The 142,341-nt window shown below is 36.7% G+C and overlaps 12 protein-coding genes, 1 long non-coding RNA gene and 1 other non-coding gene across 16 annotated transcripts; 7 read left to right on the top strand and 7 right to left on the bottom strand.

Moving 5' to 3' along the window:
- Positions 1 to 18,338: 18,338 nt before the first annotated feature.
- LOC135148348 (uncharacterized) lies at positions 18,339 to 20,559 on the bottom strand. Its single transcript, XR_010286429.1, has 3 exons — positions 20,277 to 20,559; positions 19,246 to 19,305; positions 18,339 to 18,624 (listed from the first exon to the last, which is right to left on the bottom strand). It is a non-coding gene; the product is annotated as an uncharacterized LOC135148348 (long non-coding RNA).
- A 34,911-nt stretch (positions 20,560 to 55,470) lies between these two features.
- On the bottom strand, positions 55,471 to 59,434 carry LOC108209567 (sm-like protein LSM4). The gene is made up of 7 exons (XM_017380546.2): positions 59,293 to 59,434; positions 59,156 to 59,197; positions 58,639 to 58,737; positions 58,443 to 58,520; positions 58,189 to 58,225; positions 57,004 to 57,174; positions 55,471 to 55,827 (listed from the first exon to the last, which is right to left on the bottom strand). Exons 1-7 carry the CDS (start codon positions 59,293 to 59,295, stop codon positions 55,808 to 55,810), a joined length of 450 nt encoding a protein of 149 aa, XP_017236035.1. The 5' UTR covers positions 59,296 to 59,434; the 3' UTR covers positions 55,471 to 55,807.
- A 1,968-nt stretch (positions 59,435 to 61,402) lies between these two features.
- LOC108210882 (thiamine pyrophosphokinase 1-like) lies at positions 61,403 to 65,577 on the bottom strand. Of its 3 annotated transcripts, none has more exons than XM_064083148.1 (6): positions 65,354 to 65,577; positions 65,131 to 65,236; positions 64,988 to 65,060; positions 63,293 to 63,394; positions 62,127 to 62,376; positions 61,403 to 61,773 (listed from the first exon to the last, which is right to left on the bottom strand). In XM_064083148.1, exons 1-6 carry the CDS (start codon positions 65,490 to 65,492, stop codon positions 61,655 to 61,657), a joined length of 789 nt encoding a protein of 262 aa, XP_063939218.1. In that variant the 5' UTR covers positions 65,493 to 65,577; the 3' UTR covers positions 61,403 to 61,654. The 3 variants fall into 3 exon arrangements, with proteins under 3 accessions (XP_063939218.1, XP_017237825.1, XP_017237834.1); XM_017382336.2 differs by having other exon boundaries at positions 65,131 to 65,227; XM_017382345.2 differs by having other exon boundaries at positions 65,131 to 65,222; positions 65,354 to 65,495.
- A 1,350-nt stretch (positions 65,578 to 66,927) lies between these two features.
- On the top strand, positions 66,928 to 71,570 carry LOC108203115 (translocase of chloroplast 159, chloroplastic). The gene has a single exon (XM_017371867.2). The coding sequence runs from the start codon at positions 67,061 to 67,063 to the stop codon at positions 71,351 to 71,353; it is 4,293 nt and encodes a 1,430-aa protein (XP_017227356.1). The 5' UTR covers positions 66,928 to 67,060; the 3' UTR covers positions 71,354 to 71,570.
- A 2,026-nt stretch (positions 71,571 to 73,596) lies between these two features.
- Positions 73,597 to 75,422, bottom strand: LOC108194464 (stress-related protein). The gene is made up of 3 exons (XM_017361411.2): positions 75,240 to 75,422; positions 74,931 to 75,155; positions 73,597 to 74,277 (listed from the first exon to the last, which is right to left on the bottom strand). The coding sequence occupies exons 1-3, from the start codon at positions 75,255 to 75,257 to the stop codon at positions 73,825 to 73,827; spliced, it is 696 nt and encodes a 231-aa protein (XP_017216900.1). The 5' UTR covers positions 75,258 to 75,422; the 3' UTR covers positions 73,597 to 73,824.
- Positions 75,423 to 78,344: 2,922 nt separating this feature from the next.
- On the top strand, positions 78,345 to 88,355 carry LOC108205318 (uncharacterized protein P8A3.02c). Its single transcript, XM_017375238.2, has 4 exons — positions 78,345 to 78,623; positions 79,400 to 79,431; positions 86,948 to 87,154; positions 87,641 to 88,355. Exons 1-4 carry the CDS (start codon positions 78,401 to 78,403, stop codon positions 87,941 to 87,943), a joined length of 765 nt encoding a protein of 254 aa, XP_017230727.1. The 5' UTR covers positions 78,345 to 78,400; the 3' UTR covers positions 87,944 to 88,355.
- Positions 88,356 to 88,605: 250 nt separating this feature from the next.
- On the bottom strand, positions 88,606 to 89,350 carry LOC108205319 (translocator protein homolog). The gene has a single exon (XM_017375239.2). It carries the CDS (start codon positions 89,261 to 89,263, stop codon positions 88,685 to 88,687), a length of 579 nt encoding a protein of 192 aa, XP_017230728.2. The 5' UTR covers positions 89,264 to 89,350; the 3' UTR covers positions 88,606 to 88,684.
- A 918-nt stretch (positions 89,351 to 90,268) lies between these two features.
- LOC108208187 (small ribosomal subunit protein uS13c) lies at positions 90,269 to 92,703 on the top strand. The gene is made up of 3 exons (XM_017378692.2): positions 90,269 to 90,492; positions 91,446 to 91,670; positions 92,406 to 92,703. The coding sequence occupies exons 1-3, from the start codon at positions 90,376 to 90,378 to the stop codon at positions 92,571 to 92,573; spliced, it is 510 nt and encodes a 169-aa protein (XP_017234181.1). The 5' UTR covers positions 90,269 to 90,375; the 3' UTR covers positions 92,574 to 92,703.
- A 1,001-nt stretch (positions 92,704 to 93,704) lies between these two features.
- LOC108200114 (translocase of chloroplast 159, chloroplastic) lies at positions 93,705 to 97,544 on the top strand. The gene has a single exon (XM_017368191.2). The coding sequence runs from the start codon at positions 93,875 to 93,877 to the stop codon at positions 97,415 to 97,417; it is 3,543 nt and encodes a 1,180-aa protein (XP_017223680.1). The 5' UTR covers positions 93,705 to 93,874; the 3' UTR covers positions 97,418 to 97,544.
- Positions 97,545 to 98,663: 1,119 nt separating this feature from the next.
- LOC108224117 (dol-P-Man:Man(5)GlcNAc(2)-PP-Dol alpha-1,3-mannosyltransferase) lies at positions 98,664 to 104,490 on the top strand. Its single transcript, XM_017398716.2, has 13 exons — positions 98,664 to 98,864; positions 98,965 to 98,999; positions 99,180 to 99,317; positions 99,960 to 100,028; positions 101,478 to 101,635; positions 101,734 to 101,800; positions 101,896 to 101,949; positions 102,255 to 102,343; positions 102,552 to 102,668; positions 102,874 to 103,007; positions 103,101 to 103,179; positions 103,905 to 103,961; positions 104,075 to 104,490. Exons 1-13 carry the CDS (start codon positions 98,741 to 98,743, stop codon positions 104,244 to 104,246), a joined length of 1,293 nt encoding a protein of 430 aa, XP_017254205.1. The 5' UTR covers positions 98,664 to 98,740; the 3' UTR covers positions 104,247 to 104,490.
- An 833-nt stretch (positions 104,491 to 105,323) lies between these two features.
- Positions 105,324 to 107,706, top strand: LOC108211124 (heat shock factor-binding protein). Its single transcript, XM_017382643.2, has 5 exons — positions 105,324 to 105,468; positions 106,512 to 106,565; positions 106,907 to 106,930; positions 107,029 to 107,071; positions 107,336 to 107,706. Exons 1-5 carry the CDS (start codon positions 105,466 to 105,468, stop codon positions 107,473 to 107,475), a joined length of 264 nt encoding a protein of 87 aa, XP_017238132.1. The 5' UTR covers positions 105,324 to 105,465; the 3' UTR covers positions 107,476 to 107,706.
- Positions 107,707 to 108,931: 1,225 nt separating this feature from the next.
- On the bottom strand, positions 108,932 to 109,282 carry LOC108222338 (protein RALF-like 33). Its single transcript, XM_017396260.1, has one exon. The coding sequence runs from the start codon at positions 109,280 to 109,282 to the stop codon at positions 108,932 to 108,934; it is 351 nt and encodes a 116-aa protein (XP_017251749.1).
- An 11,753-nt stretch (positions 109,283 to 121,035) lies between these two features.
- On the top strand, positions 121,036 to 124,040 carry LOC108211990 (putative indole-3-acetic acid-amido synthetase GH3.9). The gene is made up of 4 exons (XM_017383727.2): positions 121,036 to 121,464; positions 121,602 to 121,703; positions 122,234 to 123,060; positions 123,194 to 124,040. Exons 1-4 carry the CDS (start codon positions 121,175 to 121,177, stop codon positions 123,802 to 123,804), a joined length of 1,830 nt encoding a protein of 609 aa, XP_017239216.1. The 5' UTR covers positions 121,036 to 121,174; the 3' UTR covers positions 123,805 to 124,040.
- TRNAL-AAG (transfer RNA leucine (anticodon AAG)) lies at positions 121,857 to 121,937 on the bottom strand. The gene has a single exon. It is a non-coding gene; the product is annotated as a tRNA-Leu (tRNA).
- Positions 124,041 to 142,341: the final 18,301 nt, after the last annotated feature.

Below are 142,341 nucleotides of genomic sequence, written 5' to 3'. Positions count from 1 at the left end.
GCATTAAAATTCACTGACTAGGATTCTATTCTCTTCTCACTTTTCTTCTTTTCTTTATTTCAGGTACTTGGATCGCGTTTTTACTAACGAGTTTTCGAACCCGTAAGAAGCAATGGATTCATCTTTTTCTTCTGATTCTGAAACAATGGATTATGCTAGGACAGCAGTTGGTGAGGCATCCCGTGAATTTTCTCGTTTGAAAATCAATGATAATCAGGCTGACACAATTGAACCAGCAATATCCGCCAGTGGCATTCGTATCAAGCCATCAATCATTCTCAAGCTGCAAGATACCATTCAATTCAGGGGTTCTGTTCTTGAGGACCCAAATCTACATCTAAGGAATTTCGAGAAATTCATTACTGCATTGGACTTCAGTATCGGACCTAAGGATCTAGTGAAACTGAGACTCTTTCCATTCACGCTACGTGATGTAGCACGATCGTGGTTTATCTCTCTCTCGGCAAGCACTACTAATAGCTGGAACAAGTTGGAGAAAATATTCTGTACAAGGTTTTATCCTCTAATCAAAGTATCAGCTATCAAAAACACTGAAGGCAAATTCTCTCAATTCTCGGGAGAATATCTTTGCCTAGCTTGGGACCGATTCAAGAAGATTCTCGAAAACCTCAAGGAAGATGACATGCCTCCTGGAATGGCAATTAATTACTTCTACAGGGGTCTTAATAGTCAATGTAGAGCAGAGTTAGATGTGGCAGCTGGAGGAAGTTTGTGGAACAAAAACTTCGATGATGCTTACGAACTGATAGAGAACCTGGCCGCTGCTGAGCACAAAGATCTAAAGTGGAAGATTCCAAAAGAGGAAGAATCAGAGGAGGATGAAGCGGTCGAAGTCACTCAGGAAGTCCAGATGACTAATTGGCACAGAATCAGAGCTCACTCAGACTCAAACTTTAATGCATGTGGAGACACTTGTCCTCTATTCTCTGCCAGTGCGAGTAACCAATCTGCAATTCAATCACCTGCTGATTCAACACTGAATGAAGCACAGTACCGAAGAATAATCAGGCGTATTGACGCGTTGGAAGAACGAATTGGTCGCTTTGCTGATATACTAACGGATTCTCTTGCTGAAGCGTTCTTGGCACTAGACGTCAATGTTACTTGGGATTCGTTTGGTTATGGAACGAGGTATCCTCCACAGGATACTTCATCGGAATCGGATTAATTCTGGACTTCACGTCGAGCTAACGACGTTAAACAAGCGCTTCGTGGGAGGCAACCCACGCATTGGAACCACATTGTACCATTGTAAACCTCAAAAACACAAAAATCGAAAAATTTCAGCCTCCGGTGTCAGACATTAGCGCGCCCGCGCTAGTGTCAGGCGCGACCGCGCTAAGTTGCACGGCGCGCCCGCGCTATACTTAGCGCGGCCGCGCTACTGACTGCCGGACCAGCGGATTTTTCCCCCAAAAATAGTTTTTTTTCGTTTTAAAAAGCCCACAATCCTAATTTTGCATGCCTAGCCCGAAATACATCCCATAAAACCCTAACTCAACTCTCCAATCCTTATATAAACACACAACCCATATCCAAATCCCATTATAATTCTCTAAACCCTAAATTATATATACACATCCATACACACAACCTTCATCCAATCTTTCAAATCCAATACACATACACCTCTTGCAACTCTAATCTCTACCAATGGCACCCAAAAGAGCAAGAAGATCACAAGGAACGAGCGCCCAAGCCCCCGCATCTAGCGATTCTTCCTCGATGGGTGAGGTTGAGTTCACCTCGGATGGTGCGCGAACCGAGTTTCAACGGCTTATGAATAAGTCGTTAGTTAAGGAGAGGGGATTCTTACCCACGGCGGAGGATGGTGAGCTCTTGAACATGATTCAAGAGCGGGGTTGGGAGTCTTTTTGCGAGGCTCCGGAGGCGGTTCCTTTGGCTATTGTTCGAGAGTTTTATGCTAATGCCAAGGAGAACCGAGATGGATTCACGGTGGTACGGGGAATCCGGGTAGATTATAGTGCGGATGCGATCCGTAGAGTTATTGGGGGGCGTGCCAGGCGCCGTAATGAAGAAGATTGGGTGGTTGAGAGGATTGGGCGTGCCAAACGCCGGTTTGATGATGATCCAGTTGATCTTGATCGATTGGTGTATGATTTGTGCGTGCCGGATACAGCTTGGAAGATGACACAACCTCCTTTGCCGGCACATGTCTCTTTTCCAGCAGCCGGGTTGAACCGGTATGCGAAGGCGTGGAACGCCTTCATATGTGCTAACATCATGCCATCTTCTCATGGGCATGAGGTGACAGTGGAAAGAGCTATTCTGCTCTTTGGGATTGTCTCGGGCAAGTATATTGATCTAGCACATGTTATCCATCAGGGGATTCTGCGGTTCTTACAGGGAGGAACCACTGGTGCCATTCCATATGGCACAATTGTGACGAAGCTCTGTCGATCGAGTGGTGTTCGTTGGCCATCCAACGAGCAATTACAGTTGCCAGGGACACCTATTGATCATTCGGCGATCAGTCGGATGACGGAGTGGGATGGAGGAGTTCCCCACCCTCGAGGCCTCGGGTACTTATATGATGAGATGCCAGGGGGACGTCCCGAGTTTGTTAGGAGGGAGCAGCCTAGAGCTTCTGGAGCGGGTACTTCTCAGACGGAGAGGAGCTCCGAACCGATGGGAGATGTCCACTTTCGCCGATTAGCGAGACGGATGGACGCCATGCATGACATCCACCAGAGGTTTGCTTTTGATATGACACAGGCTCTAGGTAGTGCTTTTCAGGCACAGGGGGTCACAGTTCAGTGGCCAGTATTCGGAGCAGGGATGCAGTATCCTCCACCAGATTCACCTCCAGCAGAGGAGGGAGAGGGCTCGGACTCCGAGTAGGTATGTGGGTGCTCTAGCCTTTTTATCACTTTCAATGGGGACATTGAAAATTTTAAGTTTGGGGGTGGTAATCTAAGGAAGAGCATATTATTAGATAGATTTTTTTTTTTATTGCATATGTTAGTTAGTTCATGTAGTTCACGTTTTTTTTATTTATTTTACTTTGATTTATTCTCACGTTTTCTTTCTAATTTTCCCATATTTTCTTTATTTTACATGTTTAGTGATAATTGTAGTAGTTAGTATCATGAGCATTTGCATGAATTATGAAGTTAAGCCAAGTTAATTGCCTATGATGAATTATGTGCGTAGTTCTTGATTAGTAGTTTCAATTGCAATGCTAGGTTAGTACTTGGAAATTGCTTGTGTTGGAAATTGTAATTCACATATGTTCTTGAGATAGGATTTAGACGAAATTCCATGAATTCTAGGATTGAATTGAACACCCTTCAGCTTAGGTCTGTAAATCTTAAGTTTAGGGGAACTGAGGAGTAGATATACCTTTCTAAAAAGAAGAATATAGAAAAAGAAAAAAAATATAGTAGTAAATAAATTCACTAAAAAAATAAGTGGTAGAATTAACTAGGTTGAGCTCATTAGTACTCGAGTAATTAAGTCTGAGGGGACTTTGTGCCTAACAACCTAAAGCCCTTCGTGGTTTGGGATTGTTGACCCAACGCTCGCTACATGGGTACTAGTGCATAAATCTTTAGGGATCTCAACCATTGCACGGTTAAATAAACCACTAGAATAAAGTGAATAATTGGTGTGTGAAGTCTTGTGGTGTTCGTAACGCATTTACACTGCGAAGCGCTCTGACCTTAGACCAAGCAATTAATCACCAATATAAAAAAAAAAGAGAAAAAAAAAATAATATAGTGAATAAAATAGAAGGGTGTGGACAGTCTTTGGGACCTTGGCTTTTAGTTGGACTTGAGTGACGGGGTGTTAGTTTAGACTTTTACGATTCTTGATTGGGATTCTGTGGGAGTAGTAGTTTTTGTCTTGTCTCAATAAAAGAGCATGCTTGCACACACGGGCACTCCACACTTGTAAATAGAAGAGTAATTGACTTAGTAGCGAGAGAGATGAAATTCGAGAACATTAGCACAATCTGAGGTATTAAAAATTGACAAGGCAATGACTTCATAGTTTATTCATTCATCACGTAGTTGCATTCATGCATTGCATTGTATTATTGTATAGTGTCGTTGACGCTTGAGGACAAGCATCAGTTTAAGTTTGGGGGTGTGATAAGTGGTATTTATACACACTTATAGGCCTTCATTTCCACTTAAATTGGTTGATTGTACTTAAGTGTGTAGTGTCTTTTGATGTGTTTTTATTGTTTTTCTGTGCAGGTCACGAGTTGAGGTGATGAAGTGATTTTCTATCATTTTAGGTTGGTTTTGGTGCATTCTTTGCGAGAATAGAGAATTGTGGATTCACCGAGACTTGGGATTTTGTGGGTATATCTTCTACAAACCCTCACGAGAGCACACTCGTCCACTAGAGCTATCTAGGGGTTTAAAGGGCTTGTTGCATGTGCTAAATGCAACCGTGATCACCTACGGAAGTGGTACTAGAAGCGAGGAAAGACATGCACGCGAGAAAGAACAAGAAACGAAGAAACGGGGTCACTGTCACAGACAGTAGCGCGCCCGCGCTACAGGGCAGCGCGCCCGCGCTATCCTCGGGTCAACTAGCGCGCCCGCGCTAGTGTAGCGCGGTGGCGCTCCGCAGAAACTCCCCGGGCCGATTTTTACAGCTTTTCTGATGGATTTTCGCAGCGGTCGAGGCCCGGTTGACGTAGTCAATGCATTTTTATTTCTCGTGTGTAAAAACCCTAGCCTCATAGTCGTAGTTTGAGTAGAGTCTAATATCGTAAATCATAGTTTTCTTTTGTATCGAAGCACATTATCAGTTTGTATTAGATCGTTCTTCGCGAGAAAGTGACAGTTTCGAGCGAGATCGTGAACATCAAATCTGTAACGTGTGATCCTTATTATTATTAATTCAAGCATTTTATTCTATTTAATTCTCGTCTTTTCTTTATCATGCTTTCATTAGAACCCATGATGTCGATTAGTTCGATTATGAACTAACCGCCTTCATGGGATTCTAATGGATTTATCGATGTAGTCTAGTAATGAATATTTATTACGTGATTGTGTGACATACGTTGATTTCTTTGCATGAGCCGTGCTTATTCTTCTTAGAAGCGTAGCTAACTTCTAAGTTGTGTGTTAATTCTTTCTGAAGCGAGAGTGGATGATTGAATTTAGAACTATGCCATGTAAACATAGGATTATGTGAATGAAACATAATTTGTGGTAGACTTGAACTATTTTTATCACCCTGTGTAATCACGATAGACGACTTGTTATTAAACCTCTCTGCTTACACTACCGCTATAGAGATATAGGGTCTGAGCTTTGTTGGTGTCCATGAGAATTCTATCTTAATTGTGGATTTTGATTGGTATGATATGTGTGCAACGAGAGTTGGCATGTATTACTTTCGTGTTGTCTGATTAGGATCAACAGTCGCATGTTAATCAGTAATTTCAATTCTAGATGAATTCGATAATGAAATTAGAATCCCATGTGTTTTCCTATTCTGAATCTGATTAGTAATTTTAGTTAGTAGTATAAAAGAAACCATCCTTGTTAATTGTCTTAGCAGTGATAATTGATCATACATTGTTGCATAGGTGCGTATTCTTAATTCACCAGTCTCTGTGGGATCGAACTTAATATATTACTTGTGATCGCGTACGCTTGCGTGTAGATTTCACCGAACACCAAGCTTTACAGTCTTTAGTATGCCGCGAGAAGACATCCTCAAAGAAATCAGAGGAAAACCTTTCTTCACCCCCCCCGCCCCCATGTGGACGGGAGACAACAACAGAGATACCACCAAGCACTGTGAATACCACAGTACCCACGGGCACACCACGGAAAGCTGCAAGTCGCTGAAATATTTTCTTGAACGTCTAGTGCGACAGGGACACATCAACCAGTATCTACCCCGACAGATAGTTGAGCAGGGATATGCGAATTCAGGCTCGGGGGCTCCCGGTGGAACGCAGTTGGATAAAGGGAAAAACGTGATAAACGTTGTTATCGGGGGAAGTCAAACACCTCCCCGCACAAACAGAAACGAAGTCTACACGCTGGGTAGCGAGAGCGGCTCAGACCCCGAGGTCACCTTCGCCAACCGTGATCTAGAGGGGATGAATCCCAATCCTGGCGAGGCACTGGTGGTGAGCGTAGAAATTGGAAATAATGTGATACGCAAAGTCCTCGTTGACTGCGGTTCATCCGTAGACGTAATATTCGCACACTGTTGGGACCGAATGAAAACACCTGAACTGGAAGTAGAGCCCTGCCCCGAAGGACAACCCTTATATGGTTTCGGACATAACGCAGTACCTGTCATGGGCACAGTTCGGGTCCCTGTGTTGTTTGGGACGGCTCCAAAGGCAGTAGTCAAGGAACTCAAACTGCATGTAGTAAATCTGCCCTCCGCGTATAAATGATCCTAGGGAGGCCGATGCTGATAGCCTTGCAAGCAATTATATCAATCACGCACCTGAAAATGAAATTCCCTCTCCCGAACGGGGTGGGAGAAGTCAAAGGAGACACCACTGCGGCAAAGACGTGTTATGGATCCGCCATGACGCTGGCACAAACAGACCCGAGCAACTGGAAGAAACGCAAAAATCGAGGAGAGAAAAGCGAACAAAGACGAACACACCGGAAGGAAGAGACACAAGGGGCAAAAAGAACAAGGGAAGTACAACTGTTGGAAAATGATCAGCAAGCGGATAATGATACGGAGGACCAGAGGGTAAACCCGCTCCTTAAGAACTGCATTCGACGTGAGGAGATCGACACGATATCCCCTGCAGCGGCAACTGAGACAATTGAATTGAGCCCAGGAAACTCGGAAAAGCTGATCAACATCGGGGCAAGCTTGGATGCGGTCCTCAAAGAAGGACTCACCAGTTTACTCCGCGAATATGCTGATGTTTTCGCATGGAATCCCAAGGAAATGCCAGGACTAGACGAGTCGGTCGCCATGCATAAACTGAACGTTCGACCCGCAGCCAAACCCAAGGTGCAGAAACGACGGAACTTTGCCCCAGAAAGACAACGAGCCATCGATGAAGAAATCGACAAGATGTTAGATGCGGATCTCATATGTGAAGTAACTTACCCCGATTGGGTGGCCAATGTGGTACTGGTCAAAAAATCGAACGGAAAATGGCGGGTATGTGTTGATTACACGGATTTGAACGCTGCGTGTCCCAAAGACCCGTACCCTCTCCCAAGCATCGATCAGCTAATAGATGCCACAGCGGGCCACCTCATGTTAAGCTTCATGGATGCTTTTTCGGGATATAACCAAATCAAGCTGGCCCCAGAAGACAGAGAAAAAACATCGTTCATAACCCATCGGGGGGTCTATTGCTACAAAGTCATGCCTTTTGGCCTCATCAATGCCGGAGCCACATATCAAAGAATGATGAACAAGATATTTGCTGACATGTTAGGAAGAAACATGGAAGTCTACGTCGACGATATGATTGTCAAATCACAGACAACTCAAACACACCTTGATGACCTGCGGCAGTGTTTTGATAAATTACGGTCAAGCCATATGAAACTCAACCCCGCCAAATGCACATTCGGTCTCGGAGCCGGGAAATTCTTGGGTTATTTGGTCAGTGAGCGCGGGATCGAGGCCAACCCAGAAAAAATCAAAGCGATAACGGACATGCAATCACCCCGAACAACGAAGGATGTCCAGCGTCTCACGGGATGCCTTGCGGCACTTCGACGTTTCATCCCGCGACTAGCAGACCGATGTCTTCCTTTTTTCGCCACATTGAAAGGCGCTTCTATCACCAAATCTGTACAATGGAACGAAGATTGCGAACATGCATTCCAGGACCTCAAGAAGTATTTAGCTTCACCACCACTACTCGTCACTGCGGACCCGTCAGAGGGTTTATCCATATACTTATCAGCGTCAGATCGAGCGGTCGGGGCAGTCCTGATCAAAGAAACAGAACAAGGTCAGCACCCGGTATATTACGTCAGTCAGGTGCTAAAGGACGCTGAGACAAGATACCCACACATCCAGAAGTCCGCGTATGCCTTAGTCATGGCAAGTAGGAAGCTCCGACATTACTTCCAAGGCAGAGACATCACCGTCGTCACAGATCAGCCCCTAAACAAACTGCTCAACAAAACGGACATCTCGGGTAGACTCATCAACTGGGCGGTTGAATTAAGTCAGTTCGCTATCACCTACACGCCCAGGAAAGCCATCAAAGCACAGGTTTTGGCAGACTTCATCATTGAATGTTCATTTTCCACAACGGACACTCCCCAAGATACCAAGGAACCCGCGATAGAGACGGCGGCCAATCAGCAATGGAAGATTTTCGTGGACGGATCGTCCACCAAAGAGCGCAGCGGCGCAGGAGTAGTGATTATCAGCCCCGGAGGTTTCCAGATCATGCAAGCCATCAGATTCGCGTTTAAGGCGACCAACAATCAAGCAGAATATGAAGCCCTATTATCAGGACTACGTCTGGCAATAACATTGCAAGCCCGCGATGTTATGATATTCAGTGATTCCCAAGTTGTCGTCCGGCAGATAAACGGAGAATATACGATAAACGACCCAACACTGCTCCGATACAACGCCATCGCGGTCAGCTTGCTGGGAAGATTCCACAACCACCAACTACAGCAGATAGACAGAGAGGATAATACCATGGCGGACACCTTGTCCAAGCTAGCGGAATCGGAAAGAGAAAACCTCGATGCTGCGATCTACTTCGAATTGCTCGCAACGCCAACTACCGAAGGAAGCCAGATCTTAGAAATCTCACAGGGTGACGCTACGTGGATGACACCCGTCATCAACTATTTGAAAGACAACAAGCTCCCGAGTGATAAAAATGATGCAGCCCGAATCCGACGGCAGGCGGCCCGTTATTTCATCGAAAATGAATGTCTTTACAAAAAAAGCTTCGACTCACCCATCCTCAAGTGCATCGACAATGAGGAGGCGGAATATTGTATGAGAGAGGTCCACGAAGGCATCTGTGGTGATCATATGGGTGGCAAAGCGCTAGCTCATAAAATCCTTCGACAAGGGTATTTTTGGCCCACCATGGCGGTAGATTGCAAACAGTTCGCCAAAAAGTGTGTTAGTTGCCAGCACTTCGCCAACATGCCCCGTCTAGCCCCAGCATTACCCTCTGCCATCCTATCTCCCATCCCCTTTGCAATGTGGGGAATAGATATCATGGGGCCTTTCCCAAAAGCTAAAAACGAGTTACAATATGTCATGGTGGCCATCGACTACATGACCAAGTGGGCAGAAGCGAAGGCATTAAGGAATATCACCCAGGAGGACGCCATCAGATTCGTACGAGAGCACATAGTTACCAGATTCGGCATCCCCGTTACGCTGGTCTCCGATAACGGCACCCAGTTCGTGGGGAAGAAATTCTGCAAATACTTATCAGATTTGGGCATCAAACACCGCAAGGCTTCAGTATGCCACCCACAATCTAACGGCCAAGTGGAAGTAACCAACAGAATCATAGTACGAGGGTTAGAAAAGCGTCTTCAAGGATCAAAGAAAAAGTGGCCTGAAGAACTTCCAAATGTATTATGGTCCTATCGAACCACGGCGCGGACCAGTACCCAAGAATCTCCTTTCAAACTCTCTTTTGGTACTGAGGCTCTTCTGCCGGTGGAAGTGGGCTCACCGTCCTATCGTTTGCTAGCTTATGATGAAGCAACCAACGACAGCGGATTACACACTAACCTCATGCTCATCGATGAAACCCGCGATGCTGCTGTAGCCAAGATGTCGAAGTACAAAGAGCAAACGAAAGAATATTTTGCCAAACGCACCCGTATCCGCAATTTCGATGTCGGCGAGTTGGTGCTCCGAGCCACAGAAGCATCAGATCCCCGGCACACAGGCAAGCTGATGCCCAAATGGGAGGGACCATATAAAGTGAAGACAGTGCAGCGCCCGGGATCTTACAAGTTGGAGCGATTGGATGGATCTGAGGTCAACAACACGTGGCACGGGGAAAAGCTGCGGAAATTTTATGTTTAAAAATCAAGCCCCTTTTGTATTTTCTCGTCATTACCTAAAGCAGCACGCTATCGCCGATTACGGCCTCTATGAATGCAAACAACTACTTTTGTCTCAAAAAAGGGCACACAAAGCTACACGCAAATTATACTCACACATGAAAAAATACAACACAGCACGAGCATAATTCCGTCATACCAGATACATAATGCACATACCCCATCAAAAACATATTAAACGATCACAGCAAATAACAAAAACGCAAAGCACGAACGCATAGCCGTCACATACATATCATAACAGCAAAACAAAAGGCCTATATAACTACGGACAGATCGTGTTTTTTAAGAAATGATCATTACATCCGTTGAACAAAAAGTGATGTCTTAAACGAATCACCCCGTAGTCAAAATAACACGATCATAAACAGCAAAACAAAAATTTTTTTCGTGCAATAGCAGCTACAAAGTAGGAAAGTTCACAGGATGTCTTGCCACTAAAACCCAGCAAAAGGTTTAGATTCACCAATGTCAGCCTCATGTGGACGATTTCGAAACAGACCCCGCAGAGGATGAACCAACTGTTTCCCGACTTCGACGTTTCTGAGCATAATTATAAAAGAACCCCCCAAACTCGCTCCCAGGACGGTTCAAATCGTCCTTGAAAAACTCCCGGCAACACTCTACCACCTGCCTCGACATCTTCCCCGCTTCAACCCCAACAGCTTGACGGAAGTTGGCGCTCTTCATATAATCCGCTATCACACCAATTTTCACTTTCTCTAACTCACCGACATACTCGGGGCCAGACTTAAACTCAGTAATACCACCAGCGACTGCATGTTTTAGCAGCTCATCAAAATCTTCACTCAACTTGAACGCTTCTACACCCGCCATCCGCGCCGCAATAATATCTTGTTTATAGCTGTCCCCCGCTTTATATTCATCTATCACAGATTCCCTCGACGGGACAGCAGCTAACAACCCTTCCAAGTTTTCCTTATCTTTTTTCAAAGCTTCCAAACGTTTATCATACTCCTGGCCGGAGGCCATAGCTATAGCTAATTGCCCCGCCAACTCTGCATTCTTGACACGCTCCGCTTCCAGATCGTTGGTCACCCCCTTTTCTTTCTCTCTCAACATCACTAACATTTCTTCAGACTCCCGCAGTGCGTTATCCCGCAACGCGAGCTGCGCCTCCAATTCTTTCAAACGTTCTTCCCACTTCCCCCGCTCGACAGAACCAAAAGCCACCGCTTCACCCCTCATTCTGTCAATATCCATTTCTAAGCCCCTTTTCCTCTTCATTAGACGATCACTCCGAGACCTCTCCTCCACCAGCGAGGCAGTCAATCCAGCCATCTCCCCAACCATCTAAAAAAAAAAAAAAAAAAAAAACAAAAACAAAAACAAAAAAAATCAAAATCAGTCAGAACACATAGCCAGAAACACACCATTCACGCAAAAACAAGCAAGTTGCATTACTCACCATCCCAGCAACTCTCTCCGCACGTTTTACTCGATGTTGGAGACTACAACCCTCCAATTTCCATTGGTCATCTGCTGTCAAGAAATTAGACAATAGCGGCTGGGGGGCAACTTTGAAAAGATAACCGACCCGTCGTCGTTTTTCCCCAGTCTCGGAGTTAACCTCATATTCGTCCTCGGACGAACTAGAGTAAACAGTTCGTTGGGATTCCCGGACCTCAGCCCGGTTTTTCAACCCTAATCGCCGCGCCGGGACCAATTTCTTCGCCCGCATGCGTCCGCTAAGCGGGGCATCGCCCCCGGCACCCGTAACCAATTTCTCTTGCTTTTCCGAAATATTACCACCAGCATCCTTTTTGCTTTTAGCTGAAACCAAACAGGTCCCAATTACTTCCAGATCACTCGAATCCTCTTTTCCATCAGGAATAACTTCCACCTCCACAGCAGCCGTCTTCGGCATCTCATCATCAACGCTCTGCGTTATCCTTTGGCCTTTGTCCACGAGACGTATAATATCGCCTTCCCCTTGATCCACCTCAACAGTGTTTCCCTCGCTAGGATCTACCGACGGCAAACCAGCCGTCGGATCGACCTCGCCAGAAAGCCCCATAAAAAAATCACCTGAAATGGCACTAAAACCAGCTTCAAGGTCGAAAACATCAGCTGGAATCGGCTCCACCTACAAAACAAAAAGAGAAACCAAAAGCAGCTCACACGATTAGAGGATAATTTGCGAAGAAACAAACATAGAGAGAACTCAAAAACACAGCTGAGATACAGGAGGAAATATATGTGTCAAATATCATGTACGGCACTATTTATACTCACAGGAGTATCCAAAGTTACATCCTCGAGATTCGCACCACTGGGACCCTCAGGCGTCATGTGAGTTTCTGAAAGAGAGCTTTTCTTAATTAAACGGCGCCGCACACGCCGGGTACCTTCCGAGGGTTCAGTAGTAGGCCCCATACCCTCTAAAGCACTACCCGTTGTATCATCACGGCAACCCACATCCCCCACATTCTCCTCATCAAGGACTACATCTCCCTCCAAACCCGTAGTATCCCCACTTTCTTCCGGGACTAGTGACTCCTCAGCATCGCTAAGCTTCTCACCCCTCTTCTTAGCTCTTCCCCTCTTCCGGAGGTGCCCCGGCATAGGGGCGTAGGCAGTTACGAAACTGTTGAAGGCGGGATCATCCACATCCCAGTTAAAACCAACATCATCCATTGAGTGGGGCGGATACACTGCAAAAAACAAAAAGAATGCTAAGTTGCAAAATATGGTAACAACAAAACAGCAAAATGATAACCAGTACACCACATAACGTATACAGGCAGGGAATCGAAACACATATGACTTAATCAGATTTGGAACAATACCATCCAACCTGACCACACAAAAACCAAAAGGATACTCACAATTATGCTCTTTCAACGAGCTGACTTGATGAAAAACAGACACATCCCACGCCTTTCCGAACACATTTACTAGGGTGTGTAGCCAATCACAAATCCTCGGTGTATACAGCTCTGGTGCTATCTTGTACGTAACAACACAAGCGGTGGTGAACCCGGGCATATATTTCCATTCACCCCCAAGCAACATCACATACTCGTAAAACCAGTTTTTCAGGCAACGCGGTTTCTCTATAGGATGATGACCACCCACAGCTTTACCCAACCGATTGTTTCGCGAATACTGCACAAGCTCGTAAAAAGGATCCTTCCGAGAACCCTTCACATAAAATATGGAAAAGAAAGATTTGAATGTCGGTTGTTTCTTCAACCGATTACATGCAGCTATGAACCAAAGAATTAACCGAATAGCATTAGGCGAGAACTGAGCAGGCGAACAACGGAACTCTTGCTTGAATAGGGCGATGAAAAAACGATGGGGACGGGCACGCAGCCCAGCCCTAAAATGCGACACAGGTATCGCAATAGCCCCGTCGGCGGGGCGCGAATATAATCGTTCACCATCGCGAGGCATCCGCCATGAGTAATCACCACCAATCTGGAACACTTTGGACAACTTATCTCCATTCTTCTTTTCATCAAAACTGCTAGGATACTTCAAACTATCATAACCACCAAACTGAGAAGTCAACTCGACATCATTAAACACAGGTGGTTGTAAACCCCTCTCATCATAATAATCATGATAGCTGCGGAAGTACTCCTCCTTATCTAAATGATTCACCTCGGGAATCTGAAAGCGATCGGAGTCAGACCAAGTCCCATCTTCATTTAACAAACTAGCAACACTGCGTACATTGGCCCTCTTACCACTGCGCGATGAAGCACCCTCCATAGACATCTACAATCCCCCAAAATACATACACATACCAATACAGAGAAACAAAACAATGAAAAAGGTTGAAAACGCCACACAACAAGACAGCTTAAAAGGAGTAGGGAACAACACAACACAACCACACAACGTACGCACACCCAAAACAATACACACCAATAAGCCAGCACACGAGAAATCGAGTGGGTAAGCCATAAAAAACACACACACACACAACACAGCCAAATGAAAAAACAACAAACACTACTATCGAAGCAACTCAAGCGGTAAACAACACAATAAGACCTACTACATGATGATCATCGCTTAATTACCAACACAGCAGACCCTCAAAATCACGAACCAAAACTAGGTCAGCCAGATTACGGAAATAAACCTTTACATTCACAAACAGATACCAATTACATAATACAGGGGGGCAAAGCACATGAAGAAACCATACCTGCTGGCACACACACACCGATTCGAATACAACCTAAAAAGTACCAAACACCAACAGGCGGGAACAATCGACGGTACCACCAAATAGGAACTACACCGGACGACGCTACAACCGTTAACAAAAAGAATCGCCACCCGGTCACTGAACAATCACACGAAAAGTCAGATTTTGGCTACACATCCATGTATATATACTATCTTCGAAATGACGTTTGGCGTCCAGTACAAGTCAAATACAGCACAGCACAACCCTTAAGTTACCTTTTCGTTTTCTTTTTCGTTTTTCCTTCCTTTTTCTTTCCTCTTTATTTTTCATTTTGTTACCACTTGTTTTATTACCTACCACTCGGGCACTCACATTAATCCCATCTAACGCAAATGAGAGCGTACTCGCTTAAATTTTTACGACATTACCAGCAAATAAATCCAGACCGCCCTCAACATCACACAAAAATCGTCCCGATTTTTTAAATATAAACATCAATTAAGTGGCAGTGCGGGCTCCCTTTTCGAGTTGATAGCGAAAACAGTAAATTTCTCTACAATATCTCTCAGTGGAACCCACCTCTCCCACTGGGGGGCAAGAGAACATACCACCAACACAAGTAAAAAACAGAAAGCCATAGGGATAAACACACATAATATATATAAAAGCACAGCCCCGACACGGAAAAAGGGAGCGAAAAGATTGAACTAGGAAATACATTATAAGGATTATAACTTCCGCGAGTGAACAAAACGACAAAATGCTACAATGCAAACATTTCACAAAGAACTATAGCTTAATACATGTCTGATACAAGCAAAATTAGAAATAAAAAAGGACTAGTCCAGCTCCTCCATATCTTCTTGGGTCACCACGGGCGCAGGGGTCGACACATCTGCACTTTCGAGAACAAGATCCCTCACAACATCACAGATGATGGACAAACCGGCAATAGCCTCCTTAAACTTTCGTTTCTCTTCCCCGAAACGAAGATGATACCAGGCGATCACATCATCCCTGCGGCGGCGAGCGCTGTCAATTTCGGCCGTATGACGATCTTGTAGTTCCCGAATCACGTCGCGAGAACGTGAACAGAGAGGAGGATCCATCCACTTGTGAAACCCACACACATCCTCGCTGCACTCACGATAGCGACGCCCCACGTTATCCCCATACCAGCGGGTCTTCTCCACGCTCATTCGGTAGCAATCGCACATCAGATCCAAGATCGCATCGCACTCGTCCAAACTTCGACTCATGACTGGAGAAACAGAAGAAAGGAAGCTCGCAGAAAAAAGAAAGCTCACGGTGATAATGACTGAGGCCAGACTCCCCTTAAATAGAGGAGCAAGATGATACACGTGACACGGTAGTGAGCCTATTGGAGGGCATGACATTTCAAAGACAACATCCCGAAAACAGGGACCTTCTTTACTTCTCCGCAGACTATCGACATAGTCAGCGGGAAGCAGGGGGGCAATGATAAGGGACAACCCAAACCACGAACACGTGGCAGCACACGTATAACCTGGAAGGACGTCTGTACGGAACCACCTTGCATGAGGCCTCTTCACCCGCTATGTCAGTCCGGGAGGCACACACTTTCCCATAAGTCACGGACTTTCCCCCACAACTATAAATAGAGAAGGAGAGACACGAGGTCGAGGTAGGTTGATATTATGTTATACTCCAAATTCCTTAAACTATAAAAGATACTTATTTTCACACCGGAGGTGCTTCACGGGGAAACCCCCCGTCTGAGGCATTGTTTTGCAGGCCCCAGTCCTCAGTTCACATCCACGCGATCCAGGCCAGGCTCGGAGATACTTTTGTACTTATCAGATAGTGTGTATAGTTATTATATCAGGTAGCATGCAACAATGACATTGAGTCTGTTTAGAATTAGAGTCGAAAATGACTGCCAAAGCTCAGTGAATAGGGCTCTAGCCGTGTGTGAAAAAACAAACTCTCTCGCCTCTCTCCGTTCCCCCGTTGTCTCCCGCAGATAATCTTTGAAGTTCCGATCCATCTGATTTGCGTTTTCAACCGATTCAAATATTGTGATATCGATCTACTCACCGACTTATGTAAGGATATCTTTAAAGGACGGATCATATTTGAAAATGACTCATTTTGTGTGAACATACTCCACAAAATTAAGGTGTACTCTTTCTAATTCACAATCTTACTTGTTTATGTGATCTGTTGATAATTTAGATATGTGCATCTAATTTTAATATTGTTATTCATAATATAGATCTTGTGCATTTTGATATTACTTGCATAAGATTAAATTCTATGCAACCACAACTAGATATAGGTTTTGATTTAGTGTTAACATGTTGTATTTTCGAGATGACGGTGGTCTAACGGTGGTTTGCGATGGTAGTTTGCGGCTGTAAAATTTTTGACTAAAATTATGGCATAATTTATGATTTCAGTTTTGTATAATTGTATTTAATTTTCGGTTTTTAATTGTTTGCATTTAATGTTTTAATGATATTGGTTGTAACATAGGGAATTTGTATTATGCGATAATTCCTTAAATAGTGATCGACTCGTTTTTATATATATTTTAAATTTAGATATCAACCTTTTTAGTAATTGTTATATTCTCATTATTGATTGATGTTTTAATTAAATTTTATATAAAAATTTTAATTTTCATAATTAAAATTTCCTTTATCACTTTAAAGTTGATTCTTTTGTATATTTGGAAATTATTTGAATTTTTTTGAAATTGTCTTGATTGTCATTTAATGAGTTCGTACGTTAATTGTGCCTCTATTGATGGCTAATTTTGTACCATTTATGGGTGGCCATGATTGATGGCATATTTTTGGCTTGTAAGAGGTATTTATGTGCCACTTTGTTGGCTGCAATTATGTGCCACTTTGTTGGCTTGTTAATAATTGTTATATTATATTTCGGTATATTATCTTTTTCGTTAGTGTCTCAACAAAGATCCATCTTTGGTTGAGACTTTACTTAATTTCCTTTTTCACTAGTTGAATGATAATCACATGATGTTAATTATTATTAGTTATTGGATATATTATCCTTTATTTTTTAATAATATATATATATAATCAGTTATATATATATATATATATATATATATACTTATATTCTCCTTATTTCCTTTGTGTATATTTTCAGGATGCTTGGAAGAAGACGGATTTTTCTTTTCGGACATTAAAGTTTTATTATCTAAATTTCCCCGGTCATCTTGCATGTCCGATGGTTAGATGATAAGCTTTCTTGAATGAAAGAATTATCACGGTGAATTGCCGGATCATTTTTGTTGAGATTCATTCTCATTATCAAAAAAAAAAAAAAAAGAGTCGAAAATGACTTAAAATCCCGAGACTTTAAAACTATGTTAAACAAACTCATAAACTATTTCCTTGAGAATCTAGTACAAATTACAATAGCCTGAAAGCTTTCTTCTTGCGTACTCACTGTTTCTTCATATCTTAGAGATGTGTTTCGCTTTGCAGGGAAAGATTCAGAAACAAGTGCAAAAAAAAAAAAGAATAAAAAAAAATTGGCAAGCAGCATATTTTTGTGTAAAGAGATATATAAAGTGTGGTCAGTGGTCAGTTTGTGATCCGTGGTGTATGGCTAAATACATGCAAGTGGTTCAAGTAGCTCAAGTGGCTTAAATTTCAGACAAACTGGTGAACATGGGTGCCTAGATTTTGGTACCTTACCTCAAATTGGATTGTTTTACTTGCTAACCTCCTTTTGGCCTGTTCTTTCTTTTTATGGAGTAGTTTTTTCTCTCTTATGTTGCAACCATTTGTAACTAGAGGGCACATTCTTACAAATCGATAATCAAAATTAATCGATTGATTATTAGATCCAGGATTTATCTCATAATTTTTTAGAAATCAATAAGCAAAATTAATCAATTGACTACTCAATTCAGGATTTATCTCATAATTTTCAATAGAACAAAGATTTTTAGTTGAGTCATGTGTAATTAGTAAGTCGGATAAAATATTTTATGTGACAGCCCAGAATCTGGGGTGCAGATTCGGTGTCACTAAAAAGAATAAACTAAACAATAAAATAAACTAATGACAGCTGAATAGATTAACATAATAAATATATACCATTACACCCCTGACCAAAGATCTTGCCAGGTTTAAGTCTGCGAAAGGTTTAAACTGTTACTGCAAACGAACAACGACATAGGTTCCTTACTACATGAGTTTTCCACTACAACCATACTGACACTATAATACAACTTCAAAGAAACAAGTCGTACTAACTAATCCACACTTAGTCCAAGACTCCTAGCATCATCCTGCGATTTTCCTAGCACAAAAGATAACTCTGGGAAACTTTATAAGCGGCTGCTCTAATCCTTGGCATCTGAAAGGGGTTAGTTTGAAAATAAACAAGTATGAGCCAAAGAAATGCTCAGCAAGTATAACATAATGAAATTTATATTTGTTGTACAGCAATGCCATAATAAAAAAGTGAAAATATTTAAAACTGCAGAAATGAATGTATAAGCAAATATCTCTTGAAGGCAGGATAACTTCTCTTTAAACTATTCACAATTTTATTGGGCTTTAAAAATCATTGGACACCTGGCTATAACAGATGATCAGTCATGCTATAGTCCATAAACCAAGCTTATTCAGCAAGGTTGACAAATATTACGAATTCCGGTAATCCGGGCTTAAGGAGCCACCTTTCACGCTGGGCCGGTGCCCGAGCCTCTTACGCAAAAACAACCCAATAGTTTAATTTTTAGAACAATCTGCAGTTCCATCATGTAATTCAAGAGCCAAAATAACATTTTGTTAAAACAATTTCTTTATGCATATCATAGTGTAGAGTCGATACCAAAAGTGTTATCCGTTCAACCAAAAAGTTTGGAAACACTAGATATGCTTCACAAGAGAGTAATTGCAAATAATTTGAATCATGATATAAAGAAGGTTTTAGTATCTATAGGTACTAGAGAAGTAGGGTAGAAATACTTGCCTTGATAATAGAATGCTAGAGATAAGACTGCACTATACTGTTAGGCTCTCTAACCGGAACCTACAGGATAGAAGACTGGGTCTTAACTATTTGAATCCAAAGTCATATCCTCAATATCACTTAATCACTACCCTTCGTTTATATAAACATAAATTTCAGCCAAACACATAGAACTTAGTCAACCAAGAAATACTTTTATAATTATTAAAGATTACTAGTGATCACGTATCACGTAGACATGTATACCAATATTATTGTCTCTACTTATTATCTATCAAACACCTTTAAATAGTCTAAATGCATATAATATCTAACAAAATTTCGGCAGCACCTCCTCTGTTTATAGGACTATCCACCTGTTTTCAATACCAAGAATAGCCACTAATATTGCTTAATACATGAAAAGAGCTGCCTTGACTTGCAGTAAACACATAACACATTAGAAAATCTGCCTTGACTTGCAGTAAACACATAACACATAATAAAATCCGCCTTGACTTCTTGTAAACACATAAGAAAACTTTTAGCAGGATTGCTAATTTACTATACACAAAATACGTTTAATAAGACTTACAGGATCAACTAGGCACGAAAAGTTAATAATCAATTATCACATTATAAAAATATAAATTTTAATAATATAAACACATATACCCGAAAAGTCGAGGCATACATAGATGTATCATCAAAATTTTACTTCTAATCCTCGTAAGATAATTACTAACTTGTAAACCCAACAATCCAAATCAAACATCAATCAACAATTAAATTAAAATAACTTAGTGGTCCCGATAGTTACTACCAACACACAATTATATCCGAGTCTCATATACAAATTCACATTTAACAAGCACGTATAATACACACATATAACAATCCACTAATTATAGACACAATCCTGATTTTAAGTATTAATATTAGTAGAAATTAACTAACATTAATCCGAATTTAAGCATCCAATCAACAACTCAATCCGACCCAAATAACCAAAATCATAATAATCGAATTATATACACGAGACTGGGTTATACCGCGCTAACACAACACTGGAGGCTGAAGAACAGGGCTGGATTCGTCCGAAAACAGCAAGGCTGCGTCTGGATTGCCTAGGAACTCGAAGAATCGCGGGTGAATTAATCAGAAGAAACAACACAGTGGTGGTGCCGGCGACTGGCCGGAGTTTGAACAGCTGCGGCGGCGGGTTTTTGGGGAAAAGAAAAGAACGGGGAACAAAGGTGGAAGAGGAATGGAGGAGATATGTACGGGAGAGAGTGTGAGAGATTAGCAGAGGGGGTGAGGAGAGATTAACGTGGAAATAAAAGGGAAAGGGGAGAACTGAAATTAAAAGAAAAGAATGGCGGTGTTACGGGGCACGTGCTGCAGCTCTGGCTTGCCACGTGTCTCGTTTATGCTGAATAATCACTAATCTAAGCCTGCTTTTAATCGATTATCGGAATAACTTGTAACAAAATATCTTCGAAAAGTTACTGAAATATTTTTATAAATCCCGGAATATTATAAAACGAATAAAATAAAAGTCTCGGGATTTATAGAGCATTATTGAAATTTATAAGCGATTTAGAAGTTAAATGGACTTGGAAAATATTTTAAAATCAGATTTTTATCAAAATAATATTTTGACAATTTTGTAAATTCCTAAAAATAATTATTCTAAATGAAACGATAAAAACGATTTTTAAGAATGGTTTTGTATTTCTTATAAATTCAAATTGGAGATATTTCTTATTCGTCGAAATTTGAAAAGTAAATAAATCATTTTTAAAACACTAACTCGATACAACAATTAATAGTTCACACAAGGGCAAATATTAAATCAACACTTAACCACATAATACGTAATTTTTATATAATATGATTTTTTGTATTTAAATTATAAATAAAATTCACAGTCGTTATAGACTCCCCCCCTTAAGAAGATTCTGTCCTCAGAATCTGGTCTAAGCAAATAAGTGAGGATATTTGGCTAACATATCGCTTTCTAGTTCCCAAGTAGTTTCCTCTACTCTAGGATTCCTCCATAACACTTTGACAATAGGTACAGATCTATTTCTAAGAACTTTCTCTTTTCTAACTAGAATCTCTATCGGTTGCTCTACATATGAGAGATCTGGCTGAATTTCTACTTGCTCATATTCTATGACTTGATTAGAATCTGGAATGTACTTCTTCAGCATGGATACATGGAAGACGTTGTGGATATGCTGCATGTGGGGCGGTAGTGCTATTTCGTAAGCAACGTTCCCTACTTTCTTTAAAACTTCATAAGGACCGATAAATCGTGGACTAAGCTTTCCTTTTTGGCCAAATCTGACTAATCCTTTCCATGGTGATACTTTTAACAAAACTAAACTTCCAACTTCAAATTCAATATTCTTTCGATGCAAGTCCGCATACTTTCTTTGTCTATCTTGAGCAGTCACCAATCTCTTTTGAATAAGTTGAATCACATCCTTGGTTTGTTGCACCAATTCTGACCCTAATATCTTCCGTTCTCCTACTTCTTCCCAACAAACTGGAGATCGACACTTCCTTCCATACAAAGCTTCATAAGGTGGCATTCCAATACTGGCATGATAGCTATTGTTATAAGAAAACTCAATCAATGGTAAATGATCATCCCAATTTCCTTTGAAATCCAATGCACACACCCTGAGCATATCTTCTATTGTTTGAATTGTCCTCTCACTTTGTCCATCCGTCTGAGGGTGGTACGCAGTGCTCATCTTTAACTGTGTTCCTAAACATTCTTGAAATTTGGTCCAAAATCTGGAGTTAAACCTCGGGTCTCTGTCGGATACAATCGAAACTGGAACTCCATGTCTAGCTACGATTTCATCCAAATACAACTTAACCAACTTATTTAACGGGTACTTTTCATTAATTGGGAGAAAATGCGCCGACTTCGTTAATCTATCAATAATAATCCATATGGCATCGTGGTTTGTTTTGGTCCTTGGTAATCCAACTACAAAATCCATAGCAATATCCTCCCACTTCCACTTTGGAATCTCTAGGGGTTGTAGTAATCCACTTGGTCTTTGATGCTCCGCTTTCACTCTTTGACAAGTATGACACTTACTCACCCAATCAGCTATTTCACTTTTCATCCCTGGCCACCAAAAATTTCTCTTTAAATCCTGGTACATCTTGGTACTCCCTGGGTGGATAGAAAATCTCGAACTATGAGCTTCTCGTAAGATCTCATTTTTCAACTCAGTCACATTAGGGATCCATATCCGTGAAGAAAATCTATACACCCCGTCATTACCTTTTTCAGTACAAATCTCCTCTTTTGTTGATTGACCATCTTGATTCATTACATCTTCTTGACACCTTTTGATTCTTTCCATTAGCTCTGGTTGAAAAGTAATCTCATATAATCTTTCTTGAACTACTCCTGATTCACATACTTCAATCTCTAATTTTTCCAATTCCTCAGACAATTCATTCGCAATGTCAATCATATTTAATCTTTGTTATTTTACACCAACTATGAGAAAGATTGTAGAAGGGGGGGGTTGAATACAATCTTTTACAAACTTAAAAGATTCAAGAATAATACACTAAGAACACAGTAAACAGAAAAACACCAAGTATTAAAAATACGGGTGGATTGAATGATCCACCCGTGAGATTTTATATAGAAGAATCTGTGGATTGTTTTACAATTCGCACAGCTGCTGGTTCATCACTCAAAACTAGTTCTAACTCTCAGATTTTTCTCAAGTAATTTGAACAAGTTCAACTGATGCTACTAACTTGGTTATATACTCCAAGTTTTACAAAGCTTCTAGCTAGATTACAAAATGCACTCTAATCTAAAAACAATGCTGCACAACTTTGTCTTATGCATGCTTTCTGAGATGTCTTCATCTTTGACCATCATCTTGATTTGATCCAGATTGCACTGCATGAGATAAGTATGTTTCTGCTTCTTCTTTATTTTCCTAATTAGGCTTCCATGTCTATTTTAGTGTAATTCGATCCATGTGATTTGTCAGACTTAAGCTCTAGTCACTTTCAACTGCTCTTTGCTTTATCAGTTGAAGGTACTGGTTGCTTTCAACTGCTATTGACTTTATCAGTTGAATGCCTGGCTCATCAGTTGAATGAATTACAAACTCCATCAGTTGAATGCTGTTCCAGTCTTATCAGTTGAATTCCTCAGCATTATCCGTTGAACACTTTGTCTTCAGTTGAATGCTTGATTTTCATCAGTTGAAACATCATCCAGTCTTTATCAGTTGAACAGTTACATCTCATCAGTTGAATATCCTTCACTTAGATAAAATTACATGGCATTGGATATTTACAATTAGCCATCCTATTCTACCCATCCGTTGATAATTCCCAAAGACAAGAAATGTAACAATTACAACTGAAATTTGATAAGGATTCTAAGTAAGACATGTTATAAAAATGTTTATGTTATCATCAAAAATTATTGATTCCTAACAATCTCCCCCAATTTATGACTGGAGAAGATGCAGACATAAATTCTACACTTGATGATAACAAAACATTAATAAAATAAAATGCAGAATTTAAATACAAGAGTTAGAAAAGATTACAGATGATTATGCTCCTCTAGACTGAGCAGTTACTTGTTCCTAGAAGATCTTCTTCTTCTGGACTTAAGTTTTTCTTCAAGAATATTAATCTGCTTCTGAAAGATCCTGTAGAACCATTCTTCATCACTGTTTTGTCTGTTGAGCTTGGATTGGAGAGTCTTCAGAGTATTCAAGCTAGCAACCTTGAGTTGATCTTTAGGTCTGAAGAATCTCCTAACACCTTGATTGTCCCTAAATTCCATGACTGGAGTAGGTTCATGATGAATTTTCTTTCCAGTGTAGGGAATTTTCAGCCTTCTTTGTAGACTAGCATCTGAATTCCATTCCTTCCTGATCTCAAGGATTCTCTTTAGTACCATTTGCTTTGCAGGTGGTGTAAATCCTCCAGTCCTCTTCATAGATCCATATATTTTTGTTAGAGAACTGAATCCCTCAGAATTCAGAACTCTGTGAAGAGGCCAGATGACATCACCCTTGTTTTTGTAAGAGAATACCAATCTTTCAGGTAACTTTGAAGTTGCCTCTATTCCTCTTACTTCTTGAAGATCATCCAGCTCCAGATCCAACTCAGAAATTTCTTCAATGTTAGCAATGATGAGATAGTCATCAAGGTTCTCAGGTTCTTTTGGAGGTTTAGGAGGGTTAGCCATCCTTTTAGCCACAGACTTGACTTTCTTCTTTGGCTTGGAAGATTCTTGGACAAGAAAAGCTGGAATTGGAATATCTTCCAAGTCAATTGGCTCCTCCTTTGGCATTATTGGTTCATCATGGAAGTTGACATCTGGATGTACTACTGTGGTATCCTTGATTGGAGAAGAAGGCTTTGAGATAGGCTTTTCTGGCACTTCTTCTCTTCTCTTGGCTGCCTCAGGCATCTTAGTTTTAGATTTGACTCTCTTTTTCTTGGGAGAAGATTCAAGAGACAATCTTTTCTCATTTAAAAACTCAGCTGCCAACTCCTCTTCCAGCTCAATAGCATATCTTTCATCCACCTCTATTTGGTTCAAGGAGAGTTGGGATTCAAACTCCTCTTTTTCACATTCTCTGGCCACCTCTTCAGCTTTTGCAAATGAGTAGTGAGGATGGCCAGTTCCAATAAACAGCTTCTGGCCTTCTCTGTGGATGATGGCAAAATGAGCCTTTAAGGCCACATCTGCACAATCTTTATAACTTTTGATTTCTTGGCCCAAAAGCTTGTATTCATTTTTGTCAGGCCTGGCTAGTGGAAAGTAGATTGAGCTTGAGTCTTTTCCAGGCCTGGAGTAACCACAATTGTTTGGAAACAGAATTGGCTTGAACTCATTCAAAAATGATGGCTCACCCTTTTCTGTCTTGGAGGGAATAACAATCTCAGGTGTGATTACCCTGAGAATTGTGGTTGTGGTTGGAAAAGAGATTTGAGCTGTAGTGGCTGAAGAAGATGTAGATGATTTCTTGCCCAGTTGAGCCACTCTCTTTGCAATGGAGTCCAATTCTTTCATCCTCTCAATCTTTTGCTTTTCCCTTTCAGTGTGGAAAGGAGGAGGAATTTGACTGATTAATTCTGCAGGAGTTGGTAATTCTTTCTCCCCCTTTTTGTTAGCAGCAAGTGTGAGGGATGGACTGGGAAGAGAAGCACCAGAGGCAAGAAGAAGATGTTGAAGGAGTCCAGTCTGAATTCTTTGATGCTGCAACATCTCATCCATTCTAGAGTTTAAGATATAGACATTGCCTTCCAGAGCTTCTACTTGCTTTTCCAATTGCAGTTGTTTTTGCTCAGAACCAGAAAGAGCTGATTTGACCTGAGCTGGAAGCTTTTCATCAATTTGTTTGGTCAGATCAGTCTTAACAGAGGCAATGAGACAATTGAGATGCTCTATCTCTTTCTGAAAGTGGAGAGATTGATATTTGTGAAGCTTGAGGTTTTCCAGAGCTTGACTGGCAATGGTGGCAGAGATGGCTTGAGAGGAGGATGAGCTTCCAGGTTGTGATTGAAGAAGAGTGGAGGCTTGCCTTTCCAGCTCCATGCTAACAACAATTGCATTGGCAGACTGCATGGAGAGCCATGAAGGTAGAGAAGTTGTAGGTTGTTCACCAAGGGATTCCTCAAGAGCATCATTGAGGTCTTCATCACTATCATCATAATGAAAATCATCTCCAGCATTGGCAGGCAGAGCTGTAAATGCCTCCTTTGCTCTAAGCATAGAAGATGTAGTGTGAATTAGATTAAGGTGCCTCTCAGCTGCTTGATTATCCAATCTGGCAAAATCTTGAATGGAAGACATTCCATGAGTAAAAGTCTCAGGGTCTAGTGAAACACTATCCAATATGGATCTATATTCAGCTTGAATCTCTTGTTCACTAAACCCTTCATTGACACCTGCATTTCTCTCATTATCTCTCTTTTCTTGCATCAAGGGCTCCCCTTGGCTCACCACACAACTCACCTCTCCCTCACTTACCCTTACTAAAGGGTCACTCATATCCTCTCCTTTTTCCTGGCTAGAAGAAAATGCCAGACTCTCCTCACCCTCTCCTTTTGCCAGCTCACTAGGCTGCCTCTCCACTCCATAGCTCACTCCACTCAATCCTAGAAGTGTTTGTGCTACCATGTGATCAACTGCTGTAGAAAGAGGTAAAGTAATTGAAGTAGCAGCAGCTGTCAACTGATGAGAGACATCAGTTGAGACATTAGTAGATGAGACATTCAACTGATGAGAGCTGTTAAGCGGATCAGTTGAAGGACAAACACTTGTCAACTGATGAGGGAGATCAGTTGAAGAAAATGAAGAAATAGGTTTAGAGGCTGTGATAGTTGAGTCTGTGGTGATTGATTTTAAAGGAAAATCCACAGAACACACTGTCACAGAGGAAGGAAATGGAAGAGAAAGATCCAACAAATCATCAAAATGATGATGATCAATCTCAGAAGGGGGCTTCTCCATGAAATCCAAGGATGGAGAATTTACAAGTGTGGTGTGAATTAATTCCACATCCACAGAAGAGGTTGGGGATTGTGTTTGAGTAGTAGAAATGGTAAGATCATAAATATGGGTGATTGGTTGAGATGAAGAAGGGGGCTGTGACTCCACATTTGTTGGAGTCACATCAATCTGACTTTGAGAAGTTAAAGGCATAAAATCCAGAATGGATGCCTGTGTGTGTGCAGAGTGCTTCAGTTTGTCACTTCTTTGCTTCTTTCTCCCATAGGCTTTTATTGGTGAAGAAGTGGTGTCCCTCCCCCTTTTTAACTGTGTCCCTGGTTGGGGACTATTTTCAATAGCAACATCCTTTTGGGAGGATGCTGCTAGGGATGAGTTTGATTCCATATTAACATCTACAGTCTTTTGGGAGACTGCAGAGTGGCCAGGCTGGTTAACACACACCTCTCCATCCTTATGCTTAGGGCTTCTTTGATGTTCACCCTTTCCCTCCCCCTCACAACCTCCAGTCACACTCCCCTCAGGTTTGTTTCTTTTGGTTTTTACAACAGGTGCCTTTTGGGAGGCATCTGAGGTTGGTTTAGAAGATTTGTTTTTAGAAGGTTTTGCCACTTGTGTGGACTGTTGATGGGCCTCTTCAACAGCCCTGATGGCAGAAAGCAAAGAAGGTGAGGGTTGAGAGAGAGTAGTAGGAAATCCATGTACCTCTTTTTGCTTTCCAGCCTCCATTATTGGCAGGTACACCACCTCCAAGGAGGGGTACAAATTCATCCTGAAGAGGTCTTTAAAGACTCTCTTTTCCTGCACAAAACTGGGAAGCTTGGCTTCCTTGTTAGCAATAACCAGCTTTTTGTTGAGATGCTTAGCTAGCATCATAAGAAATCTGACATAATAAATATTCCTAGGTCTACTAGTTTTATCACCTAGTTTCTCCCCAATTTCTTGGATCATCAAACCACCAAAATTGAAATATTCATTAGTCAGGTACATGTAAAGCATTTGTAAAATCTGGGAAGTTAGAGCATTGAAATTACTAATTTTACCAGAGAATGCCTTAATAAAGGCATCACATAAATAACTCCATTCTCTCCTAAGACCCCTTCTTTCTATTTTACCTAAGGCATCAGTTGGCAGAACATAATTCATGGCATAAAGTAAATTAACCAACTGATTATCACTAGGCAAAGTTAAAACATTATCTTCAGGAATCTTAAAGCATGCTTTCATAACATCAGCATTGACAGAGTGAGTTTTATTTTTAATAGAGAAGGTTAGAGTTTCATCCTCACTATTAAATTCTGCAGAGGTCCACATCTCCTCCACTATTTCATGGTAGATGACAGGAGCTTCAGTCATAGCATAAGAGAGCTGGCTTGACTTGATGAACTCCATCATCCTGTGATACTCCTTCTCCTCCACAGCTTTAGTATCCACAAATGACGCAAAGTTGTTCTTTTCATAGATAAATCCACTTGGAGCAGTATACTTCTTCATGGGTGCCATTGTAGTTACAGAGAAAGCTTGAGGAAAGATTAGAGTTTGCTTTTGCACAGAGAGAGACGAGAGAACTTGAAGAATTCGAAAGAGTGAGATGAAAGGAAGTAAAAATAAATTAAAACACTTAAATACTTTCTCAGAAAATTGCTGTGATTGGCTGAGAAATTACCGTTGAGAAGAAATTACTCTTATTTATCTCTACAAAAATTACACACACGATCGTGTGTATAAAGTAGGAGAGAGACAAAAGAAATTTCAACGGCTCAGATCTGATAATACTTTCAACGGATGAAATAAGCGCCTCTTTAAACTTCCTATTCAACTGATGAAGATCAGTTGAAGGCGTCTTCAACTGGTGTCATCAGTTGAATAAAAAACAACGCAAGAGGATATTGTTTCAAGCATCAGTTGAAACAATTTCACTAGTTCATCAGTTGAAATATTATAGACTTTATCCAGAATTATAATTAATTCAATTTTGATAAATCAAAATTAATCAAATTCTGGCTGCCAAATTACAGAAAAATTCACTCTCAATTAGGAGAAATTTAACATACCTAATTTACTTACCAACCTTGTGAATGTGGATTCATCAAGAGGCTTTGTGAAGATATCTGCAATCTGTTCTTCACTTGGAACAAAATGCATTTCAACAGTACCAGCCATCACATGTTCCCTTATGAAGTGGTATTTGATGTCAATGTGCTTGGTTCTTGAGTGTTGTACTGGATTTTCAGTTATAGCAATAGCACTGGTGTTGTCACAAAGTATTGGGATTTTTGAGAGATTTAATCCATAATCAAGTAATTGATTTCTCATCCACAATAATTGTGCACAACAGCTTCCAGCTGCAATGTACTCAGCCTCAGCTGTAGAGGTTGATACAGAATTTTGCTTTTTGCTAAACCAAGAAATCAATCTGTCACCAAGAAATTGACAGGTGCCAGTTGTACTTTTTCTATCAATTTTGCATCCTGCAAAATCAGCATCTGAATATCCAATTAGATCAAATCCAGAGTCTTTAGGGTACCAAATACCAAGATTTGGTGTTCCCTTAAGATATCTGAATATTCTTTTTATAGCAATAAGATGTGATTCTTTAGGATCAGATTGAAATCTAGCACAGAGACATGTAGAAAACATAATATCTGGTCTACTAGCTGTCAAATATAAGAGAGAACCAACCATGCCTCTATAATTAGAAATGTCCACAGATTTCTCATTAGGACTTAATTCTAATTTAGTGGCTGTTGGCATGGGAGTCTTAGCTTCTTTGCAATCCAATAAATCAAACTTTTTAAGTAGATCATAAATGTACTTAGTTTGATTTATGAATATACCTTCCTTTACTTGTTTAACTTGTAAACCAAGAAAGTAGGTGAGCTCTCCCATCATGCTCATTTCATACTGACTTTTCATAAGATTAGCAAACTTTTTGCAAAGTTTCTCATCTGTAGAACCAAAAATTATATCATCTACATAAATTTGAACCAAAATAAAGGCACCATTTACATTTCTGTAAAATAGTGTTTTATCCACAGTTCCTCTAGAAAAATGATTATCTAACAAGAATTGAGACAGAGTGTCATACCATGCCCTTGGTGCTTGCTTTAGTCCATAGAGTGCTTTTAATAAAAAGTAAACATACTCTGGAAATTCTGGATCCTCAAAACCAGGAGGCTGACTGACATATACCTCCTCTTCCAGTTCACCATTTAGAAAAGCACTCTTGACATCCATTTGATAAACTTTAAAGTTTGCATGAGCAGCATAGGCCAGGAAGATTCTTATTGCTTCCAGTCTTGCAACTGGTGCAAAGGTCTCATCAAAATCAATTCCTTCAGATTGAGAGTACCCTTTAGCAACAAGCCTTGCCTTGTTTCTGGTGACAACTCCATTCTCATCCACCTTATTTCTGAATACCCACCTTGTTCCTACAATAGTTCTGTTTTTAGGTTTGGGTACCAGCTTCCATACATTGTTTCTCTCAAATTGATTTAATTCTTCTTGCATAGCAAGAACCCAATCAGCATCTTTGAGAGCATCTTCTATGACTTTAGGTTCATCCTGTGAAAGGAATGCACTATACAAACACTCATCTTGAGTTGCTCTTCTTGTTTGTACAGATGCATTTGCATCTCCAATAATTAGCTCAAAAGGATGATCCCTTGTCCACTTTCTTTGTGGTGGAAGTGATTGTCTTGATGATGTGGCTTCATTATTGAAGTTCAGGTTTCCATGTTGGAAAGCTCCCCCTAAGTTTGACATCTCATTATTTCTAGACTGATTGAAACTTTGAGACATTCTTTCAACTGATGATCCTTGAGGTGTTTCAACTGATCCCTCCAATGTAGTTTCAACTGATGCTTCAGTTGAATTTCCAATTGTAGTTGTTTCTTGCACCAGAGAGTCATCAGTTGGAATATTAATTCCAGGATTAATTCCAACATTTTGAATAATGTCATCATCATCATCACTGTCATACAAATCACCTTCACCTTCATTCTCAAATCTGAGATTATCATGAAATCCTTCATCTGAGAATCCTTGAATCTTCTTATCATCAAAAACCACATGGATTGATTCCATAACAATGTTGGTTCTCAGATTATATACTCTAAATGATTTTCCATCAGAGTATCCAACAAAAATAGCTTCATCTGCCTTGGCCTCAAATTTTCCAAGATTTTCACCTTGATTTCTTAGAACATAACACTTGCATCCAAATACATGAAGAAAGCTAATTGTTGGCTTCTTTCCTTTGAAGAGTTGAAAGGGAGTTAGATTATGAGGTTTGGTAATTAGTGAAATGTTTTGAGTGAAGCAAGCAGTGTTCACAGCTTCAGCCCAAAAATAGGTTGGAAGTTGAGCTTCATTAATCATGGTTCTTGCAGCCTCAATAAGAGTTCTATTCTTCCTTTCAACAACACCATTTTGTTGTGGAGTTCTTGGTGCAGAGAACTCATGAGTAATTCCCTCTTCTTCACAAAATTCTTTCATCACAGAGTTCTTGAATTCTGTTCCATTGTCACTTCTTATCCTTCCAACTTTGACATCTGGATTGTTGTTTAGTGCTTTGATATGATTGATGATGATTTTCCCAGCTTCATCCTTAGAATGCAGGAAGAAAGTCCAAGTGAATTTAGAAAAATCATCAACAATCACTAAGCAATATTTCTTCTTTGAAACAGACATTATGTTGACTGGTCCAAACAAATCCATATGCAAGAGCTGAAGGGGCTTCACAATTGATGAAAGAGTTTTGCTTTTGAAAGAGCTTCTCTTTTGCTTTCCTAGCTGACAGGCTCCACAAAGTCCATCTTTGGAGAATTCCAGCTTAGGTAGACCTCTTACCAAGTCCTTCTTTACTAACTCATTCAGGGTTTTGAAATTTAGATGAGACAGTCTCTTATGCCATAGCCAACTGTCATCTGAGCTTGCTTTGCTGAGAAGGCAAGTGATAGATTCAGACTTTACAGAATTGAAGTCAGCTACATACACATTTCCTTTCCTTTGTCCAATCAGAACCACATTGTTGTCATCTTCTTTGGTGACAACACAGGCTGCAGGAGTGAAATTGACTTTATAACCTTTGTCACAGAGCTGACTAATGCTAAGCAAGTTGTGCTTAAGACCAGACACCAATGCAACTTCATCAATGATGACATTCTCTTTAGCAATCAAGCCATATCCCATAGTATATCCTTTGCTGTCATCTCCAAAGGTAATGCTAGGGCCAGCTTTCTCCACAAACTTTGTGAGCAGGGAGGAATCACCAGTCATGTGCCTGGAGCATCCACTGTCCAAGTACCACAAATTCTTTGTTAGGAATCAATAATTTTTGATGATAACATAAACATTTTTGTAACATGTCTTACTTAGAATCCTTATCAAATTTCAGTTGTAATTGTTATATTTCTTGTCCTTGGGAATTATCAACGGATGGGTAGAATAGGATGGCTAATTGTAAATATCCAATGCCATGTAATTTTATCTAAGTGAAGGATATTCAACTGATGAGATGTAACTGTTCAACTGATAAAGACTGGATGATGTTTCAACTGATGAAAATCAAGCATTCAACTGAAGACAAAGTGTTCAACGGATAATGCTGAGGAATTCAACTGATAAGACTGGAACAGCATTCAACTGATGGAGTTTGTAATTCATTCAACTGATGAGCCAGGCATTCAACTGATAAAGTCAATAGCAGTTGAAAGCAACCAGTACCTTCAACTGATAAAGCAAAGAGCAGTTGAAAGTGACTAGAGCTTAAGTCTGACAAATCACATGGATCGAATTACACTAAAATAGACATGGAAGCCTAATTAGGAAAATAAAGAAGAAGCAGAAACATTCTTATCTCATGCAGTGCAATCTGGATCAAATCAAGATGATGGTCAAAGATGAAGACATCTCAGAAAGCATGAATAAGACAAAGTTGTGCAGCATTGTTTTTAGATTAGAGTGCATTTTGTAATCTAGCTAGAAGCTTTGTAAAACTTGGAGTATATAACCAAGTTAGTAGCATCAGTTGAACTTGTTCAAATTACTTGAGAGAAAAATCTGAGAGTTAGAACTAGTTTTGAGTGATGAACCAGCAGCTGTGCGAATTGTAAAACAATCCACAGATTCTTCTATATAAAATCTCACGGGTGGATCATTCAATCCACCCGTATTTTTTAATACTTGGTGTTTTTCTGTTTACTGTGTTCTTAGTGTATTATTCTTGAATCTTTTAAGTTTGTAAAAGATTGTATTCAACCCCCCTTCTACAATCTTTCTCATAGTTGGTGTAAAATAACAATTGGTATCAGAGCGAGGTTCCCAACAAACAGGGTAAAAGATCAACACTGCTAGAGAAAGATGGGAAAGAAGGATGCTGGAGTGAAGATTCCTGTTCTTGACAAAGACAACTATTTTCACTGGAAAGTGAGAATGCATCTGCATCTGTTGTCCATTGATGAAAGCTATGTGAACTGTATTGAAAAAGGACCTCATGTCCCCATGAAGGTCTGCACAAGTATGGGAGCTGATGGTGAAGACATGGTAGGTAAGATGATTCCAAAACCTATCCATGAATATTCTCAAGAAGATACTGAAGAAGTGCACAAGGACAAGAAAACCATGAATCTTCTGTTCAATGGTTTGGATCAAGAAATGATTGATAGTGTTATTAGCTGCACAAGTGCCAAAGAAGTTTGGGACACCATCAGGACCATCTGTGAAGGGAATGAGCAAGTTAGAGAAAACAAGATGCAGCTTCTGATTCAACAATATGAGTCATTCCATTTCAAGGCTGGTGAAAGTTTGAGTGATACATTTAACAGATTTCAGAAACTGTTAAATGGTCTAAAGCTCTTTGGAAGAATATATCAAGTTAAGGATTCAAACTTGAAATTCTTAAGAGCTCTTCCTAAAGAATGGAAACCCATGACAGTCTCTCTCAGAAATACACAAGAATTTAAAGACTATACTCTAGAGAGACTGTATGGAACCTTAAAGACTTATGAGCTTGAAATGGAGCAAGATGAAGAGATTGAGAAAAGCCAAAAGAAAGGGCATTCATCTGTGGCTCTAGTTGCATCTCTGGAGGATACTGTCAAGGACAAGGGAAAGTCTCAAGTTGAAGAAACTGAGAAGTTGGTCAAAGAGGAGAGCTCAGAGTCAAGCAAAGGAAGAAGAAAGGAGAAAGAAGTAGCTGATTCTGGTGAAGAAAGTGATGGAATTGATGAACATCTAGCCTTCCTGTCAAGAAGATTCTCCAAACTGAAATTCAAAAAGAATTTTAATTCTGCAAAATCTTTTAAAGGCAATCCCAAGTCTGATAGAAGCATGGTAGACAGATCAAAATTCAAGTGCTTCAACTGTGGGAATGCAGGTCACTTTGCAAATGAGTGCAGAAAGCCTAAAGTTGAGAAAAAGTCAAGTGAAAACATTGACTACAAAAAGAAATATTATGAACTTCTCAAACAAAAGGAAAGAGCATTCATCACAAAGGATGATTGGGCAGCTGGAGATGATTCTGATGAAGAGGAGGAGTTTGTCAATCTAGCTCTAATGGCCAACTCCACAGATCAAGAAGAAAACACTGGAAGCAGCAGTCAGGTATTCACTACAAACTTAGTTGAGTTAACTAAAGATGAATGCAATGCTACTATTAATGAAATGTCTACAGAATTGTATCATTTGCATGTTTCTTTAAAATCTCTCACTAAGGAAAATAGTAGGATTAAGGAAGCTAACACCTTTCTTAGTGATAGAAACAGTGTATTAGAAGCTCAATTTATTGAGTTTGAGAAGCTTAAAATTGAGTGTCAGACAGCCAAGGATGATCTCTTGGTTGTTCTGAAAAGAGAAGAGATCATAAGAAAGCAGCTTGATAAGGAACAAGAGATTATTGCCAAATGGAAGTCTGGTAGGAATGTTTCCACCAATATCATCAACATGCAAGGTAGAGAGACCTTTGTAGAAAATGAGTGGAAAAGGAATAAGAAAGTGCTTGAGAAATCTGAGAATAGTTCAGGTGATGAGAACACTGATGATGATCATCAGTTGAAGAACAAAGACTCAACTGATGAGAGTCATCAGTTGAACAAAAACTCATCAGTTGACAAGAGTGTTCTCAAGAAGCTTAACAAGAAATATGGTCCTGTTAAAAAGAATTTTGTTAAAGGTGAGAATAGTTCTACTGAGACCATTGATAGTGTTAATAACACTCTTCATTCTAGTAACAAGAACAAGAAGAAGTTGGATACTAGTGAGCATAAATCTGAGGAGACTAAAAAGAAGAAAGGAAATAGAAATGGCAAAATAGGAGTTAACAAGCACACCAATTACACTCCCAATGCTAGTGCTCTTAGGAAAACCTGCAGTAAGTGTGGTAGTGTAAATCATTTATCTGCTAATTGTAAGACTGTGGTTGCTCCTAATTTATCCTTGCCTATTCCTATGACATCTGTTCCTCACATGAATTTATCTGCAATGAATATGATGCCTGGTTTATTGCCTCACAATCCCTATTCTCAGCCTAACATGCCATATATGTTCAATCCTTATTTCAATACCTTTAATATGCCTCAATTTCATTCAAACTTGCATGGAATGAACAATTTATGCATAACTCAAAGGCCTGTGTTTGAAAACAGAGTTGATGTTCCAATTTCTCAACCAAAACCAAAGATTGAACCAATTCAATCCAAGGAAAAGGCTGAGAAAGTGGAAAAGGCTGCTAAAACTAACAAATCTGGACCCAAAGCAATTTGGGTACCAAAATCAACTTGATCTGTTTGTGAAATGTGTGCAGGGAAACCACAAGAAGAATTTGTGGTACTTGGACAGTGGATGCTCCAGGCACATGACTGGTGATTCCTCCCTGCTCACAAAGTTTGTGGAGAAAGCTGGCCCTAGCATTACCTTTGGAGATGACAGCAAAGGATATACTATGGGATATGGCTTGATTGCTAAAGAGAATGTCATCATTGATGAAGTTGCATTGGTGTCTGGTCTTAAGCACAACTTGCTTAGCATTAGTCAGCTCTGTGACAAAGGTTATAAAGTCAATTTCACTCCTGCAGCCTGTGTTGTCACCAAAGAAGATGACAACAATGTGGTTCTGATTGGACAAAGGAAAGGAAATGTGTATGTAGCTGACTTCAATTCTGTAAAGTCTGAATCTATCACTTGCCTTCTCAGCAAAGCAAGCTCAGATGACAGTTGGCTATGGCATAAGAGACTGTCTCATCTAAATTTCAAAACCCTGAATGAGTTAGTAAAGAAGGACTTGGTAAGAGGTCTACCTAAGCTGGAATTCTCCAAAGATGGACTTTGTGGAGCATGTCAGCTAGGAAAGCAAAAGAGAAGCTCTTTCAAAAGCAAAACTCTTTCATCAATTGTGAAGCCCCTTCAGCTCTTGCATATGGATTTGTTTGGACCAGTCAACATAATGTCTGTTTCAAAGAAGAAATATTGCTTAGTGATTGTTGATGATTTTTCTAAATTCACTTGGACTTTCTTCCTGCATTCTAAGGATGAAGCTGGGAAAATCGTCATCAATCATATCAAAGCATTAAACAACAATCCAGATGTCAAAGTTGGAAGGATAAGAAGTGACAATGGAACAGAATTCAAGAACTCTGTGATGAAAGAATTTTGTGAAGAAGAGGGAATTACTCATGAGTTCTCTGCACCAAGAACTCCACAACAAAATGGTGTTGTTGAAAGGAAGAATAGAACTCTTATTGAGGCTGCAAGAACCATGATTAATGAAGCTCAACTTCCAACCTATTTTTGGGCTGAAGCTGTGAACACTGCTTGCTTCACTCAAAACATTTCACTAATTACCAAACCTCATAATCTAACTCCCTTTCAACTCTTCAAAGGAAAGAAGCCAACAATTAGCTTTCTTCATGTATTTGGATGCAAGTGTTATGTTCTAAGAAATCAAGGTGAAAATCTTGGAAAATTTGAGGCCAAGGCAGATGAAGCTATTTTTGTTGGATACTCTGATGGAAAATCATTTAGAGTATATAATCTGAGAACCAACATTGTTATGGAATCAATCCATGTGGTTTTTGATGATAAGAAGATTCAAGGATTCTCAGATGAAGGATTTCATGATAATCTCAGATTTGAGAATGAAGGTGAAGGTGATTTGTATGACAGTGATGATGATGATGACATTATTCAAAATGTTGGAATTAATCCTGGAATTAATATTCCAACTGATGACTCTCTGGTGCAAGAAACAACTACAATTGGAAATTCAACTGAAGCATCAGTTGAAACTACATTGGAGGGATCAGTTGAAACACCTCAAGGATCATCAGTTGAAAGAATGTCTCAAAGTTTCAATCAGTCTAGAAATAATGAGATGTCAAACTTAGGGGGAGCTTTCCAACATGGAAACCTGAACTTCAATAATGAAGCCACATCATCAAGACAATCACTTCCACCACAAAGAAAGTGGACAAGGGATCATCCTTTTGAGCTAATTATTGGAGATGCAAATGCATCTGTACAAACAAGAAGAGCAACTCAAGATGAGTGTTTGTATAGTGCATTCCTTTCACAGGATGAACCTAAAGTCATAGAAGATGCTCTCAAAGATGCTGATTGGGTTCTTGCTATGCAAGAAGAATTAAATCAATTTGAGAGAAACAATGTATGGAAGCTGGTACCCAAACCTAAAAACAGAACTATTGTAGGAACAAGGTGGGTATTCAGAAATAAGGTGGATGAGAATGGAGTTGTCACCAGAAACAAGGCAAGGCTTGTTGCTAAAGGGTACTCTCAATCTGAAGGAATTGATTTTGATGAGACCTTTGCACCAGTTGCAAGACTGGAAGCAATAAGAATCTTCCTGGCCTATGCTGCTCATGCAAACTTTAAAGTTTATCAAATGGATGTCAAGAGTGCTTTTCTAAATGGTGAACTGGAAGAGGAGGTATATGTCAGTCAGCCTCCTGGTTTTGAGGATCCAGAATTTCCAGAGTATGTTTACTTTTTATTAAAAGCACTCTATGGACTAAAGCAAGCACCAAGGGCATGGTATGACACTCTGTCTCAATTCTTGTTAGATAATCATTTTTCTAGAGGAACTGTGGATAAAACACTATTTTACAGAAATGTAAATGGTGCCTTTATTTTGGTTCAAATTTATGTAGATGATATAATTTTTGGTTCTACAGATGAGAAACTTTGCAAAAAGTTTGCTAATCTTATGAAAAGTCAGTATGAAATGAGCATGATGGGAGAGCTCACCTACTTTCTTGGTTTACAAGTTAAACAAGTAAAGGAAGGTATATTCATAAATCAAACTAAGTACATTTATGATCTACTTAAAAAGTTTGATTTATTGGATTGCAAAGAAGCTAAGACTCCCATGCCAACAGCCACTAAATTAGAATTAAGTCCTAATGAGAAATCTGTGGACATTTCTAATTATAGAGGCATGGTTGGTTCTCTCTTATATTTGACAGCTAGTAGACCAGATATTATGTTTTCTACATGTCTCTGTGCTAGATTTCAATCTGATCCTAAAGAATCACATCTTATTGCTATAAAAAGAATATTCAGATATCTTAAGGGAACACCAAATCTTGGTATTTGGTACCCTAAAGACTCTGGATTTGATCTAATTGGATATTCAGATGCTGATTTTGCAGGATGCAAAATTGATAGAAAAAGTACAACTGGCACCTGTCAATTTCTTGGTGACAGATTGATTTCTTGGTTTAGCAAAAAGCAAAATTCTGTATCAACCTCTACAGCTGAGGCTGAGTACATTGCAGCTGGAAGCTGTTGTGCACAATTATTGTGGATGAGAAATCAATTACTTGATTATGGATTAAATCTCTCAAAAATCCCAATACTTTGTGACAACACCAGTGCTATTGCTATAACTGAAAATCCAGTACAACACTCAAGAACCAAGCACATTGACATCAAATACCACTTCATAAGGGAACATGTGATGGCTGGTACTGTTGAAATGCATTTTGTTCCAAGTGAAGAACAGATTGCAGATATTTTCACAAAGCCTCTTGATGAATCCACATTCACAAGGTTGGTAAGTAAATTAGGTATGTTAAATTTCTCCTAATTTAGAGTGAATTTTTTCTGTAATTTGGCAGCCAGAATTTGATTAATTTTGATTTATCAAAATTGAATTAATTATAATTCTGGATAAAGTCTATAATATTTCAACTGATGAACTAGTGAAATTGTTTCAACTGATGCTTGAAACAATATCCTCTTGCGTTGTTTTTTTATTCAACTGATGACACCAGTTGAAGACGCCTTCAACTGATCTTCATCAGTTGAATAGGAAGTTTAAAGAGGCGCTTATTTCATCCGTTGAAAGTATTATCAGATCTGAGCCGTTGAAATTTCTTTTGTCTCTCTCCTACTTTATACACACGATCGTGTGTGTAATTTTTGTAGAGATAAATAAGAGTAATTTCTTCTCAACGGTAATTTCTCAGCCAATCACAGCAATTTTCTGAGAAAGTATTTAAGTGTTTTAATTTATTTTTACTTCCTTTCATCTCACTCTTTCAAATTCTTCAAGTTCTCTCGTCTCTCTCTGTGCAAAAGCAAACTCTAATCTTTCCTCAAGCTTTCTCTGTAACTACAATGGCACCCATGAAGAAGTATACTGCTCCAAGTGGATTTATCTATGAAAAGAACAACTTTGCGTCATTTGTGGATACTAAAGCTGTGGAGGAGAAGGAGTATCACAGGATGATGGAGTTCATCAAGTCAAGCCAGCTCTCTTATGCTATGACTGAAGCTCCTGTCATCTACCATGAAATAGTGGAGGAGATGTGGACCTCTGCAGAATTTAATAGTGAGGATGAAACTCTAACCTTCTCTATTAAAAATAAAACTCACTCTGTCAATGCTGATGTTATGAAAGCATGCTTTAAGATTCCTGAAGATAATGTTTTAACTTTGCCTAGTGATAATCAGTTGGTTAATTTACTTTATGCCATGAATTATGTTCTGCCAACTGATGCCTTAGGTAAAATAGAAAGAAGGGGTCTTAGGAGAGAATGGAGTTATTTATGTGATGCCTTTATTAAGGCATTCTCTGGTAAAATTAGTAATTTCAATGCTCTAACTTCCCAGATTTTACAAATGCTTTACATGTACCTGACTAATGAATATTTCAATTTTGGTGGTTTGATGATCCAAGAAATTGGGGAGAAACTAGGTGATAAAACTAGTAGACCTAGGAATATTTATTATGTCAGATTTCTTATGATGCTAGCTAAGCATCTCAACAAAAAGCTGGTTATTGCTAACAAGGAAGCCAAGCTTCCCAGTTTTGTGCAGGAAAAGAGAGTCTTTAAAGACCTCTTCAGGATGAATTTGTACCCCTCCTTGGAGGTGGTGTACCTGCCAATAATGGAGGCTGGAAAGCAAAAAGAGGTACATGGATTTCCTACTACTCTCTCTCAACCCTCACCTTCTTTGCTTTCTGCCATCAGGGCTGTTGAAGAGGCCCATCAACAGTCCACACAAGTGGCAAAACCTTCTAAAAACAAATCTTCTAAACCAACCTCAGATGCCTCCCAAAAGGCACCTGTTGTAAAAACCAAAAGAAACAAACCTGAGGGGAGTGTGACTGGAGGTTGTGAGGGGGAGGGAAAGGGTGAACATCAAAGAAGCCCTAAGCATAAGGATGGAGAGGTGTGTGTTAACCAGCCTGGCCACTCTGCAGTCTCCCAAAAGACTGTAGATGTTAATATGGAATCAAACTCATCCCTAGCAGCATCCTCCCAAAAGGATGTTGCTATTGAAAATAGTCCCCAACCAGGGACACAGTTAAAAAGGGGGAGGGACACCACTTCTTCACCAATAAAAGCCTATGGGAGAAAGAAGCAAAGAAGTGACAAACTGAAGCACTCTGCACACACACAGGCATCCATTCTGGATTTTATGCCTTTAACTTCTCAAAGTCAGATTGATGTGACTCCAACAAATGTGGAGTCACAGCCCCCTTCTTCATCTCAACCAATCACCCATATTTATGATCTTACCATTTCTACTACTCAAACACAATCCCCAACCTCTTCTGTGGATGTGGAATTAATTCACACCACACTTGTAAATTCTCCATCTTTGGATTTCATGGAGAAGCCCCCTTCTGAGATTGATCATCATCATTTTGATGATTTGTTGGATCTTTCTCTTCCATTTCCTTCCTCTGTGACAGTGTGTTCTGTGGATTTTCCTTTAAAATCAATCACCACAGACTCAACTATCACAGCCTCTAAACCTATTTCTTCATTTTCTTCAACTGATCTCCCTCATCAGTTGACAAGTGTTTGTCCTTCAACTGATCCGCTTAACAGCTCTCATCAGTTGAATGTCTCATCTACTACTGTCTCAACTGATGTCTCTCATCAGTTGACAGCTGCTGCTACTTCAATTACTTTACCTCTTTCTACAGCAGTTGATCACATGGTAGCACAAACACTTCTAGGATTGAGTGGAGTGAGCTATGGAGTGGAGAGGCAGCCTAGTGAGCTGGCAAAAGGAGAGGGTGAGGAGAGTCTGGCATTTTCTTCTAGCCAGGAAAAAGGAGAGGATATGAGTGACCCTTTAGTAAGGGTAAGTGAGGGAGAGGTGAGTTGTGTGGTGAGCCAAGGGGAGCCCTTGATGCAAGAAAAGAGAGATAATGAGAGAAATGCAGGTGTCAATGAAGGGTTTAGTGAACAAGAGATTCAAGCTGAATATAGATCCATATTGGATAGTGTTTCACTAGACCCTGAGACTTTTACTCATGGAGTGTCTTCCATTCAAGATTTTGCCAGATTGGATAATCAAGCAGCTGAGAGGCACCTTAATCTAATTCACACTACATCTTCTATGCTTAGAGCAAAGGAGGCATTTACAGCTCTGCCTGCCAATGCTGGAGATGATTTTCATTATGATGATAGTGATGAAGACCTCAATGATGCTCTTGAGGAATCCCTTGGTGAACAACCTACAACTTCTCTACCTTCATGGCTCTCCATGCAGTCTGCCAATGCAATGGTTGTTAGCATGGAGCTGGAAAGGCAAGCCTCCACTCTTCTTCAATCACAACCTGGAAGCTCATCCTCCTCTCAAGCCATCTCTGCCACCATTGCCAGTCAAGCTCTGGAAAACCTCAAGCTTCACAAATATCAATCTCTCCACTTTCAGAAAGAGATAGAGCATCTCAATTGTCTCATTGCCTCTGTTAAGACTGATCTGACCAAACAAATTGATGAAAAGCTTCCAGCTCAGGTCAAATCAGCTCTTTCTGGTTCTGAGCAAAAACAACTGCAATTGGAAAAGCAAGTAGAAGCTCTGGAAGGCAATGTCTATATCTTAAACTCTAGAATGGATGAGATGTTGCAGCATCAAAGAATTCAGACTGGACTCCTTCAACATCTTCTTCTTGCCTCTGGTGCTTCTCTTCCCAGTCCATCCCTCACACTTGCTGCTAACAAAAAGGGGGAGAAAGAATTACCAACTCCTGCAGAATTAATCAGTCAAATTCCTCCTCCTTTCCACACTGAAAGGGAAAAGCAAAAGATTGAGAGGATGAAAGAATTGGACTCCATTGCAAAGAGAGTGGCTCAACTGGGCAAGAAATCATCTACATCTTCTTCAGCCACTACAGCTCAAATCTCTTTTCCAACCACAACCACAATTCTCAGGGTAATCACACCTGAGATTGTTATTCCCTCCAAGACAGAAAAGGGTGAGCCATCATTTTTGAATGAGTTCAAGCCAATTCTGTTTCCAAACAATTGTGGTTACTCCAGGCCTGGAAAAGACTCAAGCTCAATCTACTTTCCACTAGCCAGGCCTGACAAAAATGAATACAAGCTTTTGGGCCAAGAAATCAAAAGTTATAAAGATTGTGCAGATGTGGCCTTAAAGGCTCATTTTGCCATCATCCACAGAGAAGGCCAGAAGCTGTTTATTGGAACTGGCCATCCTCACTACTCATTTGCAAAAGCTGAAGAGGTGGCCAGAGAATGTGAAAAAGAGGAGTTTGAATCCCAACTCTCCTTGAACCAAATAGAGGTTGATGAAAGATATGCTATTGAGCTGGAAGAGGAGTTGGCAGCTGAGTTTTTAAATGAGAAAAGATTGTCTCTTGAATCTTCTCCCAAGAAAAAGAGAGTCAAATCTAAAACTAAGATGCCTGAGGCAGCCAAGAGAAGAGAAGAAGTGCCAGAAAAGCCTATCTCAAAGCCTTCTTCTCCAATCAAGGATACCACAGTAGTACATCCAGATGTCAATTTCCATGATGAACCAATAATGCCAAAGGAGGAGCCAATTGACTTGGAAGATATTCCAATTCCAGCTTTTCTTGTCCAAGAATCTTCCAAGCCAAAGAAGAAAGTCAAGTCTGTGGCTAAAAGGATGGCTAACCCTCCTAAACCTCCAAAAGAACCTGAGAACCCTGATGACTATCTCATCATTGCTAACATTGAAGAAATTTCTGAGTTGGATCTGGAGCTGGATGATCTTCAAGAAGTAAGAGGAATAGAAGCAACTTCAAAGTTACCTGAAAGATTGGTATTCTCTTACAAAAACAAGGGTGATGTCATCTGGCCTCTTCACAGAGTTCTGAATTCTGAGGGATTCAGTTCTCTAACAAAAATATATGGATCTATGAAGAGGACTGGAGGATTTACACCACCTGCAAAGCAAATGGTACTAAAGAGAATCCTTGAGATCAGGAAGGAATGGAATTCAGATGCTAGTCTACAAAGAAGGCTGAAAATTCCCTACACTGGAAAGAAAATTCATCATGAACCTACTCCAGTCATGGAATTTAGGGACAATCAAGGTGTTAGGAGATTCTTCAGACCTAAAGATCAACTCAAGGTTGCTAGCTTGAATACTCTGAAGACTCTCCAATCCAAGCTCAACAGACAAAACAGTGATGAAGAATGGTTCTACAGGATCTTTCAGAAGCAGATTAATATTCTTGAAGAAAAACTTAAGTCCAGAAGAAGAAGATCTTCTAGGAACAAGTAACTGCTCAGTCTAGAGGAGCATAATCATCTGTAATCTTTTCTAACTCTTGTATTTAAATTCTGCATTTTATTTTATTAATGTTTTGTTATCATCAAGTGTAGAATTTATGTCTGCATCTTCTCCAGTCATAAATTGGGGGAGATTGTTAGGAATCAATAATTTTTGATGATAACATAAACATTTTTGTAACATGTCTTACTTAGAATCCTTATCAAATTTCAGTTGTAATTGTTATATTTCTTGTCCTTGGGAATTATCAACGGATGGGTAGAATAGGATGGCTAATTGTAAATATCCAATGCCATGTAATTTTATCTAAGTGAAGGATATTCAACTGATGAGATGTAACTGTTCAACTGATAAAGACTGGATGATGTTTCAACTGATGAAAATCAAGCATTCAACTGAAGACAAAGTGTTCAACGGATAATGCTGAGGAATTCAACTGATAAGACTGGAACAGCATTCAACTGATGGAGTTTGTAATTCATTCAACTGATGAGCCAGGCATTCAACTGATAAAGTCAATAGCAGTTGAAAGCAACCAGTACCTTCAACTGATAAAGCAAAGAGCAGTTGAAAGTGACTAGAGCTTAAGTCTGACAAATCACATGGATCGAATTACACTAAAATAGACATGGAAGCCTAATTAGGAAAATAAAGAAGAAGCAGAAACATTCTTATCTCATGCAGTGCAATCTGGATCAAATCAAGATGATGGTCAAAGATGAAGACATCTCAGAAAGCATGCATAAGACAAAGTTGTGCAGCATTGTTTTTAGATTAGAGTGCATTTTGTAATCTAGCTAGAAGCTTTGTAAAACTTGGAGTATATAACCAAGTTAGTAGCATCAGTTGAACTTGTTCAAATTACTTGAGAGAAAAATCTGAGAGTTAGAACTAGTTTTGAGTGATGAACCAGCAGCTGTGCGAATTGTAAAACAATCCACAGATTCTTCTATATAAAATCTCACGGGTGGATCATTCAATCCACCCGTATTTTTTAATACTTGGTGTTTTTCTGTTTACTGTGTTCTTAGTGTATTATTCTTGAATCTTTTAAGTTTGTAAAAGATTGTATTCAACCCCCCTTCTACAATCTTTCTCATACTTGTGGTTTCCCTGCACACATTTCACAAACAGATCAAGTTGATTTTGGTACCCAAATTGCTTTGGGTCCAGATTTGTTAGTTTTAGCAGCCTTTTCCACTTTCTCAGCCTTTTCCTTGGATTGAATTGGTTCAATCTTTGGTTTTGGTTGAGAAATTGGAACATCAACTCTGTTTTCAAACACAGGCCTTTGAGTCATGCATAAATTGTTCATTCCATGCAAGTTTGAATGAAATTGAGGCATGTTAAAGGTATTGAAATAAGGATTGAACATATATGGCATGTTAGGCTGAGAATAGGGATTGTGAGGCAATAAACCAGGCATCATATTCATTGCAGATAAATTCATGTGAGGAACAGATGTCATAGGAATAGGCAAGGATAAATTAGGAGCAACCACAGTTTTACAATTAGCAGATAAATGATTTACACTACCACACTTACTGCAGGTTTTCCTAAGAGCACTAGCATTTGGAGTGTAATTGGTGTGCTTGTTAACTCCTATTTTGCCATTTCTATTTCCTTTCTTCTTTTTAGTCTCCTCAGATTTATGCTCACTAGTATCCAACTTCTTCTTGTTCTTGTTACTAGAATGAAGAGTGTTATTAACACTATCAATGGTCTCAGAAGAACTATTCTCACCTTTAACAAAATTCTTTTTAACAGGACCATATTTCTTGTTAAGCTTCTTGAGAACACTCTTGTCAACTGATGAGTTTTTGTTCAACTGATGACTCTCATCAGTTGAGTCTTTGTTCTTCAACTGATGATCATCATCAGTGTTCTCATCACCTGAACTATTCTCAGATTTCTCAAGCACTTTCTTATTTCTTTTCCACTCATTTTCTACAAAGGTCTCTCTACCTTGCATGTTGATGATATTGGTGGAAACATTCCTACCAGACTTCCATTTGGCAATAATCTCTTGTTCCTTATCAAGCTGCTTTCTTATGATCTCTTCTCTTTTCAGAACAACCAAGAGATCATCCTTGGCTGTCTGACACTCAATTTTAAGCTTCTCAAACTCAATAAATTGAGCTTCTAATACACTGTTTCTATCACTAAGAAAGGTGTTAGCTTCCTTAATCCTACTATTTTCCTTAGTGAGAGATTTTAAAGAAACATGCAAATGATACAATTCTGTAGACATTTCATTAATAGTAGCATTGCATTCATCTTTAGTTAACTCAACTAAGTTTGTAGTGAATACCTGACTGCTGCTTCCAGTGTTTTCTTCTTGATCTGTGGAGTTGGCCATTAGAGCTAGATTGACAAACTCCTCCTCTTCATCAGAATCATCTCCAGCTGCCCAATCATCCTTTGTGATGAATGCTCTTTCCTTTTGTTTGAGAAGTTCATAATATTTCTTTTTGTAGTCAATGTTTTCACTTGACTTTTTCTCAACTTTAGGCTTTCTGCACTCATTTGCAAAGTGACCTGCATTCCCACAGTTGAAGCACTTGAATTTTGATCTGTCTACCATGCTTCTATCAGACTTGAGATTGCCTTTAAAAGATTTTGCAGAATTAAAATTCTTTTTGAATTTCAGTTTGGAGAATCTTCTTGACAGGAAGGCTAGATGTTCATCAATTCCATCACTTTCTTCACCAGAATCAGCTACTTCTTTCTCCTTTCTTCTTCCTTTGCTTGACTCTGAGCTCTCCTCTTTGACCAACTTCTCAGTTTCTTCAACTTGAGACTTTCCCTTGTCCTTGACAGTATCCTCCAGAGATGCAACTAGAGCCACAGATGAATGCCCTTTCTTTTGGCTTTTCTCAATCTCTTCATCTTGCTCCATTTCAAGCTCATAAGTCTTTAAGGTTCCATACAGTCTCTCTAGAGTATAGTCTTTAAATTCTTGTGTATTTCTGAGAGAGACTGTCATGGGTTTCCATTCTTTAGGAAGAGCTCTTAAGAATTTCAAGTTTGAATCCTTAACTTGATATACTCTTCCAAAGAGCTTTAGACCATTTAACAGTTTCTGAAATCTGTTAAATGTATCACTCAAACTTTCACCAGCCTTGAAATGGAATGACTCATATTGTTGAATCAGAAGCTGCATCTTGTTTTCTCTAACTTGCTCATTCCCTTCACAGATGGTCCTGATGGTGTCCCAAACTTCTTTGGCACTTGTGCAGCTAATAACACTATCAATCATTTCTTGATCCAAACCATTGAACAGAAGATTCATGGTTTTCTTGTCCTTGTGCACTTCTTCAGTATCTTCTTGAGAATATTCATGGATAGGTTTTGGAATCATCTTACCTACCATGTCTTCACCATCAGCTCCCATACTTGTGCAGACCTTCATGGGGACATGAGGTCCTTTTTCAATACAGTTCACATAGCTTTCATCAATGGACAACAGATGCAGATGCATTCTCACTTTCCAGTGAAAATAGTTGTCTTTGTCAAGAACAGGAATCTTCACTCCAGCATCCTTCTTTCCCATCTTTCTCTAGCAGTGTTGATCTTTTTCCCTGTTTGTTGGGAACCTGGCTCTGATACCAATTGTTATTTTACACCAACTATGAGAAAGATTGTAGAAGGGGGGGGTTGAATACAATCTTTTACAAACTTAAAAGATTCAAGAATAATACACTAAGAACACAGTAAACAGAAAAACACCAAGTATTAAAAATACGGGTGGATTGAATGATCCACCCGTGAGATTTTATATAGAAGAATCTGTGGATTGTTTTACAATTCGCACAGCTGCTGGTTCATCACTCAAAACTAGTTCTAACTCTCAGATTTTTCTCAAGTAATTTGAACAAGTTCAACTGATGCTACTAACTTGGTTATATACTCCAAGTTTTACAAAGCTTCTAGCTAGATTACAAAATGCACTCTAATCTAAAAACAATGCTGCACAACTTTGTCTTATGCATGCTTTCTGAGATGTCTTCATCTTTGACCATCATCTTGATTTGATCCAGATTGCACTGCATGAGATAAGTATGTTTCTGCTTCTTCTTTATTTTCCTAATTAGGCTTCCATGTCTATTTTAGTGTAATTCGATCCATGTGATTTGTCAGACTTAAGCTCTAGTCACTTTCAACTGCTCTTTGCTTTATCAGTTGAAGGTACTGGTTGCTTTCAACTGCTATTGACTTTATCAGTTGAATGCCTGGCTCATCAGTTGAATGAATTACAAACTCCATCAGTTGAATGCTGTTCCAGTCTTATCAGTTGAATTCCTCAGCATTATCCGTTGAACACTTTGTCTTCAGTTGAATGCTTGATTTTCATCAGTTGAAACATCATCCAGTCTTTATCAGTTGAACAGTTACATCTCATCAGTTGAATATCCTTCACTTAGATAAAATTACATGGCATTGGATATTTACAATTAGCCATCCTATTCTACCCATCCGTTGATAATTCCCAAAGACAAGAAATGTAACAATTACAACTGAAATTTGATAAGGATTCTAAGTAAGACATGTTACAAAAATGTTTATGTTATCATCAAAAATTATTGATTCCTAACAATCTTTCCTTCCTACTTAGCGCATCTGCAACTACATTCGCCTTTCCAGGATGATAATTAATAGAACAGTCATAATCATTAATTAGTTCCAACCATCTCCGTTGCCTCATATTTAGCTCCTTTTGAGTAAATATGTACTTCAAGCTCTTGTGATCCGTAAAAATCTCACACTTTTCTCCATACAAGTAATGTCTCCATAGTTTCAATGCAAATACAATTGCTGCTAATTCTAGATCATGGGTCGGATACTTTTGCTCGTGCGGTTTCAATTGTCTAGACGCATAGGCAATAACTCTATCATGTTGCATTAATACACAGCCTAAACCCTTCAAAGAAGCATCACTATAAATCACAAAATTTCCTTTTTCATCCGGCAATGCTAGCACTGGAGCAGTTACTAATCTTTCTTTCAACTCCTGAAAACTCCTTTCACATTCATCCTTCCAAACAAATTTCTCATTCTTCCTAGTTAACTTGGTTAATGGTGTTGCAATCTTCGCAAAATCTTTTACAAACCTCCTATAATATCCTGCTAATCCTAGGAAACTTCTTACCTCAGTCGGTGTCTTTGGTTGTTCCCAATTTATCACAGCTTCAATCTTTGCTGGATCCACCTTTATACCTTCCTTACCAACTACGTGACCCAAAAATTGAACCTCTTCCAGCCAAAATTCACATTTTGAAAACTTAGCGTACAATTGCTTCTCCTTTAGCCTTTGCAAAGTAATCCTTAAATGTTCTCCGTGTTCTTCCTTTGACTTCGAATATATCAAAATATCGTCAATAAACACAATCACAAATTTATCCAAATACTCCTTAAACACTCGATTCATTAAATCCATAAATGCTGCTGGCGCGTTAGTCAAACCAAACGACATCACCAAAAACTCATAGTGTCCGTATCTGGTTCTGAATGCAGTCTTCGGAATATCTTCAGGCTTAATCTTCAACTGGTGGTAACCAGACCTTAGGTCAATCTTCGAGAAACAAACTGCTCCTTTAAGTTGATCGAATAAATCATCAATCCTTGGTAATGGGTACTTATTCTTAATAGTTAACTTGTTCAACTCTCGATAATCTATACATAATCTCATACTCCCATCCTTTTTCTTAACGAACAACACTGGAGCTCCCCAAGGTGAAACACTTGGTCTAATCACTCCTTTATCCAATAATTCTTGTAACTGCTTCGCTAACTCCTTCATTTCCACTGGAGCCATTCGATACGGAGCTTTCGATACTGGCTCAGCTCCTGGCACTAACTCAATAGAAAATTCTATCTCGCGAGCTGGTGGTAATCCTGGCAACTCATCTGGAAACACTTCAGGAAACTCATTTACTACCGGAACCTCCTCTAGATTAGGTGCCTTCTTCTTAGTGTCTACTACATGAGCCAAATACGCCTCACATCCTTGTCTCAATAGTTTCTTCACTTGCATGACCGTTAAAAACTTCTTTTCTTGCCTTTGTCCTTTAAAAATTACCTTACTTCCCTCTGGAGTGAACAATACTACCTTCTTACCCTTACAATCTATCTTAGCTTTATATTGAGATAACCAGTCCATTCCTAGTATAACATCAAACTCTCCTAACCTAAAGGGTATTAAATCAGCCATGAAACAATTTCCTGATACCTCAATCTTACATTGAGGGCAGACTTGATTAACTGGTATTCTATCACGATTTGCAACTTCTATTATCAACGCCTCCTCTAAATCATTTATCTTACAATTTAATTTATCAACTAACTCCACGGATATAAAAGATTTCGATGCTCCTGAGTCCATTAAAACTTTAGCAGCTACGGAATTAACAGAAAGCGTACCTGCTACCACATCTGTATCCTTAGACGAAGTCTTCTTTGTCATGTTAAAAGTCCTAGCATTAGGCCTCTTCCCTGATGTTGATCCTTGCACACGTACCATTGCGCTTGCTAGTGCCGGGTTCTTGCAATTATAGGTATAATGTCCAGTTTTCCCACAATTGTCACACCTCATTGCCCCTTGACTTCTACACTCATTAGCGTAATGACCCCTCTTATTACATTTAAAACATACTATGTTCAATTTTCCACACATTCCTGAGTGCTTCTTCCCACAATTCTTGCAGTCTGGTGTTGGAGGTTTCACTACACCTTGCTGATTCTGATTCGGGGGCCTATTAAACTGCCTATTAACATTCTGTCCCGGGTTCTTAAATCCTTGATTCCTATTTTGTTGGAAATTCTGCCTCTTCTGGAATCCTTGTTGAGAACTTCCTTGGCCTTGACTTCCTTCAATTGCTTCCACCTTCCTTTTCTTACTCTCTTGCTCCTTTTTATCTAAATTGTGCTCTCTTTCTATCACCATTGCTGTTTGAACCACATCAGCATAAGTCTTCAATCTTAAAGCTGCCACACTAATTCTAATATCCGATCTCAGCCCTTGTTGGAATCTTTTAGCTTTCTTCAAATCAGTATCCACGTAGGCTGTGACAAACCTTGCCAACTCCATAAACCTCTTCTCATACTCCGCTACACTCTTATCTCCTTGTTTTAACTCCAAGAAGTCCAACTCTAGTTGGCTTTGTACATGCTCCGGAAAATATTGCTCTAAGAACAGTTCAACAAACCTATCCCACAAGATCACATCATCTCCTTCTAGAGCTCTTACCGATTCCCACCAATAATTAGCTTCGTTTTTCAGAAAGTAACTAGCATAATCAGTCTTCTGATCCTCACTTACTTTTGCTAATTTGAAAGCTTTCTCAATTTCCTTCAACCAAGACCTTGCTTCAATAGGTCCTTTTGATCCATCAAAGTCTGGGGGCTTAATTGCTTGAAATGACTTAAACGTCGACATCGGTGCCTCTACTTGACGATTTTGATGCGGCTGTTGATTTTGCTGCATATATTGTTGTTGCTGCTGAACCATATTTGTCGCTTGTTGCTGTAGCAACTGTAGTATCTGATCCATAGTTGGTTGGTTTGAAGTACCCTGATTTCCAGGATTGCTCGGTGGTGATCTTTCAGATGACATTTTTTTGTCACCACAAACAATCTGTTTTAGCAATTTGCTTCATTTATTTTTTGAACAAATATATAAATATGTATAGTCCTTTGAAAAAGTGCAAATTCACTATCACACATTGTTTGCTAGTCCAAAAATTCATAAAATGTCATCCAAAATAGATCTTCACAATATGCCAACTACAGATCAAGTAACCACAATATCTCAACAAATAGCAACATATCATAATACGGATAGCATACTAGTACAATCCTTAGCAATAATTAAGATCTTATATAGCCTATCATGCGCTAACCAATACACAAGACTCTGATACATGCTGACCCTGGTTGTATTAATGTGGATAGTTCTAATAGTCCTGGTCCTTTCTGCAACAGTCTATATTAGGTCCTAACTCAAGCACGTAGCTCAGAACTAAACAATGACTCTAAGCTATAACACTATATCCTAACCAATATTTATTAAAACTACATCCTGTAATCTTAACTTTCAACTCAACATGAGTTGCCGACTCAATCACCTAGTCCAAATATCACTAATAAGGGTAGACTCTCTACCTAACCTAACCTAACACAGTGACTTAAACCTGTAGCTCTGATACCAACTGTGACAGCCCAGAATCTGGGGTGCAGATTCGGTGTCACTAAAAAGAATAAACTAAACAATAAAATAAACTAATGACAGCTGAATAGATTAACATAATAAATATATACCATTACACCCCTGACCAAAGATCTTGCCAGGTTTAAGTCTGCGAAAGGTTTAAACTGTTACTGCAAACGAACAACGACATAGGTTCCTTACTACATGAGTTTTCCACTACAACCATACTGACACTATAATACAACTTCAAAGAAACAAGTCGTACTAACTAATCCACACTTAGTCCAAGACTCCTAGCATCATCCTGCGATTTTCCTAGCACAAAAGATAACTCTGGGAAACTTTATAAGCGGCTGCTCTAATCCTTGGCATCTGAAAGGGGTTAGTTTGAAAATAAACAAGTATGAGCCAAAGAAATGCTCAGCAAGTATAACATAATGAAATTTATATTTGTTGTACAGCAATGCCATAATAAAAAAGTGAAAATATTTAAAACTGCAGAAATGAATGTATAAGCAAATATCTCTTGAAGGCAGGATAACTTCTCTTTAAACTATTCACAATTTTATTGGGCTTTAAAAATCATTGGACACCTGGCTATAACAGATGATCAGTCATGCTATAGTCCATAAACCAAGCTTATTCAGCAAGGTTGACAAATATTACGAATTCCGGTAATCCGGGCTTAAGGAGCCACCTTTCACGCTGGGCTGGTGCCCGAGCCTCTTACGCAAAAACAACCCAATAGTTTAATTTTTAGAACAATCTGCAGTTCCATCATGTAATTCAAGAGCCAAAATAACATTTTGTTAAAACAATTTCTTTATGCATATCATAGTGTAGAGTCGATACCAAAAGTGTTATCCGTTCAACCAAAAAGTTTGGAAACACTAGATATGCTTCACAAGAGAGTAATTGCAAATAATTTGAATCATGATATAAAGAAGGTTTTAGTATCTATAGGTACTAGAGAAGTAGGGTAGAAATACTTGCCTTGATAATAGAATGCTAGAGATAAGACTGCACTATACTGTTAGGCTCTCTAACCGGAACCTACAGGATAGAAGACTGGGTCTTAACTATTTGAATCCAAAGTCATATCCTCAATATCACTTAATCACTACCCTTCGTTTATATAAACATAAATTTCAGCCAAACACATAGAACTTAGTCAACCAAGAAATACTTTTATAATTATTAAAGATTACTAGTGATCACGTATCACGTAGACATGTATACCAATATTATTGTCTCTACTTATTATCTATCAAACACCTTTAAATAGTCTAAATGCATATAATATCTAACAAAATTTCGGCAGCACCTCCTCTGTTTATAGGACTATCCACCTGTTTTCAATACCAAGAATAGCCACTAATATTGCTTAATACATGAAAAGAGCTGCCTTGACTTGCAGTAAACACATAACATATTAGAAAATCTGCCTTGACTTGCAGTAAACACATAACACATAAGAAAATCCGCCTTGACTTCTTGTAAACACATAAGAAAACTTTTAGCAGGATTGCTAATTTACTATACACAAAATACGTTTAATAAGACTTACAGGATCAACTAGGCACGAAAAGTTAATAATCAATTATCACATTATAAAAATATAAATTTTAATAATATAAACACATATACCCGAAAAGTCGAGGCATACATAGATGTATCATCAAAATTTTACTTCTAATCCTCGTAAGATAATTACTAACTTGTAAACCCAACAATCCAAATCAAACATCAATCAACAATTAAATTAAAATAACTTAGTGGTCCCGATAGTTACTACCAACACACAATTATATCCGAGTCTCATATACAAATTCACATTTAACAAGCACGTATAATACACACATATAACAATCCGCTAATTATAGACACAATCCTGATTTTAAGTATTAATATTAGTAGAAATTAACTAACATTAATCCGAATTTAAGCATCCAATCAACAACTCAATCCGACCCAAATAACCAAAATCATAATAATCGAATTATATACACGAGACTGGGTTATACCGCGCTAACACAACACTGGAGGCTGAAGAACAGGGCTGGATTCGTCCGAAAACAGCAAGGCTGCGTCTGGATTGCCTAGGAACTCGAAGAATCGCGGGTGAATTAATCAGAAGAAACAACACAGTGGTGGTGCCGGCGACTGGCCGGAGTTTGAACAGCTGCGGCGGCGGGTTTTTGGGGAAAAGAAAAGAACGGGGAACAAAGGTGGAAGAGGAATGGAGGAGATATGTACGGGAGAGAGTGTGAGAGATTAGCAGAGGGGGTGAGGAGAGATTAACGTGGAAATAAAAGGGAAAGGGGAGAACTGGAATTAAAAGAAAAGAATGGCGGTGTTACGGGGCACGTGCTGCAGCTCTGGCTTGCCACGTGTCTCGTTTATGCTGAATAATCACTAATCTAAGCCTGCTTTTAATCGATTATCGGAATAACTTGTAACAAAATATCTTCGAAAAGTTACTGAAATATTTTTATAAATCCCGGAATATTATAAAACGAATAAAATAAAAGTCTCGGGATTTATAGAGCATTATTGAAATTTATAAGCGATTTAGAAGTTAAATGGACTTGGAAAATATTTTAAAATCAGATTTTTATCAAAATAATATTTTGACAATTTTGTAAATTCCTAAAAATAATTATTCTAAATGAAACGATAAAAACGATTTTTAAGAATGGTTTTGTATTTCTTATAAATTCAAATTGGAGATATTTCTTATTCGTCGAAATTTGAAAAGTAAATAAATCATTTTTAAAACACTAACTCGATACAACAATTAATAGTTCACACAAGGGCAAATATTAAATCAACACTTAACCACATAATACGTAATTTTTATATAATATGATTTTTTGTATTTAAATTATAAATAAAATTCACAGTCGTTATATTTTATAATACCTAATCGGATGTCAATAAATCAAAAAATTTATAACACGGAATGGCACGTGTTTAAATGTTCACCAGTCTTCGTGGTTTTCATGGCTAAAGGCTCTGGTTTCTGCGAAAAAACAGAATCAATAGGTGTTGATTAACATTGTTTAAAGTCGAATAAAGACTCCACATCACATGCAAGTTTTACAAACCATCATATTTTGGATGATAATCATAAATACAAGCTGAAACCCTCTACACTTCTAATTTATGTATGTATACCTAAATCCTAATATGCTACCAGCTTTATACCAGTCATACCAAACTGAACTATGTTAACAAAGAAAGCACAAGGAACAATTACTGATTTAAAATCTGGGGGAAATTGGGTTTAAATTTTTTTGGTGATTCTGGCAAAACAAAAACAGATGATTCGGTGAAAAAAATATTGTCCAAGGAAGAGAGGAGGTGATCACTACGGATCCGTTGAAAAAGATCTAACAGCTATTATCATTCAACTTTCAAAGGCCAGCAACCATTTTGTGTATCACGAAATTCAGTCACCTAAGGCAGCGACTATAAATCATAAAATATATCAACCGAGATGAATCAAGCTCAAGAAAACATCATCTGGACAACAAACATGTTCTTCAAGAGAAGAAGATCAAACACAAAACAAATCATAAGACTGATGGAAAATCTCAACTGCATTAGCATACATTTCTATCCCTGTACTAGAATAGAATTAGACGAACATATTAAAACTTACCCCCCCCCCCCCCCCCCAAAGTACAGAATTCATTATAAAATCGACTGGTTTACATCATGTGTACCGAACATGAATGGGTAGCAAGTACACCATTAAAAGCAGCCACCAGTACCCAATCTTTCTCCAGCTCCTCAACCTGAATCTACCGACCTCGACCTCCACCTGCCACAACAGCCAATTCATATATAAGTTAGTCCATATGTTTCACAAAATTATGCTACAAAAATTTGTATTACATTGATATAATTAGAGGTTGCCAAACGAGTGGGCCAGGACGAGCCGTGCCAGTTCGCCAGCGAGCCACTTTGGCCACCGCCTGACTCGTGAATGGCACGCTTAATTTAACGAGCCGTGCCGGACTCGGGCCGGTTCAGAGAATGACAAAGCGTGCACAGCTCGTGGGTTACACGAGTTACCGTATTATTTTAGAACTATCTCTATGCACAGAATAATGCCATATCAAAATATGAGGTTCGTGTTGGTTATAACTTATAACCGGTTCCTGTAATCTTATGCGAAAGAAGATGTTGTGATGCAGGTTTGCCTGTTGCTTGTGGATCTTTCTGTCTAGATCTAAATTTGAGTGAAGAGATAATGAGCAGAACACTAGCATTTTCCTACAATTCGTTCATGGGTTCCTGGAGTGACACAGGAACGATTTGAAATTTACCTGAAAAAGGTTGAAGTATGGGCATTTTACGAGGACTGGGACCTTGATGATTGGTATTATAAATTATAATCCTTAAGAAGACAGAGGATGCAAGTAATTTTAACGGTTCATGCGAGGCGAGTTGGCTCGCCTCGGCAAGTTCACATGCGGTTTGCGAGGCCAGCCAAGTCACGGGGCAAGCTGTGCCTAATCACGGTTCTGTATATCCCAACTCGTGAACGCCTCGTCAATTTATACGGTTTGTGCCGATTCCTGCACATCCTGCTACAAGCCGGTTTCAGGCGATTTTTCGGCGAGCCGAGGCAAGTCAGGCCAAGCCGACCCACTCGTTTGGCCACCTCTAGGTATGATACAGAACATGGTGAAAACAAACTGTATTTCCCAGCCCAACCAATTTCCAGATCTTTCCAGCTAGTAATTGTTCCTTAAATCATTACAACTAGCTTAAGTTATTTGTTTGATTCTTGAAACAGTTATTTTGGTATTCTACCTAGTACAGGACTACGATTACATTTTGTCTTTTACGTAATTACATGTAAATCATTTTGATATTCTACATGCTTTTATTGTCATTCTTACAAGTTTGAATATTCTAGCATTTAATAGGTGACAGTATTGTATTTATATATATCCAATAATATGAGCTGTAAGAAATGAAGAGTTGGTACCTCTGCTTCCCCCTGTTCTTCCACCAGGACCTCCTCTGCCTCTTCCTCCAGTTGAGCCTCTTGCAAGTCCATCATCCATGCCACGGCCCATGCCTTTGGCTCCACGCCCACCAGTACCATCCTCTCTACCTCTTCCTCTTCCACGACCCCCAGCACCAGGTGGTTTCCTGTCTGCAGATGCCAAATGGCCCAAGCAAGCAATTTCAGGGAATTGTCAATTTTACAAAAACATCAGTAGAGGCTATTGCACTATAAAAAACAGTGACAAAAGGAGTGTCCTCAGAACTCAAAAGAAAGAAGAATTATTATTTTATTTTTTTTGTAAAGATACGCCTCCACTAATATTCTTTCAAATCCAGTTTGTAATTATGAAAGACATTGCAAACCCTTATCATTATTTATATTGTCAATCCATTCAAGTATTTGTTTATTACTAGTTCTAATTTAATTATAAATAGGAAAGATATATAAATGCAAACAAACTTTTAATTTTAAATACTTCAAACTTACATGATTAACTAGAATCATATACACTTAATAATTAGATGTATATTGTGATCTATGATTTTACCATCAACTGATAAAGCACTAGAAGGATGTTTTGTTTTGCTTCTGAAAATCGAGTTATTTACTACAATTTTCTTCGGCAAAACTTTAACTAATAAACAGTTCCTATTCTGAATCTTTAACTGCACTCATCTGAATCAAGTAAAGTCATAAACTGGAAAGTACATATTTTGCATACAAATGTTTAGGCATTAGGTAACATATTAGTTTATAGTACAACTAATTTCGTAATGTGCAGCAGTAAATATAGCATATACTAGTAACTGAAATTGGAATTGCAAGCCCTTAATGTACTTTTTAGGTTTCCTCGATATCAATATTAGTTCCATGTAGGTTGACAAAGAGTTCAAAGACTCGTGCTTATGTATCACCCATCACACTGTAACTGTTCAAACTTCATTAAAATTGCATCAGCTTTATACGGAGTGACATAGAGAGATGAGAGATCTAATAAAGTTCAAGTATGTCGTACAATTAAAAGTAAAAAAAAAAAAGATTATTAAGCTTTTGGATGTCTAAATAATTAGGAACCTAGTATACTCATAAAGTCCACCATTATGGGTGCAGTGAAAGGAGTAAACTGTAATTTTTTTAAATAGGTCGAATAGTGGAACATACCAGCACGGCTTTTCTCTTCCTGAACCTTATCAATCACCTGAAAATCAAGAAACATGCCAACAATAAGTGAGAATGATAGTAGGGATGACAAAATCTGCTAACAAAGAATTCAAAGGACTACAGGTAAAATTAGACCAATCATGAATCTTAGAAAGAGAAGAAAATCAACCTTTTCTTCATAAACATTATTAAAGAGTATGCTCAAATGAGCTATATAAAACTTTAATATCAATAAACAGACACTGACAGCATACCTCGTCTGGAACTCTAAGATATTTTATTGTATTGCCTCTGATGTAGCATTCAGGCATTCTCCAAAATTTATCTCCATCCTAAATTATAAACACAGACAATCAGGACCACCCATGAGTATAAAAGGAAAGCAAAAGACGAGACATACATAAAATTAAGTAAAAAGCTGTGGACCAGTAAAAAACAACATAAGCACACCTTGGAGGTACATATAACTTCTCGCAGATGGATGTTCATCCAAGTATCACAGTTTACCAAATGTCCATTGTAGGTTTCTCCATTCTTAAGTTCCACCAACTAAAACCAAAGCCAAATTAGTACGAATCAAGCAAACATAATTTCAAGGAATACCATTACAACTATCCTACACAAAAACTCATAGCAGTTAACGTCCAGAAAAATCACAACTTCCCTTCCAATCAAAATAAACACAAACTAATACCATGCTTCCCAAAGCCTACAGAAATCATTGTCAAATTTTAATTTCTTGCTAAATTTCCTAACTAATAGGCGAAAAGGGTTTAACATCTTTAGCCAATTCCCACTTTCCCTCTAGTAATCAAGCACCAAAAGTACTCAAAATTCAATAGGCATAACATCAGCAGCTACAAATCAACTTATACTATGTGTGCAAGATCAATCCCTAAAAACCCTAGAAACACATTATTCAAGCGACAATTCAGCAATACATACAAACACGTGTGTATATACATACCATGGGGTGACCTTGAGCGGTCTTTAGCAGAGAAAGAGGCAGCTGCAAAACATAATCAACACAATTAATTAACACAATTATATGTATGTATGTACATGTAATAACCCTAAATTAAAAGAATCGAGAGAATTACGTACCATGTTTTCTAGGGCACGGAACTGAAGAACAGACAGCTATTTATGTATGTGTTGTGCGTGTAATCAGATCGGCGAGAGAGACTAATGTTGAAAACCTAGGATTGGTTGTGTCTACTTTATGCAAAGGGTTTAAAATTATTTCGCTGGTATAGTTCTTTTAGGGTTAATAGGCAAAAAGATCATCAAACTGATGACAAACTTGCAATTGGGTCACTGAACTCAAAAAGTTTGCAAACGGATCACAGAATTAGATTTAACTTGCAGTCAACTCACTGAACTAATAAAAATTTGCATTTAGGTCACTGCGCCGTTAAATATTAGTTGACTTTAACAGAATCCGTTAAAAAAAATAAAAAAATTGAAAAAAATATTAAAATTTGATTTTTTAAAAACTCGGTTTTGAAAATTTAAAACTTCAAAAACATCTGGAAATTTGGAAAAAAGTCTAAATTTTTTTTAACTTCAAAAATTTAGGTATATTTTTTGAATTTCCAGATTTTTTCGATTTTTAAATTTTTTTTTTCAAAATTTTTAGATTTTTTTCGAAGTTTTTACATTTTTCATATTTTTTTTAAAAACATTCCATATTTTTTAAAGTTTTTTCAAAATTTTCAGATTTTTTTAAGTTTTAAGAATATTTTTATGAAAATCGAATTTTTATATTTTTTTCAAATTTTTTTATTATTTTTTAACGGATTCCGTTAAAGTCAACTCATACTTAACAGCACAGTGACCTAAATGCAAATTTTTATTAGTTCAATAAGTTGATTGCAAGTTAAATTTAGTTCTGTCATCCGTTTGCAAACTTTTTGACTTCAATGACCCAACTGCAAGTTGGCCATGAGTTCAGTGATGTTTTTGCCTATTAACCCAGTTCTTTTATAACATGTTTTTTAAAGCTTTATTAACTTCATCAAATACTAATCCTATTCGACATTCGTCATAGTAGTTTTATTATTTAAAACATACTAGCCTTTAACCCGTGCGAAGCACGGGCGGATATATAGTTCATAATTTATTATTTATAATTTAAATTTTAACATCATTTTATTAGTATTTTAGTATTAATGGATTGAATTTTAATTAAATTATATTATTCAACTGACTATATTTTCTCCCGATTACTTGAAAATGGACAAACCCTAATAAATAAATATATGTGTGTGTGTGTCAGGATTTTAGTACATTTAATCCGAAATTAGTACACGTAAATTTAAAAATAAAAAAAATCAGAAAATTCAAATCTTTTCCAAACATAGCCGATCATGTTGAAAAAGGTTATGTAATAGTTCGTGTTTATATTGAAATAGAACACGTTAAAGTTAAAAAGAGTTATATGAAGGTTCTTTTTAAAAAAAGATATTCAGAATTGTATATTTATAATTTTATTTATAACATCATTATTATTTTTTTAATGAAATATTATATGATAATGAATTGTTATGACTTATGAGTGTTTTTAGTATTTGAAACTGTTTAACAATATAATATTAATATACTCCACATTTGTAGACTTGTAGTACCAAAAAGAGAGTATCAAACCAAAAAATAATAGACTCCACATTTGTAGACTTGTAGTACCAAAAGGAGACTACCAAACCAAAAAATATAATTAAAACCTTGGACTACAAATTATACCCATTTTGGCTTATTATAGTATAGTATAGATTTTATTAAACCTGATTTTGTTGCATATTACATTTGTTGTTCAGGATGTATATATTAATTTTTAATATATTTTTTAAAGTTTGGTAGCAATAATTTGAATTGTTTTCATTATCTAATTTGAAGTAATTATGAAAAATATATTTTAGATATTTACATATATGACATATTTCACATTTAGAGTCATTCTCAAAAATTAATATGTTCTGGTTGACACCTTGAACTGGTACTCTGGCTAATGAGGGACAAACAATATATAACAAATCATTAATAAATCATTAAATATATATTTATAATATGAAAATTTCTGGAAATACCATCAAACATACAAAGCGAATAAGGCCAAGAGCAGCTGAGTTTTACTATTTGTTTAAGAATAATTAATAACCAAGCTCGAGATTGAGTGATCACATAAAATTAGACTTTATGAATTTGTTCCTCGACATTGTAATAGAATTCATTTCGCTGAGTTCATAGATGTATGATATGAAGTCAAGGTTTCATGAGAAAATGGAAATGTGGAACTTTAAGTCCAAAAATCTTATTTCCATGAAACAGAAATGATATCGTTCAAAGGAAACTATACATCTTCAGCTCGTAACATCAATCTTGGTTGCCAGGAGGCAGGAAATTATATATCTTCACCTCCGAATATCAATTTTGCATGCCAATAATTGCTTCCTGTGTTCAATATTTTTTACGATTTCTTCAAGGATACCGTCCAAAGAAGATCAGAACTGGATTGCACGGTCACAATCCCTCCTCTAACAATATTGGACGTGCTGATTAAACCACCAAATCTCATTTCTGTATTAGCTGCATAAGAACCGTTCATATAAGTGCATTGTATTTTAAAATGCCGCCAAAACTAAAGCTACAGTTTAGTTATAAAAGGATGCATTACAAGAAGAAATTTACGAACAAAGTATAACAAAGGTATCTAGCCCTTTTATATAAAGCACAGGGTAATGTAATTTTTTTATTAAGGAATTTATTGTTCTTATTGGAAATGATCCAACAATCTTCCCTTCGCTCCTTAAAGCAACAAAAAAGCAGTGTAACATATGACAGATGATATCTGATATATGATTTAAGTTTCATGTTGTCATGTTCAACAGGCTGCTTGATGCCAAGAAAAAAATATACAGTATATTATACTAATCACTTACTGAGGTTCCATTGAAGCCCTGTAGTGGTAGTACTTCCTGAACGTGTACCAATTGGAATAAGCCCACAGTGTGGGCCTTCAATTGAGCTCTGTATATGAATTTCATGATGATGGGTACTGGGAAGAAGCTGAATCAGGCAATCTTCAGATACAAGTACTATCCGTATTGTTGAGAAACGACATAAAACATTGATATTTCCCATTTCATGGTCGAACCTTCCACCGAGTGCTCCAACAACTAGAATGCATAACTGGAAAATTTATAAATTATTACTTCAAGAACCTTACCATGTTCATCTAAATAAGCTTAAGCGGCTCCTTCCAAAAAGAGAAAAACACATGGCATTCCCCAACCAACATTGTCATTTTTGATAAACACCAGAGGGTTTGGCACTCCCCAAACCCCATACAAACATCATTTTCCAATGCATCAGATTTTTAAAGAGCCTAGCCAGAATGATGACGGGTGGACCAAGTAGGGTGTATAGTACGCAGTTAAGGACGGAGCTAGGATTGGACCGTTGCAGGGGCAAAACATTTAAATGCTTATGCCTGAGTCCCCTGTAAGCTTATTGTCACTGGTCAGGGATTTCAAGTACAAAAACTTTAGAAAATTACCACCACGGAATGATGACGTTTCCATTTCAAGACGATCCCAGAAAATATACAACCTAGTAGATATAGTAAAAAGAAGCCGCTTGTTTTCTTTTATTTGTGGATGACACAGAGGAATAGCAGAGGGTTGAAGACCAATATGAAGAGGCCAACAACAATAAAAACCATGGAAAAAGCTGCAATTCTTGAACAACTAATCTTTCTTTTCTTTTCGTCTACAGGAACTACATACATACGTATAAATATCTTTTAATGAATTTGTTTAGGCTACTGTTTAATTTTCCAACCACCTAGTGTTTGGTTAGAAGTGAACAGGGTAAGCACCTATATGAAGCTTTTGTTCTAAATCTTAACTTAAGGTGAAGGTCATTAAAGAGTTAAGACCAGAGTCCCTGCAAGGCACTCAATGTGAGATCTGTTAGAATTTGTATTACATGCACACCTAAGAGTTCAACTACTATGAAGTTTGCGGAATTTTAGTTTAAGCATACAAAACTAGTGATAGTACACTGGATAACTAGAATGTCCAAATATATATTACAAGCAGCTTACTGTAGACGTTTCTGTATCTGCATAGAAATCACGAACAAAAGCAACACATTTATGCAAATCAGTGGTATCCTGGTCATGAGATGCATCTACAATCTTGGTCCCCTGCAAAAAAATTGTCGACGACTTAAAAAGATCTCACCCCTCCAAGACACTAATTATTATGCTCTCGACAAGGCATCTCGATGTGTCATGTGTGATTGTGTGTGCATGTTATGCCAAAGAGGACTGTGGATATCATTATATATAAGCATTCATAGAACATCTTGACAAAAAAATGCTTCCACTACAGAATGACTGATGAAGGAACTTGATATGTAAGGCCCTAAAAGTGTGCCAGAAATAGAACTCCAATCTACTTTGTCCACCTATAGACACGGGGCTGGACGCAAAACGTGAGATAACAAAAACTTCTGATACAATGTCATAAAATATTAAAGACTTCTTCAGATACAGATTTCCACTTAATGCTAACATATTGAGCCTTAGGATACTGACAAGGTACCTAGGCCACGGCACAATCTTTGAAGAGACAAATTCTTGCATTTATTATTCCCATTTAAATTATGATTGTTCTTATTAATTGCTAAAACAGGTCCAGTGGTAGCCATGATGTCACGTGCTGCGCAACAGCAGTTAAATTGCGCTAAGGTTAATACATATCCTATTTAGCATAAGATTTGATGACTCCAAATGGTATATCTATGATGTTGCTTGCTAAATGTATGATTATACAGTGAAGGGTAACAACAGGTCTCATTCTAGCAATAAAGTAATAGTTTCTAATATCTAGTAAAATGAGTTAAATTTGTGATAACAAATTATAACAATAGAGTAGTCATCCAGGCCCGGCTCGTTGAATAAAGAGGCCCTGTGCTAAATGTGGATATTGGACCCTTATTATTAAAAAACAGATATTTGATGAGGCCTCTGCTAAATGTGGATATCGGGCCCTTATTATTGAAAAACAGATACACAATTCAAGTAGCCACTAAACTGGAACACGTTAATTGAATAGAAAGATATAATCATGTTCATTGAAATAGAAGCTTAGATTTTTGTAAGTCGAAGCTGAGAGAGAGGAATACAGGACAAAATCATCAGACTCTGCATCTTGATTTTGTATTAGTTAAGGTTTTAATTTTTTTTCTTATAGCGTTTTGTTTCGATGCAGACATACTGTAATGGACCTAAACTATATGGGGCCCCTGAAGATTTTGGACCCTGTGCAGTTGGGCTGACTGCACAGGTTTATCGCCGGGGCTGGTAGTCTCTGAAAATTAGTGGGCTTGTAGTTCCCTTCCTCAATATATTTTATTTGGTATTAAAAACTTGAGTCCCGAATCCTAGCAACGCTTCTACGGCCAATATGATTGCTACTAGTTTGCATGTAAGTTGTGCTAATGTGTATAACATAACAGCATCCTCATAGTCGTGGATTCGAAGATATAACCAAATGCCACAACAAATCACAGCCAAAAATGCTTTTCTAGCTGATTCAAACAGTTTAAATTGGGTGCAAAGTCCATTAAGAAAAAGGGACCCACTGGAATTCAGCACAAAGACACGGTGACTAAAAATGCATAGAATTCAGCCAAAGGTAATAAGTATAAGCCGTGCCATATTTTCCAATCATTCGAGTACTACTACAACAATGCATCCAAACTATCTTAAGGCAATACGCACAAGCAAGCATACCATATTTTTATAAAATTCTAGTACTTCTGCACGTATCGAATCCATGTCTCCTTTGATCATGTCAGGCTTATACCTATAATCCCCAAATATATCAAAATCTACGACAATTCATTCGATACAAATCAGCCTGAGAAAACACGAACCTGTTTCGCACAGAAGAAGCATCTTCGTCCGGAAAAAGACCAGGCAGCTCATCGTAAAGACGATTAGCACCACCATCAGCACATACACGAAGCTGAGCTGCATATACTTTGTTATCAACAATTTGAATTACGGAAATCTTAATGACAGTGCAAATTATCTTAATTAAGATAAAAATGCCAAACAAAAACCCTAAACAGATTAAGAGAGGGTTTAGGAAATTACCGTGCTTCCAGAGCAGTGGAGTGAAACGCGGGAGGTGTTGATTGAGCAATACAAGCGCGTATGTCGGACCGGCGCCGGAGGTTTGGTCGGCGGGGAGTTCCGGCAAGAGAAATGACGAAGAGTGTATCATTACATCCATTGTTGAACGTAAAGATGAGTTCGGCCTTGAAGCTATTATGTTCTGAGTTCAAAAAACAGAAGGGAAAATAATACTAGAATTTGGTTCTTTTCTCTCTTCGGAAGAAACTGTTTTTCTTATAAATATAAGAAATATTTTCTCCACAATTTTCCAAAATTTTCCCCCTTTCCTCCCCATTTTTATCAATTGTTAATTTTTATATTAAAAACTAAATAAATTAATTTAAATTGGGTAAATAAATTTGTATAAATTAAAATATGTTATAAATTTAAAATTTATTGACTTTGGTTGCCGATTACAAGTTTAGGACCAGTTTACTTATTCGATTGCATGTTTATATTAGTTCAGTTAGTTAATTGCGAGTTTAAACTAGTCCAGTTAGTCCGAGTAAAAGTTTTTTGAGTTCATTAATCCAATTACAAGTTATTCAGTGATATTTTAGCCTATTATTAAACTCAAGTTTTGTTGAAAAATCCAGTTTACATGAATATAAAAATGAATAAATAAAAAGTATTACTACTTGTAAACTAAAACCTGAACAAAAACACACAATCTCAAAAAATCATAGATGGCAATCCATCTTCTTGTGAGCACACAACCTCAAAAAATCATTGACGAAAATCTATCTTCTTTGGTACCAATAAATAATCGCTTTGGTGCCAACAAGTAACCGTTGGATTTGTGTAGATCACCACTTATTTTTTATTAAGAACTCATATTTATACACTTATTCTTTGTCTAATGTAAAAAAAATAAAACTGAAATTACGCGCGTGTGTGTTGGTATATGTGGATACATACATGCGTGCTATTGAATTTGTACTTGTTCATGATTTTTGTTCAATATATTTTAATATAATTTTAGCTTTTATATGTAAACATCATCATAAATCAATTATATTATATTTTTCAACTGGATAAAAATAATTTAGTGCTGGCATATATTTTTGTAGATGTGCAATATGATACATAATACGGATTTATAACGGTGTATGTGAAGCAACATGAGTAGAGGAGAAAATATAAAGAAAAATTATCATCGTTGACATAAGTGTATCCTGACTTGAGAAACGAAAAATATTAAAATTGTGTTCATATGTTGTGGTCGGCTATATTTTTAATATTGTAATATACATATATAATATATATTATAGTATAATAAGTTATTATAGTTATAATTTGTATACATATATAATACACATTATTGTAAAAATTAATGCAATTTTATTTTTCATCTCCACACTTTCCTCTCATATGATGATTTTTCGCCGAAGAAACTTCACAATAAAGATTTTATGCAGTTCATTATGATAACAATTAAAAGGATAATAATCATTTATTGTGGATGAGAAATAAGAGGAAGTAAAATCAAGAAAATCATACATACCAACAAAAACAATTTAATTAAATATTAAGAAATAAAACCCCAGAGCCCAAAATTCTACCTTTGTTGCCTTGGCGCTGGCAAAAACCTTATCATTTTCTCTCTCGCCAAACCCCCCAAACAATTCAATCCGCAAACCCTAATTTATACACACAAAATTTATCATTTTGCTTCATTATTGATCAATGGATTCAACTGAAGGTGCTGCAAATCAAATGGGTTCTTCTGATTCGAATCCAGGTTCTTTAAAGTCGTCATCTTTTTATTTAGATAAGAATGTTATTGATTCTGATGTTTTGAAAGTTGATGATAATGATGAAAATGATAGTCTTAGTACTATTAGTGATGGTGGGTTTGTGAGTGGTGAGGAGGATTTTGAGATAGAGAAGCCTGTTTTGGGTGATAAATTGGTTGAGATTAGGGAAATCAAGACTGTTGGTGGTGTTGATTCTGGTGACCCTTTTGTTGGTTCTCCTGATTTCGCAACCCCGATTGCGGGTGGGGAGGAAAAGAGTTATAAAGATGTGGTCTTGGAGGGTGGGGTGGGGAGGAGTTTCAAAGATGTGGTCTTGGAGGGTGATTTGAGTGACGTGGGGGGGAATGTTGAGGTTGGGGTATTGGAAGAGGGGTTGAAGGAAGATAAGGTGATTGAGGTTGCCGGGGCGGAGGAGATTAAGTTGGAGGGCGAGGAGGTGCTGTTGGATGAGAAAAAGATTGAGGGGTATAATGGTGGTGAGGAGGGTGTTAGTGAAGTGGTTGAGAAACATGTTGTTGAGAGCAGTGGGAGTGAGGAAGTTAGTGTTGGGGTTGTGGAACCGATGGAGGGTGTTGAGGTTACACGTGAAGGGGATGCTGTTGTGGAGACTATAAATGTTGATTTGTTGGAGCCTGGAGTGGCTGTTGTTGGGGAAATAGAAGGAAATGAGAGTGCTAATGGAAGTAGAAGTTTGAGTGATGAGTCTGATCAAGTAAGTCGGGGGATTGTCGAGGAGGGTTCAGTTCAAAATGTCGTTGTTCCTATGGATATTGAAAGTTTGAGCTTTAAAGATAATTCTGATAATGTGAGTTCTGGGACGGTTGAGGAGGCTTCAGTTCAAAATATTGTGGTTCCTACGGACACTGATAGTTTGAGCTTGAGCAATGAAACTGATGAGGCGAGAACTGGGACTGTTAACGAGAATTCTGTTCAACATGGCGTTGCACCAACAACTTCCGAGTTAGTTGAATTGGATGGTACAAAATTTACTCCTGAAGGAGACTCTGTTGTGGAAGATATACAAGTGAAGCTGGCTGTACCAGGAGTGGCAGTTGTCGGGGAAGAAGAAAATAAAGTTGATGTGGATGTGGGCTCTAATGATGAGCCTAAACAAGTATTCGGTGATAATGTCACTGCTGTTCAAAATGTGAATATTGAGCCACTTGGTATTGATAGTACTGAATTAACTCGTTCTGCAGATGCTAAAACTACACCTGAAGGGGACTTTCTAGTAGAAAATATACAGGTGGATGTGTCAAAACCTGGAGTGGCTGTTGTCGGTGAAGTGGAAGAAAATGGTCAAGCTGTTGGCTATGTTGGAGATATTAAAGAAAATGAAAACAAGCCAGTGACACAGGTTGAGGAAGATGCTAAATCCAAACTAGGAGTTGTTTCTGCACCTAGTTCAGTTGGTACTGGTGCTGAAGCCGTGGTTGGTACTATAGATTCCATAACTAGTATTCCAGCCAACTTGGAAGAACATAAACAAACTGAAGATACCAGTGTAAGTATTCAAGATGAGATAAAAGAAAATGGGGCCTCTGCAATTGATTCTGCGGAACTAAACCCACTTGAAATTACAGATGGACAGAACTTTAAAGAGAAAGAAGCAAGTGAGGATGATGTAGAAGGCTCAGGTTCTGACGGGGAGTCTGATGGAATGCTGTTTGGAAGTTCTGAAGCTGCAAAGCAATTTATTGAGGAGTTGGAACGTGAATCGGGAGGTTCCAACTCAGGTGCAGAAAGTTCTCATAATAATGCACATAGAGTAGATGGGCAAATCGCGACAGACTCTGAAGAAGAGGACAGTGATGAAGGAGAGGGTAAGGAGATGTTTGATTCAGCGGCATTAACAGCTCTTTTAAAAGCAGCAACAGGTGCGAGTTCAGATGGAAGCAATATAACTATGACGACCTCTCAAGATGGTTCTAGGCTTATTGAATTTGAGCGTCCTGCTGGTTTAGGATCCTCAATGCAGTCCTTGAGGCCTGCTCCACGAGCAAATCGGTCCAATTTTCTTACTCCATCAAATTTTTCTGGTAGTGAAGAACCTGAGAACAACTTGAGTGATGAGGAGAAGAGGAAGCTGGAGAAGTTGCAGTCTATCAGGGTAAAATTCTTGAGAATTATTCAGAGATTAGGGGTGTCTTCGGATGATTCTATTCCAGCCCAGGTTTTGTACAGGCTGGCGCTTATTGCAGGAAGGCAAACTGGTCAGCTTTTTGGATTTGACACTGCAAAGCAGACAGCTTTGCAGCTGGAGGAAGATGGGAAAGATGATTTAGATTTCTCCGTGAACATACTCGTTCTTGGGAAATCTGGAGTTGGAAAGAGTGCAACAGTTAATGCAATTTTCGGTGAAGAGAAAACTCGGATAGATGCATTTGAGCCAGCTACAACTGCCGTCAAAGAGATTGTAGGTGTGGTTGATGGGGTAAAGATTCGGGTCCTTGATACACCTGGCCTCAAGACTTCGGTAATGGAGCAGTCTTTCAATCGCAGCATCTTGTCTTCTGTCAAGAAATTAACAAAGAAGAACCCGGTTGATGTTGTTTTGTATGTAGATCGTCTGGATTCCCAAACTCGTGATCTCAATGATTTGCCACTATTGCGTACGATTACCAGTTCTCTTGGATCTGCTATATGGCGTAGTGTGATAGTAACTCTTACACATGCTGCTTCTGCACCTCCAGAAGGACCATCTGGTTCTCCTTTAAGTTATGATGCTTTTGTATCCCAACGATCTCGTGTCCTGCAGGTCTCTATTAGTCAATCTCTTGGTGATATACGCATGATAAGCTCAAGCTTGATGAATATGATGGTATCTCTGGTTGAAAATCATCCGTCATGCCGAAAGACTAGGGGAGGACAGAAGGTTCTTCCAAATGGCCATACATGGAGGCCGGAGTTGATGATGTTGTGCTACTCAATGAAAATATTATTAGAAGCAAATTCTCTGTCAAAGCCTCAAGAATTATTTGACCAGCGTAAGCTCTTTGGGTTCCGTACTCGCTCACCCCCTCTTCCATACATGTTGTCCTCTATGTTGCAGTCGCGTGCGCACCCAAAACTCTCCACTGAACAAGGTGGTGACAATGGTGATTCTGATATTGACTTGGCAGATTTGTCAGATTCAGACCAAGAGGATGAAGATGAATATGATCAGCTTCCACCCTTCAAGCCTCTTAAGAAATCTCAGCTTGCTAAGTTGAGCAAGGATCAAAGAAATGCCTACTTTGAGGAATATGATTACCGTGTGAAGCTTCTGCAGAAGAAGCAGTGGAAGGAGGAGTTGAAAAGAATGAAAGAGATGAAGAAAAAAGGAAAGGACTATGTGAATGATAGTGGTTACACTGATGAAGATCCTGATGCTGGTTCTGCAGCTCCAGTGTCTGTTCCATTACCGGACATGGCCCTGCCACCTTCTTTTGATAGTGATAATCCAGCACACAGGTATAGGTTTCTGGAACCTACTTCGCAATTTCTGGCAAGGCCGGTTCTGGACACTCATGGTTGGGATCATGACTGTGGATATGAAGGGGTCAATCTTGAACAGAGTCTAGCCATTCTCAGTCAATTCCCGGCTGTTATATCTGTTCAGCTTACCAAAGATAAAAAAGAGTTCAGCATCAATTTGGACTCTTCCATTGCTGCAAAACATGGGGAAAATGGATCAAGTATGGCAGGTTTTGACATTCAGAATATGGGTAAGCAACTTGCATATATCATCAGAGGTGAAACCAAGTTCAAGAATTTTAGGAAGAACAAAACAGCTGCTGGGGTATCAGTTACTTTCTTAGGGGAGAATGTTGTCAGCGGGCTTAAAGTTGAGGATCAGATTTCTTTTGGAAAGCAGTATTCTTTGGTTGCCAGTGCAGGTACAGTCCGTTCCCAGCAGGATGTAGCATATGGAGCTAATATCGAAATGCAACGCAGGGAACTTGATTATCCAATTGGACAGGTTCAGTCCTCATTAGGTTTGTCTTTAATAAAGTGGAGAGGGGACCTTGCACTGGGGTTCAACAGTCTAGCGATTTTTTCTACTGGACGCAATTCCAAGGTGACTGTCCGAGCTGGAATCAACAATAAGCTTAATGGCCAGATTTCTGTAAGGACAAGTAGCTCTGATCATCTCTCTCTTGCGCTTGCAAGTATCATTCCGGTGGCAATAACCATATACAAGAAACTTTATCCTGATGTTGGTGAGAAGTACTCATATTGATCTTGTTTTGTTCTGTTCAGCAATTCTTGGAGTTAGCACCGGAAAATAGAAGTTAGCATTTACTTGAGTATTGCGTATTTTTGTCCAAAATTTAGAGCTACTTCCTGTTTCAAGATTATGTTATTTTCTACCTTGTCAAGAATGAGATTACTCCAGGTGGGATATAATAATTTAGCTTTGCTCCAAACTTAGTAAAGGGAAATACTTCTTGTGTTCATTTAATCGGCTTATTCTACTTGTTTTAAAGGTATCGTCAACTGCTTAGGTTGTGTGAGCTTCAATGTTTATATACTAGAAGCAACGAAGAGTTCTTCTGAAAGTTGATTCAATTTAATCTTGAATGCTTAGCAGTAAGTTACCATCATGATTTCATTTTTAACTATTAATCTTTGACTGTTACTGGTTTACATGGTTGTATATTTCCATAGTTCTGTCTCACCTTCCCCTATATGTGGTATGTACTTCCCCCTTGCTCCGTCTCACTTTCCAGGTGATTGTATATCTGTGTTTAGATGTACGATTTTCTATATCTTCGCTGTTCGTCTGCTCTGTTTTGATCTCCTTCAATGTTAAAAGAGACGAAGAGCGTAGTTTGTTTATCGAGATCCATTTGCTTGAAGCTGGGCGGTGGAGGTTTTATGTGGACTCTAACATTTTACCTTGGTACTCGACTAGTTTCATTTAGGAATTTTACTTGTAAATTGCAAGACCCGGTCCCCAATCAGGTTCCCTGAGAGATAGTCGAGCTGCACTTCTCCATGTTAGCATATGTAGTTCTCTGAAATTTTTCCAGATTTGTACTCAGAAACAGTTCATTCGGCTTACTTTTGCTACAGTAGTATTGGAGATCATACTGTAATTTGGCTGAACTTTAGCTAGATGGTAGTGCAAGTCGGACCTAAATATTAAACTTGAACAAAACAGGATTTTTAGTCGAATACGATCTGACATTTAACCGTTTACTTGCCAGGATTAATTACCTACCTATTTACTTGCTAGGATTGATTACCTCCATAACGGGATATATTTTTTTTTTCGATACCTATATTTTACCCAACTTTTTGGAATTGATGGCAAGAGCATCTCCAAGGTAATCTCTATATTGGTTATCTAAAAAATAATAAAATAATAGTTACCTAAAATATAGGTGGTATTACTTATACTTGTTACCTAAAATTTAAAAATTAATATTTATTCAATATTTAAGGTAATATATGTGAGAAGAGATACAGTTGGAGTAAATATATTTTATATTATATAGGTAGTATTGATGATATGGTATTATAGGGGTTGGCTTTTTGCTCTCTCAAATTAGGGGATGAGTTTTCTCTCCCCTAAAATTTTTAGAGAACAAGGAGTTGCGTTGGGGGACTGATTTTTGATGCTAACCCCTAAATCTCGTCCACCTAGACCAAATATGAGTAAGGAGAGCGTGCATTGGGGTTGCTCTAAGTTTTGTAGGTAAGAAAACCAAAAATTTCGTATTCATAGCAGTAACAAAATCTTTAGTTTGGCTAGTAGCTCTAGACTCTAGTACTATTTAATAGTCAATAGTCCATTCTCTTGTGTAGCTTAAATTTTTTGTTAAGTTGGTTTTGAACGGAGACATTTAGCGAGTTATAAACATGAGAAAAATGGAAACAAACAATTCTCATCAGTCATTATTGCCACTTCCTCCTAAAAGGAGAGGGGTAAGATATATTACTTTCCAAAAAAAGAAAAACTCTTTTAATACGTTTTTTATTTCGCTATGTTTTCTCTTATTCTGTAGCACCTCTGTTTTTCTTTTATGTTGCTCAGTACCACCTTCTCTGTTTGAGTCGAGATCTAAGAGCACTTTTTCTTTTGTAACTTTCGTTGCAGGAGAACTCGGTACCATTAGAATGTAACGGAGAACAATGGAAAATCTCTGTTTTAAAAAAACAATGGAAAATCTCGACATACATAAATTAGTTACAGGACCAAATTTTACGAGGCCCGAGTATAATCGGTTTGTCTACTGGATTTACCATGATCCACGGGATGTTTGGATACGGGTGAAAATAATAATAAAGAATGAAATAGGGGTACGAGAATATGTATTTACATGGATTATGTAGGGAATGTGAAGCGGGATGAAGTTCCCGTTTCTTATAAAAAAAATTAATAATACAATAAACACAACACATAAATTTGAGGTTCTCATCCCCATTAATCGGATTCATTAACTATGATCCAAACTACCCGCATAAAGTACTTATCAATTAGCGAACTATTGGTTTTAAATTGCAAAAAAGCTTACTGAAATGTTAGAGAAGAACTTAGAGGGGCTTCAAATTTCTTCACCGAGATATGTTTTGCAGAACCTCAAAGCGAAATTACAGTGCAGAGGAAAGCTAAATATTTAAATACCTAGCTAGACATTAAGAACACATATTGCTATATTATAAACATCACAACCCAAACCTGATCCTCCATCTCCATGCCGATTCTCATTGAGTCTTCCCATCAGCAGCATATCCATTTCTCGCGGCATGCCCATTCTCAGTAGTCTTAAATATCTTCGCAATCTTCTCAACAGGAACCAATGGCACATAATATGACACCGTATAGCTTCTTGATCTGAAATAAACGACGGTTCGATTGTATCTCGTGGCACAATATGCTGCTGTTGGGACTAAAACGTGAGCTAGTTGAGGAAACAGAGGAAGCCTATTGAGAGAATTCCAAACCACCACAATGTACTTCTCAGCGAGCGGCTCGTACTTGCAGTAGTACTCATTTGCAACAGGCTGGTACTTAATGTACACTGTGTGAGCCCTTTTTTTAGCCGTCTCCACCACACCTACTTGCTTGATCTCTGAAACCAGTAATCGGACTTGGCTTGAAGTGTCTTTGATTAACGCTGGCATGTGGTGATCCACCTTAGTCATCAGCTGATCAACCTGTATATACTTATCTAAATTAGTCTGAAAAAAAAAAAGTCCAGTTGCTGGTACATGCGACAGTGCTGGTAAATAAACGTCCGCAAATTATATCATGACATAAGATATTTCTAAGTCGACTAGACCTCAATTTTGGGTTGCTTCAACTTATCTCTTAATAAATAAATCGAATACAAACTCATATTTTTTGTGTTGCTTCAGCTTATCTCCTAATAAATAAATCAAACTTGGACTCATATTTGGCTTTCAGTAATTAAATTTCAGCTCATTTTTTAATTGAATAAACTTTGCTCCTTACGCTTTAAGATTAGAAATTTTAATGAACCTGCTAGAAATCAATCGAGTTTTATATCTCTATTCTCCATACAGATATAAGTCTCCTTCAATCATTCAACTTAGCACATAATTAGTATATGAGGACAAAAAACAACTTCAGATCACACACGCTAACAAAATATAAGTATATAATTTTGACACGTTACAATTTATATATCCACATTTAGTATTAATAAAGCTTCTATCGAGCTCAGATTTAGTTCACCGCATTGACTCATTGTGCAGAGATTGTCATGATCAACTCGTTTATAAATAAATCAAACATGAGTCGAATTTTTATCGAACCGAGCTAAATAAGTAGTCGGTGCTGATCGTACCTTGCGATCAACGAACAAGAGGAGCTGGAAGGGAACATGATGAAACTTGTGGTAGACAGGTCCGATGACAGCCGTAACAGCGCCTTCGACAGTTAGAATACCGGACTTTAACGGACCGGAGTTGCTTTTAGCGTACTCGTAGAATGATGTCACTAACAGAATGACATAAATAGCTGCCTCTTGTACGAAACCTAGGTACTTTAGTTGCTTCTCATCCACTCTAACCTATAACAATGTAAGAAAACAAATGATGCATGGAGCAATAAAAACATGATTATATAATAAATTTGTGGTGCGGGTATTATTTACCGATTGTGTTTCCGCCATGAGGTGAATGAAGTATTGCAGGGGGGTTTGAGGTTTTTAGAGGAGGATTTGTGTAGAAATTTATGATGATGGTGGTGGTATGAGGTGAGTGAAAACAAACCTCCTTCTTATAAGTAGAGAAGGTGAAGAAACTAAACTCAGTCTACGATGTTAATCACAATGGCCCGTTTCACCTACTCTCTCGCACGTGTGGTTTAATTATATCTTCAAGGTTTTTTTGTTCTATAATTTATTTTTAAATTTTTTTATAAATATTTAAGTATTATATTTTTGTGCAGAATAATAACAATAATAAATAACTTATAAAAAATTATATGTATAAATGTTTTCTAATAATAAAAATTTAAATAAAAAAGAAATGATTAGAAGTGAGAAATAAATAAATTAATAAAGTGTTTGGAAGAGAAAGTGAAGCTCAGTTAGCATTATCAACTTTTTAATAATTCTTCTACTTATAATTTACACAAAAGAAAAGCAGAAGTCCAGGAGTGTTTCCGGAATGTTCCTTCGATTCTTTATATGATAACAAAAATAAACATATATATTTATGACTACAAAGAACACCAAAACATCCATTATATATTAAAACAATACTAATATTTATAACTACATGAGTAATGATAATATACAACTATTTAGTTATAACTATTCTTCTATTAAATAAAGTATTTTACATTTTAAATAATTTTATATTATTTTAATAAATTATTGTGGTTTTAATAAATATTTTGATGATATTATTGTTGATGGACAAATTTCAACTAATTATTATTTTATTTTGATTAGCTATCTTAATCAGGCGCCCTTAAAAATGGCATGGGGCAACTCACAGATGAGATATAATATGATATTGGACCGAATAAAAAAATTATGATAATGGAAGCAGGGAGAAGGAAAATAACAAATACAAAAAAAATTACAGGAATGAGATGGGGACTTGCCCATAAACAAGAAAAGCAAATACTCCCCCATCCTCTTTTACATGTCTATTAAATAATAAAAATTATATCATTAGAAAGTAAATTTAGCCTATTTTAATACATAATTTTCAGATCTTAAAAATAAGAAGTAGATAATTTATAATGTTCAGTCAAAGTTCGGTTGATTTCGCGAAAAACAAAATGGACATGTAAAAGGGTACGAAGGGAGTATATTACTAGTATTTCGACGGTGGAACTTCTATCACTGGTCGAATGTTGGCCAACTTTAAGCAGTCACCCAAATTCTATTAGACGTGCCTGCTTTTAGCTCCCAAGTGTGATCCAAATTGAATTATGTTATTGCTCTAGCAATAGGTTTCCATCCCAACTTTGAAGGATAATATTAAATTAACAATTTGTTTTAGTTCAATTTTTAACTTTTTCGTCAAAATATTTATTTTAGGTTGTAAATCAATTGAAATAGCCATTTCTTGTCTTATATTCTTTTTATTCAAGTACCTCTATGTAATACTCATTTATATATATGTGTGTTTTATATGGCTCGACATATACTTTTAGATTTTTATAAAATATAATTTTTATAATTTATGTTTAATAAAACTTGTATCTAAATAAGTATATAAATATCATATTTTTATTCGAATAAAATATTTAAAATAATTTTCAAAATTTTATCGTATAAATTTTTTAAAACACACCCCAAAACCTCATTATCAAATGTATTACTCCCTCCGTCCCACCCATTTCTTATCAAATGGGTTGGGCACGGAGGTTAAGAAATATGTATAAAGTAGTGGAAAAGAGGAAGAAAAGTGGGTAAAGTGGTGGGACTCATTGATTTTTAATGTATAAAAAGAAGATAGTGGAGTAAAAGTAGTGTGAAAAGGAAAGAAAAGTAAAGAAGTGGTGGGACCCATTGATTATTTTTGGTAAGTTTTGAAATGTAAAGAATTGGATGGGACATCCAAAAAAGAAAGTGTAAAGAAATGAGTGGGACGGAGGGAGTATATAAGTGACAAGCGCATCATATGATACTCCCTCTGTTCTTCTCATTTCTTTACGGTTATTATTTAGGGATGTCCCTCTCATTTCTTTACGTTACTATAAATAATAAGTTTTTCTCATCATTACATCCACTATCTTCCCCTATTATCTCATATTTAACAATAAAAACTACTATTACACACACTACTTTTCTCCACTATCTCAAATCTATTATTAAATATTGATAGGACCCACCACTTTACCCATTTTTCATCTAATTTTACTCATTTATGTAAACAATTGAGGCGGTCGGAGGGAGTAACTTGATAAGTAATTGTATCACTTTGTCTATGATTGATTGACTAATGCACATGTTCACTCGGCCTGTCTCTCTACCATTTGATGTATGAATATTAAACCATTATTTTTAACTTACAATTTTGTCTCTTGTTTTTCTCAATTAAAAAAGGTTGTTATATATCCACAAAGGATAATGTATTATAGACCTCGCAAGTCACAACTGATTATCAAATTTACTGCATAATATAATACAAAAGAAGAACATAAGAAGTGAAATTTACATAAAGTCTTGCTTTTGAAAATCTAGTTTTATAAACAATATCTTGCTTTGTTCAGTTTTTTTTCTCCGCAAAATAGCTTCGTTTAGTTTTGTTTGCAATCTAAACTCCAAATCAATTTTGTATTATGATTTTTTTACTCTGTAATTTATTGAGGGATAAAAATAATACTAAAATTATTGAAGTTTATGTGCAACTGTACCAACTCTTTCAAATATCTGCAAAAGAACATCAATAAACACTTTCCTAATCCTTTTATTTTTTTTTGAACTAATCTTTCTATTTATTGAACTGCTCAAATAGTTAGGCTTGATTTCACACTTGACAATAAACTGAGCTTGATTTAATTATCCACAACAACCAGGCATATCCTTTGTTGTGCTGGGACACCCGGTTCGATCTGACTCATCCCGAAATTTATCAGAACAGATACTAATACTAATTTTGTAAGGCTGAGCCCGCATTATCAAAAAAAATAAATTATCCACCACAACTAGGCAAAATTTGGGCTCAACTCAAGAGTCTCGCTTTCAAAAGCCCACTTCTATTGGGTCTTAAACAGTTCATTTTACAGAGCAAAAATTTACAAACTAAAAAGCAAAAAAAAGTTCAAAGCGGTGAGCAAGAATAAAAAACAGTAATGGAGGAATCACAGCAAGCAATTCTTAAGGACGTGTTTGGGGAATCATCAGATAGTGACTGTGAACCCCAAGAAACAATAAGCAACAACAAACAAGACCCTGAGTTGTTATTTGGAGAAATGCCAAAATGGGAAGCAATTAGCTCCATAAAGGGGCTGTGGTTGTGTAAAGACTTTCTTGATGATCATCAACAGGCTTTGCTTCTATCAAATATTGATAAAGGTTCAATTTTTAAACCCATTTTTGTTATATATGCTTTTGTGTGATCTGATGGGTGTGATTTTAGCTGAAAAGGTATATGTTTTTATGTTCTTGTTATTATTTTTTCATCCATTTGAACTGTACCTTGGTGCGTTGGGGAAGTTGGTAGATTGGGCTTTAGTTCACCTTGGTAAAGTTCATATCAATTTATTTTCGGGTTTTGTCTCAGTAATTGTATTGATAATTAGGCTTCTCAGGGCGGTTTCAGGGCGGGGATCGTGATTCCAGTACCCGTCCCATATAAATTTTGTTTGTCCCATCCCCGTCCCATTTTATTTTTGCTCCCTATTCCCACCTCGTTGGGATATTTTGCTTGGGCGCCCCGTCTTACCACCATCGAAAATCAGGTTTTGCTGGACATTGTCAACCCTACTTGTATTTTTGACAATCCATTTACCCCCAATAAGGTTTTTGTGCAAATGGCTAATTGAAGTCTCAGTTGTGAGATCTTCTTGATTGTTTATAGTCCTTGTATATCCAAGGAAGAATTGATAATCCTCTGTATGAACTTATTACGCTGAAAGACAATGTTAATATAGTAAAGTTCAGGTTGAAATATAGAGTACAAGTGTCTAAGCTGTATGCCTTATTTTGAACAAGTTTCGGTGCTAAAAATTTGTCCCAGTTTAGTTCTTGTACACATGTTGTGCAATTATGTTTTGTTTATATACTTTAAATGAGGTAAATAATTATCTTTCGAGGTTCTTACTTGTGTTAAACTTCTATTGTGGATGCAGAAGGGTGGTTTTGTGAAGCTTCTCACAATCAGGTTTGGTTAAATGACTTGTTCCTTCCAAGTAGCTAATATAAACTACCTACTGGTTGTCCGGTCATCATTTTTGGTTGAAATTTTTGTCATAACTCATAAGTATGATGTCGCAAATTTGAATGAAAAGTATCATGACACATTCATTTTATTATGAGTGGGATGCCATTAATATTCTGTGCACAGATTGAACAATGAAGTTCTCTTTTCTGTCTGAATTATCTACTTTCAGTCTGAATATCTACTAATCTGCATTAGGCTATAGGTGTTGGAAATACTGATTATTATAGCAACATAGAGGCAGTTATATATCATATTAAACAAGCCAAGGCCAAGCAAGTTGAAACAAAACGTGAAGGTAAAATACATGCATGTCAGTGACTGTAAGAACAGAGGAAGGAAAGAAGTTGTACCAGTAGGCATAGCTTGAGCCAATCAACATGTACAACAAGAAAACACAAGAACAGCTGAGTCGTCAGGCCTTATACGAAGACCTGACTGCTCTTGAAGAGATTATTGCCCCCACCTGCTGCACTGGGGATGCTTGCAACACCTCCCCCAGGATAAAACAGCTCAGAGCTTTGAATTACAGCACCTTCGAAGCTCAAACACGACTAGCTCCTCACTCGCCGGAAAACCAACTACTGACTGACTTGTGTTTGGGAGAGAGAGCAGAGAGGAAGAAGAGAAGAGAATGTAGGGTGTGGTGTGTGAAACTCAGCAGCTTAGTCCTCTATTTATACTAGAGGCTAAGTGTAACTGACCACCCCAAATTTAATATATGAATTTAAACTGCACATTTAAAATAAATCGTAACAGTTGATTTATTATAATGTATATTAAACCATCCGTTTTATATATATATACTTTAATTTCTGAATATATATCATCAGTTACAAGTCCAGGTTCATTGTATCTGACTTAGCCCAATTATGCAATCCGACCCAGTCCAATTGAGCCCAACAGACACAACCCAGCCCAACTGATAAATAAATTCTAATTAAAATATTATATTAAATCGATACGAAATAAAATTCCCCGCCCAGGTCGCCTCGCGTACGCGAGACGCCGAGACATTCGCCCAAATCGCCCTTCGACCCGACCCGACCCGAGCCGAGCCGAGGCGAGGCGTGGCGGGGCGGCGGCGGCGGCGCGCGCGTGGGCTCGTGAGAACACCACGCACCATAACACACCTTAGTAGTTGTGCACTACCCATGTGTGTTATACTATATAAAGCCAACACCCTCTTTATTTCTTTCAATGTGGGACAAACAACATTCTCAAAAACAAGCTCTTTCAAGCTACTAACTTCAACTTCATTTCTCTTATGGATTTCATTAAGAAAATTCTTAAACCCATACATGAAAGTTTAAGTTCCGATATCTAGAAACAACTTCCAATCATTAGATTATGGAATTAACAACAAGAACATAATAAAATTATGAGCTTAAAACTCGATTTTCTAACAATCCCCCACAAATCCATACAGAAATGCGTTTCAGGTTTCTCATCATGACTTGTTTTTCAGAGTCGGTACCCTTCCGGGTTTGAACCCTCCTAAGTTCTCTACTTCAATGGCTACCGGATTTAGATGGAATGTTTCACCTTGAATCTTAATCCGTTGGGTGTAACCACTTTCCATAGACAACGACAAATCAACGGCTATGGAGCCAATCTACGGCTTTGAGACATTAATGGTCATGTCTCGATCCTGTTCGTCGAATGCTTCAAGGAATAACCCTTTCCTCTAATTGCGACCACACAATTACATTCGCTTAGCTGGGCATCTCCAGAGATATACTGCTAATATCTCGTCTAACGACTTGATCCCATTCAGAGTTGTAACACTCTTACTATCTTAGCAGTCACAGTACCTTCTAGGTTTACAGGGGATAGACTCAGATACATAAGTATCATCATTGTAGCAAATGTACTACCAATTCACCCTTACAGCTTGTTATTACCACATTGAATACACTTCGAGGGATCTCCTCTCATGTGTATTGGGTTCCCACTGTTGATGAATTATGATGGGTTGACAGTCCCATCCCCAACCTTGACTTAAGGACTACTGCAGGTTCCAGTCCTTTAGTCAAAGGATCAGCTATATTATTCTGAGTTCCTATGAACTCTATAGCTATAATCCTGTCAGACACTAACCCCCTTATAGACTTAAGTCTAACTTGGATGTGTCTCTTTGTTTTAGCATTATGCTTTTTACTGCTAATCTTGTCAATAGTTGTTCGACTATCACAATGAATAGCAATCGCAGGAAGCGGTCTGCTTACTACAGGTAACGTGGACATAAGCCCATGTAGCCATTCAGCCTCCGTCCCAGTGGCATCAAGTGCACACAGCTCAGCCTCAAATGTCGACCGAGTCACAATAGTCTGTCTAGTCGACTTCCAGGATACTGCTCCACCCGCAAGGGTAAACACATATCCAGTCACTCCATTGGAACCAGACTTCTTAGCTATCCAACTTGCATCACTGTACCCTTCAAGTACACCAGGAAACCTCCTGTAGTGTAAACTAAGGTACATTGTGCCTTTCAGATATCTAAGTACTCTATCAAGAGCATCCCAATGAGTTCTGTTTGGACAGCTTGTATATCTAGCCAACTTAGACACAGAATATGAGATATCTGGTCTAGTACAGTTAGCAAGATACTGCAAGCTTCCAATAATCTGAGAATATCTTAACTGAGACACAGGAACTCCAGAAGTATTCTTGACAAGGGCAACTTTAGGATCATAGGGTGTACTAGCGATTCTACACTGTGAATAACCATATTTCTCAAGTATAGATTTCTCTATATAATGAGATTGAGTTAAGGTTATTCCTTCAGTTGACTGAATCAGTTTGATTCCAAGAATCACACTAGCCTCCCCCATATCCTTCATTTCAAAGTGCCTTTTTAAGAATGCTTTTGTCTCGTTAATAATCTCAATATTGGTTCCAAACAATAAGATGTCATCCACGTATAGGCATAAGATGACATACTCACTGCCTTTAACTTTGATGTAGACACACTTATCGCTTTCATTAACTTTAAAACTGAATGGCAATACAGTATCATCAAACTTTTTATGCCAATCCCTAGGAGCTTGTTTCAAGCCATAGATGGACTTAATTAACTTACATACTTTCCTTTCATTTCCAGATGCAACAAATCCCTCAGGCTGATCCATATAAATCTCCTCTTCAAGATCACCATGAAGAAAAGCCGTCTTTACATCCATCTGATGGATGATAAGACCATGGACCGAAGCCAATGCTATAAGCATACGGATTGTTACCATCCTAGCAACCGGAGAGTATGTGTCAAAGTAATCAATTCCTTCCTTTTGCTTAAACCCTTTTGCCACCAGTCTAGCTTTGTACTTATCTATTGAGCCGTCAGGGTTTAACTTCCTCTTGAAGACCCACTTGCACCCAATAGTAGAGCACCCAGGAGGGAGATCAACCAACTCCCATGTTCCATTAGAAACAATAGAGTCAATTTCACTCTTTACAGCGCCCTTCCAATGCCTAGACCCCGAAGAGTCCATAGCCTGTCGGAAAGTTAAAGGTTCGTCCTCGACATTGTAAGTGATAAAATCACTTCCAAAATCCTTAACTACCTTTGCACGCTTACTTCTCCTTGGTTCCTCTACTTCATTAGGAGTAGAACTACTACCAGGTTCCGCCCCCACATTTGTCATCTTTTCCACATGATCGGGAATAGAACTTGATGTGTGAGTGGGATCCTTATCATAGGTCTCTTGAGGTATACCAGTCTTCATAGGGTAGACATCCTCAAAGAATGTAGCATCACGAAATTCAACTATCGTGTTAGCCACTATACCATCTATGTCAGATTTTATTACTAAAAATCTCATAGCTGTAGTGGTCTCAGGATAGCCCAGAAAGATACAATCAACAGTCTTTGGACCTAGTTTCTTTCTCTTGTGTTCAGGGACAAGTACCTTAGCAAGGCACCCCCACACACGAAGATACTTAAGACTAGTCATCCTGCCTTTCCATAACTCTAAAGGTGTCTTATCCATGTGTTTCAGAGGAACTCTATTCAAAATATGGCAAGCCGTATTTAGAGCCTCTCCCCACATGTATTTAGGCAACCCAGAGTTAATTAGCATACTATTAATCATATCTTTAAATGTTCTGTTCTTTCGCTCAGCGACCCCATTAGACTCAGGTGTGTATGGTGGAGTAACTTCATGAACTATACCATTGTTTTCACAAAATTCATTAAAGGAGTTACTTGTATACTCACCACCTCTGTCAGATCTCAAACGTTTAAGTACCTTACTAGTTTGTTTTTCAACTTCAGTTTTATATATAATGAATTTACTAAGTGCTTCATCCTTATGTTTAAGTAAATAAACATAACAATATCTACTACTATCATCAATAAAGGTAATGAAGTATCTAAACTGGTCTTTAGTCAACACACCACCAAATTCACAAATATCAGTGTGTACTAAATCTAACAAGTCTGAATCCCTAACAATGTTATGAAAAGGTTTCCTTATTTGTTTAGCTGACACACATACTTGACATTTAGAATTCTTTTCTATGGTATGTTTTGGAATCAACTCTAAGTTCATCATATTCTTAAGAGCACCAAAGTTTAAGTGACCTAGTCTAGCATGCCATAAACTTGAGGATTCAACACAATTCACAGAAGGAAGAATAACATTATTTAATGTACCCAAAACGGGTTCAGCATTAATTACAAATAAACCATTTGACAAGTAACCCTTGCCAAAAAATGTACCAGTGTGAATAAGAACTACTTTATTACATTTGAAGGAAATTTCAAAGCCATTGGAAACTAAACAGCTTCCACTTATTATATTTCTACGCATGTCGGGAACATAATGCACTCTAGTTAGGGATAGAATACGTCCAGAAGGGAACTTCAGGTCTACGTTTCCTATTCCATGTACTTGAGCAGCACTAGCATTCCCCATCGTCACTGTCAAGCTATGACTCTGTTGATAAGATACAAATAGACTAATATCAGCACAAATATGCACATTAGTTCCAGTATCTATCAACCATTCATTTGACAGATAGGTAGAAAATAATACAGGGTTGTAGGAAACATACCGGTCTGCGTTGGTTTCAGAAGCCGTGGCCTCACCAACAACCATGTTCACTACGGGCCCACTTGTAGTTGCAAGCACAGCATTCGCTTGTGCTACCACCTCAGCCTTCTTCGCCTTCTTTGTAGGGCAGTCCTTACTCCAGTGCCCAACCTGCCCACAAGACCAACACGGTTTGTTTGCCTTGGGTTTCTTGGCCTTGTCCTTGTCACTCTTAGGTTTATTAGTGCTAACTTTCTTAGCCACACCCTTCCTTTTCTGTCCTACAGTGGCTACATTTACCTTCGAGCTCCCGGCTTCAGTTGGCATCACATGTCCTTGTTTGGACTTGTGTTGTTCTTGAACCGAGATGTCCAGCATAAGGTTGGTCCAGGTGATCTCTCCTTTCTGTCTTTTCAGGGAGAGAGAGAACTCCTCCCAAGACTTCGGAAGCTTTTCAATCACACTCATAACCTTGAACTTTTCAGGGAGGTCCATTCCGGACTCCTTCAAAGCATGCACTATCATCTCGAATTCATGCACTTGCTCAGTCATGGACTTGTTGTCCACCAGCTTGAATTCAAGGAACTTAGCCACAGAATACTTCTCAAGACCCTGAGAGTCAGTATTATGTGTCTGGTCCAGCTTCTCCCATAAGAGTTTTGCAGAGTAGGCATCAGAAGAATACACATCAAACAATGTGTTAGTGAGAGCAGCCAGAATGGCCGCCCTGGCCACACCATCCTTCTCAGCCCACTTCGCAAAACCCTTAACAGTTTCAGCCTTCTCTTGATCCACCACTGGTTTCTCATACTCCACAACAGGCCAGAGACCCTTTACAGTCAACCACAACTTCATTCTTTTCTGCCAGCGAGAAAAGCCTACACCACCATTGAACTTCTCTGGCAAGCCAGTTAATTCAACGGCTTGTGGAAAACTGTAAGTGGTCCAATCAATGGCCACAGCAGATGCACCAGAACTACTACCAGCACCAACAACGGGAACCTCAGTTTCGCTCGACATTATGCTAAATATTATATAACAAATAATCTCTTCAAGAATGTTGGAAATACTGATTATTATAGCAACATAGAGGCAGTTATATATCATATTAAACAAGCCAAGGCCAAGCAAGTTGAAACAAAACGTGAAGGTAAAATACATGCATGTCAGTGACTGTAAGAACAGAGGAAGGAAAGAAGTTGTACCAGTAGGCATAGCTTGAGCCAATCAACATGTACAACAAGAAAACACAAGAACAGCTGAGTCGTCAGGCCTTATACGAAGACCTGACTGCTCTTGAAGAGATTATTGCCCCCACCTGCTGCACTGGGGATGCTTGCAACACCTCCTCCAGGATAAAACAGCTCAGAGCTTTGAATTACAGCACCTTCGAAGCTCAAACACGACTAGCTCCTCACTCGCCGGAAAACCAACTACTGACTGACTTGTGTTTGGGAGAGAGAGCAGAGAGGAAGAAGAGAAGAGAATGTAGGGTGTGGTGTGTGAAACTCAGCAGCTTAGTCCTCTATTTATACTAGAGGCTAAGTGTAACTGACCACCCCAAATTTAATATATGAATTTAAACTGCACATTTAAAATAAATCGTAACAGCTGATTTATTATAATGTAACTGATATATATTAATCCACACATTAAACCATCCGTTTTATATATATATACTTTAATTTCTGAATATATATCATCAGTTACAAGTCCAGGTTCATTGTATCTGACTTAGCCCAATTATGCAATCCGACCCAGTCCAATTGAGCCCAACAGACACAACCCAGCCCAACTGATAAATAAATTCTAATTAAAATATTATATTAAATCGATACGAAATAAAATTCCCCGCCCAGGTCGCCTCGCGTACGCGAGACGCCGAGACATTCGCCCAAATCGCCCTTCGACCCGTGACGAGGCGTGGCGGGGCGGCGGCGGCGGCGCGCGCGTGGGCTCGTGAGAACACCACGCACCATAACACACCTTAGTAGTTGTGCACTACCCATGTGTGTTATACTATATAAAGCCAACACCCCCTTTATTTCTTTCAATGTGGGACAAACAACATTCTCAAAAACAAGCTCTTTCAAGCTACTAACTTCAACTTCATTTCTCTTATGGATTTCATTAAGAAAATTCTTAAACCCATACATGAAAGTTTAAGTTCCGATATCTAGAAACAACTTCCAATCATTAGATTATGGAATTAACAACAAGAACATAATAAAATTATGAGCTTAAAACTCCATTTTCTAACAATAGGTTAGTCTCTACTTTCCAAGAGTGTAAATGTCATCAGTGTTGTCTTTGGATATAGGAGTAATTCGCTCTGGTGTTAACCCAATGCAGGACAAATGAAAAGCAACTGTATTCCATGAATTTATGTTACTTGTAATAGCTTATGTAGTGTTTGTTTGCTGCAGGCTATGAGGTTCGGAGATCTCCCAGCATGGGCAACTGATATTTCTACATCTGTTAAAGAAGCTATTCAGTTCACTGATTATGTTTCTGATCCTATGACAGGTGCAAACTGTCATGGGGACTTGGAAACATGTCTTTGCCCTCCAAATTTATTATGCAGGGAACCTTTCTTCGACCAACTTATCGTAAACAGATATCAACCAGGTGAGGTGAGATGTAATACAGTTTTTGAGGTCATCCTATAACTTAATATTGCTGTAGTTTTGAAGTTCTCTTTGTATTAAGTGAATAATTAGACTTAAATAGTCAAATGCAACATTATGTGCCAATGTTGGTGTTTTAATGCTGATAAAAAATGGGGGGTTGCGAGAACAGACTCATTGTCGCATTGGGGGATCAACATGGTTATAGGCTTTTAACACGATGCCCTACATGGAGATATGAATATATCATGAACCCTATATCCTCTGCAATTATTTTTATAACTTTATGTTCTGTTATGTTGTTACAATATTCAGTTCTCTGTAACCATAAGAACAATTTGATAAGAACTTTTTTGCCTATAACGAAATAGGATCAACTAGCCACACCCAAGCGTTTTGCACACTCATATTAAATGCCAGGTTTCCATGTATTTCCCACCTTAGACAGTTGCATGTAAATGCTGATAGCCTGGTTCCCAACTTGTGGTGCAGGGAATCTGTGCGCATGTTGATCTTATGCGCTTTGAAGACGGGATTGCTATAGTATCCCTCGAGTCCTCGTGTGTCATGCATTTCACCCGAGTTGAAAGTGAAGCAACAAACAATTTGCAGAATCTGCATAAGGTGCCTGTGTATTTGACCCCCGGATCACTGGTCCTAATGTGGGGAGAAGCACGCTACCTTTGGAAGCATGAGATCAATAGAAACCCCGGGATTCAGACATGGGAAGGGAAGAACATCGAGCAAAAGAGGAGAACTTCCATCACTCTAAGAAAGCTCTGCAACAATGACTAGCTCGGCGCCCTGTCATCAATATATGCAACTAGTACTCTCCCAGCAGGTCTAGTCTTTTGTCATCTTGAAGCTTTTCTCAGCTATCCTGTTAGACAATTTAAGCTGCTTTCAGAAATTCTGCCTGAGAATCTGAATTGCTTTCGGAAATTATTCTCAATTGCTTTCGGAAATTTTAATGTGGCGGTGATGAGCAACCCTTTGCTGACTGAGATGTTATAAGAACATACTGATGCTTAAGCAAAATGCAGTTCTTCAATTGTACATGTTTGATCATAATATATCTACTGCAATTGCATTTCCTTTGCTTTCATTACTGTATGATTTTCTAGTTCTGATAGGGGCGGATAGCACCAATCTAAATTTTAGAAATTATAGTAGTGCCCCACAAAAGTTTTTCGGGATTTTTTTTTGATGCCTAAGAAATAATCCTAGATACATCCCTGGTTCTGATAAGTGCTGAAATATAACTGATCTTCCCGTGTACATATTATAGTGTTTATTGTTCAAGTTTAAAACATCATCTCCGAAATAATAATTGCAAGAATGCATGTTAATATCTTGTATGCTCATTATCCACTACTGGTTTATATTACTAAAGCTCAGTCTGCAAAAAATTCTAAATAAAACCCAGGCAAATTATGGTAGTCGTAACGCGGTACTAAAGAACACGGAAAAATACTAAAGAACTCATATTCATAAGCTATGATGTTGATAATAAGAGATGGATAAAAACTGGAATGTTTAGAGGTACACAAGTTTAAGATTTACAGCCGTAAGATATCCAACCCAAGCCAGGCAAGGTTTGACAAGCGCCCCAGCTATAGGATTCACATTCTTGAACACCCGAAAACACTGAAAAACCGACACTAACAACGCCAAACACACCGCCAGCCCGACTCGACTCGCTCCCATCCAGAACATAACCGGATCCCACGCCAAGCTGAGACCAAGTTGAGCCAAGTACATAGCAGCAGCTCGAGGTTTGGTATGGAAGCCGCCTTCAGCCCAGACGAGCCATGCAGAGAGGCCCATGAGAAGGGAGAAGACCACGCACATGGAGTGGAGGAGCCACAGGGGAGGGAACCAGGAGGGCTTGGAGACGTTGCGGAAGGTCTGGCCCACGCTGCCGGGGCGACCGAACATGTAGATGTTGGCGAGAGTCATGGAGAGAGGGAGGGCTAGGGCTAGGGCGAGGGAGCGGAGGCCTCGTTTGGCCATGGCTTTTTTCTTTTGGCTTGGGGCATTAGAAGTGGTGGTGGTGGATTGGTCTTGGGGGGTTTGTGTTGTGGTTCTGTGTTTGAGTTCTTGGGATGAATCCATTGTGCATGAAAGGGGTGTGTGTGTTTTGAGTGTGTGAAGATGGGAGAGGTTTGAGAGAGAGAGAGTGGAGATAAGTATGGGGGAGAGAGGGGGAGAGTGATACGTGGGCTAAGGAGGTGGTGAGGAGTGGCTTGTGAGATTACACGTGGTGGAGTTGGAGAGCCAGCAGTGTGATTGTGGGATGAGATTCAGTCAAAGATAAAACATATGACATCTCGACACCTTGCCTCAGTTTGCATGTCTTGGCACATAATTGTCTTGGCTCAGTTTCGGGGCATGTTTATCTAAAGAGAATAATAAATTTGCAGTACTAAAATAGTTTCGGTCTAAGTATAATATTGAGATTAAAAATTTCAATTGGAAAAAATTCATATAAATTAAAAGGTGTAGGGTATCTCGAGTTTAAAAATAAGATTCAGATTAAAAAATTCAAATTGAACAAAATTCATATAAATTAAAAGGATAGGATATCTTGCGGATCAGATAATATTAATATCTTTCTGTCAAAACATAATTTTTAAAAATATTGGACCTAACAATAGTTGAGACGTAACTGAATTGAAAATAATTATTGAAGCTGAAACCAATTATATATCTTTTGGATTTATCAAATAAAGTTTTAAAAATATTGGATCCAATTTCGATTGAGATGAGATTAATGGATTGATCGAAAAGACACTTTTTTTTTTTTTTGAAATAATCGAAAAGACACGTTAAAATAGACATAATTAAGAATTGGTTAAAAATTATATTTCATAAAACTAAAATTTTAAAATATTAATCAATATATATTATCCTAAATTCTATATATTGTATTGTTATTAAATATGTCAGTTATGCTATTTTGAAATTAAATTATCTATCAATATCAATTTCTTTCCGGAATAATCCTGTTCCCTCTTTCTTGAACTTAAATAACAAAGTCCAACAAAAGAAAGGCAAAATAAAAAAAAGAAAAGAAAAAAAGAGAAGAACAAACACCCGGGTTCGGGTCGGATCTAGCCATCCATCCAAGAAGCAAGACCAATATCTAAAGGATAAGAAAAGAAGCCAACAGTACGTTATCATCTTCGTTGTTCTCCAGCTTCACTCTCAGAGTCTTGCAAGATTGAATGGCTCAAGCCATGGCTACACCACTTACATCTTCACTATCACTCATCTCCAATACTTCACTCTTCAAAAGCAGCAAACCCACTTCTCTGTCTTACCCAATTTCAACCCAACCCAAGGTAATCTCTTTGCTCAAACTCTTTTCAAGATTTCATTTTTTTGTGTTTCTTTTCATGGGTTTCTCTGTAAATTTGTTAAAATTTTGTTCTTGACCATTTTCAAGAGTTCCCAGTTTATGTGTGTATTCATTTTGAAATGGTAAATTATTTGTAGTTGTGCTACATTGTTGTTTTGACCATTTTCAAGAATTCCCAAGAATCAATATTCGAGATTCTCTTTTTATAATTTCGATGTTGTTTTTATCTATATTACATTGGTGTTTAAATCATGTTGAAGAATTTCCAAGATTACATTTGTTTTTAATTTGTTGGGGATCATGGTTGTCACGTCGAGTCGAGTCGATAGAGGTCCAGCTTATCGACTAGTCGCTGACTATGACTAGTCCACTAGTCGATAAGCTAATTAATAATTAATTAAATAATATATATTAATATATACATTATATATGTGTTTTCCTATAACTAGTCATATGTATATCAATCTCAAAATAAATATGTTAGTTACAAACACATCTTTTTCCCCGTTCATGTATACACATTAAGTCATTAACACACTACACACATTAACTGTACCAATATTTTATACTACATGTATATTCAGTTTAATCAACTTATGCATACATAAACACACACACACAAAGATCTATAAACTTAGATTAACATTTTGATTATTGCTGATTTTGAGCAGTTTCATAGAATTTATTTTTTTTTCATTTTAATTTTTGATTGAATTTTACACTTGTCGACCGACTAGTCGACCAAGTCGACCGACTAGTCGATAAGTCGATCAATTAGTCGACCAAGTTGACCGACTAGTCAACAATTCGCAAGTCGACCTCTCCAGTCGATTTTATAAACCCGACTAGTCGACTAGTCGCGACTAGTCGAGCGCCGTGACAACAATGCTGGGGATGTTTTGTAATTGTATTAATTTGTTGTTTTTACTGATGCAGATTGGTGGGTTGAGCATTAGATGTGCTCGTGTTGGAGGAGTTGAGATTCCGAATGCTAAGAGGGTTCAATATTCTTTGCAGTATATTCATGGAATTGGGCGCACTAGGGCTTTGCAGATTCTTAATGACTTGAAAATGGAGAATAAGATCACTAAGGACTTGTCTGAAGAAGAGCTCATTACTCTCCGTGATGAAGTTTCCAAGTACATGATTGAAGGAGACCTTGTAATTTCTCCCTCTCTCTTGTACATTATATTAAATTGTGTACATGTGCCTGTTTTTGTTTCTTGATCAGAATTAGGCATGTTAACAGAATCAGCCGATCTTACCTTGCTTTCACATAAACTGAAACTGAACGTAGACTGTATTAACATTTCTTCCTCATAAACTTCATTGCATTATTGAATCATCAATGCCATAATAGAGTGGACTGTTTTGTGGTATACACAGATAATATGTGTCAATCTAATATAAATGAAGGATACTCCATTTATCTGAATCACCGTGTTTATTTGAGTGATCAGCAAATTTGGTCATCTGATAATATGAAAGTAAAGCTCTTATTTCTGTTGAATTTTAAGTCTTGATTGAGCTGCTAGAGAGCTTAAATAGAGATGCACAAATTTTTGTTCTATGAGTCTGATTTATAAACCATTGTCTGATTCTGGTCATTTTTCCTTTCCTCACACTTTGCTTTTTTGGAGGTTACCAGTCACCTTGTGGTATTGAGGTTACATCCTGCGCGAAAAAATAGTTTACCAGACTTGTGCGAATAGCAAACAATGCCGTGCAATTGTAGTTTCCTAGTCTATGTTCATCATATTCAACTGCTAATTGTTAGTTGAATTCTTTAAGAAAGCATTAGTGTCATTTATTCCACAAAACTCTAAATTGTTCATATACTTGGTATCTGCATTTTTGATTGATATCTTTTTGATATATTTTTTTCTGTGTTTGTAGAGGAGATTCAATGCACTAAATATTAGGAGGTTGAAGGAGATTCAATGCTACCGAGGTATACGACATATTCAGGGATTGCCTTGCAGGGGGCAACGGACAAAGAACAACTGCCGGACATTGAAAGGAAAGAAGATTGCAATTGCTGGGAAGAAAAAGGTGTCTAAATAGAGTGATTCATTTTTCTTGTAATGAACTGAAGTTGCAAGTTGTACTAAATTCTTTATAACGTGCAATATTCGGAAACTGAAGTGTATTAAATCAACAATATTTGAAGCTGTAGTGTGCATTGCCGTATTTACCTTTGGTTCCCTGTTATATAACTGAACGATAAATATGTTAGCACAATGACAATTCATATGCGACCTTGGCAGTCCTTGATGCTTTTGGTGGTTCATTGTAGATTGACAGTAATGTAAGACTGTAACTATCATCCCCTTTGCAGAGAGAATGAAGCACCCACTTATTCAGAGCTACGAGGGATTTTAAGTAGATAGCACTTGTTTTTCTTTGTGGAGCATAAAACAACTTACTGATGTATAAAACTTTAGGCAAGTCCTTTGTCTTGTTGAGGAATAAAGATGGTCATAGCGTCTGAATCTGAACACAATATGCAGTATACATGGAACGGACCAATTTGAATCGGTGAAGGATTAAAACAAAACATTTTATGAAAATATTGGCAAAAATATATTATATAATCAAATACAATCCTTTTTACAATTTTTAATGGAAAATAGTTATAATTATTTTTGATTGCAACTTAAAATTGCATTTTAGTTAATCAATTCAACTTGTTAGAACAATTTCAACTGCTAAATTTCAAATGACATTTGTGATTAATTTCAGTTTCAAATATTGTTGTCAAAATACCAATATATTCGAGATTTTTAAAAATAATAATTAAAAACACAAATATAACTTGCTCTAGCTCCCATTTAAATAATTATAGACGAGGAAAATATACTTGCCAGAATATGATTAGAGCGGTTGCGGGTTCCTACGTTAAAAAAAAATCATAAATTTTCTTTTCAAAAGAAACTTCAATTCTGCTTCATAATTTAATATGATTTTATATGTAAACCAAAATCATACTGTATTTGAAAAAAAATCAGAAATCAGATATTGATCTACCAATTTTAGAATTCATCATTTTTCTGATAAATCAGAAATTTTTAATTAAATTAAATTATAATTGATAAAATATTTTTTAAAAATTAATAAACCATTTTTCGAGATTTTTTTGAACACATATTAAAACAGGGGGTGAACAATGGTAATAAACGCATTCGCACAATAATCTACTCACCAGAGTCCAGAGTCCAGAGTCCAAAACCCTCACACTCACACTCCTGTCTGATAAAACCCCATATATGATATAGCCTGTGCTCTTTTCACTTCTTAAACCCCATAATTCAATCCAGAAATACATATATTCTCAACTTTTGAGCACAAGGGTCGTTCTTGAATCAATGGACTCAGAGGAAGCTGTATCAAAAGCATCTCTTTCTTGTGGGAAATCGCCAGGTTCTTTGTCTTTGGATACTAATTTAGTTAAAGATTCCAGCTTTTTGAATGTTTATGCTAGTAGTGATAGTACTAGCAATAGTTCTGGTTTTGTTAGTTTAAGTAGTGATGATAATGGTGTTATGAGCAGTGAGGAGGGTTTTGAAACTGCTTCTGAGAAGACAGTTCTTGAGTACCAGGGCAGTGGAGGGACTGACATTAGTACTGGTGGTGGTGGTGATTCTTGTGAAAATTTTGTTGGGTTTACGCGGTTTTCGATGTCGAGCGAGGATGTTGTTGGGGAGTTTGGTGATGATTGTGTTGGGAAAAATGATGAAGTTGGAGTCTTGGAAGGTGGTGAGGTTGAAGGGAAATTAGGTGGTAGTTGTGAGGCCTTTTCTGGGGAGGAATTTAGTGGAAGTTTTGCTGGGTTTTCAGAGTTTTCGAAGTCAATTAGGGATGTAGTAGGGGAGGTTACTAATGATGTTAAAAATCCAAATGGAGTTGGAGTCTGGGAGGGTGGTGAGGTTGAAGAGAAGTTAGTAGATAGTTGTGAGGATTTTTCTGGTGAGGATGTAGTAGGGGAGGTTAGTGATGATGGTTGTGTCGGAAATATTCAGGATGATGAAAAAGAGGGGGTGACACAGGCCGAGGGTGGAGGAACCGGAGCAGAGGCTATGTTGGAGGATAATGTTCACGGGGAAGTTGTTTTGACCTGCAATGCGATAAGTGATAATGCAATTGGATCTCTCGCTTTGGTTGATCAGATGGAAATTGTAGCAAATAGTCCAGTCAAGGTGGAAGAATACAAAGAAACTGGTGATGCCTATATACAGCCTCAAGAAACTTATGATGTCAATTTAAGTGTTCAAAATGAAACTATTGAAAATAAGATTTCAGGAAAATTATTTTCCGATAATTCTTCTGAACTAAATCTTGCTGAAAGGAAAACAATTAAAGGGGAAGATGGAATGAAAGTCGTCATAAATGGAGTAAATAATATGAAAGGTTTAGGTTCAGAATGGGTGACAGATGGTATGATCATGGGAAGTTCTATAGCTGCAAAGCGAGTTCGTAATGAGCTGAATCCAGAATTAAGTGGATATTCACAACCAGATGCAAAGAGTTCTAATTTTATACAGGAATTTAATGGTCATAATGTGATGGAGTCAGATGGAGTTGACAATGATGAAGAAGAAGAAGAGGAGGAGGAAGAGGGTAAATTATTGTTTGATTCATCAGTTTTAACAGATTTATTGAAAGCAACATTAAATGTTGGGTCAGGAGGCAATTTGCCAGTTACTTTGCAAGATTTGTCTAGGCTTATCTCATTCGAGCGGCCTGCTTGTTTGGGATCCTCGGTGCAGTCTTTTCAGCCTGCTGCCAGGCCTAATGGCTCCAATTTTTTCAGGCCTTCAGGTTTTGCTAACATTGAAGAATCTGTAAACACCTTGAGTGAGGAGGAAAAAAGGAAGTTGGAGAAGTTACAATCAATCAGGGTGAAATTCTTAAGAATTGTTAAGAGATTAGGCCTATCTGGAGATGATCCCCTAGTAACCCAGGTTTTGTACCATCTGCGACGTATTGCGGGAAGGCAACGTGGTCCACTTTTTGGCCTTGATGCTGCAAAGCGAACAGCTCTTCAGCTTGAAGAAGATGGGAAAGAGGACACTGACTTTTCCTTGAATATCCTCATACTTGGGAAATCAGGAGTTGGTAAGAGTGCAACTATAAATTCAATATTCGGGGAAGAGAAAGTACGAATTGATGCATTTCAGCCTGCCACATCTACCGTGAAAGAAATTACAGGTGTGGTGGATGGAGTTACAATCCGGGTCTTTGACACACCAGGACTCAAGTCTTCGGCAATGGAACAATATTTCAACCGTGGTGTCTTGTCTTCTGTAAAAAAGTTCACTAAGAAAATACCCCTTGATGTCGTCTTGTATGTGGATCGCCTGGATGCCCGAACCCAAGATCTTGATGACTTACCTTTACTGCAGTCAATTAACATATCTCTTGGATCTTCTTTGCTGCAAAATGCCATAGTAACTCTTACTCATGCAGCTTCTGCGCCTCCAGAAGGACCTTCCGGTTCTCCTATAAGTTATGATGCATTTGTTACTCAATGTTCCCGTGTTTTAAAGAGTTCTATCGAAAAAGCTGTCGGTCATCGAAACATGAATGGTGTTTGTCTTGTTGAGAACCACCTAGCGTGTCGAACAAATAAAGGACAAAAGGTGCTTCCCAATGGTCAAATCTGGAAGCAACAGTTAATGATAATGTGCCACTCTATTAAAATTTTGAATGAAGCAAACTCTATCTCAGAGCCTCAAGAATCATTCAGCCACCATAGGAACTTTGGGTATTTTAGCAGCGTCAGCCGCTCACTTCCGTCCCTGATGTCTTTGACTCTAGAGTCCCAAGTGCACCAAAAGCTACTGTCATATGAACAGGGTTGTTATAATTGTGAAGCTGATATTGACTTGGAAGATTTATCTGATTCTGACAAAGATGAAGATGAATATGATCAACTTCCCCCATTTAAGCCTCTTAAAAAATCTCGACTTTCAAAGTTGAGCAAGGAGCAGAGAAAAGCGTACTTTGAGGAGTACGATTACCGTGTGAAGGTTTATCAGAAGAAGCAATGGAAAGAGGAGTTAAAAAGTATGAAAGCGCTGAAGATAAAAGGCGAGGGTTCTACAAGTGATGATAATTACACTGATGAAGATCCAGCTGATGAGGGATCTTTCCCATCACCCTCCCAGTTTCTAGCACATCCCATTCTAGATCCTAGTGGCTGGGATCATGACTGTGGTCAAGTTGGGGTTCAGCTTTTAAAAAGAATAGCCACTTCCAGTAGATTTCCTGCTGAAATTGATGTTCAGCTCTCTAAAGATAAGAACAAGTTCACCATTCACTTGGTATCCTCCATTGCAACAAAGCATGGGGAGAAAGGATCAAGTATGGCTCGCTTTGACCTTCAAAATTTAGGCAACCAGCTTGCTTACATCATCAGAGGTGAAACCAAGCTCAAAATTTTCAAGAGAAACAAGACCGCAGCTGGCATAACTATCACACGCATAAATGATAATGTTATCACTGGTTTGAAGCTTGAAGATCAGATGACTATTGGAAGGCAGTACTCTGTAGCTGCTAGTGCAGGCATGGTCCGATCTCAACAGGATGTAGCATATGGAGCCAATATTGATATCCAGCGTAGGGAACATGATTATCCGATAGGACGGATTCAATCGTTACTTGGTCTTTCAATGATGTGGTTGGGAGGGGAATTTGCCTTAGGGTTGAATAGTTTTGCGCAGTTTTCAATTGGACGGAATTCCAAGGTGGATGTTAGAGCCAATATAAACAGCAATCTCACAGGCCAGATAGCTGTACGGACAAGCAGCTCCGAATCTCCCTTCATGCTTGCTACTATAATATATGGTGCAATATCAATATGCAAGCAACTCTTTTCTGGTGAAAGCCAGAAGTTCTTGCCATATTAGATGAATTTTTACATTTAACTATTTAAGTTTCGCAATACTGGTTCATTTCCTAGAACACTGTTTAAAAGATATTAGCAATTTATCCAAGTACTATATATTTCTGGGGTCCATGAAATTGCTTCATTTATTATTAACATCACGATATTTTTCTTCACTTCTTACGCCCATTGTGTTGTTTTTAGTTTATTTAGAATGAGATATAATTCATCACAATATCTGATTGGCAAGTTCTCTGTCACCAGAATGATAACGTGTACTCCGTTATGTTTTGCAACTCAGTCAGAAGCAAGAGACTGAAAAACATGCACTGAACCATCTGGTGTTCCATCTCACTTGCCATTCTAATTTGTGTCACACTGCTCTTAGACTTGGGGTGATGTGTATGCTGCACAGTGAATTTTTTTTTTTTTGGCTCAATCAAGCTCTAAATTTTGATTAGTTGTGTTGCGTATGCTTTATTTTGTCATTTCTGTGCAATAGATTTGGATCTCCAATGTTCATAGTCTGATACAGTACTAGTCTATGTTTGTTGCAATTTACCAATTCAAACTCCACAATACACTGTTTATGATATTCTCATTTGCTATATGGTCCCAACATAATGTAGATAGTGTTTTTTTATAAAGTAATTTTTTTGATTCGTCGGACCGACATTATTATTTAAAGAGGTTTAAATGTATATACATTTGAACATAAAACCTTCATGTTTTCAGAACTGCAAGACTGGAAATTTATCTGGCCAAGATTATATGTTTATCTGTATTGATGTCAATGCATCTGAACAGAACCATCCAAACAAGTTCTTTCAGCGTCGTAATAGTCATTTTAAATATATTTTTTTGATCACTTTTGTTAAATTTGATAATTTTCTTTTGTTATTAGCGTATCTTAATTTTGTTTCCTAGATTAAAAGTTTCACTTATTATATGTTTCCCAAATTCATGATTTTTTTTTTGTTTTATTATATGCAATTATGACACAAAAATTGGGAATCAAAACTAATCGGTTTAATAATTGGATAAAATAATGTATACCAACCACATAATATTTTCATATAATTTAGAGAGATTCAATATTTGAACTCAATAATTAATATCTATATTTTAAATTCTTTTATGTGAAATTGAATATATATATATATATTATAATATATATTAAATTTAGAAAATATTAATTATAAATATACAAATCGGCGAAAATAACAAGTATAAAAAAAAAAATAAGTGAATAAAGATGGATTTGATAACGGTTGAATAGAGTCGTCGCAAGACTCAACGCAGCGTTTTGATATATTAAAAGAAGCTCCGATCCAAGAAGAAAGCCATGGCTAATCAATCCATGGGCAAGCGTAAAACCCCACTTTTCAAAAACCCAAAAATACCCTTCTCCCTCTTTTTAATTCTTGCTGATGCACTTCTTGTTGCACTCATAATCACCTATGTTCCATGTAAGCTCCACCCTTTACTCCTCTTATACTTATTTATAAAAGTTTGTATGTATATGTGTGATTTGTGTAATGGGTTTGTTTGATTTGTGTGTTTTTTCAGATACAAAGATTGATTGGGATGCTTATATGTCACAGGTGCGATCAATTTAAGTTAAAATTGTAGGATAAAAATGGGATTTTTATGATGATTTAAGTAGATTAAAGTTGGGATTGTAATGATGATTTTGGTAGATTAAAGTTGGGATTTTTTGATGGATTTTGGTAGGAGTGAAGTTGGGATTTTTATGGTGTTGAGAATTTGTAAAATGTGAACAGGTTAGTGGGTTTCTTGGAGGTGAAAGAGATTACAGTAAATTGGAAGGAGACACTGGCCCACTTGTTTATCCTGCTGGTTTTCTTTATGTTTATTCTGCTATTCAGTTTCTTACTGGTGCTCAAGTTTATCCTGCTCAGGTAGTGCTCGGCTTTTTGTTGTTTCCGGTTTATGTACATTTTTACGGAATTTGTAGTTGGATGCTGTATTGAGTGAATGGGGTTAATAAGGGCCATACATATATGCTACATTCGTTTTTGTGTCATGTATCAATTGCCAGATATTTAGGTGTCTACAAATTGCATTTTAAGCAGTGTGACTTTCTTAGAAGCAACTGTAGTTGATGTGTTCGTATACTGTATTCATGTAAGCTTCAGATGACATGTTATACTATCCTCAGAGGACTGCATAATCTTTTTTGAAGTAACTCCATACCTTGACAGTTAGCATTTAGAATATTAGACATCATTATAAACTTATATATCCGAATGGTTTGAAGTATTGATTTCATGTTGGGACATGAATGATTGGGTTGAGCTCTAGGCGTCACACAGGGATAAAGAAATGCCCAAACCACTAGAAATATTTTGCTATCAGTGTGATCCTTTTCAGCTTTGTGCAGACAAGTTATGGTGGCACATTAAAGTTAACTGACTAGTTCCTTAATTACAGTAAATTTTGTTTTTTGGTCATATAAATATATGATATTCCGCTTTGCTTTCCCCGTGCGTTTGTTATATAAAAGTCTTATACTCATTCTCTTGTGATGATCGCTGTGGCAGGTTCTGTTTGGCTTTCTTTACATTGCAAATCTAGGAATCATCTTACTAGTTTATCTGAAGACTGAGGCGGTAATGAAGTTCCTCTTTTTTTGCTTATCACGGCTTATCTTTCTTTTCTTTTTGCTTGACGTTATTGGGCCAACACACACACACACACACACACACATAAATGTGTGTGTGTGTGTGTATATATTAATTTTAATATATGTGATCATTCTTATAAACTTCTTTTATTGATCATCAGTACACCTCTGAATTTACATGTTCTCGTGTATCAGGTGAACATAATGATATTAAGATCTCCTGATAGCTAGAAGTGTTTGGTGATGCTTATAGAAATCAATGATGATGGATTTGGCATGTCTAGCAAATTATAATATAGATGTCTAGCAAATTATTAAGTTCATGCTGAGAATATATAATTACGCCTAATTAGGTAAATTACAGTAACCGCTGTCATTTTTAAATATCCTACAGCATAAGCATTCTCCTTTTTCTGTTTGATGCATCTTTCTATAGTGATTGGATTTCCAATTACAATATCATATATTAGTATGTGATTAAAAAGTCATGTTTTACCTTTTGTGTCTGACTCTAGTGAACTAGATGAAAGTTTGTTTATAAAGGAAGAGTGCACTGTAGATGAATGTGCAGTCTGCTTTTACTCTATGATTCGGCAAACACAGTTATTGCTGCAATATGAATTTACAGACAACCTGGATGAGGAACTGCCTTCTTAGTTCATCAATTTTTTTTTTATCTTTGTTATCCACACATTTACAAAATGTTAAAACCTGGTTTTGATTCTTTTGAACACTCTTTTCGTCACATACCAGTTAGAAATATATTATTATAATAAAATTCTAAAAATATATCCACATTGAGATACACAAAATAGTCCAAAGTAATTTTACTAAGGTGGATGCATATTGTTATTGATTATACAGGCAGTGCTGACTCTGACAGGTTGAGTTTGCTAAAGTTGTATTCCCTCTGTCCCAGTTGATTGTTTGCATTTGGGACAGAGGGCTTAACATGCACTTTAAGGCTCTTATAAAGTATTGTTATATAAATTATTCTAATTTTTCTTTTATTCTGAATAACAATTTAATGTTTAAATTTTTATTCAGAAAAAGAAACTATTAACAATAAGTTATGAAACTATATTTTATATACACCTTAAATTGCGTTCTAAGCATTGAAAAAAATTGTAAAGAAATGAATGAGACGGAAGGAGAGATAAACTGTCAGGCCCCTTGTTGGGTGGTTCTGTTTGGCACATTATATGAGTTCAATGTTCCACTGAATATTAGGGTCATGAATCTACCACTACTTACTGAACTGTGCTAAATAACAATACATGTAAGAGACTAGTACAAGAATAAAACTTACCTTACAAATATTTCTGCATAGATTAAACCTTTGTGTCTTTGTGACTCTCCGCCACCATCTCATGGGCAGCGGTGCCTCCTTGTATATATCCGGTCATCTCTCACACAATTGTTAATTGCTCTACAGGTTCCATGGTGGGCACTATCTTTGCTTTGTTTATCTAAAAGGGTGCATTCTATCTTCGTACTTCGTTTGTTCAATGACTGCATTGCCATGATTTTGTTCAATGCGTCATTGCTTTCATTACTTTATCAAAAGTGGCATCTGGGCTTGATTATTTTCAGGTGCTTTAATTTTCATTTCAGACTTATTTTTTGATGAGATATACCCTAAAATTAGAAATAATACATCGCATCTGATTTTATCATTTATATTAGTACAGCGGAGCTGTTTCAGTGAAGATGAATGTTCTTCTTTATGCTCCACCTTTACTTCTACTCATGTTTAAGGTAAAAAGTTAAAAAAAAAAATCCACTATTTTCTAGTAAGGCTTCTTTCATAATTGCAAAATTGATCTTTCTATCCGAAACAATTGTGAATTCAGGCTATGAATATATATGGGGTGATATCTGCTTTAGCTGGTGCAGCAATTGTGCAGGTGCTCATAATCCATACTTCTGTTTCCTTCTTTGTTACTTGGTGATACTTTAAATTATTTAAGATAAATTGTTATGAATATATAAGCAGTGCTTGTCTACTTGATGCGAAAAAGTGGTGTAAATTATTAACTTGACCTTCAGATCTGATCTTTTGAATCATATTTCCCTTGAATGATGTTTAACATGGGATTCATTGATTTAAAAATTTAGGTGAGTGCAAGTACAACAGATATGCAATGAAGGAGATATTGACTGGTCGTAATTCTCATCTGTTTCCACCACCTTCCGGTGAATGTTTCTGCAGATACTTTTAGGGCTTCCTTTTATTGTATCAAATCCGATTTCATATTTTTCGAGAGCCTTCAATCTTGGGCGTGTCTTCATCCACTTTTGGTACTCTCATAAACCAGCTAATATTGCATTTTACATAAGTGATCATTAAAGCTTTAGGATTTCTGGTTTCTAGGACTTCCTGCTGGTTCAAAAAAACTTCAGCTTTATATTTCTCTTCCAGTTCTTAATGCATCTACCCATGCTTAACTTTCTTTAAATTATTCATTCAGTATGAGACAGAAATTTTGAACCATGTTTATCATATCAGGTCTGTGAACTTCAAATTTGTACCGGAACATATTTTTGTATCGAAGATCTTTGCTTTGTTCTTGCTAGTTGCCCATCTTAGTCTGCTTGCAGTGTTTGCGAATTATAAGTGGTCCAAGTAAGTACTGTATCTTCTGATTTCATTAGATTTTAACTGAGAATTAAAAGTCGAACATATGGATACGTGTGAATTTCAATAGGAGTTGACTGTGTCAATGGGGAATTGGCGGTCTATGTTTGGCTATGGCCAAAGAGACTGTTGCCCTACTATCTGTTCTTAAGATTTACTGAAACTTTGAGCTAAATATTAATTTGTGATGTAGGTATGAAGGAGGCATACTTTCTTTCATACATAGTCGGATGGTTCAAATGAAGCTAAACTCTGCTGTTTCTAGTTCCTTCCCTCCAAAAAAAGTAAATGAGGAGAGCTTAGCCTTTAAGGTTCTTCGCAACGAACGTAACTAATTCACACTCTTTCCACGCTATTTTTATGCTCTCACTGATTCTTATATTTTTTTTGATTGGTGGCTCATTATGGTTTTCCCTTCAGATATCGTAACTACCATGTTTGTCGGTAATTTCATCGGTATTTTGTGCGCTCGATCTCTGCATTATCAGTTTTACTCTTGGTAAGTTTTTCCAGGATCATTCTTTTTCTACTGCAGAATATATTGCTCGGATATATTTTAAAAGTCAGGTAGCCTGTGAACTGTGAAGTGCTTGGTGCTGGGGGGACTCCTAAATACATATTTTAATGTCATATGTGCATTAACTTGTACTAAGTATATTGAACAGAAGTTGTTTTTTGCACTAGTGTTTGATTGTCGTATTCTTAGAACTGGTATATGCACGTCCATACATATTCAGATTCTCTAGTTAGCTTGTAGTGAAGTGAAATTCTTTGCTGAATTGTGTACACATGTTACTGACAATGTGCGGCTGGGTGCCTTGTAGTTCAACAATATACACTCATGATTTGTTACCAAATCTGGTCTTGTAGCTTTAGTTACAAAATTTTAAAGTTAAGAACTCAAAATTTTTTGGATTGTCACTCTTACCAACTGGGTAATAATGAACTGGTTCAAGTATGTAGTCCTGGGATAGTTTCCGGATATTGTGGAATCCTGCTGTGAATGAACTTCAAGTATGCTATATATGATCGATATGTTGTGCAAAATGTTACTCGCCAATAGTCAGAATTTGAGGGTCTAAACCATAACGTGATAGCATGTACATATGAAATTGATCTTATATTTTATTCTGCTTGTAGTTGATGATAGTCTTTTTTTTCTTCTACACATTTTAATACTTTCCGTCAAGTGCCATTAATATTATCGCCTACTTCCTTTGGCAGGTATTTTTATACCATACCATATCTATTGTGGAAAACTTCTTTCCCGACATTTCTACGGTTGGTTACCTTGCGCTAGTTCTACATGTCCATAATTTTTATGCCTCGATAACTGGTCATCTCTACATCGTTTATGTGTACTGCTTACAACAACTTGTTCGTTCTTTGTGCAGCATAATCTTGTTTGTGGGGGTGGAATTTTGCTGGAATGTCTATCCCTCAAATACTTTCTCATCTTTCCTGCTTCTTTGTATCCACTTACTAATATTGTGGGGTCTGTGGCGCGCTCCACCAGAATATCCCTACGCAGATGATAAATCATCACCGGTAGAAAAGCGGAAATAAAATGCCTATGTTTTATCATTATGAAGAGTAGTTACCGGCTAATGCATAACCATGACCATTTAAGTTTTCCCGACCCTAAACTGTTGTAGATGACTAAATCTAATTGTATACCACAATGTTGCGACACAATTCTGAGTTTTCTCTTTTAATGCTTGTACTTTATTAGTGAGGAAGCTGGTGAATTCAGAAGCATACTATGTTTATTGAATCGTGTATATTATATCTTCGTATTATTTGCATTTTAGGATGGTGTCAACAAATTTGATAGCAGAAATTTTCTGAAATAATATTATTTGTTTGTTCTCAACATCAAAACTAAAGGAACTGTACTGATTGTTTAAAAATGGCTAAAACTTGAAATCTGATGGCGCCACCTAACCTCTTACGACAGATATAAAGTGACCCGAATCACCCGATTGACTCGAAATTAGAATTTTATTTCTTAAAACTTCTAACTTCTAGTTTTGTTAGTTTTGTTGTGATTTTAGCTTAACCCGAAATCGAACAGATTGCTAGCGCGAACATCCTTTATCCAAAAGGTGTTGCCCGGAATTGTCACCTTCTATATCATGTCGCTCATTAAATTCTACTAAAAAGAATTGTGTTACTAGAAAGTAGACCCATAAAATATAAATATCAAGTCAAATACGCAAAATCTGATTTTAGTTTCACGCAAATTTTATATTATGATTTTGGTATTAATGTTTCAAAATTCTATATATTATAGTTAAATTTCAAAAAATATATAATAAATTAAACAATTTCACAAAATCTATAATTTTATGAAGTTTAAAGAACATTCGCCGGTATTTGAATATCATCAAATTTTAATAAATTTAATAATCCTAGTCGAATACTATTAATTTTTAAATATAATTTATAATTCTAATTAAATATCACTCAATTATTTAATATTATTTAAAATTCTAATTAAATGTCTCAAAATTTTAATATATTTTTTTAATTTGAGTTAAATACTCGAGAATTTGAATTGTTTTTTTTTAAAATCCAATTGAACGCTCGTTACACAGGGAAGCTGTGAATTCGAAATTCAAAAAAGGCAGAGGGCAAAATGGTCAAACAAGCAAAACACGAAAAAGCAACTGAACGAGATTTATAAAATGCAGACAGCTCGCTCGTTCCATTCCCATTCGATTTCACAGTGAAAAAACACACACATACATACAAAGATCTAATCCAAGCGCTCAATCGATTCAAAATGGTACGCCACCATCCTCCCTTGTATACATCTAAATAATTTCAATTATAATCAATGATTGTTTTTCTAGGGTTACATTTAATTTTTGTATATGTTTTTCTGATTCGAAATCTCGATTAGTAAGCTTTGTGTTGTGTTCTTATGTGTGTATATGTGAAGCCTGAATTGAATTCGTGGATAATTGAGTTATTTGCGGGGGAATATTGTTTTTATTTACTGGAGCTTATTGGGTTTTCGTGTTCGAGTGGCCGTGATTATAATTTAAATGTTTCGTTGTGTATTCCAGTATTTTGGTTTCGAATATTAAGACCATTATATGGAGTGAATAGTTGGAGGATAAGTGTTTTTTTGGTTATGGAGAGAGCGGAGGGAGAGAGGGAGAGGAATAAGTGTTTTTTTTGTTATTGAGAGACATCCGGCGGGGGAGGGATAAGTGTTTGTTGGTTATCGAGAGAGAGAGAATGGAAGGGAGGGGGAGGGATAAGTGTTTGATGGTTATGGAGAGAGAGAGAGAGAGAGAGAGGGTGGATGGAGAGAGGGAGAGGGATAAGTGTTTTATGGTTATGGAGAGAGAGAGAAAGAGGGGTGGAGAGGGTGGATGGAGAGAGGGAGAGGGATAAGTGTTTGTTGGTTATGGAGAGAGAGAATTGGGGGGGGGGGGGGGTAGAGAGGGAGGGGGATAAGTGTTTTATGGTTCTGGAGAGAGAGAGGGGGAGGGGGGGAGAGGGTGGATGGAGAGGGAGGGAGGGGGATAAGTTTTTTGGTTAGGGAGGGAGGATTAAAACTTAAAATGATGTGAATGTCGGTTTGTGATGTAAATTTGAAATAGTTATATGTATATGTTATTTTAGCCTTGAAGTGCAATTTCTATATTCTTTAAAACTATATGTTTTGTGTAACTGCGGAAGGAACAAATTAGCTGAATCAAGATTATGATTTATATGTTTATTGTTTATGATAAATTACTAAATTTTCCCTTGTCACGTTCTGTGATGTTTATATGTTGTTAGTCGGAATCTTGACTTTGACCATTTATCTGCTGACAGGACGGACAAGATACAGAAGATATGAAGCAAAGCAGTGCTGATATGACTGTTTTTGTGAGTTCGTCGACCTGTGTCTGATTTTAAATCCAAAGAAGTTTGAATATATGTGATATCTTTATTAATTGTGTCATAATTATATTTACATGTTGTGCATTATCGTTGTGTTCTTAAGTTGTAATTAAGTCTGTTAGAATGAATGCAATTTAAATTCACGTCAGATGGAGAGCAGCTACAACCTGCTGTTTAATAACTTTTATACTATAGATGAATATTATTGCACGGAATAAGATGTGAGAAAGTGTTTTTGCGGGTATAAGGAAGTCCGCTTTATTAGATTAATGAGAGTGTGAACTTTGTCTCTGTGAGATTTATTTGAACTTTTTTTTTGTTTCCAGGTACAAAATCTTCTTCAACAAATGGTGAGTTCAATTGCAGTCTCTTTCTTCCGTAACTTTGGTTTGCAAATTTAGTGTTTTCTGGTGGTACAATTATTACCAAGTAACATACTGTTTTGCAGCAAGCCAGGTTTCAGACGATGTCAGAGTCTATTGTTACAAAAAATATCCTTTTCAATTACTTCGAAACATGTTAGTTGCACAAAAGTAGGTTCTCTTTACTTGCTTAGAAGCAAAACAATTACTCTGTGCAATTTACTATCAATTCCAGCTGGATTGTTCTAAACCGTATTAAAATGTCAGTTATGCTATCTATTGTTTCCCTGGTTCATACTCTGTGCTCTTAAGGATGTACTGTATTTTGTAAGCTTTAAATAGTTGGTGGCTAATTGAGATAAAAATATCAGTGTTTCCTTAACTGTAATGTACTTGATGAAATGGGAGGCCGGATAAACGAACTGGAGCAAAGCATTAGTGAACTGAAAACAGAAATGGGAGCCGAGGGATCTCCATCTCCACTGCCACCGCCAAAGACAGAAGATGTAAAGCCGGAGGAAGGCTCTGCTTAGACTTTACTTAAGGTGAATGTCATTCAGCTATTGAGACAAGTTTTAATATGTGCAAGGCGTTGTCATTGTCCTTTTTCGTGCTAGATATTGTTGCAAGTTAACTAATGCTACTTCTCAGATGTTATGTTGCGAAGATTCTCTATATATTACGTATATTTGTTTAGGATATCGTCATCACCCCTGTATGATTTATTATTGGGGCTACTATTAAAGTTCGAGTTTTCTCATGCACACCTCAAGTTTCTCACTCTATCAAGTATTCAAGTTCATACTTAGCCTTTTAATATTGTCTCCTTTACATATTTTCTTCTCTGGGCTTGATCTTTAATGGCCTGTATTTTACAAATTTATATGTGTTCAGTTTGCTAGAGAACATGGTTAGACGAGTTGGACACTCCTCTCCCTGGATTTGGGTGACCTTGCTAGGAAAGAGTTTATTTGTCTTTATTGTGCAAGGATTAGTCTCAACTCTCAACCATGTGTGCAAGGACCCTATACGAATTTACACTAAATAGGATCGCCCTCCCAATATAATATATTCGTCTAAGAAGTTTTAATCTTGTTCACTATGACAACAATTGCCAGTCGCTAATATAGAGGATGTAGTTGTGTATGCCGTTCAGTTACCATTGGTGGAGGGCTGCTACTATTTGAAGTGGCTGTGCCTTCACTGCCTTTAGAATCCTATTTGTGTTATTGCTTGCCCATTTCTAATTCTAAGTGGCAACTTTTTCTTCTGTAATGTGCAAATTATTCCGAAATCCTTTTTTGGTAGAAGTTAGAACTACTATCCTTAACTCGAGGTCCGAAGTGGTTTACATTATACTCAGGACATAATTTCCTAGTCCTTTCAGGTCCAACAAATTCTTCTACCATAAGGTGTCCATAAAAATTCATTCCTCGCAAGGGTCATCTGAGTATATTGTATTGCTCCGCTTCATCTCTAAATCGAATGTTTTTTCCTTTTTCCGAAAGTCCGTTTTAATGATGCAATACTGTCACAAACCTAGTTGAGTAAACATCTTTTCTAACCAAAAAGTAAATACAATTGGTCACAGATGGTTTCTCTGATGCTGAATACTTGCGCAAAAAGCTCAATTGAGCTAACCCAATTTCTGAACTTCTCATGAATATCTGATGTTTAAATATATAAGAGCAAGGCTTGGGACCCGAAAAGGTTGCCAAATGCCGAGTGTTGTGATTTAATTTGTGCTATTCATGTGCACTCGGGGACCTTTTTATTTTTAAGAAATACATCTAATCAGTTTTTGCCACCTAACCATTCGAGAACAAATTTGGAATCGTTTCGGTTCCTAGAAATTCTGTAACAAGGACATACCTTTATATAATTATAACTGAAAAATAAACGAGAACTGTCTGCTGGTCTAGTACATAAACAAAGAAGATGCATGTCTGCAATTATTCTGGAAGCAATTTCATAACTACATGTAGAAGATCAACTCCTGCAGCGAGTAATGGCGGTGCAGCCACGGGTATAAGGGTTAGCTTCAGCACCTTGTTGACAGTTATAATACGAAGCACCCTTATGAGAGCAAGGAGCCGTGTTCTTCTTCAGTGCGTCATAGCCTATGTACCCTTTAGTAGTTGCTAGTATGCGCCTGTTGCTCTCTGAATCCATGCTAAAGTCTTCGCCCATCATGCACTCCCCTACGGACCCTATGCAGGCTGGTCTCATGGGCGTCCAGACGTCGCCACCACCAGCTACCGTGCCCGAGGACGAGACAATGATTGCTGTGAGGACTAGAGTGGAGAAGATGGTGAAACGGAAGACAGGAGAAGGCGCCATTGTTTTGGTTTACCAAGTTGTTTGCTTCTTCTTTTAGTTGTAGGCTTCTCTTGTAGTTAGAAACTCTTGGTTTTATGGTAATGTCTCTGTTTAAGAAGAAATGAGCAAATGAGGGCCAGCTGCAGGCCAGTTCAAATAGTATTTGATTTGTAGTTTATAGTTAATTACAAGTTGATGCTTTTGGGCATGTGGAGTAGTAGATTTTCTGTTATTATCATCGATAGGAGCACGGGTTTTACATAAGATACCCACTTTGATTTCCCAAAAACTTAATTTTGTGTCCACTTCCTATTTAAATTTCAAAAGTTATGCTAGACTATTATCTAATAAATATACACAATCGCAATTATTTTTAGGAGAAATGTTAAGTATCCGAAATTTTGTTTTAATTTTTCCCCTCAAATAATGTGACAAATAATTGACTTATTTTGATTGGATGATTTATGTGCATACGTATTATTAACGTGAATGAAATCAAAAAAATTTGAAAATAATTTTTGAGCTTACTAGTACTCCCTCCATCTCATATTAACTCATTTTAAAAAGACCGTTAAAGTGAGACAAAGTAGTTCACATGATTTAGTATCTATTTCAATAAATTTTTAGGATCATTAAGAATAATAATTTAAAAAAATAAAAGAATATTTTGTTGGCATTTCGTTGGGAAATTGCAACTCAAAATATTTCGTTGGGAAACTCTGTTGGGAATTTCCAGTTTTCTTGTAGTGAGTTATAAGGATTACTTTGATGAGATTAGATTTTGGATTTATAAGATATTTTGCTCAATAAAACTGATTATATTAATTGACTGCATTTAGAAAACAATATCTTATTATTATTTCAAGTTTTTATAAATATAATATATTATTTTAATATATGATAATCGATAAGGTGATATTTGCTATGATTTGTGGACAAATATAACTATTGATAAAGGTTTGACTAAAATTATAAACAAAAAAAAGTGTATGGTTGAAGTCAGAGATTTGACGAGATCTTTTTATTTTTGATAAAACAACTCCCTCTTAACTAAGAATTTTATTGGAATTGCTCTAATCGAGAACATTATAAATAAAACAATTGTACTTCCAAAAATAAATTAAATGAGAATTCTAAAAATAAATCAAATGAGACTTGATATAAAACTCATTTATTCAACTCAAATATAACAAACTATCCATATATTTTATATCCTCATATTTTATCATCATATACGCATGTATTCGTTTATTTCTGTATTCACTACCTCCATTTCCATTTTCGATCACCGAATTAATCAAAACTGCCATAGCAAGCCCACCAGAACTTAATTTCAGTTTGAAAATAAGGTAAAAAAAATATGGAGTTGAGATTGAGATCCTCCAACTCGACTGAATCAAAATGTAGGCAAGTTCAGTTATCCAAATAATTATAATTGTAATCGTAATTGCATTTGGATACTTGACTATGTTTAAGAAGTTGTCCAAATTTATACCAACAAGTAGGTAGTCATTCAACATCTCTTCGTAATTAACTAATTCTATTAATCGACAAGAAGTGATTTATATAATGCCTGATGATTAGGTCGCATGCTTACAAATGAGGTTTCTTTATTACATATATTTGCATTTTCTTATTCTGTTAGTCAATAATATGTGAATTATTTGCTACGAACAAACACTCTCGTAGTTACTATTATTGTACATAGTCCTTGTGCCATTTTTGCTTGAGAACAATTTTGTAAAGATTCTCAATTTATTTAAAAATTCTCAATTAATTTTAGAAAAAATATTATATAAATTTATCAATTACATTTTAATTTAACTGAAAAACCTTGATTTTTCAAAAAATCCCCTATAAATCTCTAATAAAATTTTGAATCGGTATATCAACCAATTAATTCGTATTTGCGAGAGAATATAATAGTATCTCTGTTATTTTCTATTTGGTCTGATTCAAGTAAGAAAAATTATAGGATAGCGTAATTATCCACATCAAGAGACCCAGTGGTCCACTTCAAATACCTCCAGCCCAGCCCACAAAACTAATACCAAATTCAATCATCAAACTACTCGCATAGTTAAATTTTGTACTAAATATTATAATTAACAAATTATTTTCACGTCAATTTTTGTAATATATTAGAACTAGTTGAGAAGCCGCGCGTTGCGGTGACCTAAAAAAATTATATTAATGATTCAATATTAATATTTGTAGAATAAAATAATTTGTGGATGTCTATAAAAAGTATATTAATGTTTCAAAATTAATATTTGTAGTATAAAATAAATATATATTATAAAAATCTTGATGTAATACCAATACTAATATATAAAATTGCAAAATTGGACTATAATTTATGGTGAAAAAATGAAAATAAATTTATACACGTAACTAACAATTTAAAGAATGACGAATCTTAATTTTATTTGTTTTTTTTTTGAAAGTAATCATGTTCCTACATAATCACCTTCCTCCAATTTTTTTGGATTGATTGTGCGTAAAAACATCTAACTTAAATATGTGAGATAGCGGTCTATAACCGCCCTTGCTTGTAACAATTTTTATTTTTTAATACTGTATAAACAACTTTTACTTAAAAGTTGCTTGAACGGAGCAAACAGATAATGCATGAATAATTTTTCCTATATACAAAGTAAATCGTATAAAAATTAACAACAACAAACATGTCCGATGAACAAAACAAATATTATAAAAAAAATAACCAACAAACATACATCACTAATAATTAATTTATTGATATCAACCATCAATATTCGTGTTTAGATTTATCGACTCCAATGTAGCGGTCTATAACTACCTTTGCTTGCAACAACTTTTATTTTTTTAATGCTGTACGAACAGCCTTCACTTATTGTTGCAGAAGAACGGCACCTCCGAGTTAGAAATCGAGCAAGAAAACTATTACCAGAGAGAGGGGTAGGGTTGTGGTATTGAGAGAAAGGAGATTGTGTTTAGATGATCCAAAAGCCTACAATCTATAGGGGTATTTATAGGTGCAGAGAGACTTGTGTGCTACTCTTTTTCATAATTAAATAATCTGAAACAAAATCAGATTAAAACTTTCAAGCTACTCCCTCCGCCCCCCTCAATTGTTTACATTGGAGGGGGACACGGAAACCAAGACAATGTATGAAAAATGAGTAAAGTTAGATGAAAAGTGGGTAAAGTGGTGGGACCCATCAATATTTAATAATAGATTTGAGATAGTGGAGGAAAGTAGTGAGTGTAATAGTAGTTTTTATTGTTAAATATGAGATAGTGGGGGAAGATAGTGGGTGTAATGATTGAAAAAACTTACTATTTATGGTAATGTAAAGAAATGAGAGGGACATCCCAAAATAGTAACTGTAAAGAAATGAGAGGGACAGAGAGAGTACTATTTTCCATAAATAATTTGTCTTTCTCATAATTAAATAATCTGACACAAAATCAGATTAAAACTTTCAAGCTACTATATTCCATAAATAATTTGAAACAATGTGTGCTACTCTTTCCCAAATTAAATAATCTGAAATAAAATCAGATTAAAACTTTCAAGCTACTATATTCCATAAATAATTTGAAACAAAATCATATTCTGAAACTTACTTCTAATATACCTGAAACTAAAAAAGGTAGTTCTAATTTTTGAAATTTTTAATCCAAAAATTCCAGAAAATTAGAAAAATAGAACGGAGCGATGTGAGAGGCGCCACCTACACGCTCCACGTTTCTTCTTTATATAAGTATATTGATGATTGATTTCAGAGTTATACATTGATAAAATCTGCATGAGAAGTGCTTGATAATATAAAATCTCATTAAGGTAGACATGATATGAATCAACAGCAAAACCCTCCAAATATTTCCATAGTAACCATAAATTGAAATATTGAATATCTCAGCATAATTTTATATGGTGACATTTATTACGACAATTTTCGCTTTTTTATTCTTCACGATTTCGACACCGCAATAAATCAACTCCTAATCTATAAATGCCGTAAATATCGTTGGTTAAAGTTTAAACTGTTACAGGTCGATCGGGGATGCTACATTTAGTTGATACAAAATTAATAACAGACAAATATTGTTAGTATAGTTTCTGTTATTGTAACATACAGGGCCGGCTCTACATATAGGCCACTTAGGCGACCGCCTAAGGCCCCCAAATTTTTGAGGCCCCAAAAATATAATACTATCTATATATACAGGTATCTATATGTGTGGAGAAAATTAAAAATATAAAATTAATACAAGTTTTTGAGGCCCCAAAAATATAATACTATCTATAATTTTTCTACTTATATCTATAACCTAATAAATGTCAATCAATGATTATTTTTTCGTTAATCTAAATACAAGTTTTAGTTGTCAAAAAAGAGGCGACAGTTATCATAAAATGAGTTATTGAACAATATATATATTATTATATCAATTTATTTTTATTTATTCTTTTGATTTCTAACTCTTTTTTTATAATTATTTAATTTCTAACTTTTAGTTTTACTAGTACACTATTGTACATTAAATTTTCCAAATAATAATAAATTATTTAGTAATAAAGAATAGATTAAAATCATGTCAATTATTAATATTAAATTTAGAATATCTATTTACGAAAGATATTTTATTCAACTGAAAATCATAAGTATCTTCATACTAAACCATACATATTATATTTTTATAGTAGAAATACTAATATCAAGTAATACAATTTTTACGTAATGATGTTAGATAAAATTAACATTTACATGTACAACATATGTATAAAAGTTATTTAATGCTATGTATATAAAAATAATATATTGGCTGCTCATAGAAAAGGTATTTTGAGATGGTTTCTGTCCCAAAAAGAATATTATGAGGAGAAGACCTGATGTTATATCATATATTAAATAATAATTTGATTATAATTTTATATATACTTGTATTTACTAGGTAATTTTATTTTGTAATGTTTAAAATATATATCAATATTTTTATTAAATAAAATTTATTTTATAAAAAATTAAGGCCTCATTTTTGTTTTCGCCTAAGGCCCCAAAATGTCTTGAGCCGGCCCTGGTAACATATACGAGTAGAAAAAGGTTAGTGCCATGTGCTGTATTAATTTTGTCGTGAGGCTTTGGGGCTGTGGCTAAGAGTCCCTTCGGGACTGTTGGAAAAAATATTATTAAAAAAAGGGTGGTGTTATTATAAATAAATTATTTGGTAATTTTTTTAATATTCATATATTTTAAATTATAATATAAAAAATAATATTTTTTTTATGAGATTTAATAGTTAAATCTATAACAACATTCCGTAAAATCTAAAAAGCAGTTTTTTCAAAAAGAAGGACCTACTTTTCTTAAAAAGTAAAAATTATTATTCCGAAAAATTGATTTCAGATATATCAAACTGTTTTTTACATGCTAAAACCCCAATAATACTAAACAAGACAACGTGACCTTGTCCAATGAATAATGAAGTAGTTGGAACTAACGTTTTGATACGGCTGGCTAGAGACAAAGTACGTGGAAGAAAGTAAAGGATGGCCTAGTTATGAAACGCCAAAAGAAGAAGCCAACTGGCCGACTCTATGTAGCTGCAGATGAAGAGCAAGAGGATTCTTAGGGGCCGTTTGGGTGAGTTTAAAATAAGTGCTTCTTGCTTAAAAAAAATAAGTGGAGTAGAAGTTAGAAGCAAGATAAGACTTATAAGTGATTAAAGTGTTTGGGAAATAAGTAGAAACCCTGAAACAAAAGCTAGCATTCCTAGCTTTTTATAAGTGCTTCTTGACTTTTTATACAAACAGTACGAATAAGTGCTTTTAACTTATAAACCGAGAAGCCCAGCTTAAAAGTTGTTGCCAAACACCCACTTAGTCAGTCCATTATTAAGCAAGCATAGTGATTCATATGGCGAATTATCGTAATGGAGAGACTGAGAATGCACGTTTTCTAATGCTCTAGTAATTTGGTGGAACACACCGAAAGTGGGAGTAATAGAACTTTACATATATCGCACTATCCTGTCCGGTCAGGCCGAGGTTAAGGTTCTAAAACATGATGTCATTAGCTAGTGCCTTGGGTTTATTACAATCAACGTTATGGACACCTACGCATTTGTAAAAATATTCTACCTATCCGCTACGCATTTCTCGTACTAAAATATTTAGCCAATCCTATAATTTTGTCTATATTTATCGCAATTTTGAAAATTTATAGAAAAATTACACATAATTTATTTATAATAAAATTATATTTTTATGTCTCACCATTTTTTACACTTTCTTTTCTAGATGTCTTTCAAATTCTTTATGATTCTAAACTAACCAAAATAGTAAAATTTAGTAATATAAAATTAATCACTCTCACTATTTTATTCCAATATACTCACTTTATCTATATTTCAAATATCAATCAGTCTCATCATTATACAAAATTGGTACTTGTTTAAAAATATTTTATTATTCACTCAATAAAAATAATAATGAGCAAGTGTATAAAATGTATTAACTTTTCTTTTTTCACATTTTTTTTTTCTTAAGTTACCTTTGCCTTCATCTCGGTGCCCAACACAAATTTGTTTGTATTCGAGACTGAGAGTATATTTTACCTATGACAAATTGAAATATTAATGAAATATAGCATGCAGCACATCGGTATAGGTTTAGCAAAATTTACCTTATTTATTAGTAGTCTCTAATTTTCTCAACTCATATTCAGTCTCTAATATTTACACGTTTCAGTCGAAAATAACCTTAAATCGGACTTAAAACCCCCAATAAACAGTCTCTAATTTTCAACCTGGCCGTATGTTTTCTCAACCCACGGGTTTGATAGATAAGGGAACATAATTGTGGAGAAACAACATGAAGATATCTTCATATATCCAGTGACAACGACAATAAACCAAAGAGGAAATACGGCCAATAATGTACAACCAATGCACTTAAAAATAACATAACGTAAAGGGCTCATGCAGATATATGAAAAGTACATCGCAGCACAAACCCGTACAATTATATCCGCAGGGATAACAAATCCAAGATTTTATAACATAATGGTAGACAATATGATTCGGGTGACGCACGCTATAGTTGAACACTGTTGCAGCTAGGCCTAGGGGTGATAATGCAAGTGCCAAAAACTGAGAAACATGCACCAAAACTCAGAGTTACAGCATATTTGGATGCACATCTGTGTCTGCTTTTGTAAAGCAAAAGTGGAGAAATGATGGTGATGAGTGAGCAAGGATGCGGCGAGCACCAACCTGATGGGATATATATGGATGAGCAGTGATCAGCCATCGACATCAGCATGGATTGTTGCTGCTGCTTCTTTAGAGTAGGGGTGTCAAACGGATAAAACGGATACGGATTTGCCCATATCCGTATCCGTATCCGCCTACTCAAAACCGGATCCGCGGATATTATCCGGATACGGATAATATCCGTATCCGCTTTTTCAAACATCACCAAAAATCAAATATACATTCTGAGATTAATTAAAAAACATATTTTGAACCGTTCAACAGCAAATGTATACCTGGTCAGAAATTAATAACATACTTTAACAGAAGTTTGGGCATTCAGGCCAAATATTTCGAACAAAATATTAATTTTACCAACTTAAAATCACAAAACAACATTATCTGCAACAATTTTAAAAAGAAAAAGCTTAATGAAGATAGTTCCATTTTTTCCATTTGCAAGATACTTAATATTTCTATTATTTTAAATATTAATTCTTTATGATAAAATAAAAAATATAAGTAAATAATAAATTTATATAAGTATTATTATATACATATAATAATAATTTCGGATACGGATATTTTCGGATACGGATACGCCTATATCCATATCCGTATCCGCAAACTCCGGATTCGAATACGGATAATATCCGTTTTATTCTGGATACGGATTATATCCGCTTTTTTCCGGATACGGTAACGGATTTTTCGGACGGATATCGGATCTTTCGGATTTTTTTGACAGCCCTACTTTAGAGATGTGGATAACGACCAAAAGCATCAGCACTCTTGGCTTTTTCTTTTTCTTAGGTCCATTCCAGATTCTGCAGACGCTATACAAACAGTAGCTAGTTTACGTAGCACTGGCCTGACAGAGAATTTGTCTATCTACAATCTTAAAATGTTAGAAGAAGGTCGAACAGCGCAAAGTAATGTTGAGTGGGTTCAACCTAAGTCTCACGTCGGAAAGATAAAGAAAATTTATCTTGAATATAAACAGCTAAAGAACTCCATTACTATGAGGCCTTTTGGGAGGAGCCCGAAAACAAATGGGTGTTGCGCGGCCCAACAAGTAATACCCTCCTTGCTCAATACTATATTGAAAACCCTTCCATCTAAAATTTTAAATTTTAACCGAGGTAATATTGATCTTAATTTATATATTTGGCTCATTTTGATTAATGTGGTTATTGTATTTGCAGAGTATCTATCATTATTGTGAAATAGCAGCCAAATAAAATCAGTCAAACATATAAATTTTAGTGTTAGCATGTGCCACGAGACTAACAGCTCGAATTTCTTTCCTGTGCACCTACATATCTCGAACTTTTTTGTATGGCTGTGATTATTACTCCCTCAATCCGTTATTTGTAGCTCCAATCTCATCCCTGTGGTGGCTAAATTCTAACCTAGTTAGAGGCTATAGCTAGCTAGCTAGCTACTCTCTTCATTATTCGATATCTCTAGCTACTAAATATATTCCCTCTGTATACCAGTTTGCAAAATTTCCTGTTTCTAATTTATTTCTACCTCATTTTCAGAATATAAATGCAACTACTCCCTCCGTCTCTTAATACTTTTCCTGTTTGCCTTCGACACGTTTGCCAACACACATTTTTAATCATTAATATCTTTAATTTTGTATTAATATTAAATATAAAAATTTCACCGTATTAAAGTACTCATAAATACGAATCTAACAAGATCACTCATGGCTATATTTGGTTCTATAAATTATATGTAAATTAATAATTTGTCTCATGTTATGAACAGTGCCGACATCCCATATGGGAAAAGAATAAAGAGACAGAGGGAGTACCATGCTTCTGTTAAAGTGAAGTGACTTTCTGGTGATGTCCGTCCGTAATCTTGGTCTACTTAAATCTACACTTTGATAAAAAGTGATTAGAGCCTGATTAATCAAGCTAAGTACGGACATTCACTGCTTTTTTTCAAGGGAAAAATTGATGACCACTAGGGTTGCTATCGGATATTATGTTTTACACATCACAAGCATTTTCTTTTTCAGATTTCACTTGATCAGGATTGAAAGATGTGGACAGGACTTAATTTTTATTCCGTAAAGAAAATATGTACTTGCAATTACGATTGCAGTACTCACATTTATCCATGATGATGTCGAACCCTACTCAGAACTCACAATCTCAATACGTCTATAGGTCTATTAGATAGTGGCCATCTAGAATACCCTAGCGCTGTGATAAACCGGGGAAGGCGTCGTCTTCAGTAGCGGAACGATTCGTGTCGAGTTTGAATTCTGATATCACTCAAATATAGCAGTATCTAACAAATAATTTCCGAATTTTTTATTTTGAGTCAGGTCTGATCTTGTTAATAAACTGTTTAAAATTAATTGAATTATAATTGAAGTTCGAAAGTATTCGAGTGAGGTCTTAGGAGAAACTACAAAGTAGTCGATTGCATATATGCGCATAGGCATATTGCTTTAATTCGATTGGCAAATTGGCTTTTAGTGATGCTTCTACAAGTTGGAGGAATATATTGATTGACACGATCACACAAATATGTCTCACGTAAGGTAACAAATAAATATATAAAGCGGAAAATATTTATCGCTTTATTGTATACACTTTAAACTACATGTATAATGCATATATTCTGCGTGATTATATAGCCATAATGCGTAAAAATATAAATTAATCTATATATTGACGGATAAAAATATTAATTTTTGATAAATTTATAACAAGTAAGACGACAATTATCTAATTTATATCATGATTTGTGATTGTATCTGATTTTTTTTAATAACTTATAAATCGAGTATGTATATATATATATATAGGCAAGTGCTCAAATGAGAACCCCAATTAATGTGAGATTTGAGATCTAATCTCAACCCTCCATTTTATATAAAAACTTTTAATCTGAGCCCCTTATTTCTTCCAGTATCTTCATTGCTGCTAGCTGCCCCATTTTGTTTTTTTATCGCTCTTCCATTCACCTCCCACACCACCCACCACTGCCTTATCTCTCCCTCTTTCTCCACACAACTGTTGTGGTGTCGCCGCCACCAGATCTGCAGCAGTCTCCCCAACATCTCCGCGGATGGGCGCCGTCGTTTCGCCGACCCTGCCTTCATCCCCGACCTTCCACCGACGGTTTCTCTCCCTCCGCTTTCTCTCTTAATAATTTCTTACGCTGGCGGCCGATCTTACGGTCGACGGGGGAGGGAGCACGGCGGTAGGAAATGAGAGAGATGCGGAGAGAGATTTGGGAGTGATTAAGTCCATGTTTGGGAGTGAACGCGCTTCCAAGATGCGGAGTTTCATGTCTCTATGTTGGTATATCATCTTGTCTGATGATGAATTGTCCGCAGACATTGTGTGTGTAGTTGGCGACGTTGATTTTTTCCGTTTCTAGTGGTGATTTTTAATGTTACGGTGGTGATTTTTGTTTTCTGGTGCTGATTTTGCTTTGTAGTTGGTGATTTTTCATTTTTAGGGGTTTGTAGATGGTGGTGGAGGTCTGTAGATGGTGGTGGTGATGTGGTGATTTTCATTTTATGACAGTGGATTTTATTTTTCCAGGGGTGATTTTTAGTTTTTCGTGGTGATTTTCGGTTTGACAGTGGTGATTTTATGTTTGCCGGTGGTGATTTTACGATGGTCGCTGGAGGTGGTGGTGGAAGGTGGTGGAATTAGAATGAAGATGGTGATAAAATATTTAAATATTAAAAATTAATGGGAGGTGAGAGATTGATATAAGATATAAAACGTGTGGCTGAGATTAGATCTCATATCTCACAATAACATTGGTTCTCACTGGAGCATGACTCTATATATATATATATATATATATATATATATATATATATATATATGTGTGTGTGTGTGTGTGTGTGTGTGTGTGTGTGTGTGTTTTTACTCGGAATAGGGGCATATCTAGGAAGAGACACGTCCTTCATAAAATTTAATTTTATAATTTCTTTTCCACTATTTTAAACTTTACAAAATTATATATAAAAATGTCTCACAAAATTTAAAATATATAAATGTCTTTTTATAATTTATTTGGTACCTCTCAAAATTTGACGTCCGACCTGTTTAACATATATATGTCAGAGTAAACAGCAGTTCGTTACTGAAATTTAATTGTAAGGGTACCTAGGGGAGCCACATATACTTCAATATGAGATCAAGAAGCATGACACACTGGTCTAAAAATTAATCTCATTCTATCAAAAGACTCCATCCCCGTCCCACGAATTATATATATATATATATATATATATATATATATATATATATATATATTGAAGGATGGGAATATGATACGTATTTTAATATTTTTGTAAAATATGATTTCATAATCTAATTTTAAAATTTATTTTACTGAATAATTAAATAAAATTATAAACCTATACTTGACCGGTCATAGATGTATTAAAATATGTGCGGCGAAAAAAATATATATAAATAAGTGAGATCGAGGTAATATAACATATGGCACTATAAGTGATTCCACTGCAGCAATTTACTGAACACACCCTAACAAAACTCTATATATAGAGCACCACAAGGCTTCTTAAACTATTCAACCATTCTTCACTTAAAAATCAGCTTCTTACCTGATCATCTCTACTTGTTTACCCACCTTCTTCATTCTCAGCTAAACATACACAAAATGGATGGAAAGAAGCTGGAGTACAAAGGTGACAAGGCACTCAAGGAGCTCGACAAGCTGACCCGAAAAGCCGATGAGGTTCAAGAGAACCTGCTCAGAGAGATTTTAACAAGAAATGGCGAGACTGAGTACTTGAACAAGTACTTGTTTGGATCGAAAGATATCTCGGAGTTCAAGAAAAGCGTGCCTGTGATCACGTATAAGGCCATCCGTCCTTACATTCAGAGGATTGCCAATGGTGAAGCCTCTTCTCTCATTACTGCTCATCCCATCACTGAGATGCTGTGCAGGTCCCTCACTCTACCTTTATGTATCATGTTTTATTTTATTTTTGCGACGGTTAAATGTCGGGTCCTAGACGCAAGTCTTGTCCGGTCTGTCGTAAAGTTAGTTGTACAGGCTAAAGTTAGTTTGTGTATGTTTGCAGCTCGGGCACGTCTGCTGGAGAGCCGAAGCTGATGCCCTCTATTGAAGAAGATCTTGATCGCAGAACTTTTCTTTATAACCTCATCATGCCTATCATGAATCAGTTGAGTTGAGAATACGTTTATCTTTGTCCATTTCGCAGGTTTTTACATGAAGAAAGGAATTTAAAAAGTAACTTACACCTGAAAAGCCTAAACAAAAAAAAAAAAAGAAAAAAAATCGATCCCATACATAAAAAATACTAAGAAAAAGCTAATGTTGACAGTGGGATTCGAACCCACGCCCTTTCGGACCAGAACCTTAATCTGGCGCCTTAGACCAACTCGGCCATATCAACTGTTGGCAAGTTTTCTTTCTATTGGTATAAGTATTAAGTTCCAGTGTTCTAATTAGTTTTTACTTTCAAGATTCCACCTTGCTAATGTTCAGGGCGATCTAGAACTGTTTAATTAGAGGCTACCCAGCAAATATTTTTTGAAACAAAAGGGCTACCAAGCAAATATTTGAAAAACATGTGTATATTTTAAATTTTCCGAGGACACTTGTTCCCGTGTCTCTTATTAGATCTTGTTAATGTTACAACCTCAGTCCTTAGACATGCAATCAACATGAGTTTACATGGTTTGATTTCAGGTACATTACAGGCCTTGATGAAGGCAAGGCCATGTTCCTCTACTTTGTCAAGGCCGAGATGTCCACCCCTTGTGGCTTACCGGCTCCGACTGTCCTCACCAGCTACTACAAAAGCAAGCACTTCAAATTCCGGTCACGCGATCCCTACACTGATTTCACAAGCCCTGATGAAGCTATTCTCTGCAATGACAGCAACCAAAGCATGTACTGTCAATTGTTAGCTGGCCTAGTTCATCGCAACCAAGTCCTACGCCTCGGAGCTGTTTTTGCAACCGCCTTTCTTCTAGCCATCTCTTTTCTTAAACGTAAATGGATGAATATATGCAATGACATAAGGGATGGTCAAGTAGACCCTACAGAGGTCACTGACCCTAAATGCAGGACTGCTATGTCAGCAATCCTATTAAGGCCAGACCCTCGTTTGGCAGACGAAATCGAGGCCATATGTAGCAGGGATTCATGGAAGGGCATAATTTGTCAGCTTTGGCCTAAAGCTAAGTACATTGAAGCTGTTGTCACAGGCTCTATGGCACAATATATACCATCTCTGCAGTACTATAGTAATGAGAAATTGCCACTGGTTTGTCCCATGTACGCTTCCTCAGAGTGCTATTTTGGTGTGAATTTGAAGCCTTTGTGTTCACCGGATAAAGTTTCGTTTACTCTGTTGCCTAACATGGGCTACTTTGAATTCATACCTCTGGGAGTGAATGGGACACTTGTTTTAGATGTGGATGAAGATGAAGAGGTGCCGCAGAGTAAGCTCATCGGCTTAGTGGATGTTAAACTTGGTTGTTATTATGAACTAGTGGTTACCACATTTTCTGGTATGTAATAGCATCTTTACTTTTATCAATTTTCCCGTGAGCCTGAGCTCTGATACCATGTTAAATGATCAATTCTCCCGAAACCTGATATTATATTCTAATAATACTTATTGATTATGTTTGGTTGATTCAGGACTAAATCGATATAGAATTGGCGATGTGCTGCAAGTGACTGGCTTCCACAATAAAGCCCCTCAATTTCGCTTCATCTGCAGAAGAAATGTTGTTCTGAGCATAGACAATGACAAAACCAACGAAGAAGACCTTCACAAGAGCATTACTGTGGCCAAAAAGCTCCTAGAACCATACAATGCTCTGCTTGTAGAGTACACTAGCTATGCAGAGACGTCCTCTGTCCCCGGTCACTATGTTATCTACTGGGAAATAATACAATGCTCATCAGCATTATCATCATCTCTAGTAAAAAATAAAACCATGAATGAGATTTTGACTAACCAGCTCGATCTGAACGTCCTCGAAGATTGCTGCATTGCAGTTGAGGAAGAATTGGACTACAACTACAGGCGTTGTCGCGCCAATGATAAGTCCATTGGACCGCTTGAGATCCGTGTAGTGAAGCCAGGGACTTTCGAGTCACTGATGGATTTTTTTATCAACCAAGGAGGTTCCATTAATCAGTACAAAACACCCAGATGCATCAAATCCTCGGCTGCACTCAAACTACTCGATTCGAATGTGAAGGCTCGCTTCTTTAGCCCCAGGGATCCTACATGGACCCCTTGAATGTGATTATGTGAAGCATCAGTGCAAGGCATAAGAAAGAGAGACTTGAATAAGTAATCTAATACTATTAACTGCTAATTTATATTGTAGGATGACTTTAATTATCAGTAATGATCAGCTTAACTCTGCAGTTTTGCTATGGAGATCATGTCTGTTGCAATAATCTCATATGTTACATTGCTAGTTATTCAACCCCTTGCAATCAAATCAATATAATATATCTACTGTTTAGAGTCCTCATCTGTTTACTACTAATCTCATTTTTCATCTTTAAACCATTTATTACTTTTAATGTTTATAAACATTGATTTTGCTTAAATATGTAATTTGAGGTTGTTCTCTTCATATATTAGGAATTGAAGCTTAATATCAACGGGCAAAACACAAAGACTTGATGTTTAGAAATAATATTTTCTAAGGTTAAACACGAACAAACATTAAAAGACAATCAACAAAAAATATTATCGAACATTACTAATACAGAAAGTAATATGTATATGATCAGGGTACTAAATAGTATTCCACGATTTATTTTCTCATATAATTTACGAATTTTCTTATGTACAATTAAATGAGACATCAAAAATACCAATACAAACGAAGAAACATAAACAAATTTTCGTTCCAACACACACTAAAAATACTCATATAATTAAAAAAAGACACATAAACAATTTTCATATAATAATCTTTTGAAAGTTATGTAAATCTGGCCCGACCTTAAATTGTATTTCTGTCACCACATTATTAGTTAATAGTGATCGGAGTCTCTCGGGCCTCATGGCCTTCTCTTTCCTTACCCTTTTTCTTTGGGGGCATAGACTTTACTCTGGTTTGATATATTGTAAATATTTGAATCTGGGATAAAAATAGTGTCCAAATATATGATATATACCGCTAACGAATTATATGATCAAATACAAATAAGAGATTCAAGTTTTATATGACATCACCCACCCCCTAATGTCATCTTCCACCGTCGCTTTTCCGGAATATACTCTCGATCTTACTCAATTCATCTCGGATCCTCTAAAGTCTCACCAAAACTCCGTACTCCGTAGTGATTAAAGAGGTGCTCTAGACAAGTTATAGAACCAATACTTGACTCCACCATGTTCCACTAAATCCCACCCACGCTCAATGTGCCCCATCTAGGTCTTGCCGAGACCCGATTCGGGGTCCATTCTCGAAGATTACAAATCTCTCCATCCTTCTAAAATCATTGATTTATATTTTAGTTTCTATTTAGTAGTTTGTAGCAAAATTATATATGTATGTGTATGTGTGTGTGAAGGGTTTCGTGCATCTACACGCAACGAAAACATGCTCAATTAATACTTAACTCATGGTTAGAAACTTTATATCAAAGAAGGTTTAACAATTCATTAATGGAAGACTAATTATGGAGACCCAAATCTTGCTCAATCACTAGCATCTCGCTCTCGCAATCTATGCTCTATCAATGTCCACAAGAATGCTAAAAAAAAGATAGAATGTGTACTGGAATAAAATCGTTTTTCTTCTTCCTTTATATCTCTTCTTTTTTGGTGCTAAGATTTTTGTAAAAAAATTTCACTTAAAAATCAGCCAAGCGGGAATCGGACTTAATCGGTGAAGTCGCGGAACAAGGATTAATCAGGGATTAATTGAATTGATCGGAAATTAATCGGATTAATCGGTGATTAATCGGAGAATTAATCAGTTCGATGAGTTATGAAACAAGGATTAATCGGTGACTAATCGTGATTAATCACCGACTTTTAGAACAGAGGCCACATGAGATATTATATATGAGTAGAAAAATGAATCATAAATCCTAACTAATTATGAGTTATTATTAATCTGAAAAGTATATATGTATTATAATAAAGTCTCACTTAATTATTTTATAGCATTTTTTTGGTGTATTGGATTGGGATTTTAAAGCATTTTTTTGCATTCATGAAATCCGAGGGTATTCGATTGGGATTGTTTGAAATCCAATAAAATCTTGAGGTATTCAATTGGGATTTTAAATCATGCTACAAAATCCGGTGGTATTCAATTGAGATTTTAAATTATGCTTTAAAATCCAATGGTATTCAATTGGGATTGTTTAAAATCCATTAAAATCTGATGGTATTCAAATGCTGATGGATTTTTTTGCATTTCATAAAATGATGGATTTTGTGGCATTCTTCAGTATTTTAAGTTTTTTGAAATCCCACCAAAATCAATGGGATTTTGAAGCATTGTGCTTAAATCTTATAAACTCTGCGACATTTTACCAAGAATCCACGCAAAATCAAAATCACACACAATCCAATAAAATCCATACACTAAAAACAATCCATTAAAATCCCAATCGAATACACCCCCGTAAATTACGAATTAATATTTGTAAATTCGAATATCATTATTTATCAAATTAATTAAGTTATAAATTAATAAATAATTCGAATTACTTAAATTTAATTTGAATCTATATGTTAATTAAATAATCCTATAAGAGTTCTTTATGTGTGATCCTATATATTATTATTACATTGAAAACAAATTTTAAATCTAATTTGAAATAGTAACTAATGAGCCGCATCTGGTAATATATCAATGCTACCCAAATAATAAAAAATCAGTGATTCGATTAAACATTTCGTGACTAATATTTCATATAATATAATCTCGTTAATCATATATTATAAATTAAACTCGAGGCAAGTTTTGTGTCAGTTTCATAATTTAATTTAGATTTTCATGATCGAAGTATAGACTATCTTATTCAAATCAATATTTGAGCATGATCATGTATTTCATGGTCTCACTCAAACAAAAGGTCAATAATATCACTCCTAATATATAAAAGGGTAAATATCATCTAGATTATTCATATTTCTCATACGATTCATAATATACCAAGTATACACTTTTATCATTACCTGGTTGAAGATAACTTTTAATGTAATTAAAATATATTAGTTCTTGCATAGAAATATAATATTTCAATTGTAACACTTTTAACATGTAGAATCTCATGTCAAGTCAATCCAACACTATATATCCACCTTTATATGTGCTCATATTTTCGACTTTAATTAGTATCACTGTACGACTATACCTATGATCAATAAAATGTGATCATCCATCAACAAACATAAAATTTTATATGCATTTATTATTGCCCCTTATAATATACTCGATTAGGGACCTTTAGAAATAACAATATTATTCTCATAATCACATTTCCAGGTAACGTACTTAAAGATATGAAACACATATCATATTTCAAGGACATTTATTAATCTAACATTTATATCACTAGTAAATAAAGCCATACTAAATAAAGAATAATCGATTGAACATATTTATTAATAATCCAAATATATTTAACTAAAATATAATATTGTTGTCTTTGGGACACAAACACTAACTATATAGCATAAAATTTTCGAATATCATTAATCCATCTAATATTTGAATGATCATTAAAATAATTTCTAAATTCATACTAGAGAATTTATTTATAAGTTCAACTCAATTATTATATTTATAAATATTTTTCATTATCCATAATCTCGGGAATATGATATTATCAACAGTTTTTATTTCAATTGAAAGTTAAAATAATGTAATATCATTTTTGCAATGACATTTATAATTTAAAATTTATGATTTTATCATCGTACTTATGTTATGTATCTATTTAACAAGTCGTTATATCTGGTGAAAATTTGATTTTTTGTATAATTTTCGCATCTTTATAGTCACATCGTTCAAACTATCAACTTTGTGAACTTTGGAGTTAGATCTAAATTATTTGAACGATAAAAACATAAATTATATCTTTTTCTTAATTTAATTTTCCTCAAGTTACCTCTTTTCCCTTTTTGCACTTCTATGTAAATGTTTTTAGAAAATATAGTATAAAAAAGTAAATTAAACATTTAAATAAAATGACACAAAAAGTAGGAAATGAAATGAAAACACCTTAGACAAGAAGCAACCAATTGCAAGATTGAAGATGTTTGAATAATTGAAATTGTCCAATAGAACAATAATCAATTAATCAACCATCTTTGGTAAAGCGACGCCAATAATAAAATTTTCGAGAAAAAAAATCTGTTGAATTATCAAGTGCAGAATTTTTGAATAACATCAATTCATTGATGCTAAAGCTTACAAATGATAGAAAAAAATAATTATCATAGTTAAGAATAGATCAAAATTCTAAGAAATTTAATGATTACAACGGTTTGTTTTTTCGAAGGTAATCACACTTAATGGCGGGTAGAAACCAGAACGATGGAGACAAAAAGAGAAGGCGAGAGGCGTGTTGAGTTAATGTGATAAAATAAAATTGGGTGTGTTGGATTGATTTACTTTTCTAATATTTCTTATGTATCAATTTTTAATCTTTTATATCTAAAACTTCTTATACCTCTCAATTGCTTTTATTTTTTTCCCATTTTTCTTATTAACAATTTAATTTCTATAAATACATTTTAATATTTTCTACCCGGCCTGATAAAAAAATATATACTATAATTATATAATTTAAAAATTTTGGGCTCCTTCTAATTATGGGCCCTAGGCCGTTGCCTCTCCATACTACCCTCAAAACCGGGCCTGGAAATAATCCAAGCCCATATTTCAACCTTGGACGCATTTGGTTAAAAGAATAATCTTGCTAATTTTAGGTGATTAACAACCGTCAGATGATAAACTTCAGAAGATATGGACCGTGAGATATAATCTCTTGCTTATAAATAATGCATGATGTTTACCTTAGGTTTTCAAACCCAACTCCGCCGCTTATTAGTTCATCATTCTCCGCCGCTTATTAGTTCATCATTCTCTCCCAATTCATAAATACACCTCAAAATATTTTCTTTTTCCGACTAAATCTAGAATTTTCCGGTTACCTCTGTCTATAGTCTACCATCTAGATATAATGACTTGATAAAACACATGTTATGTTTTTATGAAAGCACGATTTTAAAATGATTTCTCGACCCACTTACCAAAATTTTGTAATCTTTTCCGAAATTTGTACAAGTTTTGAAGTTCTTAATATCGTCGTGAGTTTTCTCTCACTCTCTCGATTCCAATTGATAAGGTAAGTTTCTAAAATCAATTTCATTTTTCTCTCATATTGCAAATGTCAATTTATTAAAATTTATTTTGTGTTTCATAAAAAAATTGTTCTAAAATTAATTAACGTGTATTGTTATTCTAATATTTTTTAATTTCAATAATTATAGTAAATGATGAAGAAAATGCTCCAGATCTCTTTCAACATCACCCACAAGTAATATATCTTCTATGCTTATTAAATTTTTTTAATAATTGAATTATGTATCATAAATATGCAAAATTGTCTGGCTGGATCGAAATTGTTGTGTATATGACAAGAATTTGTTTGTACGTGATATATTACTTAAATAGAATTCTTGTTAATTATAAGTAGGACATTAGTCAAGAATTCGGAAAAGATCGAGACATATACATCAAGCTTGAAAGACCGAGAAAGAAAAATGTATCCAGGAATGCTCTCGTCAACTTCAGGCCTTTTTAACAACTCGAATCAGCAAAATCCAACACAGCCACAGATCCAAAACAGTATTTATGTGAAGACCCATTCTCCCCCACCAGGTTTTTCACCCATTCACGTTGGTTTCGGTGAAAATTACTATGACAATCATTAACCCTCCATATCAGGCACATGGGTACCAGATTCCAAACCCAGGTTTCTCCTTTCATGGGTCTCAAGTGACCTATAAGACTCCTAATTATTTCGTGGGTCATCAACAGGCCAAACCTCAACAAGTGTATATTTCACATTTTTGCACCGTTTTATTAGAATCTCTAATTCAAATTCTTATACTTAGCTATTTTTTTTAAAAAAAGAGTTAATTATTTGAATAATGTTTGATTAGTTATTTTGAAAAATATAGATGGTCTCTCTTCATTGTCTAGTCTTTATAAAATGTTTGGTTCATAAAATTGCTTCATGTGGTAATTCAAATCAGAGTTGCTGAGACTACAAGAAACATCCAGCGATGCATTTGGATCATTAATAGTTTTTGCAGTTGTTAACATGTCATCAATGAATGTCGTGATGAATGGGGGAGACTCTTCGTGTGTTGCCAGATTGCTTACTGGCACAATTCAAGGTATCAAGGAAGCAATCCATCGCAATTAAACATAAAGGGCTGGACTATAGATCATGATGTATAAAAATTTTAGAGTGAATAATTTTATTTTTGTTTTTATAATATGATAATCTACACACAGTTTTTGTTAATTATTAGATTTTGTGTAACAAGAGTTTCTCAAAAATTAATGATTAATATATTGTATATGATGATGTATGGAATTTTTAGTGTGAATAATTCTTTTATTATTTTTATAGTATGATAATTTCATTATTTTATCCTTGTGAATTTGAATTATTTGTTAATTATATAAGACATGTAAATTTTAATATCTGGAAGACAACATTATTCAGGCTAACCTCAAATTAACTGAGTGAAATTCTATCCCAATAAATATGAAACTCAGTTCCTTTTATTAATCACAAGAATAAATCTTTATTTACAAACTAGCTGAGAAGTCGCGCGTTGCGGCGGATTATAAAAATTATATTAATAATTTAATATTAAAATTTATAAAATAAAATAAATTTGCGGCAACCGATAAAAATTATATTAATGATTCAAAATTAATATTTATAGAATAAAATAATTTTATATTATAAACATCTCGATGCAATACCAATATTAATATATAAAATTGCAAAATTAGACTTAATTCATGATTGAAAAAATAAAAATAAAAATCGGGATAAATATCAAATAGGTGACTCGTTTCGTCCAAATGTATCAATTGAGTTACTGATTTCCAAATTGACTCAAATTAGACACTCATTAGAAAAATTTGTATCAAAATTATCATTCTATCGTTAGTCGAAATTTTAAAAGTATTATATATTAAGTTTCGCACATTTTTTATGAATGGTATTACATCTAAATGAAAGATTCTGAGTTCTAGTATTTTAGATAATATTTTTAGATTTTTAAAAATTTATCTTCTATTTATTTTTATTTAAATCAAATAAAACAATCAAAAAATTAAAAATAAATAGTTGATAAAATTTTAAAAATCTAAAAATATTAGAGAAAATATTAGGACTCGGAATCTTTCATTTGGATGTAATACCATTTATATAAAATGTGCGAAACTCAATATATAATACTTTCAAAATTTCGACTAACGATAGAGTGAAATTTTTGATACAAAATTTTTTAATGAGTGTCTAATTTGAGTCAATTTGGAAAGCAGTAACTCAATTGATATATTTGGACGAAACGAGTCACCTATTTGATATTTATCCCAATAAAAATCTGCATGTAATTAACGATTCAAAGCACGACAAATCCTAATTTTGGTTGTGTTTAACATAGATGCGTAAAATTCTAAAAGATATTGAGATACAACATCGAAAGCATCCCTAATTTTAATAGGGATAAACATTATGTTCTGGTTTTACGAACGTTAATCATCTCGTGATGTATCCATGCATAGGTGTATTAGTGATTTGTTCTTTTTTTTGGATTGATTGAATGCAAAAACATCAATTTAAATCCACGAGATCTCGGTCTATAACTACCTTTGCCACAACCTTTATTTATGTTGTATAAACAGCCTTCACTTAAAAGGTGCTTGAACCGAGCAAATAGATATTGTGATAGTGTTGCATGAATAATCTTTTCCAGTATACAAAGTAAACCATATAAAAATTAACAATAACAAACATATCCGATGAACAAAACAAACATTATAAAATAATAAAGAACAAACATATATCCGTAACAGTTAATTTATTAACCTTTCCATCCATGAATATCATGTCAAGACTATATTGTTCTCGCGTGTTTGGATTTGTCGACTGCCACATCTACAAACTCTTACTCTTAACGGCCAATCATCTCTGTCGCCATTCAAAACATCTAGAGTGCAACTCATTATTGTATCAGATGGAAAGACAAATAAGCTCAAGAAAAATTGTGTGTGTTAAATTTTATTAACAATTTAATTCCTATAAATGCATTTTAATATTTACTACCCGGCCTGATAAAAAAATATATACTATAATTATATAACTTAAAAATGTTGGGCTCCTTTTAATTATGGGCCCTAGGCCGTTGCCTCTCCATACTACCCTCAAAACCGGGCCTGGATATAATCCAAGCCCATATTTCAACCCTTGGACCCATTTGGTTAAAAGAATAATCTTTCTAATTTTAGGTGATTAACAACCGTCGGATGATAAATTTTAGAAGATATGGACCGTGAGATATAATCTCTTGCTTATAAATAATGCACGATGTTTACCTTAGGTTTTCAAACCCAACTCCGCCGCTTATTAGTTCATCGTTCTCTCCCAAATTCATAAACATACTTCAAAATATATTTTTTTTCTGACTAAATCTAGAATTTTCCGGTTACTTCTGTCTATAGTCTACCGTCTAGATATAATGATTTGATAAAACACATGTTATGTTTTTATGAAATCAAGATTTTAAAATGATTTGTCGACCCACTTGCCAAAATTTTGTAATCTTTTCTGAGATTTGTACAAGTTTTGAAGTTCTTAATATCGCCGTGAGTTTTCTCTCACTCTTTCGATTCCAACTGATAAGGTAAGTTTCTAAAATCAATTTCATTTTTCTCTCATATTGCATATGTCAATTTATTAAATTTATTTTGTGTTTCATAAAAAATTTGTTTAAAAAATTAATTAGCGTGTATTGTTATTCTAATTTTTTTTATTTCAATAATTGTAGTAAATGATGAAGAAAATGCTCCAGATCTCTTTCAATATCACCCACAGGTAATATATCTTCTGTGCTTATTAAAATTTTGTAATAATTGACTTATGTATCATAAATATGCAAAATTGTCTGGCTGGATTGAAATTGTTGTGTATATGACAAGAATTTGTTTGTACGTGATATATTACTTAAATAGAATCCTTGTTATTATAAGTAGGACATTAGTCAAGAATTCGGAAAAGATCGAGACATATACATCAAGCTTGAAAGACCGAGAAAGAAAAATGTATCCAGAAATGCTCTCGGCAACTTCAGGCCTTTTTAACAACTTACAGTTACATCAACCCTCCATATCAGGCACATGGGTACGAGATTCCAAACCCAAGTTTCTCCTTTCATGGGCCTCAAGTGACCTATAATCCATCATTGTATGGGTCCTGCATTAATTATTTCGTGGGTCATCAACAGGCCCAACTTCAACAAGTGTATATTTCACATGTTTGCACCGTTCTAGAATCTCTAATTCAAATTCTTATACTTAGCTATTTTTTTTCAAAAAAGAGTTAATTATTTTTATAATGTTTGATTAGTTTTTTTAAAAAAAAATAGATGGTCTCTCTTCATTGTCTACTCTTTATAATGTTAGAAAATGGTAAGTTTAAGACTCATTTTGTATGGGTTCTTGATGGAATTACCTTAATCTAACAGTTGGAGGTTGTTCCTTGTAATGAGGACTTAAACTTTCATGTTTGGATCTAAGACATTTTCTTAGTGTAATCCATAAATAAATTGAGTTGAAGTTAGTAGCTTGAATTAATTAATTAAATAAATCCTGACTTATAATTTTATTTTAAGCTGAATGTACGTGCCCCAGGGTGCTGAATGTACGTGCCCCTGAGCGGTGAATGTACGTGCCCCAGGGTGCTGAATGTACGTGCCCCAGGGTGCTGAATGTACGTGCCCCTGAGCGGTGATTGTACATGCCCCTGAGTGCTGAATGTACGTGCCCCAGAGTGCTGAATGTACGTGCCCCTGAGTGGTGAATGTACGTGCCCCTGAGTGGTGAATGTACTGAAATATATTCAATTAAAATAAAATGCATTAAGTCAGAATATTTATTGTAATTAATGCCATATCTTCAGTTACGTTTTATTTTGTATTATATACAGAATCAAAACGTTTTGTGAGATACACTGATAACAAAAATACAAAAAAAAAACCCTAGCTGCTACTCTTCTCTATTTTCTCTCTACAATAATACATACAGAACAGATTGCATAGGTTTTCTGGGCGAACTGAGGTCAGGTCGCTGTTGATTAATTGCGTGTCTGTGAACGAGTTGATCTGAGCTGTTTTATCCTGGAGGCGAGATTGCTGCAACCCAACACAGCGTAAGTGGGGCAATTATCGTTTCAAGAACAGTCTAGGCTTTTCAAGGGCTAGGCGACTCAGCTGTGATTCTGATTTTGATCAGTATTTGATAAAGCTTTGCAGGCTAAGTGATTTCTGTCTTTTCTTGTCGATTTAAGGTACTGATTATATTTCTGTTTTGCCTTCGTGTATTGTTTCGTTATTTGGTGCCTTGCCTGTTCTTGTTAATTCCTGATATATAACTGCCTCATTGTTGCGCTAATAGTTTAATATTTCCAACAATCTTGAAACGATAATTTGTGTTATATAGTTATTAGCAAGATGGTTAACGAAACTGAAACTCCTGTGACTGTTGTTGGTGCTCCTAGTTCTGGTTCTGGTGGTACTGCTACCATTGATTGGGCTACGTACAGTTTCCCTAAGCCTATTGATTTATCAGGCATGCCTGATAAATTCAGTGGGGGGGGCTTCTTTTTCTCGTTGGCAGAAAAAGATGAAGCTCTGGTTAACGCTCTGGTTAACGGTTAAGGGCTTATGGCCAGTGGTGCAGTATGATCCTCCTGTTTTGGATCAAGAGAAGGCTGATTCTGCAAAGGTTTATGCTTTGTGGGCTGAAAAGGATGGGGTGGCTAGGGCTGCTATTTTGGCAGCGTTAGCGAACACTCTATTCGATGTATATTCATCGGATGCCTATACTGCTAAGCTTTTGTGGGAGAAGCTGGACCAAACCCACAATACTGATTCTCAAGGTCTTGAGAAGTATAGTGTGGCGAGGTTTCTTGATTTCAAGCTGGTGGATGGAAAATCCATGACGGAACAGGTGCATGAATTTGAGATGTTGGTGCATGCTTTGAAGGAGTCCGGAATGGACCTGCCTGAAAAGTTTCAGGTTATGTCCGTGATTGAAAAACTCCCAAAGTCTTGGGAAGAATTTGCTCTCTCCCTGAAAAGACAGAAAGGAGAGATCACTTGGACTAATCTGATGTTGGACATCTCTGTGCAGGAGCAGCACAAGTCCAAACAAGGACATGTGATGCCTGCTGAGCATGGGAGTAGTTCGAAGGTGAACGTAGTAACTGTAGGACAGAAAAGGAAATCTGTCACTAAGAAGGATAAACCCAAGAATGACAAGAACAAGGCTAAGAAACCAAAGGCAAACAAGCCATGTTGGTCTTGTGGACAGGTTGGTCATTGGAGCAAGGACTGTCCCATGAAGAAAGCTAAGAAAGCTGGTGTGGTAGCTCAGGATAATACTGTGCTTGGAACCACGAGTGGGCCTGTGGCTAACATGGTTGTTGGTGAGGTTGTTGCCTCTGAAACCAATGACGGGTATGTTGCCTACAACCCTGAACTGTTTTCCGCTTATCTGTCTCATGAATGGTTGATTGATACAGGAGCTAATGTGCATATTTGTGCTGATATTACTCTTTTTGTATCTTATCAACAGTGTCATGGAGTGACAGTGAGAATGGGGAATGCAAGTGCTGCTCAAGTGCTAGGAATTGGAAACGTGGACCTGAAGTTTGCTTCTGGGCGTGTTCTGACCCTCACTAGAGTGCATCATGTTCCTTCTATTCATAGAAATATTATAAGTGGAAGCTATTTAGTTAAAAATGGCTTTGAACTTTCTTTTAAATGTAATAAAGTTGTGATTACTCAAACTGGTACATTTGTTGGCAAGGGTTACTTGTCGGATGGTTTATTTTTGATAAATGTGGAACCCGTTTTGGGTGGTTTTATTAATGTTCCTTCTGTTAATTGTGTTGAATCATCTGATTTATGGCACTCACGACTTGGTCATTTAAATTTTGGTGCTCTAAAGAATATGATGAATTTAGAGTTGATTCCAAAGCATTCCATTGATAAGAAATCTAAGTGTCAAGTATGTGTGACTGCTAAACAAACAAAGAAACCTTTTCATAATGTTGTTAGGGATTCTGAATTGTTAGATTTAGTTCACACAGACATATGTGAATTCGGTGGTGTTTTGACTAAGGATCATTATAGATATTTCATTACCTTTATTGATGATTATAGTAGATATTGTTATGTTTATTTGCTTAAACATAAGGATGAAGCACTAGAAAAATTCATTATGTTTAAAAATGAAGCTGAAACACAAACGAGCAAAGTACTTAAACGTTTGAGATCTGATAGAGGTGGTGAGTATACAAGTAACTTGTTTAATGAATTTTGCGCAAGCAATGGTATAGTTCATGAGGTTACTCCACCATACACACCTGAGTCTAATGGGGTGGCAGAGCGAAAGAACAGAACTTTTAAAGATATGATTAACAGCATGTTGATTAATTCAGGGTTGCCTAAATACATGTGGGGAGAGGCTCTGAATACGGCTTGCCATATTCTGAATAGGGTCCCTTTGAAACACATGGATAAGACGCCATATGAATTATGGAGAAAACGTAAAACTAGTTTGAATTATCTTCGTGTGTGGGGGTGCCTTGCAAAGGTACTTGTACCTGAACACAAGAGAAAGAAACTAGGGCCTAAGACTGTTGATTGTATCTTTTTGGGCTATCTAGAGACCACAACCGCTATGAGATTTTTAGTTATAAAATCTGACATAGACGGCATTGTGGCTAATACGATAGTTGAGTTTCGTGATGCAACGTTCTTTGAGGACGTGTTCCCTATGAAGACTGGTATACCTCAGGGTAATTCTGAGGATGATCCGACTCTCACATCGAGTTCTATTCCCGATCATGTGGAAAAGATGACAAATGTGGGGGCGAATCCTAGTAGTAGCTCTACTCCTAACGAAGTAGAGGAACCTAGAAGGAGTAAGCGTGCAAAGGTAGTCAAGGACTTTGGAAGTGACTTTCTCACTTACAATGTCGAGGATGAACCTTTAACTTTCCGTCAAGCCATGGACTCTTCGGAGTCAAGGCATTGGAAAGGCGCTGTAAAGAGTGAGATGGACTCTATTGTTTCTAATGGAACATGGGAGTTAGTCGATCTCCCTCCTGGGTGTTCTACTATAGGATGTAAGTGGGTCTTCAAGAGAAAGTTGAACCCGGATGGCTCAATAGATAAGTACAAGGCGAGGCTAGTTGCTAAGGGTTTTAGGCAAAGAGAAGGTATAGACTATTTTGATACATACTCTCCTGTTGCTAGAATGACAACCATCCGAATGCTTATAGCATTGGCTTCTGTGCATGGTCTTATCGTCCATCAAATGGATGTAAAGACTGCTTTTCTTCATGGTGACCTTGAAGAAGAGATTTACATGGATCAGCCTGAAGGATTTATTGCTTCCGGTAACGAGAGGAAAGTATGTAAACTAGTCAAGTCCATCTATGGCCTTAAACAAGCACCTATCGACTGGCATAAAAAGTTTGATGAAACTGTTTTAGCATTCGAGTTTTTAGTTAATGAAAGTGATAAGTGCGTCTACTATAAGGTTAGAGGAAATGAATGTGTGATTGTATGCCTATACGTTGATGATATTTTGTTGTTTGGAACCAATATTGCGATTATTAACGAGACAAAGAGTTTCTTGAAAAGGCACTTTGAGATGAAGGATATGGGTGAGGCTAGTATGATTCTTGGGATCAAGTTAACACAGTCAACTGATGGAATAACCTTGTCACAGTCTCATTATATAGAGAAATCTATACTTGAGAAGTATGGTTATTCAAATTGTAGAATCGCAAGTACACCCTATGATCCTAAAGTGGCCCTTGTCAAGAATAGTTCAGGTGTACCTGTGTCTCAGTTAAGGTATTCTCAGATTATTGGTAGTTTGCAATATCTTGCTAACGTGACTAGACCAGATATTTCTTATTCTGTGTCTAAGTTAGCCAGATATACAAGCTGTCCGAACAAGACTCATTGGGAGGCTCTGGATAGAGTTCTTAGATATCTCAAGGGAACTATTTCTCTTGGCTTGCATTACCGGAGATTTCCGGGGGTACTCGAGGGGTACAGTGATGCAAGTTGGATAGCTAAGAAATCTGGCTCCAATGAAGTGACTGGATATGTGTTTACCCTAGCGGGTGGAGCTGTGTCCTGGAAGTCTTCTAGACAGACTTTGATTACTCGGTCTACTTTTGAGGCTGAGTTGTGTGCATTGGATGCCACGGGGACGGAGGCTGAATGGTTACATGGACTGATGTCAATGTTACCTGTAGTAAGCAAACCGCTTCCTGCCATTTCTGTTCATTGTGATAGCCGTACAACTATTGACAAGATCAGAAGTGTAAAGTATAACGCTAAGACAAAGAGACACATCCAAGTTAGACTTAAGTCTATAAGGGGTCTTGTTTCTGATAGGGTTATAGCTATAGAGTTCATTGGAACTCAGGATAATATAGCTGACCCGTTGACTAAGGGGCTTGAGCATGCTGTAGTCCTTAAGTCGAGGTTGGGGATGGGACTGGTAACCCATCATGGTTCATCTACAGCGGGAACCCAATACACCTGAGAGGAGATCCCTCAAAGTGTATTCAATGTGGTAATAACAAGTTGTAAGGATGGATCGGTAGTACCTTTACTACATATAACTAGATACTTGTGTATCTGAGTCTATCCCCTGGAAACCTTAAAAGGTACTGTTACTGCATGTATAGCAAGAGTTTTAAAACTCTGAATGGGGTCAAGTCATTTGACGAGATGTTAGCAGTACATCTTTGGAGATGCCCAGCTAAGCGAATGTAATTGTGTGGTCGCAATTAGAGGAATGGGTTATTCCTTGAAACATTCGTCGAACAGGATCGAGACACGACCATTAACGTCTCAAAGCCGTAGATCTGTACCATAGCCTTTGACTTGTCGTCGTCTATGGAGTGTGGTTACACCAAACGGATAAAGATTCAAGGTGAAATATTCCATCTATATCCGGTAGCCATCGAAGTAGAGGACTTAGGAGGGTTCAAACCCGGAAGGGTACCTACTCTGAAAAACAAGTCATGATAAAATCTGATATGCATTTCTGTATGGATTAGTGGGGGATTGTTAGAAAATGGTAAGTTTAAGACTGTATGGGTTCTTGATGGAATTACCTTAATCTAACAGTTGGAGGTTGTTCCTTGTAATGAGGACTTAAACTTTCATGTTTGGATCTAAGACATTTTCTTAGTGTAATCCATAAATAAATTGAGTTGAAGTTAGTAGCTTGAATTAATTAATTAAATAAATCATGACTTATAATTTTATTTTAAGCTGAATGTACGTGCCCCAGGGTGCTGAATGTACGTGCCCCAGGATGCTGAATGTACGTGCCCCTGAGCGGTGATTGTACGTGCCCCTGAGTGCTGAATGTACGTGCCCCAGAGTGGTGAATGTACGTGCCCCTGAGTGGTGAATGTACGTGCCCCTGAGTGGTGAATGTACTGAAATATATTCAATTAAAATAAAATGCATTAAGTCAGAATATTTATTGTAATTAATGCCATATCTTCAGTTACGTTTTATTTTGTATTATATACAGAATCAAAACGTTTTGTGAGATACACTGATAACAAAAATACAAAAAAAAACCCTAGCTGCTACTCTTCTCTATTTTCTCTCTACAATAATACATACAGAACAGATTGCATAGGTTTTCTGGGCGAACTGAGGTCAGGTCGCTGTTGATTAATTGCGTGTCTGTGAACGAGTTGATCTGAGCTGTTTTATCCTGGAGGCGAGATTGCTGCAACCCAACACAGCGTAAGTGGGGCAATTATCGTTTCAAGAACAGTCTAGGCTTTTCAAGGGCTAGGCGACTCAGCTGTGATTCTGATTTTGATCAGTATTTGATAAAGCTTTGCAGGCTAAGTGATTTCTGTCTTTTCTTGTCGATTTAAGGTACTGATTATATTTCTGTTTTGCCTTCGTGTATTGTTTCGTTATTTGGTGCCTTGCCTGTTCTTGTTAATTCCTGATATATAACTGCCTCATTGTTGCGCTAATAGTTTAATATTTCCAACATATAAAATGTTTGGTTCATAAATTTGTTTAATGTGGTAATTCAAATCAGAGTTGCTGAGACTACAAGAAACATCCAGCGATGCATTTGGATCATTAATAGTTTATGCAGCTGTCGAAATGTCATCAACGGATGTGGTGATGAATGGGGGAGACTCTTCGTGTGTAGCCGGATTGCTTACTCGCACAATTCAAGGAATCAAAAAAGCAATCCATCGCAATTAAACATAAAGGGGTGAACTATAGATCATGATGTATAAAATTTTTAGAGCGAATAATTTTGTTTTTGTTTTTATAATATGATAATCTACACACAGTTTTTGTTATTAAATTTTGTGTAACAAGAGTTTCTCAAAAATTAATGATTAATATATTGTATATGATGATGTATGGAACTTTTAGTGTGAATAATTCTTTTTCTATTTTTATAGTATGATAATTTCATTATTTTATCCTTGTAAATTTGAATTATTTGTTAATTATATAAGACATGTAAATTCTAATATCTGGAAGACAACATTATTCAAGCTAACATCAAATTAACTGAGTGAAATTCTATCCCAATAAATATGAAACTCGGTTCCTTTTATTAATGACAAGAATAAATTTTTATTTACAAACTAGCTGAGAAGCCGCGCGTTGCGGCGGATTATAAAAATTATATTAATAATCTAATATTAAAATTTATAAAATAAAATAAATTTGCGGCAACCGATAAAAATTATATTAATGATTCAAAATTAATATTTATAGAATGTTAGGTCCTATTAATTCACTATATATAATAATATAGTGATCACAATATGTAATACAGTATGACAATATAAGAGATCGAAAGCAGTAAACTCTTATATTCACAAAACTTGATGGTTACAAAAACTCTCTCAGTGACTTATATTCTATCACCAAGAGCTGCTAGGGTTCTTAACAATATACTTGATAACTCAACTCATATAGAGTAACCCTAATCTGTGTTTATATAGACACAGTTACAAAATCAATCTCTGATTTGATATCCTATAAATCAGCTAATAAATCTATCAATCAAAGATTGCTCCAGTTTTCTGTTTAGTTTCCATAGTCAGCAAATCACTCCTAAGCTTCTATCCTTCCTTGAAGTATATCCGCTTCTGAGTTCTTTCCACGTGTAAACTCTGTCGAGTCTTGACTATGTAAACTCTGATCAGACTTTATCAAACTCTGTCAGACTTTACTAAACTCTGATCAGCTTCCAGTTTAAACTCTGATGATTCCTGTTCTAAAACAAACCTTAAGAACATTAGTAATCATCAATTATATCTAACAATCTCCCCCAACTTGTGCATGAATAAGTTATGTGCAAGTTAACATATAATTGATGATGTCAAAACATTTAAGTCAAATGCAACAGAGTTTAACTATATAACAGAAAACTTTTAAAACTTACAGATACTTTACTCCTTAGCTGCATAGACACCATTTGATGTCTTTAGATACTCTCTGAGGAGTTTTTTTTCAGCTTCTTCGAGCACTGCAATCATTTGTCTCTTGATCTCTCTCAGCTCTGGATCTGAAACTCCAGTTTGATAAATTGCAGCTCTGAGATCATAAATCTTGTTCTTCTTCAAGTCCCTATCCAGCCTGATATTGTAAGCTTTATCAGACTCTTCAATAAATGCAAGAGTTCTGATTCCACCTATTGTTTCAATCTTTGCTGAATTTTTCTTCATCTCCACCAGCTGTCCTTTATGATTGAGGTATTTAGGAATGAAAGATCCAGCATTTTTGTTTCCTGTAATCCCCATCTTTCTTCTGATTTGATCTTTTAGCAGGTTGGAGATGTGTTGTCCTGACTTGTTCTTTACTTGAAATATGTATGATACATATCTCAATTCTTCCCAGTGTTTAGCATATAGATCTGCTTCAAGTACTCTAAACACTGTTCCATCAGACATGAAGTAGATAGGGATATTATCTCCTCTGTCATTCTTTACCAACTGGACTGAATCAAGTTTGTCCATCCTGTCTTGCAATACTCCAGTCTTGGGAGCACAGAGAGATGAGGGGTCATCTGGTCTTGATCCTATACTCTGATCAAATTTTTCATACTTGGATCCCAGCCCTCCTTTATCTCTTCCTGCCTTTTGATGAGAAAATGGTTTAATTGATCCTTTTTCAAAACTTATTTCAGTCATCAGAGTAGGCTTTGCAAATCCAGCCAGTGGAGTAGTTGTTGGTTTGAACACAGCTTGAGCTTTGTCAGAGACTGTGTCTTTCTTTGCTTCCTTATTGACTTGAGCTGTGTCAGAGGTCAATCTTTCTTTTTGAGGTTCTGCAACATGAGCTTTGTCAGAGATTGCAGCTTCTGTTTTCTTTTCCCTCACAACTTGATCCTTGTCAGAGGTTGTAGGCTTCTTCTTTTCCCAGCCTTTCTCCAGATTTTCATCTA

This window comes from Daucus carota, chromosome 1 (genome assembly GCF_001625215.2).
Source record: "Daucus carota subsp. sativus chromosome 1, DH1 v3.0, whole genome shotgun sequence".
In the NCBI taxonomy this organism is placed as follows: Eukaryota; Viridiplantae; Streptophyta; class Magnoliopsida; order Apiales; family Apiaceae; genus Daucus; species Daucus carota.
The sequence above is the reverse complement of the archived record's forward strand: the minus strand, read 5'-3'. Positions and strand labels throughout refer to the sequence as shown.

Bases quoted from the DNA above. Each gene is read 5' to 3' on its own strand.
- LOC108209567 (XM_017380546.2), bottom strand. The intron at 58,226-58,442 runs GTATGCTGTCAG...CTTGATTTTCAG, and splicing joins ATCTTAGAGTTCCAGACGAG to GTGATTGATAAGGTTCAGGA. The intron at 57,175-58,188 runs GTATGTTCCACT...TGGCATCTGCAG, and splicing joins GGAAGAGAAAAGCCGTGCTG to ACAGGAAACCACCTGGTGCT.
- LOC108210882 (XM_064083148.1), bottom strand. From the start codon at position 65,492: ATGGATGTAATGATACACTCTTCGTCATTTCTCTTGCCGGAACTCCCC. The intron at 65,237-65,353 runs GTAATTTCCTAA...TTGATAACAAAG, and splicing joins TCCACTGCTCTGGAAGCACG to TATATGCAGCTCAGCTTCGT. The intron at 61,774-62,126 runs GTAAGTGATTAG...GTTCTTATGCAG, and splicing joins AGGGCTTCAATGGAACCTCA to CTAATACAGAAATGAGATTT.
- LOC108203115 (XM_017371867.2), top strand. From the start codon at position 67,061: ATGGATTCAACTGAAGGTGCTGCAAATCAAATGGGTTCTTCTGATTCG.
- LOC108194464 (XM_017361411.2), bottom strand. The intron at 74,278-74,930 runs GTACGATCAGCA...AAGTATATACAG, and splicing joins TCTTGTTCGTTGATCGCAAG to GTTGATCAGCTGATGACTAA.
- LOC108205318 (XM_017375238.2), top strand. From the start codon at position 78,401: ATGGAGGAATCACAGCAAGCAATTCTTAAGGACGTGTTTGGGGAATCA. The intron at 78,624-79,399 runs GTTCAATTTTTA...TTGTGGATGCAG, and splicing joins TCTATCAAATATTGATAAAG to AAGGGTGGTTTTGTGAAGCT. The intron at 79,432-86,947 runs GTTTGGTTAAAT...TGTTTGCTGCAG, and splicing joins GTGAAGCTTCTCACAATCAG to GCTATGAGGTTCGGAGATCT.
- LOC108205319 (XM_017375239.2), bottom strand. From the start codon at position 89,263: ATGGATTCATCCCAAGAACTCAAACACAGAACCACAACACAAACCCCC.
- LOC108208187 (XM_017378692.2), top strand. From the start codon at position 90,376: ATGGCTCAAGCCATGGCTACACCACTTACATCTTCACTATCACTCATC. The intron at 90,493-91,445 runs GTAATCTCTTTG...TTACTGATGCAG, and splicing joins CAATTTCAACCCAACCCAAG to ATTGGTGGGTTGAGCATTAG. The intron at 91,671-92,405 runs GTAATTTCTCCC...CTGTGTTTGTAG, and splicing joins ACATGATTGAAGGAGACCTT to AGGAGATTCAATGCACTAAA.
- LOC108200114 (XM_017368191.2), top strand. From the start codon at position 93,875: ATGGACTCAGAGGAAGCTGTATCAAAAGCATCTCTTTCTTGTGGGAAA.
- LOC108224117 (XM_017398716.2), top strand. From the start codon at position 98,741: ATGGCTAATCAATCCATGGGCAAGCGTAAAACCCCACTTTTCAAAAAC. The intron at 101,801-101,895 runs GTAAAAAGTTAA...TTGTGAATTCAG, and splicing joins TACTTCTACTCATGTTTAAG to GCTATGAATATATATGGGGT. The intron at 102,344-102,551 runs GTACTCTCATAA...TTATCATATCAG, and splicing joins CGTGTCTTCATCCACTTTTG to GTCTGTGAACTTCAAATTTG.
- LOC108211124 (XM_017382643.2), top strand. The intron at 106,566-106,906 runs GTGAGTTCGTCG...TTTTGTTTCCAG, and splicing joins GTGCTGATATGACTGTTTTT to GTACAAAATCTTCTTCAACA. The intron at 106,931-107,028 runs GTGAGTTCAATT...ACTGTTTTGCAG, and splicing joins AAAATCTTCTTCAACAAATG to CAAGCCAGGTTTCAGACGAT.
- LOC108222338 (XM_017396260.1), bottom strand. From the start codon at position 109,282: ATGGCGCCTTCTCCTGTCTTCCGTTTCACCATCTTCTCCACTCTAGTC.
- LOC108211990 (XM_017383727.2), top strand. From the start codon at position 121,175: ATGGATGGAAAGAAGCTGGAGTACAAAGGTGACAAGGCACTCAAGGAG. The intron at 121,465-121,601 runs GTCCCTCACTCT...GTATGTTTGCAG, and splicing joins ATCACTGAGATGCTGTGCAG to CTCGGGCACGTCTGCTGGAG. The intron at 123,061-123,193 runs GTATGTAATAGC...TGGTTGATTCAG, and splicing joins AGTGGTTACCACATTTTCTG to GACTAAATCGATATAGAATT.